This window comes from Oncorhynchus kisutch, linkage group LG11, assembly GCF_002021735.2.
Source record: "Oncorhynchus kisutch isolate 150728-3 linkage group LG11, Okis_V2, whole genome shotgun sequence".
NCBI lineage: Eukaryota > Metazoa > Chordata > Actinopteri > Salmoniformes > Salmonidae > Oncorhynchus > Oncorhynchus kisutch.
This window is the reverse complement of record NC_034184.2, coordinates 13,811,058-13,954,502: the sequence shown is the minus strand read 5'-3', so window position 1 is coordinate 13,954,502 and position 143,445 is coordinate 13,811,058. Positions and strand designations below refer to the sequence as shown.

Genomic DNA, 143,445 nt, shown 5'->3' with positions numbered 1-143,445 from the left:
GCCCTGGAGCAACGAACCGCCCTTGCTGTCTCTGCCTGGCCGGCTCCCCTCTTTCCACTGGGATTCTCTGCTTCTAACCCTATTACAGGGGCTGAGTCACTGGCTTACTAGGGCTCTTTCATACCATCCCTGGGAGGGGTGCATCACTTGAGTGGGTTGAGCCACTGATGTGATCTCCCTGTCTGGGTTGGCGCCCCCCCTTAGGTTGCGCCGTGGCGGAGATTTTTGTGGGCTATACTTGGCCTTGTCTCGGGATGGTAAGTTGGTGGTTGAAGATATCCCTCTAATGGTGTGGGGGCTGTGCTTTGGCAAAGTGGGTGGGGTTATATCCTTCCTGTTTGGCCCTGTCCAGGGGTATCGTCGGACGGAGTCACAGTGTCTCCTGACCCCTCCTGTCTCAGCCTCCAGTATTTATGCTGCAGTAGTTTGTGTCGGGGGGCTAGGGTCAGTTTGTTATATCTGGAGTACCTCTCCTGTCCTATCCGGTGTCCTGTGTGAATTTAAGTATGCTCTCTCTAATTCTCTCTCTCGGAGGACCTGAGCCCTAGGACCATGCCTCAGGACTACCTGACATGATGACTCCTTGCTGTCCCCAGTCCACCTGGCCGTGCTGCTGCTCCAGTTTCAACTGTTTTGCCTGTGATTATTATTATTATTTTACCATGCTGGTCATTTATGAACATTTGAACATCTTGGCCATGTTCTGTTATAATCTCCACCCGGCACAGCCAGAAGAGGACTGGCCACCCCACATAGCCTGGTTCCTCTTTAGGTTTCTTCCTAGGGAGTTTTTCCTAGCCACCGTGCTTCTACACCTGCATTGCTTGCTGTTTGGGGTTTTAGGCTGGGTTTCTGTACAGCACTTTGAGATATCAGCTGATGTACGAAGGGCTATATAAATTTGATTTGATATTATACTGTACAGAGAACTATTGATTGTGTGTCCATGAAACCAGGGTCCAGTCTACTCACTAGAGTCCCTAGAATACAAAACAAATGTGTTTGAACAAAAAGCATAGCAAGTGTTGCTGGACTTTTACTGTGGTCAAACAGCTTAATGTGGGGTGCCTGGACATTATACAGTACAAATGTATCAAAGTGTGGGGAAAACAATCGATTGTGTGTCCATAAAATCAGGGTCCAGACTACCATATTTGGTTAGTAGAGACCCTACTGAGTATTTTCCACCCCTGTTTATTTGAGACCGGTTGTAAAGTGTATTCTCTACAGTCCAATATGTATTCCAAATACATATGACCTAGATTTTTGTTCAAACTCATCTATATTGTATTCTAGGGACTATTGAGTAGACTGGACCCTGGTTTCAACATTTTTTTCCTGTACAGTGCAATATTTGTATGTGCTGTATGCAGAAATTGTATTCTTTATTTGATCTTAGAAAACAATTTAAAATCCACATTTAATGCAGACGTCACTTAAATATGAACAAATATAAATCATTGTTAAAGTTTAGAAAATGTATTTTCATATCCTGAATAAATACAGGTTATTGACACTTTTCCACTATTACGTGTGGTGCTTTTATATTGAAAATGTCAGAAATTCCAACCGCCTGGTGTGATTAACTGTTGCTGACAAGACACTGGTTCTGCATCCTATTGGATGAGAGCCTGGAAAGTCAGGAATGTGGTGTCATTTCTTAAATTGTTCAAAAATGTGATATGTGAGCCTTTGTGGGATATCATTTTACTATCAATATGCAGAAATCACTGTCATTTCCTGGTTGCAAAAACTAGAATATTTCGATTAATTTCAGATTGTGACAAAACAAGCAATGCATAGTGGAAAGAATTATTGTACCATCTAAACCGATGTGAAATATATTTTCAATAACCAAAAATATATTTTCAGCTGATTGACGCTGGTGTATAAAACCGAAAGTAAAAAACTTAAGGACAGAAAGCATAGAAATGGCGGACATAGAACAGATCTACAATTTCTTAGACTTGCTTTCAATGAGAATGACAAATCTATAACTTCGGTTTCTATGTGAATTTGGTTGTGTCGCTCAAGTTACATATTGCTGCTTTAATGGAGGTGCACACAATTTTTTACAATTTTATTTCCATTAATTTTGTTTACAAGACCAGTCATCAATTGTAAATGACAAATAGCCTAAAGACAAGTGTTCAGTCAAAATGTTAAGTTGAATTATTCCTGACTAATTGTGTCCATGGTATACTCAGTGACAATAGAATCTCCAGCATTTGAGCAACCTGAAGTGTTTCTCTCTCTGTGAATTATAAGGTTGTGCTTCGCAGCAAACCTCTCCCCAGACTGTATTCAGATGAAGGGTCTTTCTCCTGTATGAACACTCTTGTGTCTGATGAGATTACTTGCATCTGCAAACTGCTTCCCACACAGTGGGCAAACAAACGGTTTCTCTCCCGTGTGGACGTTCTGATGTTTCTTCAGATAAACAGCTTGGCCGAACCTCTTCCCACACTGAGAGCAGCTGAAGGGTTTTTCTCCCGTGTGAACCCGCTGGTGAGACTGAAGATACTTTGGACAAGTGAAACTTTTTCTGCAGAAGCCACAAACAAACCGTTTTTCTCGCTTGCCAACCCCGTGTTGCATTTTATGTCCTGCCATGTAGCGTTGAACTATGCCCACCTTGGGCCTAGCTGTGTTCCCTCTAATATTTCCTTGACTGTTAGAGAAACAACTCCCAGCAAGATTTCCAAAGTTTTCACTAGTCTCATAAGAGATGCTGTTTTGCGGATGCAAATTATTACTGCTATCATTATTGCTAGATTTATATTTTTCTTCATAGGGTTCAGAATCAAGCATTGCAGACACTGGTTTCACATTGTGAGATTCAACAGCGAACAGCTTGCTTTCCTCAGCTACGGAAGTCTGTTGTTGTTGCTTTGTGTGAGCTTTGACATGAGTGGGGCTAATTTCCTCAGAATAAGAGCAAGCTGGATCCTCAGAATCTGTTTCAATGCTTCTTGGTGTCCACAAGCCTGAGTATTCCTGCCTCCATACGCGGTGTGCAACGTTCGTATGCTGAAACTTCTGGATCGTGCTTTCCCTCTCTTGGTCTGCGTTGATGTGCGGATCATAGTCCTCAAAGAGACTGTCGGTCTGAGTGTGTCCAATCACACCCCTGTTGTCTTCATCAGCACCTGATTCAACACTGCCTATAGAGAGGAAATAATTGATGAAATACACTAAATTGTGGATAATTGCCTTTCCTTGACTTTTGGAGAAATCATTCTAAGATGGGGTGGTATTTTTTAGTATAGATAAATCATCCATTCCATACGACTGGCATTTTACATTTTATTATAGGCCTGCATTGCACTTACTCTCCCTGAGCCGACAAAGTGATAAATCTGTTGATCTGCCCTTGAGCAAGGCACTTAATCCTAATTGCTCCACGGTCGACGTTGAATGGCAGACCATGGCCTTGACCCCACTCGCCGAGGGTGTCTCAGGGAGTGGAATATGCAAAAAAACACATTTTCAATTCACACATGCGTAGTAATACACACTTGTGCATGTGTGAAATAGGACAAATATAAGCACCCACCTTTAATCCTTGAGTCATTCTGTAGGCTTATGGTGTCCTCCTGTCTTTCCTCTTTGAATTCGATGCACTCAGGCTTACTCATCTCCTTCACCATATACTGTAAGGGAACCAGATTCATCCTTCCTTAAAAGCTTTCAATAATATGACGTCTCAGAGATAATTATGTTAGTACTGTCTGTATTGTTATAGAGGACGGCCTGCGGGATACCTGACAAGACTATGTCAGCGAGTGGATGAACCGCCTCTACCCTCCGTTCTATTGTCGAGCGTTCTAGCACTGGAGAATAAACTGGACGAGCTCAGTTCGAGACCATCTTATCAACGTGATCTGAAGAACTGTTTCCCCGAGCCATAGCTGACCAAGGACAAAATATATACAGTGCATTCAGAAAATATTCAGACCCCTTGACTTTTTCCACATTGTTACATTACAGCCTTATTCTAAAACGGATTAATTTGTTTATTTCCCCCCATCAATCTACACACAATACCCAATAATGACAAAGCAAAAATAGTTTTTTAGACATTTTTGCAAATGTATTAAAAATACAAAACTTAAATATCACATTTTCATAAGTATTCAGACCCTTTACTCAGTACTTTGTTGAAGGACCTTTGGCAGTGATTACAGCCTCGAGTCTTCTTGGGTGTGACGCCACAAGCTTGGCACACCTGTATTTGGAGAGTTTCTCCCAATCTTCTCTGCAGATCCTCTCAAGCTCGGTCAGGTTGGATGGGGAGCGTCACTGCACAGCTATTTTCAGGTCTCTCCAGAGATGTTCGATCGTGTTCAAGTCCGGGCTCTGGCTGGGCCACTCAAGGACATTCAGACTTGTCCCAAAGTCACTACTGCGTTGTGTTGGCTTTGTGCTTAGGGTCATTGTCCTGTTGGAATGTGAACCTTCACCCCTGTCTGAGGTCCTGAGCGCTCTGGAGCAGGTTTTCATCAAGGATCTCTCTGTACTTTGCTCCATTCATCTTTCCCTTGATCCTGACTAGTCTCCTAGTCCCTGCCACTGAAAAACACCCCCACAGCATAATGCTGCCACCACCACGATTCACCATAGGGATGGTGCCAGGTTTCCTCCAGATGTGACACTTGACAGTCAGGCCAAAGAGTTCAATCTTGGTTTCATCAGACCAGAGAATCCTGTTTCTCATTGTCTGAGAGTCCTTCAGGTGCCTTTTGGCAAACTCCAAGCGGGCTGTCATGTGCCTTTCACTGAGGAGTGGTTCCGTCTGGCCACTCTACTATAAAGGCCTGGTTGGTGGAGTGCTGCAGAAACGGTTGAACTTCTGGAAGGTTCTCCCATCTCCACAGAGGAACTGTGGAGCTCTGTCAGAGTGACTATCAGGTTCTTGGTCACCTCCCTGACCAAGGTCCTTCTCCGCCGATTGCTCAGTTTGGCCGGTCGGCCAGCTCTAGGAAGAGTCTTGGTGCTTCCAAACTTCGTCCATTTAAGAATGATGGAGGCCACTGCGTTCTTGGGGACCTTCAATGCTTCAGACATTTTTTGGCACCCTTCCCCAAATCTGTGCCTCGACAGAATCCTGTCGTCTCGGAGCTCTATGGACAATTCCTTCGACCCTCATGGCTTGGTTTATGCTCCGACATGCACTGTCAACTGTGGGACCTTATATAGACAGGTGTGTACCTTTCCAAGTAATGTCCAATCAATTGAATTTACCACAGGTGGACTCCAAACAAGACATCAAGGATGATCAATGGAAACAGGATGCACCTGAGCTCAATTTCAAGTCTGATAGCAAAGGGTCTTGGTATTTTTATTTTATTAGGATCCCCATTACCTGTTGCAAAAGCAGCAACTACTCTTCCCGAAGCCCACACAAAACATGACATAATACATCAAATTAATAGACAAGAACTACATCAATTAAAAAAATGTATTAAAAGGCACATGTTGCCTACATATCAATACATACACAAACTATCTAGGTGAAATATGGGAGACTCATATTATACTTATGCAAATAAGATGTTTCTGTTTCTTATTTTGAATAAATTAGCAAAAATGTCTAAAACCTGTTCTTGCTTTGTCATTATGGGGTATTGTGTGTAGGTTGAGAAAAAAAGAAAAAAACTTGAATAAGGCTGTAACGTACTGCATTTTAACTAGGGTGCCTGAAACCGTAGAAAACATTTCCCAGGTAAGAGATATTATACATTTGTCATATTATTAGTCTACCTTCATAACAGCACAATGCAGTTTTACAGAATCTTCATCTTCTATGCTTGAATGCTCCCCATCCCTGCAAAATTGTTCAACTCTTTGCCCACAGGACTTTCATTATATCAGCTACATGTAGCTGCATCTATCCACTGGCGGCAATGGAGGTGGTGGAGTGAAAGCCAGCAACAATCTGTAGACAAAGTCCCCCTCCAAAACTGATTATGTTTGGTTAGTACTACTGAGTATTTTCCACCCGTTTATCTGAGACAGGCAGTAAAATGATTCTCTACAGTAAAATATATATATAGCACAACCCTTATTTTATCGGGTAAGTTGACGGAGAACACATTCTTATTTAAAGCAACGACCTGGGAAATATTTACACGGGAGAGGAGATTGAGGAAAATAGGAAGGAATGCCTCCTACTGGCCCTCCAACACCCCCTCCAGCAGCATCTGGTCACCCATCAGGGACCAACCCTGTTTAGCTTCTGTGGCAAGCCAGCAGTTGGATGCAGGGTGGTATGCTGCTGGCTGGCCATTTACAGTGTGTCGCATTGTGGGCAATGGAAGGGGCAGACTAAAAAGCCAGCAACACTTCCTATGACCTAGCTTTTTGTTCAAATTCATATGTTTTGTATTCTAGGGGCTATAGTAGTTTTATGGACATACAATCAATATTTTTTCCTGAACAGTGCAATATTTGTATGTGCTATATATAGAAATGTGTTATTCTTTATTTGATCCTGGAACATGTTTTAAAAACCCAACTTTAATGCAAATGTCACTTAAATATGATTCATTGTTAATGTTTAGACCATTTTCATATATCATGAATAAATACAGGTTATTGACACTTCTACTATTACGTGGGAGCCTTTTGAAGATTTCAGAAATTACATGACCCAGAAGTGCTTCTTTAGGGTTGCTGACGAGAAGCTGGTTCTGCATCCTACTGGATGAGAGTCAAGAAAATCAGGAATGTGGTGGCCTTTTTCTTAAAATTGTTTATTTCACAAAAACATCAATTTTCAGGGGTAATTCTGAAAAAAATAGTGTGCAACAGAATACTTATTACAAAAATGTCATAAATGAGCCTTTGCGAGATAGCATTTGACTAGAGTGATTGGAGGAGTGTTTTTCCTAAAGAGGTAGCATTTCTTACATTAACAATAGTTGTAACTGTTTGTACTGCACATTTCATATATTGCTTGCAGCACTTGAAATATTAATATTAATGGACGTACACAAATTATTTGTTGATTCCATTGTTTTTGTTTCGTTATAAGACGACTCCTAAACTGTGAATGACAAATAGTCTACAGACAAAAATGTGTTCAGTCAAAAGTAGAATTATTCATGATCGTGTTCCTGGTACACTCAGTGACAATACATCACCAGCACTTGAGCAACCAGAATGGTTTCTCTATAGGTGAAGTGTAAGGTTGTGTTTCGCAGTAAGCTCCTCACCCAGACTGTATGCAGATGGAGGGTCTTTCTCCTGTGTGAACAGTTTTGTCTGATGAGACACCTCGAGTCCGCAAACCGATTTTCACACAGTGGGCTGAGGATGAGTGATAAACAACTTCAATGATAAGAGTTACAAAAACAGTCATTCAAAAGTGTATGGAATACTTTTTGGATGATCAACTCCTTCAGTCGAGCCCCCAATTCATTTTTTTGTTCAAGCTGGGCTGGAGCACGTTTGGGTATGCTTTCACTCACTGAAAAGTGGTTGGTAAAATACTTTCTTCTCCATCGTGGACACTGATGTGTCTCTTGAGGTGATTGGCCGATATGAAAGTCTTTCCACACTGTGGGCATCGGAACTGCTTGCATCCTGTGTGTACGCTAAGGTGCACTTTGAGGTGCCCCGACTGGGCGAAGCGCTTGCCGCAGTGGCTGCAGCCGTAGCGTCTCTCCCCCGTGTGAACGCTCTGGTGTCGCTTGAGGTTGCTGGAGTCGGAGAAGCGCTTCCCGCACTGCATGCAGCTGAACGGCTTCTCCCCGGTGTGAACCCTAAGGTGTGTCTTGAGGTTCTTCAGACACGCCAAAGTCTTACCACAGAAACTACAAATGAACCGGTTACCTGCTGTGCCGTCTTGGTTGTAATTCACAGCGTCGTTATTATGACTGTCATGGGAGACCCAACCATCCGTCATTACCAAGGCATTGGATCCAGTCTCCATGCCTTTTCGCACAGTCATGTGAGGCTCATCTGAGGGCAACGGCACCCTCTGTCTATTGTCTCTGTAAGCTACAGGTTGTTTGTGCTCAGTTATGGAGCGACTCACCTTGTTCATCGAAAAGGGAAAACTATTCTCTGACTCAGAATTAAGAGGTACAACATCCACATGAGAGTAAGAGCACTCAGGAAGATCAGCCCCAGGACCCTGGGTGCTAAGGGTCCCAAGTTGTCTGGGGGGCTCAAACATCATACAATCAAAGCCTGCATGGTCAAGTATTCCATCACCATCTTCCAATGCTGGGGTTTGAGATCTTTTGTTCACACTCAGGTTTTCATTGTTGTCGGTTTCGCCACTCACCCATTTACAAGAGCTGGCATTCTCCTGTTTGCTGATTTGTTGTGTGGCCTCTGTGACGATGTTGGAATGTCTTTCTCCTCCATCAACACTGTGATTTAAAGCTCCTACAAAATCAACAACAGTATGTGAATCACTATGAACTGGATGCTCATGAAGGTTATCAAATATCACAAATCAGTCAAAGGATGAGCCATGTATAGTCAATATGAAAGCCCAAAATATTGGCATGAAATCAGTTGTACTTATAATTAAATCAATTTATGAATGGTATGCAGTCTAACATTATTGCAATCATTTTACGTGACAATATTAATTTATCATGTTTTTTCCCCAATATAACATTTAGATGTATTCATATTTATGGGAAAATGATAAATGGTACAGCGCAGAACCTAAGTGGAGTGAGATGTGTGTAATACAACATTTCCCCCCCCCAAAAGGCATAATGAAAACACTTGATTAAGCCCGTTTCCCATTTAATTACCGGTACTCAATCTCTCTCGTTGGTCATGATTGTCCCAGGCTTCTTCCCGCCTCTCCTCTTTGATGGTAAGTGATTTGGGCTTTATCTCATCCAACGCAGCAGGCTGTTGGACACAAGGTTGGGTAAAATCAATTGGGATGCAAGATATAATTAAGCAATAAGGCACGAGGGGGTGTGGTATATGACCAATATACCACGGCTAAGTGCTGTTCTTAGGCACAACGCAACGTGGAGTGTCTGGACACAACACTTAGCCGTGGTATATTAGCCATATATCACAAACCCCCTAAGTGCCATATTTATATTATGAACTGGTTACCAACGTAAAACAAAAATAAATGTTTTGTCATACCCATGGTATATAGTCTGATATACCATGGCTGTCAGCCAATCAGCTTTCAGGGCTGGAACCACACAGTTTATAACTGGGAATAATCCACTAACTGTGAGAAAATTTACTCTGTACAGTCAGTCATAAAGACAGCTGAAAAAACATGTAACACAAGAACACTAACAGAACAGTAAACAGGTAAAACAAGATCACTTGATTGCAAAATTACCACTAGCATGGGTGGGCTATATGTCATATATACATTCAGACCTAGGGTGTGTTGATAACCACTGAAATATTAGGCTGCCCTTTCTGAAACAAGTGTGGACAAATGCTTACCTTTCTCTGTGTGGTAGTCTGTCCAGTGTCACCTGGGGACTTTCCGTCCCTAAACAGGCTGGTGACCAACTGGGAATCAACTCCTCTCCGACAATGTACCTCGCCTAAAATTAGAAGACAAGGGAAATTGTTTACATTCACACACAACACACTTTATCAATGGTGTCTTGATAAGTTCATTTCTAAAATGATGTAACCAATAAATGTAGCTACTATATGTTCTATAGCACTCACCAGCTTGTAGTCCTAAAAAAACAGAAATTAGTTACCTCTGGTTCTTCAGCCTTTCCCATTGGGGAATGGGATTTGGGATAAACAACTAAAATAAAGGTCTGAGGTTAACACAGGCTTAGGAGATCTTATATGTTTTGTTCTATGGGATAATAGACAGTTAATATGAACTTTAGGAATTGTGAAGCCTTTATATGTTGGTTTTGATTACAAAAGTGAGTTAGCTGATGAAGATTCCCAGAACAAAACGTATCAAATCTCCTAAACCTGTGTTTCCCATATACCTAATTTTCTGTGTTTATCCCCCAAAATATATATACACTAATTGCAACAAAATAAATCAAATTGGTTTCCCCAATGAGCAGGGTTGCCATGTCTGCGGGTGTCTTTCAAAATTGGGCTACTTTGAAAACAATGTTGTGGGTGAAAATGTATTGGTCGCGGGTTGCAGGTTTTTGGGCTACTTCTAAATAGCATCTCTTTAATTATTATTATTTTTTACATTTCACTGTTACCTGCTACTGCTGACAATCAGGTAGTGAGGCAGGCTGTTGTTGAGTGCGTGAGTAGAGTGGTGGGGAGGGAGGGGTGGGCCGGAGTTGAGAGAGAGCTGCAGCAGGTAGTCATGATAAGTGATGTGAGAAAAACATACTTCTCCCTCATAATTCATATTTGCCTCGTTTGTTGTATCCTGACTGCCCCAAGACCTACCAATCATTACTAGAGACAACACAGGAAAGGTGAGAAACTGAGAAAATCATCCAACAGTTTCAGAGAGAGGATCGAACAATGTACTTTCTCTCTGGGTATGTAGCAAAGGCTCGAAATTTAGGTTGTCCCGTCAAAGAATTTTTTATTAAATGTAGTTCTGAGACGATAGATCCAAAACGCATACAACTACTGTACAATTTTAAAAGCAATGAGGCAAATGCGCAACATATCAGAAGGTTTAGCTTCTATTATTTTGTTCACATACGCACAGAAATGCACACGCAGAAGTAGCCTAGGGTACATGTGAATGTTCCAAAATGCAATTAGCAGGAACGCAGTTCTACAAAAATAAAGATATAAAAAAGAAATGCACTGCACATGTGAGCAGGTTTGATGTGACAAAGATGAAAAAAGCAGTTAGAAATTTAGAACGAGGTGAAATCTAAAGATGCTTGGGTTACTAATATGACTAGGATGTTGTCTTCTGGAAAATAGAGAAAGTTGATTTGAAAACCAATAGAACATAGAAATGCTGGTTTCTATGGCATAAGGGCATTTTTATAAACAATTCCCTCAACATTTCTATGATCTGATTTTGGATATAGGGTACTTTGAAACAAGCTAAGATATGCCTAAAAAAGGACAACTTCCAGGTTTCAAACAATTACCTTCATGGTTAAATAGTTTCAAAATGCTGACTGCCTCCATTCAGATTTCAAGGTGTGTGCAGTGCGTAACAGGCACTGTCCTTCACTCTCGTGACCATTTGATCTAAACTAACTGTGCCTCGAGAAAGCTATGTCAACAGAATCAAACCTTTAAACGTTAATGTGTTAAATATCCTACTTGATAAATGTCAAACATGACTGGCATTCAGCCTATATTTAAGTCTCATTAAAGTTTGCCTACATTTTCTAGTGTCCCTCATGTCAGCGTCAGTGTGGACATGAGAGGCTGTAGCCAATATGCATATAACCTAGGCGACATTTTTACGAGGGCTAATTATGCATCTACATTTATGTAAAATAGATGGAAATACTATTCCAATGACATTTTTGTTACGTGAATTTCTGGCTCAGTTGACAGCCCCATTGATCTATTTCGGGAGTAGTCTACTCTTATTAGCCTTTTAAATCACTGTGACCTAGGTGAATGACCTAGGTCCTAGAGTAGGCCCATGTTGGCATATCAATGTTTATTTTTTACAAGTATTTTATTATGAGACGTTCATCTTCAGTTTGGGACAGTTTAAATTGCACTTCCGGATGATTCTGGGACAGTGATGAAAAAAGTTAGTCGAGCCTAGCTGACTCAATTCCACAATTAACGATGGAGTTGAGCAGCAACTAGTGTGGGCGGACTGGAGCTCCGATGTCACATAAAATGAAATTGTATGAAAAAACGACTGATTTCAGCATCCAAAGAATAGCCCACCCGCAATTAACGGAGCTCCAGTCCCCTCACACTAGTCGCCACTCAACTAATATAACGCATGCTCCACTCAAGTTGAACTTGTTGACTGATGCCAAGGCGGAGGCTGCAGTTGCAGACCAGAAGACTGCAGCCAAGGCAGCACTGATCCACACCTGCCCTGTCTGTTGGGTGAGTAGTGTTTGTTGGTACTGTATGTGCTTTTAGGTTCCTCTCCATGTGTAGGCTATTGGACTGGACTGTGTGGCAGTCTATTATATGTGTAGTAGTTTGTTGAATCTTTTGCTTAGTTTATCATTTGTGTAAACTTTCAAGTCTATCGAAGCCACAGATTAACTTCCTCCATGTTGTACTTGACCTTTACAGACACAGACCCGAAGACATTCAAGCAGAACTTTGAGTAAGCATCCCAAGTCTCCAATGGTTCCAGTACTGGTTGATGTACAGGCCTAAGTGACCACACACTCAAATGGACCTACAGCTGGGGTAAGATTCTTCCATTATTCACACAGTAGACCGTGTGAACCACCATGTGGTCAACAAAATTATGTCCTCAATGCTTAAATTGTATTGTGTATGGCTCTTTTTGTGGAAATGCTGTGATCAGTCAACATCTTTAATGTGATTCACAGACACACAATGACCACAATTTGAAGGCTGTAACAGAGACGGAATGATGTCGAGGGACGCGCGCTGAGACCCCGAGTATAACTGGACATGGGCCGGATATGTGACAACGACCTAAAAGGGGTGCAGAAGCAAACCATTTTACATTTATTCCATGGCCAACAATCCCTCTAGCTACCCCTTATTCCACATAGCTTTTTTTGCCCCCTGGTCCCTCAACTTTGGACCTCTGCATCTTCTCTATAAACCCACCCTACCTTCACCCATTTTCCCTATGCTGCTTCTTTCACTTGTTGTTCTCCTGATTTGATAACATCTAGACTCAGTAACACATTTAAAAGTGTTGCTGTGTACTACTGTTTTTGCTACTTTTCACTTGAGTAATGCTGTCCTGCTGCTTATTCTGGGGTTTTGACAATGCAATGTCAAATGTGCCGCTCACAATTGACAGCAGAAAAATGGACCTGTTAAATTGACAAGAAGGGTGTTGATATAGCTGCGTTTAGGCATGGCCACCTTGTTTTGAGTCTTAAGTGCGTTTCTCATTCTACTTGAGTTGACACAGTATTTTATATTTAACCTACCGTAGCCATTTTTTTCACCATTTGTAACTCAGCCACCATAAATCACAATCTGCTGTTTTACATTGTGTTATTTGTGATAGTAATAATCGGATAGTAATAATAGTTCATATGGTGCTCTTCGATGTCCCAGGTTTTTGGCATTGACTAATAAATAATTGTATCTTTACTTCAAGTTAGATGTTTATATGTTATGTATGAAAGATATATGTATGCATTGTTCACTATTTCGATTTCTTTAAAACAGTGTAATTGTTGGAGTTCAGGTGTTTGAGTGACTAGGTGCATTCTTGTCAAATCAATATGCTTATTCATTTATGATTATAGATACATTCAGCAATGAGTTAATCTTGCTTTGAATCTGCAACAGAACATGTCAAGTTAGTTTTGAATTGCTTTATGCAGCAGTGCATTCTGACACTATAAATTGAAACAGATTTCATCTCAATCATACAGTTGGCAGAAATTATAAGGGATTAAATTTAGGCCTCCACCAACTGAAGGATTTGTTAAAATAAGGATATGTTGCTAATATCATCTAGTTGGGTAGGTAGCTTGCTAGCTTCTTTTGAAAGTATTCTGAACAAGACAAGACCAAATGCATAAATAAGCCTTAGTTGAATATTAGTTCAAATCTGTAACAGTAAATTACATTTCTAGATTTATTGTTTTGGATCAAGGTTGCTAGTAGTTACTAGCTGACAGCAAATGTGTCTGCTAAAGATGATGTACCGGAGCTTGCAGAAATTTGTAGTCTTGCATGTCTACTTTGATGCGAATTAACATTTTCGAAACGGAGAGTAAATAGAGCGGAACATATTTATAAAAGTCACCTTGTCCGAGGGATTTACAGTTTTCAAAACGTCACGCTGGGAAAGCCTACATGAAACAAACCTTGTTTGTAGTGGATCTAAAATCCCCTATGATAATTAATCGTGAAAAAACAGACAAACTATTTCCGTGTTGACCGCTATATTGTATGGGTATTCTGACGTGTCCACTGTGGGGCACTATTCCGATGGGGGAAATTATTGGGTTTTGGGATAAACGTTGAGAATAAGGTCTGAGTTTAACACAGGTTTAGGAGATAATATACGTGTTGGTCTATAAGAAAATATCAGAGAATAACATTGCCTTTATGCTTTTTTATATTACATAAATGCTTAAATGTTTTAAAAAGTGACTAGCTGATGAAGATACTCAGAACAAAACGTATAAAATGTACGCCTGTAGACATTTTCGGCGTCAATCCAAAAAAAACTCTACAAAAACGGTATTCATTTTCCATAGGCGGAGTTAGTGCCTACAAAAAGACGCCATTACTATTGCTCTCTATTAGAACGCCAATCTTACTGCTTGATGTCCTTCTCGATTCCATGCCAACGTGAGTTCGAAAGCGACTGTGCGCGAGGATTGAGCTTCCCATTCCCGCTCTCATGGCACTCGCACGAGACACTTTCAGCTCCATCATCCGTAGTTTTCTCCTCAACGCTTCATTCTCCTTCTGCCCTTGAGATATCTCCAAATGCAGGACAGCATAGCCATTGTCAACAAGCTCGCAGATTTCAGCCACGGCCGCGTTAGCTAAAACCTCCATGATGGAGGCTAGCTGAGTGTGAAAGGCAACGGAATTTGCCATTATTGGATCGAAAATGCCCTCAAAATAAGTAATTGTTTTTGGGTGAAGTGTAGAATAAATAGGCTGTTGAAGTATAGATGCCGACGCCTCGAAGTCAAATTTAGTGCAGCAAGACTAAAATGTCAAAAGAGTACCGGCAGTATTTCGTCAGCATCTGTCCGTCACTAATACAGACGGGAAGCGATTCAGCGTCTCGACCACAGATAGAACGAGCCAGATATTTCACCGGATGTATAAATGTGAAGCATCCGGTTCGCGTTTCCACTCACTACCAGAAGAAGCCCAGTGTGAGATAATGGCGCGAGATGGATTTTGGCCAACGTTCTGCAAATGTTCTCATCGATTAAACATTTGATCTCCATACAGTATTCAGTTTCTAAAACTAGAATTTGTAACAGAGTGCTCTGCATAACCCTTTCCGTTGTTTTTGTGTGCAAGGAGAATTGAGATATTCCCTAACGCAAATGTGCAAATAAATGCTAGAACGCGCCAATAGAATCTCACAAGCTCGTGCTTGGCTCTGCCCGCCTCCTTGCTTGTTCTTCTCACGATGATTAATTTTTCCCTATTGGAAACGACAGGCTCTGGTCTATCTTGGGGTAGTTGATCTATCTTGACGGTCTCGTCAGCAACATTATAAATGTAACGTTACTTCCGGAATTTAGGACATTTTCAAAATAATAGTATAAATAGTAATAGTATCAAATTATAATTAACCTGTATTTATTCATGAAATGAAAACGTGTCTATACATTAACAATGATACATATTTGTTCATATTTAAGTGATATTTGCAACACATTTGGGTTTAAAAATATTTTCCAAGGTCAAATAAATTCCCCAAATGCAATACACTGTTCATGAAATACATTGCTTTAAACTAAACCATTTTTCTGAAGTAAACGTGGGTTGGTATTACTCATTATGGTCTGTAAAATCTATATATGGTGTTCTTTCATAGGAGTTGAGGTTTATATGCCCAGCAACACTTTCTACTCCACCCTCTCCATTGGTCCCAATGCAATACACTGTAGACTGATAAATTACAGAGTGGCTTATAGACGGAAAAAAATATTTTATGTGCAGAGGTGAAAGTGTGGTCGGGAGAACTCAGTGCAGTCAGTAGAAATCACCTTCAAATGACCCAGTGCTGTCAATGGCCCTTAAAAATGTATGGTCTGACACAGTCTATGATACATTAAGTCATTACAATCACTCATTGAATAAATCCATTAAAGTAGTGATGGGCACCAGTATGGAAATACTATAACAACATCAGTTGTGATTGTTGGTACATACATTGCAACTGAAGTTTTCTGTGAAGTCCGGACAACTGCTTGCGGATTGCCCATGGGCCAAATGTGTTCTGGTGGCATAAATCTACTTAACCAGTTTTAATACGAAGGGAAGCCCTTCTATAGTTGATGTCCCATCAGCAGAAAATGAAGTATGCTAAGCAGCCCGTTTTTGTTTTAGTGCAAATTTTTTTTGTTAAGCAGCCTATGTCATGTGTGCTTTTTTTAATACAGTTAACAGGAAGAATAAACCAATATCACGATATGCCTTGCTCATATCGATATCAGGTATTGATATATCAAATTATCCATATTGGTGCCCACCACTACATTAAATAAAAAACATATTTATATTTAATTATTAAGGATATAGCTTAATTTCATCAGTGTGCTGTATAAATCAAACTTAAAACCTTAACATCCCACAACTAAGTAATTTCCTCTCTGATAACTCATGTAAAACATAGTCTCGCATGCCATTGTAAAAAAGTGTATCCACATTGCCCTCTTATAAGACTGCTTTAGAGAACAAGCACACAAACATCACAACTGCAATGTTTTCTTAAAAGGCAGAGGCTGCGGATCCGACTTTTCTGGACCCCGCTTCTCGGCGGTGCAAATAGGCCTACCCATGAGACATTTTAAAAATGCCTACCACTTCTTTCTGAAAGGAACCACTCCCATTCGTCAGAAGCAGGTTCTTCATCCTCAAAAGTGTGTAAATTTAGCATATGAAATTGACAGTCTGAGGTTTTTCTCTGAGCAGTTGACATTCCCCATTTAAACTCTCAACAGGCAATAGGTTTTGTACCTGAGCCTTATTTGCATGATCTCTGTACCATTTTTCATTTTTACCTTGTCACAAACAATAGAATGTATAACTGTGTCACAGTCCCCTTTAAACTAAGTCCATTTTGCAATGGCTCTACTTAACTTGTCATGATTCTGAGTTGCATAGAAAAGTAGAAGATTCAACATCCCTTTGACTATCTGGAGAGTCAACACAATCCTTGCTGTTATTTACAGAAACAAAACAGTTTGGGGTTTCTTGTGCTGTGTGACACATTCCTCACCATATTTACATTTCACTGCATTTCTCCCCCTCACTGTGTTTGATTGGTGTATACGTATCAATTATACTGAACAAAATTGTGTATGCAACATTTTCAAATATTTTACTGAGTTACAGTTCATAAGGAAATCTGTCAATTGAAATAAATTCATTAGGCCCCAACCTAAGAATTGCACTGGCAATTGCACGCTCCCTCAAAACTTAAGACATCTGTGGCATTTGTGGTGGTTAATTTCTGCATTACCAAATGAGGAGAGAGACAAACTTCACACACCAGTCAGAGTTATACTTAAACTCCATCTTTAATAATAAGAGTTTTGCAATAGCGCTGACTTTCAATGATGCGCCATTTCTAATGAAACATTGAAAGTGACAGCACAAAAGTACAAAGATCTTTTATAGCCAAGATACACCCCTCTCAACCTACTTGATGAACCACAGATATTAGGAACACTTCACAAAGGGACTTCAAATCAAATGTATTTGTCACATACACATGGTAAGCAGATGTTAATGTGAGTGTAGCGAAATGCTTGTGCTTCTAGTTCCAACAATGCAGTAATAACCAACGAGTAATCTAACCTAACAATTCCAAAACTAATACCTTATACACACAAGTGTAAAGGGATAAAGAATATGTACATAAAGATATGAATGAGTGATGGTACAGAACGGCATAGGCAAGATGCAGTAGATGGTATCGAGTACAGTATATACAGTGCCTTGCGAAAGTATTCGGCCCCCTTGAACTTTGTGACCTTTTGCCACATTTCAGGCTTCAAACATAAAGATATAAAACTGTATTTTTTTGTGAAGAATCAACAACAAGTGGGACACAATCATGAAGTGGAACGACATTTATTGGATATTTCAAACTTTTTTAACAAATCAAAAACGGAAAAATTGGGCGTGCAAAATGATTCAGCCCCTTTACTTTCAGTGCAGCAAACTCTCTCCAGAAATTCAGTGAGGATCTCTGAATGATCCAATGTTGACCTAAATGACTAATGATGATAAATACAATCCACCTGTGTGTAATCAAGTCTCCGTATAAATGCACCTGCCCTTTGATAGTCTCAGAGGTCCGTTAAAAGCGCAGAGAGCATCATGAAGAACAAGGAACACCTCAGGCAGGTCCGAGATACTGTTGTGAAGAAGTTTAAAGCCGGATTTGGATACAAAAAGATTTCCCAAGCTTTAAACATCCCAAGGAGCACTGTGCAAGCGATAATATTGAAATGGAAGGAGTATCAGACCACTGCAAATCTACCAAGACCTGGCCGTCCCTCTAAACTTTCAGCTCATACAAGGAGAAGACTGATCAGAGATGCAGCCAAGAGGCCCATGATCACTCTGGATGAACTGCAGAGATCTACAGCTGAGGTGGGAGACTCTGTCCATAGGACAACATTCAGTCGTATATTGCACAAATCTGGCCTTTATGGAAGAGTGGCAAGAAGAAAGCCATTTCTTAAAGATATCCATAAAAAGTGTCGTTTAAAGTTTGCCACAAGCCACCTGGGAGACACACCAAACATGTGGAAGAAGGTGCTCTGGTCAGATGAAACCAAAATTGAACTTTTTGGCAACAATGCAAAACGTTATGTTTGGCGTAAAAGCAACACAGCTCATCACCCTGAACACACCATCCCCACTGTCAAACATGGTGGTGGCAGCATCATGGTTTGGGCCTGCTTTTCTTCAGCAGGGACAGGGAAGATGGTTAAAATTGATGGGAGGATGGATGGAGCCAAATACAGGACCATTCTGGAAGAAAACCTGATGGAGTCTGCAAAAGACCTGAGACTGGGACGGAGATTTGTCTTCCAACAAGACAATGATCCAAAACATAAAGCAAAATCTACAATGGAATGGTTCAAAAATAAACATATCCAGGTGTTAGAATGGCCAAGTCAAGGTTCAGACCGGAATCCAATCGAGAATCTGTGGAAAGAACTGAAAACTGCTGTTCACAAATGCTCTCCATCCAACCTCACTGAGCTCGAGCTGTTTTGCAAGGAGGAATGGGAAACAAATTCAGTCTCTCGATGTGCAAAACTGATAGAGACATACCCCAAGCGACTTACAGCTGTAATCGCAGCAAAAGGTGGCACTACAAAGTATTAACTTAAGGGGGCTGAATAATTTTGCACGCCCAATTTTTCAGTTTTTGATTTGTTAAAAAAGTTTGAAATATCCAATAAATGTCGTTCCACTTCATGATTGTGTCCCACTTGTTGTTGATTCTTCACCAAAAAATACAGTTTTATATCTTTATGTTTGAAGCCTGAAATGTGGCAAAAGGTCGCAAAGTTCAAGGGGGCCGAATACTTTCGCAAGGCACTGTACAATGGTTCCAGACACTGCCATACACCTCCCCCCAATGCCAAAGGAGGGAGTGACTTGCGCACAGACATTGTGGAGACAAGTAATTGGCTCCCCATTAATCACGTCATCCCTTCACATGGTTTAACAGATACATTCACATATGAAGACAATGTTCCATCCTGTCCTCTTCCCTTTCTGATATTCTGCATAGCACCAGAGACATGTGAAAGACAAGCCTGACCTCTCCCCTCTCTGGGCCCCAAGTGACTGAGCCCCAGTTGAGCGAAGAAGTACAACTCCCAACACCAGAGTCCAAAGGGATACATTCTAATAACAATTATATCACATAAACATATTATGCAGATAAGACATCTTAAATTATCTATGTTACCCAACTAATTATGATTCATCCACCACTGTGTGACAAAACTGCACATTTTAGTGGCCTTTTATTGTCCCCAGAACAAGGTGAACCTGTGTAATGATCATGCTCTTTAATCAGCATCTTGATATGCAACACCTATCAGGTGGGTGGATTATGCTCATGACAGGTTGCCACAACACCTTCTTTCCACCATAAGATTGTCATACTGGAAGCAGAAGAGTTTATCTTCGGCTTTGCTATGAACAAACAGCATGTGCAATCTCAGCTTTGTTTTGTCAGTGGTTTAGTGGTTAGAGCATTGGGCCAGTAACCGAAAGGTTGCTGGATCAAATCCCCAAGCTGACAAGGTAAAAATCTGTTGTTTTGCTCTTGAACAAGGGAGTTAACCTACTGTTACCCGGTTTGCCGTCATTGTAAATAAGACATTGTTCTTAACTGACTTGCCGAGTTAAATTAGAAAATAAAATACCAGCGGATCCATTTCTATTTTTGGGGGGTCTGCGAACATCCTTCTGCACAGAGCACAGAATAATGGGTTGGGGGTGAGTTCTTGTGCACTTAGTGTTATTAGGAACATTCATTTCTTCTCACAATGAAGACGTGTGAGGGTGCAGATCTGAGTGGGATCTCATGCTGCTAGATTTTGGCAAACGTTTTTTGCAAATGCGGCATACTTTTTACTGTTTGTGTGTTTTGGTCTGGCTAGGTTGCTAAATGGGTTGTAAGATGGGTCCTGTGGTGTACTGGTGGCCTCGAGGAGTTCCACTGGACAGCTCGGTGTCCTCTCCTTTAAGTTTCTGGACTGTTTCGCTGGACATCTGAGTCCATGTCATCACAAGCTGGCGATCTGCTATGCAATTGTTTGAAGACACATTTAAGACTGTGTTTCTCCAAGCTTTGTGGGTCCTTGTATCTCTTATCACACATTAGACAATGACTGGGGCGCTCTTCTGAGGTTATGTGGTTTGGGGGAATCTTATTGTGAGTGACAGCTCCTGCTCAACGGGTGTTGATGGAGGACGAACTCTGAGATTTGTGCTTCTCTGGTTTGCCCTGGATGACTTGTCTTTCCCCCTGCATATGGTTGTTGCTGTGTACTACCAGATAGCTCTGGGTCTTTCTGTCCCATAGCTGAAGTACTAATGCTCTCTCCAGAGGGAACCTCCCCTGGTTGCCCTTTCTCAATCAGTCAAGCCTCTTTGTGAACCATTATGGTGTTTAAGTACATTCTGTAAGTTCTTGTACAATTACTAGAATGGTAGAGGTGATCCTGGGAATGGGTCTTCAAGTGCCTTGACATGTCTGAAGCACTTGTTTGAAATTTCAGGTCCTTTGCCTTCAAGCTGCTTGGGTATTTCACCTTTAGGTTTTGACACAACGACTTAACACACATTTTGCTGATGTCTCGTCTGATCAAAATGGCACTGGGAGCGCTTCCAACACCGAAATGGACGCTCCCTTGTGTAGGTTTTCTGGTGCCATCTCATGTCTGCACCTCGACTAAAAGTCTTCCACAGATTGGGAATTTCATGAATGTATAATCTTCAGGAAATTGAGTTTTGGTTTGTTTCTGTTCTTGTGCAAGAAATGTCTCCATCTTCAGCCCTCTGTTTCTTCTTAATGGTCTTAGGCAATAATATCAGGTTAGTAGTGTCAACCATTTGTAGATCCACTGAGGGTTGGTAAAGCACAGAGGATATGATCACATTAGACATGATGTTGAATATGCTAAGAATTTGTTCTCCATGACTTCCACTGGCTTTATGTGCCTGTAATTTAGGCTTTCTGAAATATCTTTTTGACACTTAAATCTTCATAAGTCTGCGCCACCCCATCGGCCCCAATAACCATCACTGTTTCGTACCTGGAGTCCACCTCTTCAACAATATCTTCCGTCTCATCTTTTACTGGTCCAATCCCCACAACCTTCTCTTCTTCATTACCGGCATGAACCTCCATGTCCTCATCGTCCACAGGGTCAGCAAACTCTATAGATAGTTTGTTGTTTCTCTCACATTCCACCCTCTCCTGTCTTTCTAATACATTCATACTTGTCCCCGGTTCCATCTCTGTGTACTCTGTCAGTGTTGCGGTGTCCACATCCAACTCGTTGGTGAATGTATCCATGAAGACATTCAAGGATGATACTGGTGTTTCTGATTCTGTTTGTTCTGTTGCAATCACCCTTTCTACAGGAGGGAGACAGAGAGCTGAGAGAATGCAGTCCCCAACATTGGAAGACAGAGTATGTAGAAAAGGAAGATGATTAATGAAAGACAATGGTTAAATAGAGAATAAATGTCAATGTCCCCTACATCTACCCTGAACAAAAATATAAAGGCAACATGCAACAATTTCAAAGATTTTACTGAGTTACAGTTCATACAAGGAAAATCAGTCAATTGAAATTCGTTAGACCCTAATCTATGTATATCACATGACTGGGAATACAGATATGCATCTGTTGGTCACATATACCTTAAAAAAAGGTAGGTGCGTGGATCAGAAAACCAGTCCACTTCTGGTGTGACCACCATTTGCCTCATGCAGCGTGACACGTCTCCTTCGCATAGAGTTGGTCAGGCTGTTAATTGTGGCCTGTGAAATGTTGTCCCACGCCTCTTTAGTGACTGTGTGCAGTTGGTGGATATTGGCGGGAACTGGAACACACTGTCGTACCCGTCTATCCAAAGAATCCCAAACATGCTTAAATGGGTGACATGTCTGGTGAGTATGTAGGCCATGGAAGAACTGTGACACTTTCAGCTTCCAGGAATGTGTACAGATCCTTGCGACATGAAGCTGTACATTTTCCCACTGCAGTCGGTTACGATGCCAAACTACAGAAAGTGAGACTGTTTCTGACAATTTGTGCAGAAAATCTTCGGTTGTGCAAGCCCACAGTTTCATCAGCTGTTCGGGTGTCTGGTCTCAGACGATCCCACAGGTGAAGTAGCCTGGGCTGGCGTGATTATTCGTGGTCTGCAGTTGTAATGTCGGTTGGATGTACTGCCAAATTCTCTAAAACGACGTTGGAGGTGGCTTATGGTAGAGAAATAAACATTCAATTCTCTGTTAAACGTTCTGGTGGACATTCCATTCCGATTAATAGTACAGTCAACTCCTGCTTTAGCACGAGATCATTAGCTGTTCTCCTAGCAGCAGGATATTATGCTGTCAGCACGAGCCCAGATTTTTTTCTGCAAAATAAGAGTCCTCACATCTGCAGACCATGTGTTTGGCGTCTCGTGGGCGAGCGGTTTGCTGATGTCAACATTGAGTGCCCCGTGGTGGGGTTACGGTATGGGCAGGCATAAACTTCGGATGACGAAACACAATTACATTTTATCGATTGGCAGTTTGAATGCTCAAAAATACAGTGACGAGATTGTTTATTATTTGATCAATTCCCCCATTATATAGGTCACCAGTAGGTCTAGTTAATGTACCGTTAATCCCCAGTCATTTGGTTACATTCATTTATGTTAAATGCATGTATTAAAATTTACTTAGCCCCCTTTTTTTCAAAATTTCGCCTAAAATCACATACCCAAATCTAACTGCTTGTAGCTCTGGCCCTGAAGCAAGGATATGCATATTCTTGGTATTTGAAAGGAAACACTTTGAAGTTTGTTGAAATGTGAATTGAATGAAGAAGAATATAACACAATAGATCTGGTAGAAGAAAATGCAAAGGGAATTTTTTTTTCTTTTTTTCTACCACCATCTTTGAAATTTAACAGAAAGGTCCCAAATCTAGCCATCACTCTGGTTGTTGTTCCGATGGTGTACACCAGAGGGCAGCATTGTATATGCAACGTTTCAGACTGATAACTTGAAGTATGAGCAAGCTACATAACATTTAGTGTGTCACCCAGGTACATTTGGGCAAATCGTGAAGGAGACATTTACATTACATTTTTCTGCAAGAATATCATTAAATCTGTATACTTGGTCTTTGATTGAGCTTTTCCAGTATTAGCAGCCATATTGTAAGTTCAACATTTGCAAAACACCCAGTTTTCATAACTTCATAACTCTCCATATTCTTGTAATTTTTGTCCAAAAGGAAAAGGCTTGCTGTTGCACAAGGTTAGCAGCAACATTTTGTGACAGATACAGGGTTTACTACCTGAAAGCCCAGCACATTGGCTATCTAGCTAGCTTTGTTTGACCCAGATTGGTGCTTATTTGACAAAGTAACAGTCAATCAAGTGAAGACCGCTTGCGTCATGGGCGCGGCATGAAGGCGTTGCTCTTTGACCAAATTTGGTGTCCTATAGGATATACTACACTCCTAATGATATAGTGAAGTCTGGTTACGTTCTAGGATCTCTGAGGAATAAATACAAATGTGATTTGACTGGTTGAAACAACATTTATGGTTAGATTTCCACAGATTCCTTTCTTTGTAAATTGAACGAATGGAAATACAAAATCGATCGTGCATGCTATATGGAACTTTTTAGGATATGAAAAATTAGTTTATCTAACAAAACGACACTTCATGTTATCTCTGGGACCCTTTGGATAATGAGTCAGAGCAAGATTTCAGAATTTAAGTAGACATTTCACCTTCAGAGGTGAAATTAACAAACCTATCGCAGTGGAAAAGTGTTTTGTTGTTAGGAGCTCTCCTCAAACAATAGCATGGCATTTTTTCGCAGTAATAGCTACTGTACATTGGACAGTGCAGTTATATTAACAAGAATTTAAGCTTTTGGCCAATATAAGACACTTATATGTACCGACATTTTTTGTTTCTCTAAAATCTGCTATCGTGACACATGGAGCTGCATAATTTACAAATGTCCCGTTGATGGGACGCCTATCCCTAATTTGTTGATCTCCCACAATGCTTTGGTTCCGACTTTAAGTTGCAGTTGATGGCGGCAACTGCAGAAATTTCCAGTCGACTGCAATTGAAAAGGCATGACCTTTTGATCATGGTTGTTGTAAAGGTCATGCAGTAGATGTAATCGGAAAAAGGTGTATACCCATAATGCAACACACTTCAAAAGGCGGTGACTAACCTTGGTTAACTTGACTAACCTTGGTCAATCTGCTGGAACACGCACAATGTGTTTGTTGTATCTATCCATATTTGGGACGAACTTCTGGTTGTTTTTGCTGACTTTGAACAACTCGACAAACTACCTGACAGTTGTAGAGTAGGCATCGTAACCCTTTTACACAAGTATAATGACAGGACTGACCTGAAATACTGGAGTCCGATTACCCTTTTAAATTTTGACTGTAAACTTATTACTAAGGTTTTAACACTCAGAATGTCTTCTGTTTTAGGGGAGGTGATCCACCCTGACCAAACCTGTGCCATTCCAGGAAGGAAGATCACGGACAGTCTGATACTGATCGGAGATTCCATCTGTTATGCGAGAGACAGAAACATGCGGCTTGTAGTCCTAAATTTAGATTTTGAAAAAGCTTTTGATCGGGTCTCACACCAGTACCTCTTCAAGGTACTGCAGAAAATGGGGTTCCCTGAAAGGTTTCTAGCTTGGGTGGGATTGCTGTATAGTGACATTACCACTAAAATCCTTGTAAATGGGCATTTGTCAAAAGCCGTGGGAGTACACTGTTTGTGGCCTGCATCGAACCACTTGCACAGGTCTTGTGAAAGGACCAACAGATCAGTGGGGTGAGTATCCCGGGGAGTGGGGGGGATGAGCGCCAAGTGCGTATTTTACATGGACGACGACAACATTTTATGCACCAACCTTTTATCTGTCGACAGGACCCTGGACAAGACTGACTGGTACGGACGAGCCTCTGGGGCGAGACTGAACAGAGACAAGACAGAGGCCCAATTTTTCAGACCGTGGGCAGACCCAGACTTGACCAGACTACCACTGACAGTTAAAATGACTGACATAAGCGTACTGGGGGTAAAGTTTGACCGGTAGGGATGAGGAAGCGACAACTGGAGTGGGATCCTGGGGACAGTAAGACAGAGACTGAGTTTTTGGGGACTTCGACAGCTGACTTTTGAGTGCAAGGTTTTAATCATTAAAGCTGTGATTTTACCTGTGCTTTAATGAATCAGTTCTGTTTTTACCCCCCCACGAACAACTCTTTTAGCTCTGGAACGGATGATCTTTCACTTCCTGTGGGGAAAGCAAATGGGAGAGGCTGAAGAGGGAGGTGGTCAAGAGGCCCAGGTCCAAGGGGGGAAAGGCTTGCCTGACCTGTACTTGTTCCTGGGCAGCCGCTATACAGCGCTACACCTCACTCTTGCCACCTTCCCGGTCAACAACAAGACCCAGGCCCTCGCACAGTTCTGGCTGGGATCTTACCTCAGGACCCTGAGGCTGACCCCAGTCGACCTGCGAGCCCCAGTCTCCTTCCTGCTCCCCACACACTACGTCCAGCTCCAAAAGTTAAGACATTTTAAACTGGAAAAAGAGGCAGTCACGGTTTTAACTAAACACCGCACTCTTCTCTCTCTTGTGCAGGAGCGGGAACCAGTGTCCAGTGCGCGGGCTTGCTACAAGCGAGCCCACAATGGTTTGGCGCAACGTGGCCTATCTTGCTCTGTTGAACCGGCACCGGGACCTGTCCTATGTGATCCTCCCGGTCAGGGCCATTATGCACACCCGGGGCATGGTGAGGACACCCGCGTGCCCCCGTCCAGGCTGCGGCCAAGATGAGTCGGTGAGACACTTGCTCTGGGAGTGCAAAGCAGCTAGGGACCTGTGGAAGGAAGCAGGCCCCGTGATTTCCCCGTGTCTGCCAACTTGTGCTGTATGGTGTGGGCCGAAGGCCTATTCCACCGAAGGCCTTCACTAAGCTCTGGCCCACCCTCACGTGTCTGAAGGATGCACTGTGGTCCTCCCGCAACCTGCTGGTAGCGAAACGAGTAGAGACCACACTCCCTGGAAGTGGCCATGGTAGCCGCGTAAGCCCTGGGGTGGTACAGAAGAAAGGGGGCCTCGACTCCAGGCGAAGGGTCCCCCACAACACCCAAGGTCCCGGCGGCCACGGCCTGACAGCGCTGCGGCACCTAAGGCGATGCCCCTAGGGGAGGGATCTCCTCTGGGCCCCGAAGGACAGGACGGTAATTAATTGATTTTTAATTTATTTTACCTTTATTTAACTAGAAAAGTCAGTTAAGAACAAATTCTTATTTTCAATGATGGCCTAGGAACACTGGGTTAACTGCCTTGTTCAGGGGCAGAACGACAGATTTTTACCTTGTCAGCTCAGGGATTTGATCTTGCAACCTTTTGGTTACAAGTCCACTAGGCTACCTGCAACCCCAGAATCCAGAAGAGCAGGAGGAGGTGAGTTTGATAAGGACCCACCCCGTTCCTGTACACAAAGGACGAAGACAGCTTTTTGAACAAAGTGACTTTTTAACATGTTTTCGTGTCTTAAAAATGTTACCTTTGTTAAATAGTTTGTACACATTTTAAATGGCCTTTACAGATTGGATGTTTTACAAGAAAAATTACTTTTATTCATGGTTGCTTCTATTTGTTTTTAACAACATGTAGATAGAGCTATTGCTATTGTTTATACAGATGAACGTGGTACCTTCAGGCGTTTGGAAATTGCTACCAAGGATGAACCAGACTTGTGGAGGTCTACAATTTATTTTCTTAGGTCTTGGCTGATTTCTTTGACTTCCCCATGATGTCAAGCAAAGAGGCACTGAGTTTGAATGTAGGCCTTGAAATACATCCACAAGTACACCTTCAATTGACTAAATTGATGTAAATTAGCCTATCAGAAGCTTATAAAGCCATGACATCATTATCTGAAATTTTCCAAGCTGTTTACAGGCACAGTCAACTTAGTGTATGTAAATTTCTGACCCACTGGAATTGTGATACAGTGAATTACAAGTGAAGTAATCTGTCTGTAAACAATTGTTGGAAAAATTACTTGTGTCATGCAGAGTAGATGTCCTAACCGACTTGCCAAAACTATAGTTTGTTAACAAGAAATGTGTGGAGTCACTTTAATAACTCTACCTACATGTACATATTATCCCGGTACCCCCCTGTATATAGTCTCGCTATTGTTGTTTTACTGCTGCTCTTTAATTATTTGTTACTTTTATTTCTTATTCTTATCCGTATTTTTTTTAACAGCATTGTTGGTTAGGGGCTCTAAAGTAAGCATTTCTCTGTAAGGTCTACCTACACCTGTTGTATTCGGCGCATGCGACGGATATAATTCGATTTGATTTGGCGGTGTTGCAACATTTATTGGATGCCAACCGCCGTGTAAACCTCATCGAAGAAGAAAGGAACTACACATTTATCGGGACCTCATGTGTTACATCTTAATAGGTCCCCCACAGTCTTGTTCGAGAAGGCACGCACAGTGGTACAAGTAGTTGTTATTTTCGATCACCTTATTGCATTTCCAGGTGTCTGGTGTGACTGCAGTGGAGAGATATGCAAAAACAAACGTCTGGGGGGAATGGTAACATGTTTATAATTACGATACTAGAGCTATATCGGACATACTTGCTAACGTTAGATATATGTATGGCTAACTTCTTACTGTTTCGTACGGGAACTGGACTCGTTTCAGAACGTCTAAAATATGTTTTGCGTGTCCGTTGTTTTGTTGTTATTGCAGATGTGCAACATTTCATGCCCTTCTTTTATTAAATACAGTAAGCAGTTTAAAAAATAAACGTCCTTGAAGTGTTGGCTTGCTAGCTAGCAAACATTCCTTTGCTACTTTGCACAGTCGTTTCTCCGCATCTCTAGGCCCGTCCAGAAACAACCCTTACTACCTGTCCTCTTTATTGTAGATCCACGCTTTGATCAAGACTCAATTATTCTAATAAGGGAAACACCTAGGGGTTGTTTCTGGATGAATGATGTTTCTCACACGCACAACATTCTTGACAACGAATCACATAGAATTGGAAAAATAGTTACACAAGCTAGAGTGTTTTGTGATGTGCAATAATAGGTGCATATACATTGATTTGTGAAAAATTAAGTCAACCTCTCTTTTTCAGGTATTCCTCTCCACTCTCTGCGCCTTATGGTCCCACCACTGCGGCTGGTCTCAGCTGCCATCTGGCAGACTGTCCAGCAGAGACACGTGATGGATTATGGGATGCTGGATGAGTTTGTTACCATGGTCACAGAGATGGTTCCAGAGCTTCTGAACCTCAGACAGAGGGCCCAACTTATTCTGGGTCTTCGAGCACGGGTGAGGGATGGAACTAGTGTTCATCATTATGTGGGGAACGATGGCATATGATCATATTTAGTCATGTTTATTGTCCCAAATAAGTATCCTAACTGGTTTGCCCTGGTTTCAGCTGGTCCTAGAGTTGTGTCGCTCCAAGCCGATCACAGACCTCCAGACCATTCAGCCACACCTGGACAGGATACAGACCCTCACACCTCTCTGGGGGACACAGGTGAGCTCCTTAGGGCAGAGACTCTAAATCAGTCAGTAATACACAATATATACAAAGGTATGTGGACATCCCTTCAAATGAGTGGATTCGGCTATTTCAGCCACACCCGTTGCTGACAGTTGTATAAAATTAAGCACACAAGCATGCAATCTCCAAAGACAAACATTGGCAGTAGAATGGCCTTACTGAAGAGCTAAGTGACTTTCAACGTGGCACCGTCATAGGATGCCACCTTTCCAACAAGTCAGTGTATCAAATTTCTGCCCTGCTAGAGCTGCCCCGGTCCACTGTAAGTGCTGTTATTGTGAAGTGGAAACATCTAGGAGCAATAACAGCTCAGCTGTGAAGTGGTAGGCCACACAAGCTCACAGAACGGGACCATCGAGAGCTCAAACTGCCTCTGGAACCAACGTCAGCACAATAATTGTTCGTCGGGAGTAGTGTAAAGCTCGCCGCCATTGGACTCTGGAGCAGTGGAAATGCGTTCTTTGGAGTGATGAATCACACTTCACAATCTGGCAGTCTGACAGACTAATCTGGGTTTGGCGGATACCAGAAGAAAGCTACCTGCCGAATGCATAGTGCCAACTGTAAAGTTGGTGGAGGAGGAATAATGGCCTGGGGCTGTTTTTCATGGTTCAGACCTGGCCCCTTAGTTCCAATGAAGGGAAGTTTTAACGCTACAGCGAACAATGACATTCTAGACAATTCTGTGTTTCCAACTTTGTGGCAACAGTTTTGGGAAGGCCCTTTCCTGTTAAAGCATGACAATGCCCCGTGCACAAAGCAAGGTCCACACAGAAATGGTTTATCGAGATTGGTGTGAAAGAACTTAACTGGCCTGCACAGAGCCCTGACCTCAACTCCATTGAACACCATTGGTATGAAATGAAATGCTGACTGTTAGCCCGACATCACTAATGCTCTTGTGGCTGAATGGAAGCAAGTCCCTGAAGCAATGTTCCAACCTCTAGTGGAAAGCCATCCCAGAAGAGTGGCGGCTGTTATAGCAGCAAAGGGGGGGCCAACTCCATATTAATGCCCAAGATTTTGGAATGAGATGTTCAACAAGCATGACTTTTGGTCATGTAGTGTATTTCCCATAATACATTATGGGGAAAAAATATGCAGCCTAAATGACAAGCTATCATCTAGATGTCCTGATGAAGTCAACATGTTTATATTCTGTGTTTCAGGCGACTGATGCAGAGGTAGGATTATCTGAATCCAACTTCCTGGGGCTGGTTCAAACCCTTCTAAAAGACCCTGATGAGAGAGAACATTTCTTCCAGGTCAGTCAGTATGTGGGTATGGAATAGCCATGGGTCATTTCCACATCACTGCTGTGTATTTCAACAATTTAAATATTAATCTCTTTTGAGAGGTTTTCATAGCTCATATTTCTTTACTCTGTTTTAGGATGTTTTTCCTGTAGAATTTGGTCCCAGTTATGATGCAGCCATTCAGAAACTCATGTGGCAATTTCTTTCGAGACTTGAGAAGCTACTTCCTGTATCAAACTTCCAACAGGTACTAGTAGAAATAAACTAAACTCGTATAGAGGAGGGGTCTTCAACAGGTCGATCCCACCTATGAGTAGCTTGCCTAACAATTCTGAAAGTACATGCATTTTTCACGTGTTCCACGGCAAACTGACAAACAAAACTCACGAGTAACAGACACCACAAGCTCCTAGCAGCTATCTAATCAACGCAACGTTATCCCACCCCTTGTTAGACACTATTGGCTTAAAAAGCCAAACCTAACACAATATCTTAATTTCCAGCAATATTGCTTGTGTGTGGTGCACGCGTTTGTCTATCACTCTGTGTGTAGCCAGTTGACGTGATAACTGTCTTGTGGGTTGATAGAAATACTTTCCCCAAAACCTTCTCAATAAAATGTTAACTGCAATGTAGGCTTACCTGGCAGAATTATATCATTTGTATCTATTATTTGTTATTTGCACACTTTGCCATGAAATGAGCAGCAGCAGTACAGAACCTAAGCACATTCCTCACTTGCCAGATGCGCAATTAAAGGGGAATTACACTTGAAGAACCAAATTTGTTAGTTTTCTTCCAGACCTAAAAATAAATGGTCTTCTGATGTGATTGAGCTATTGATATGGACTCAGAATATCACATTTAGTTGTTTTTCTATGAACAATTGTAATTTTGAATGAAAAACTAGAAAATCTAAAACCAGGTTTTTTATTTGAACTGAAAACATAATTTGGGGATAAAAATTGCAGGTGGACGTTGTCTATGAACCATTATTTTACCAGGTATATTGACAGAAAACATAGTGTACTACTTTCTCTTGTTCACTAAGGACCTGGTGAAGAGTTGCGCGGGAGAAGAGAACAATGTTTCTATTCGAAAGCTAGAACAAAACAAGTAGCTTTCGACATGTTTCATTTTTAAAGGTAGCTCTCGTGCTAGAAAAGGTTAGAGACCACTGATATAGAGGAACCATGGACTGACACTTAGACATTGTGTGAATTATACCTATATTCCTTCTAACTCTGTATTCCTCGTTGTGTCAGGCTGCCTTGTTGCTCAGCGATGTTCCCTCTGTTCTGGAGGAATGTGTTGAGTCTGTGTCTCACCCTCAGCAGATGAATATCCTGCTTCAGTACCACAGAGACCTTGGCCCGCTGGACAACCATGGTAGGCATCTCACAGAACCCATTTTCATGCTTTATATGATGGATTCGTTTTGACACACCCAATGGCAAATTACGTCTATTGAGCATTACTGAGTTGAGTTTTGGTTCCCTTTCCTTCTTTCACAGACCCTCCATCTTCCACCGATGGGGACTGCATTCTCTCAGCTCTCTGTCTTCCTCCCGTGGAACGGGTGGTGATTGCAACAGAGGTGGAGAAAGAAGGAAAAAGTATGGATGTGAAAGAAAGAGAAGAGGGGATGGATAGCAGGTCAGGGGAATGTGAGAAAAACAAAAGATCCTCTGTTAGTGATGAGGATGATGCAGAGTTTGTGGACCCCGAGACAGGCAAGGTGGAACCAAAGTACGAAACGGTGATGGTTATCGGGGAAGATGGGATGGTGCAGCCTTTTGAAGATTTAAGTGTCGGGAAAAAGAGATCTTTCAAAAAGCCTAAAATAAAGACACACAAAGCCAGTGGAAGTCATGGAGAACAAATGCTTAGCATAATCAACAGCAAGTCTAATGTGATCGTATCCTCTGTGCTTTACCAACCCTCAGTGGATCTACAAAGGGTTGACACTACCAACCTGATATTATTACCTTTTATACCAGTAAGAAGAAACAGAGGGCTGAAGATGAAGACATTTCTTACACAAGAACAGAAACAAACTGACACAGAATTTTCTGAAAAATATACATTCAAGCAGTGCCAGATTTGTGAGAAGACTTTCAGTCGAAGTGCAGACATGAAGCGGCACCAGCAAATCCACACAGGGGAGCCTATCCAGAACCCAAAACAGAAAGAGTCAAAAGTGTGCTGCATTTGCGGAAGGATGTTCGCAGACATAGAAAAGCTAGAAAGGCATAAGCTGGTGCACAACCCTTTGAAATGCATCATGTGTGAAAACAGCTTCAATGGTGTCAAGCCACTCAAGAAACACTATCTGGATGTCCATAAATTCAGCGGGCCATTCCTCTGCACCTACTGTGAGAAAAGCTACACTGAGTTATCAGATCTTGTCAGACACGAGAGGACTCACACTCTCCCTTACCAGTGTTCCCACTGTCCAAAGAAATTTAAATCGTCAACGACCCTTGCCGAACATGAAAGAATACACACAGGGGAGAAATGCCTTTGCTGGGAGTGTGGAAAAGGCTTTATCAACATAACAACGCTGAGAAACCACATGCTAAATGTTCACAGCAAACCTGAAGATAAACACTCCTGCTCCCAGTGTGACAAATCTTACGGGGAGAAGAGGGCATTGGTAAGTCATGTGAAAATCTGTCATGCTGGGGTGCGTTATCCATGCACATACTGCGGTAAGCTGTTTCTTAGTATGTCCTCATTGACAAGGCATGACCTGATTCACACTCAGGAGAGGCCTTTTAAATGCACAGAGTCTGAGTGCGGGAAAGGTTTCAGATCTCCAAAGGAACTGAGGGTACACATGAGATATCATACTGGAGAGCGGCCATATAAGTGCAAAATCTGTGGGAAGGGTTTTACGCAAAATTGTTATATCACTCGACACATGCGAACTCATACGGGGGAGAAGCCGTATCCGTGTTCTGTCTGTGGGAGAAACTTTTCTGACTTACGGGTACGGAAAAGACACATGATGACTCACACCGGAGAGAAGCCCTACAAGTGTTTAAAATGTGAGAAAGCTTTCAGTCGGACAGAACTTTTGAAAGCACATGACAAGAAAGAACACTGAGCAAATTCAAATCATGGGATAAATTTTTTTGTGTATAGATGTTCTAGTCTCTGAAGACAGATGGGTTACCTCCCACAATGTTCCATTGTCATGTGCTCCCAAGGTCTCGGATTTTCGAGACTACATAGATGTTAGTAATGAAAAATGTTGTCCCTGTGTTCTGAACTTATAACATAGTGAGGAACACTTATCCCTGCAATGCTTTTAGGGGCGAGAGTTGGAAATAATGCAAGCTATAAACACTGATGTAACACATCGAATGGTAGTTTAGTTATTGTGTTTGTCGAATTAATATATATATATATATATCTTTTAAAATCACACCCAATAATGTTTATTTTGAAGTTGGTCCATACGAGACCCCTGGGCCATGTTCTCATGCATGAGTTTGATGTTTCAAGTGTAAATAAAAAGCCATGCTTATAGTAGCTAGCTCATTTGTATATGTATTGTATGTATAATGTGACTAGTGTCTCTGATAGGCTTATTCAGATGTTGGCTGGAATAGACTCAATAAAATAATTGTGTGCTCTGGTTTCCCTAAAATAAAGTAACACAATGCGCAGCTCCTGACCAAACTTTTCTGTACTGGCTCTTGCTTAGTGGCTACGCTGAGGAACTGGCTACATATGTTATTTTATAGTGCAATGGGATCTTCACTCTTACAGAGGACAGGTACCTTTCGTCACAGACAGAACAATGAGACATATTTCACCAGAAGTATAAATGTGAAGCATCCGGTTGGCTTGTCCACTCACTACCAAATATGAGATACATATTTCCCTCAGATTACACAGACCCACTGAAAACAAATCCAATTTTGATGAACTCCCATATCTATTTGGTGAAATACTACAGTGTGCAATCATAGTGGCTCCAGGCTCCAGGTCATCTACAAGTCCATGCTAGGTAAAGCTCCGCCTTATCTCAGTTCACTGGTCACGATGGCAACACCCATCCGTAGCACACGCTCCAGCAGGTGTATCTCACTGATCATCCCTACAGCCAACACCTCATTTGGCCGTCTTTCGTTTCAGTTCTCTGCTGCCTGTGACTGGAACGAATTGCAAAAATCGCTGAAGTTGGAGACTTTAATCTCCCTCACCAACTTCAAACATCTGCTATCTGAGCAGCTAACCGATCGCTGCAGCTGTACATAGTCTATCGGCAAATAGCCCACCCATTTTTACCTACCTCATCCCCATACTGTTTTTATTTATGTACTTTTCTGCTCTTTTGCACACCAATATCTCTACCTGTACATGACCATCTGATCATTTATCACTCCAGTGTTAATCTGCAAAATTGTAATTATTCACCTACCTCATGCCTTTTGCACACAATGTATATAGACTCCCCTTTTTTTCTTCCTTTTGTGTTATTGACTTGTTAATTGTTTACTACATGTGTAACTCTGTGTTGTCTGCTCACACTGCTATGCTTTATCTTGGCCAGGTCGCAGTTGCAAATGAGAACTTGTTCTCAACTAGCCTACCTGGTTAAATAAAGGTAAAATAAAAAAACAGAAGCAAGATTTGTGACCTGTTGAGAACAAGAAAAGGGACACCAGTGAAGAACAAACACCATTGTAAATACAACCCATATTTATGTTTATTTATTTTCCCTTTTTTAACTTGAACTATAGTTACAATACTGCACATCGTTACGATACTGTACAGTGGCAAGAAAAAGTATGTAAACCGATTGGAATTACCTGGATTTCTGCATAAATTGGCCATATCATTTTATTTGATCTTCATCTAAGTCACAACAATAGACAAACAGTGTGCTTAAACTAATAACACACAAATTATTGTATTTTTCTTGTCTATATTGAATACATAATTTAAACATTCACAGTGTAGGTTGGAAAATGTATGTGAACCCATAGGCTAATGACTTCATCAAACGCTAATAGGAGTCAGGAGTCTGCTAACCTGGAGTCCAATCAATGAGACCAGATTGAATATGTTGGTTAGAGCTGCCCTGTCCTATAAAAACACTCACAAAATTTTAGTTTGCTATTCACATGCCTCAAACAAAAGAGATCTCAGAAGACCTAAGATTAAGGGTTATAAAAGTATCTCTAAAAGCATTGATGTTCATCAGTCCACGGTAAGACAAATTGTCTATACATTACATTTTTATTTCTCAACTAAATGGGGAAAGTTCAACACTGTTGCTACTCTAGGAGTGTTCATGGGAGAACACCACGGAAGAAGCCGCTGCTGTCCAAAAAAAACATTGCTGCACATCTGAAGTTCGCAAAAGAGTACCTGGATGCGCTACTGGCAAAATATTCTGTGGACAGATGAAACTACAGTTGAGTTGTTTGGAAGGAACACACAACACTGGAGAAAAGGCCCAGCACACCAACCTCATCCTGACTGTAAAGTCTGGTGAAGGGAGCATCATGGTTTGAGCTGCTTTGCTGCCTCAGGGCCTGGACAGCTTGCTATCATTGAAGGAGGTCTGATCCGCAACAACAGAAAACGTTTGGTTGAGGTTATTGCTGCTGAAGGAGGGTCAACCAGTTATTAAATCCAAGGGTTCGCATACATGTTCCCACCCTGCACTGTGAATGTTTACACGTTATGTTCAATAAAGACAAACGCATAATTGTTTGTGCGTTATTAGTTTAAACAGACTGTTTGTCAATTGTTGTGACTTAGGTGAAGATCAAATTGTATGACCAATTTATGCATAAATCCAGGTAATTACAAAAGCTTCACATACTTTTTCTTGACACATATTATAGACATAATGACATTTGAAATGTCTTTATTCTTTTGGAACTTTTGTGAGCAATGTTTACAGTAAAAAAAATTGTTTGTCTTTCACTTGCTTAGGCAATGTAAACAAATTGAACTGAAGCCCAGTTTCCAGCAGTGCTAGAAGATGGACGAAATGGATTTTGGCCGAGATTCTGCTAATTTACTAATCGATGAAACATTTGCCCTCCATACAGTTTTCTGTTCCCACAACTATACGTCACAAACAGAGTGGACTACGTTTTGTAGACGTTAAACTTTGTTTAGAAGGAGTGCAAAGGCGAATTGAGTTATTGTACACGCGCTCTTCGCAGTACAGGGGTGCCTCTATGGAAATATGCAAATATATGCTATAAAGCGCCAATAGGATCTCGCTAGCTCGTGCTTGACTCTGCCCACCTCCTTACTTGTTCTGCCCACTATGGTAAATGTGTTCCCATTTGACACGACAGGCTGTGATTTATCTTTAGTTATAAAGTTCGTAGCTCTCGCTCGGATATTAAATGTCTTGTTCCGTATTTTTTTTTGGGGGGGGGGGGGGGGGGGATTGTTTTTGTAATAGTATTGTATACTTACTGCACTGCTGGAGCTAGAAATAAGAATTTCACTTCATCTGCTTTAACATCTGCTCACATGTGTACGAGGCAAACTTCGATTTGTGGTGTTACTTCTAAATGCCTCCCCCCACAGTCATGTTCGACAACGTACACACACAGTGGCACACATCGGCAAAAATAGTTGCCATTTTCGATCACCCGATCAAAGTTCCTGGTGACTGCAGTGGAGAGACATTTAAAAACACATGTCTGGGGGGAAAGGTAACATATTTCTAGCTATGCATACGATACTAGATACTAGATACCTAGCTATGTCCTAACGTATTGTTTTGTGCCGGTCTGTTTTTGTTAGTTATTACAGATGTGCAGCAGCATTTCTGTTCCCCTCTGATTTCATTCCCGCTATTTTATTGAATATGGCAGTTGAATAAACACACTTCCTAGAACTGTTCCGTTGCTATCTAACAAGCGAATTACATTGCCTTTGCAGTCGTTTCACTGCTTCTCTAAACCCGTCCAGAAACAACTCTTCAAATCAAATTTTATTGGTCACATACACGTGATTAGCAGATGTTATTGCGGGTGTAGCGAAATGCTTGTGCTTCTAGCTCCAACAGTGCAGTAATATCTAACAAATTACTCAACATATACACACAAATCTAAGAAGGAATGAATTAAGACGATATACATATGGACGAGTGATGTCAGAGCGGAACAGACTAAGATACAATAGAATACAGTATATACATGCATTACCGGGTCGAAAGTTTTAGAACGCATACTCATTCAAGGGTTTTTCTTTATTTTTACTATTTTCTACATTGTAGAATAATAGTGAAGACAAACTATAAAATAACACATATGGAATCAGTGTAAAAAAATATTTTTTTCAACAAATCAAAATAGATATTTCAAGCGCTATGATGAAACTGGCTCTCATGAGGACCGCCACAGGAATGGAAGACCCAGAGTTACCTCTGCTGCAGAGGACAAGTTCATTAGAGTTACCAGCCTCAGAAATTGCAGCCCAAATAAATGCTTCACAGAGTTCAAGAAACAGACACATCTCAACATCAACTGTTCAGAGGAGACAGTGGGAATCAGGCCTTCATGGTTGAATTGTTGCATTGAAACCACTATTAAATGACACCAATAAGAAGAAGATACTTGCTTGGGCCAAGAAACACGAGCAATGGACATTAGACCGGTGGAAATTTGTCCTTTGGTCTGGAGTCCAAATTGGAGATTTTTTGTTCCAACCGCCTTGGTCTTTGTGAGACGCGGTGTGGGGGAACGGATGATCTTCACATGTGTATTTCCCACCATAAAGCATGGAGGAGGTGTTGTGGTGTGGGGGTGATTTGCTGGTGACACTGATTTATTTAGAATTCAAGGCACACCACAGAATTCTGCAGGGATATGCCATCCCATCTGGTTTGGGCTTAGTCCCACTATCATTTGTTTTTCGACAGGACAATGACCCAACACACCTCCTCACTCTCCAGGCTCAGGAGAGTGAGGGAGTGCTGCATCAGATGACCAGGCCTCCACCATCCCCCGACCTCAACCAAATTGAGATGGTTTGGGATGGTACGACCGCAGAGTGAAGGAAAAGCAGCCAACAAGTGCTCAGCATATGTGGGAACTCCTTCAAGACTGTTGGAATAGCATTCCAGGTGAAGCTGGTTGAGAGAATGCCAAGAGTGTGCAAAACTGTCATCAAGGCAAGGGTGATTTTTGAAGAATCTCAAATACAAAATATATTTAGATTTGTTTAACACTTTTTTGGTTGCTACATGATTCCATATGTGTTATTTCATTGTTTTGATGTCTTCACTATTATTCTACAATGTAGAAAATTGTAAAAAATAAAGGAAAAACGTTGACTGAGGTGTTCTAAAACTTTTGATCGGTAGTGTATGAGATGAGTAATGCAAGTTATGTAAACATTATTATAAAGTGAATGAGATACTGTAGCACAGTATAGAAAACAGTATATACATATGAGATGAGTAATGCCAGATATGTAAACATTAAGTGACTAAGATACCATAGAATAGAATACAGTTGAAGTCGGAAGTTTACATTCACTTAGGTTGGAGTCATTAAAACTTGTTTTTCAACCACTCCACAAATTTCTTGTTAAAAAACTATAGTTTTGACAAGTTGGTTAGGACATCTACTTTGTGCATGACACAAGTAATTCTTCCAACAATTGTTACAGACAGATTATTTAATTTATAATCACAGTATATACATGGGCCAGAAGTTTACATACACTAAGTTGACTGTGCCTTTAAACAGCTTGCAAAATTCCAGAAAATTATGTCATGGCTTTTACAAGCTTCTGTTAGGCTAATTGACACCATTTGAGTCCATTGGAGGTGTACCTGTGGATATATTTCAAAGCCTACCTTCAAACTCAGTGCCTCTTTGCTTGACATCATGGGAAAATCAAAAGAAATCAGCCAAGACCTCAGAAATCAATTGTAGACCTCCACAAGTCTGGTTCATCCTTGGGAGCAATTTCCAAATGCCTGAAGGTACCATGTTCATCTGTACAAACAATAGTTCGCAAGTATAAACACCATGGGACCACACAGCCATCATACCGCTCAGGAAGGAGATGTGTTCTGTCTCCTAGAGATGAACATACTTTAGTGTGAAAAGTACAAATCAATCCCAGAACAACAGCAAAGGACCTTGTGAATATGCTGGAAGAAACAGGTACAAAAGTATCTATATCCACAGTAAAACGAGTTCTGTAACAACATAACCTGAAAGTCCGCTCAGCAAGGAAGAAGCCACTGCTCAAAAACCGCCATAAAAAAAGTTTACAACTGCACATGGGGACAAAGATCGTACCTTTTGGGGAAATGTCCTCTGGTCTGATGAAACAGAAGTAGAACTATTTGGCCAAATTGACCATCGTTATGTTTGGAGGTAAACGGGGGAGGCTTGCAATCCGAAGAACACCATCCCAACCACGGGGGTGGCAGCATCATGTTGTGGGGGTGCTTTGCTGCAGGAGGGACTGGTGCACTTCACAAAATAGATGGCATCATGAGGCAGGAAAAGTATGTGGATATATTGAAGCAACATCTCAAGACATCAATTATGAAGTTAAAGCTTGGGTTTTCACAATGGGTTTTCCAAATGAACAATGACCCCAAGCATACTTCCAAAGTTGTGGAAAAATGGCTTAAGGACAACAACGTCAAGGTATTGGAGTGGCCATCACAAAGCCCTGACCTCAATCCCATAGAAAATTTGTTGGCAGAACTGAAAAAGCGTGAGCGAGCAAGGAGGCCTACATACCTGACTCAGTTACACCAGCTCTGTTAGAGGAATGGGCCAAAATTCACCCAAGTTATTGTGGGAAGCTTGTGGAAGGCTACCCAAAACATTTGACCCAAGTTAAACAATTTGAAGGCAATGCTACCAAATACTAATTGAGTGTATGTAAACTTCTGACCCACTGGGAATGTGATGAAAGAAATACAAGTTGAAATAAATCATTCTCTCTACTATTATTCTGACATTTCACATTCTTAAAGTATTTGGTGATCCTAACTGATCTAAAGGGAATTTTTACTAGGATTAAATGTCACGAATTGTGAAAAACTGAGTTTTAATATTTTTGGCTAAGTTGTATGTAAACTTTTGACTTCAACTGTACATATGAGATGAGTAATGCCAGATATGTAAACATTATTAAAGTGGCTAGTGTTCCATTCTTTAAAGTGGGCAGACTGCACCACCCTTTGTAGAGCCTTGCGGTTGTGGGTGGTGCAGTTGGTGTACCAGGCGGTGATGCAGCCCGACAGGATGCTTTCAATTGTGCATCTGTAAAAGTTTGAGGGTTTTAGGTGACAAGCCAAATTTCTTTAGCCTCCTAAGGTTGAAGAAGCTCTATTGCGCTTTCTTCACCACACTGTCTGTGTGGGTGGTCCATTTCAGTTTGTCAGTGATGTGTACCCCAAGGAACTACCTGTCCTCTTTATTGTAGATCCATGATTTGATCAACTCCTCTAAGTTAATCAAACGGAAGGCTCAATGATTCCAAGCAGGGAAAGGGCTAGGTGTTGTTTCTGGATGGATGAGGCATTTCTCTCTCTCACACTCACACCCCATTCTTGAAAATGAAACAAATAGTAACACAGTATTAATAGTAATCTGGTTTTAAAAAAGTTGTCCAACACGCTAGAGTTTGATGTGCATTAAGAGGTGCTTATAAATTGATTTGTGAACAACTAAGTCAATATCTCTGTTTCAGGTCCCTCTCTTCCTCTCCACTCTCTGCGCCTCATGGTTCCACCATTGCGGCTGGTCTCAGCAGCCAAGCCATTTGGCGAACGGTCCAGCAGAGACATGTGATGGATTATGGGATGCTGGAAGAGTTTGTTACCATGGTCACAGAGATGGTTCCAGAGCTTCTGAACCTCAGACAGAGGGCCCAACTTATTCTGGGTCTTCGAGCACGGGTGAGATGGAGAGACGGAACTAGTGTTCATCATTATGTGGGGAACGATGGCATATGATCATATTTAGTCATGTTTGTCTCAAATAAGTCTCCTGACTGGTTTGCTCTGCTTTCAGCTGGTCCTGGAGTTGTGTTGCTCCAAGCCCATCACAGACCTCCAGACCATTCAGCCACACCTGGACAGGATACAGACCCTCACACCTTTCTGGGGGACACAGGTGAGGGTCAAAGGGCATATAGGCTCAGCTAACGTTTACGTAAGTCAATCAGTCAGTCAGTCCTAGACATAAATCTTTTATGATAATGATCATCATAACAAAAGTGTTTTCTTTCTTGCAGACTGATGATGGAGATTTATCAGACTCCAACTTTCTGGATCTGATTCAAACCCTGCTAAAAGACCCAGATGAGATGGAACACTTCTTTCAGGTCAGTGTGGCTATGTGTGTATACTAGTACAGAAGTGCAGTCTCACAGTCCATCTTATTCAGTGGTCACCAAACTTTCTGCGTTAAGATCACTTTCTGAGTCAAAATGCAAGCTGAGATCTACCGCTCAGATAAAAAAAAAAAAAAACATGACTTAAAAAGCGTAAGCCGATGGCCTCCCTGGTGGCGCAGAGTCTCTGTATAGAGACTCTGGGTTCGAGCCCAGGCTCTGTCGCAACCGGCCGCGACCGGGTGGTCCATGGGGCGACGCACAATTGGCCTAGCTTCGTCCGGGTTAGGGAGGGTTTGGCCGGTAGGGATATCCTTGTCTCATACCGCACTAGCGACTCCTGTGGCGGGCCGGGCGCAGTGCACGCTGACCAGGTCGCTAGGGGCACGGTGTTTCCTCCAACACATTGGTGCGGCTGGCTTCTGGGTTGGATGCGCGCTGTGTTAAGAAGCAGTGCGGCTTGGTTGGGTTGTGTTTCGGAGGATGCATGACTCTCGACCTTCGTCTCTCTGGAGCCCGTACAGGAGTTGTAGAGATGAGACAAGATAGTAACTACTAAAAACAATTGGATACTATGAAATTGGGGCGAAAAAAGGGGGTAAAAAAAAAACGTAAGCCTATGCAACAACCTCTTTGGGCTAGGGTGCAGTATTTTCACGTCCGGAAGAAAAGCGTGCCCAAAGTAAATTGCCTGCTACTCAGGCCCAGAAGCTAGGATATGCATATTATTAGTAGATTTGGATTTAAAACACTCTGAAGTTTCTAAAACTGTTTTAAAGATGTCTGTGAGTATAACAGAACTGATTTGGCAGGCGAAACCCCGAGCACAATCCATCCAGGGAAAACATTTTTTTGAGGTCAATGTGTTTTCCATTAGGTTTCTATGGGAAACCGTTTTTTTAGTTTTTTTGTAATAGTATTTTTATTGAAATTTCACAATTTTCACCCATATTAAGAGATACAACAACAGAGACAAAAAAAAAACAGCACTCACTGTCACGAGTCCGACCGAGGGTGGCTTCCCTTCCCGGTCGGGTGGCGCTTGGCGGTCGTCGTCACCGGCCTATTAGCTGCCACTGATTGTCTTTCCTCCCCCTCCTTGTATGTTTATTGTTAGCACCTGTTCGTGAATGATTAGTTGGGCTTTATTAGACAGCCGGCCCGCCTGTTTGTTGTGCGGGATTAATTATTGTGACCTTCGGTTCTGTAGTAGAGGAACGTGTTTGTTCCTGGTCGTGTATTTCGGTTGTACTATTTTCATCCCCCGTGTTTGGGGCCGTTATTGTTGTGAGCACCCTGTGTTGCGTTTGTGCATTAAAGAGCACAGCATTGCACTCTCTGTTTCCTGCGTCTGACTCCACACCCACGACACCCGGAGCGTTACACATACATACGCATACATATACATACACACACACACAAACATACATACACACGTACACCAATTTCCTCTCCCCGCTCGGCTCTTCTCTTACCCCATCCCCATCATTGCGTCTCTCAATACATACATTTGAAACAAACTTACAAACAGAAATTAAAGAAAAAAGCTCAGTTTAAACCAAGAAGTTAGGTTCCACACATGGAACGTACAGTGTAGTTCTGAAATACATAGATCACCACCATTCTAAGAGAATCCTTGCAGCATAATAGCTGATGATCTAGGTAATTTAGATAAGGTTCCCATACTTTGTAGAACTGATCTGTTTTAGAATGTCAGATATTCCAGATGCACCCATTCAAATAGTATCTTATGCCAATTTTTATAGAAGGAACCTTATCACTAATCCATTGTAAAAGGATGTTTTTCCTCGCTGTGAAGGTAAGGATGTTGTAAAGCCTCCTCTTACCCACACAAGTAACATGCCTACTAGGGAGACCCAACAGTAAAGAAACTGGGTCCAATTCTAGATCAACCCCTAGGATCTTTTCAATTTCTTGCAGAACACCAGACCAGTATCTTTGTATTTTGGTACATAACCATAAACAATGTGTTAGGGTGCCTGTATCAGTTTTGCATTTAAGACACTGAGGAGAAGAGGAAGTGGGGCTAAAAGCATGTCTGTGATTTGGGGATATATGCAATCTGTGTATTATTCTTAATTTGATTGCTCTAGTACGATTACATATAGATATTGTTTTTGCATATCTCCAAATGTCCTCCCACATCTCTTCGTCAATAGTAACAGACAATTATTTCTCCCACACTTGTTTCACCCTCTGTGTGTTGACAGCAGAAAATGACCTTAAAGCATCATAAAACAGACTTACAGACTATTTCCTTTGTGGGAAAAAAAGCATTCTTTCAATGACAGACATATCAGGGTTACCAATTAAGGTGATGCTCTTCAGAATATAATGTCTTACTTGTAGGAAATGGAAAGTCCTGCTTTGGGAGTCGATATTTCTTGACCATCTGTTCAAATTACGATAAAATCTTATCAGCAAATAAGTCATTTAGTCTGTTTATGCCCTTATTAAGCCAAAAGTTAAAGCCAGCATCCAGCAATCCTGGACCAAAATCTGGGTTGTTAAGAATTGGGGTAAGAGCAGAGGTTAGTTTGGACCTTCCCAGGAAGCGTTGAACTGACCTCCATACTTTGTGTGTTAAGTGTAATGGGATTATTGCAGTGATCTTTTACAGACTTGAAACTTCTGAAAAAGAAAATATCCTGTAAGGAGTATTTTGAAAGAAAAGTCTCAATGAGTATTTTGAAAGAAAAGTCTCAATGTCTAACCAAATAGAGGAGTCATTGTTTGTGAGCCAGTCATAAATATAACATAGGTGGGCACACCACTGATAGAACCTGATATTGGGCAGATCCAAGCCGCCCATAGAACTTGGCAGCTGCAATATTGCCATCTTAAGTCTTGGCTTGCGTTTACTCCATATAAAGGAACTTAGCCATCCATTTACATCCTTTATTACCTTAATGGAGAGTAATACTGGGATCATTTGGATTGGGTAAAGTAGTCTAGGTAAAATGTTCATTTTCAAGAGGGATATTCTATTCAACCAAGAAATCGGGAGAGAGCTCCAGCGCTCCAGATCCTGCCTTATTGTAATCAAACAAGGGAACAAAATTGGCTTTGTACATTTGTTGGAATTTAGGAGTTACAAATATACCCAGATACGTCAAACCTGAGGGAGACCATTTAAAAGAGAAGGGGTGAGAAGTATTAGGTACAGAGTGAAGGTTACCAAGTGGCATAGCCTCTGACTTAGTTAAGTTAATCTTATAGCCTGAGAATTCGCTGAATAATTCAATAATATTAATAAGAGATGTAATTGAAGTCTCGTGACTAGAGATGAATATCAGGATATCATCAGCATACAAGCTTATTTTATGGTGAACATCACCAATGAGCAGCCCCTGTATAGCAGGCTTAATAAGGGCATAAACAGACTAAATGACTTATCCACACCCTGATGGCCTCGGCCAGTGGTCCCATAACGAGTGCAAATAGGAGAGGGGACAAAGGACAGCCCTGTCTGGTACCTCTGTATATAGAGAAGCTATTTGACCTTAGCCCATGGGTGTCAAACTCTGGCCCGTGGGCCAAATTTGGCCCGCGAGACAATACCAAATTACTACTAGAGCTGGCCCGCGCATATACAGCGCATATACAGCGCATTCACCACTAATACTACGAATCCCATAATGCGCTGCTGTTTTCGCGCGCCAATCAGGACAGGACCCAGAAACGCTCTCTCCTCTGTGACAGTAGTCATAGCAACATAGACGCTACAACTGTCAGCGAGCTAACCCTTCCCAAAAATGGCGAAAAGAAAGGCAGAAAACAGGAGCTTTCTGGACAAGTGGGAGGCAGAATATCTGTTTACATATGTAAAAGACAAACCTGTTTGTCTTGTTTGTGGAGTCAACGTGGCTGTAAGTAAGGAGTACAACATTAGACGACACTATGAAACGAAACACCATGACAAATACAAGGACCTGGACATGACTCAAAGGAGCCAGAAAGTAGAGGAGATGAAAAGAAGTTTGGTTTCACAACAGAATATGTTTAAAAAAGCCACATCACAAAGCGAGGCTGCTGTAAAGGCTAGTTATATAGTGGCAGCAGAGATCGCAAAATCAGCCCGGCCCTTTAATGAGGGAGAGTTCATGAAAAAGTGCATGATGAAGGTTTGTGACCTCGTATGCCCAGAGAAAAAACAAGCATTTTCAAACGTGAGCCTGAGCAGGAACACAGTAGCTGATCGCACATGTGATCTTGCCACCAATCTGTATGACCAGCTGATGGAAAAGGGAAAAGATTTTGTTGCGTTCTCCCTCGCTGTGGATGAGAGCTGCGACGCATCTGATACTGCTCAGCTGTCAGTCTTCATCCGTGGAGTGGACTCAAATCTGTGTGTTACGGAGGAGCTATTAGGATTCAAATCAATGCATGGCACAACCACAGGAAAATAAATCTTTGAGGAGGTTTCCAAATGTGTAACTGAAATAAAGCTGCCGTGGGATAAACTCGTTGGATTAACGACAGATGGTGCGCCAGCGATGTGCGGTAAAAAGAGTGGACTGGTGGGCATGGTTCGGGAGAAGATGCGGGAAGAGAACTGTGCAGGTGAGCTAACTGTTTACCACTGCATCATACATCAGGAAGCACTGTGTGCCAAAGCCCTAAAGATGGAACATGTTATGACCACAGTAACACAGGTAGTTAACTTTATAAGAGCCAAAGGTCTAAATCACCGCCAGTTTAAATCTTTTCTGGAGGAGTGTGGTTCAGAATACGCAGACGTGCCGTATCACACAGAGGTGAGATGGCTAAGCAGAGGAAAAGTACTGAACAGATGTTTCGAGCTGCGTGAGGAAATATGTCAATTCCTGGAAACCAAAGGGAAGGATACAGCAGAGCTCCGGGAGCAAAAGTTCCTGTGTGAGCTGGCCTTTCTCTGTGACATCTCGAGCCATCTCGATGCGCTGAACCTGCAGCTTCAGGGGCGGGGGCGCATCATCACAGACATGTACGCTGCAGTGAGGGCCTTCAAAACTAAACTGTGCCTGTGGGAGAATCAGATGCTGCAAGGAAACCCTTGCCATTTTCCCTGCTGCCAATCCATAAAAGTGCAGATCTCTACCGCCGTGTTCCCATGCGCACAGTTTGCTGAAAAACTCAGTGTTCTCGCCGCTGAGTTTAGCCGGCGATTTGCCGACTTCGATGCTCAGAAATGCAAGTTTGAACTGCTTAGTAATCCCTTCGCAGTTGATGTGGAAAATGCACCAACCAACATCCAAATGGAGCTGATTGAACTCCAGTGCAACGACACGCTGAAGTCAAAGTATGATGCCCACGGTTCATCCCTGACACAATGCCTCAGCTCCGCACCCAAGCTGCTCAGATGCTCACCATGTTCGGCAGCACTTATCTATGCGAGCAACTTTTCTCCTCGATGAAGATGACCAAAACAACTCACAGGAGACGTCTGACTGATGAACATCTTCGCTCGATACTGAGGATTTCTTCAGCTCAGAGCTTGAGCCCAGACATTGATGAACTAGCATCCAAGAAGAGATGCCAGGTATCTGGCTTGGGCACATCAGATTAGAACAGTGTGCACTTTTTCTTGCTACAAGGCATGGGCTTGAATGTTTGATTGATTTATTATCATTTTATTTGTACAATTATTAGCCAGTGGAAAAAGTTTATTTTGGTATTTAAATCAGAAGGCTGCAAATAGAAAAGAGGCATACAATTTTTATTTAAATTTTATTTAATAAATGAATGCCATTGATGTGTTTTTTCATTTGAAATTCGATTTTGCATGTCTCCACTATTAAATTATATATTGTATGGTAATAAGCGATGCTTGTTCCATATTCAATGTTAAAGCAAAACTTGTTTGGGTCCATATTAAAAGGTTAATTTGTTCAATGTTGGCCCGTGACTTTGTTCAGGTTTTACATTTTTGCCCACTGGGTATTTGAGTTTGACACCCCTGCCTTAGCCCATTAGTAAGGACAGCAGCTTGAGGATCATCATATAAAACTTTCACCCATTTTATAAAGTTGTCCCCTAGACCAAATTTGTTTCGAGCAAAGAATAGGTAAGACCACTCCACACGATCAAATGCTTTCTCAGCATCTAGGGAGAGCACAAGACCATCCATAGCACTTTGTTGGTAGGCTTGAATTGTATTAAGGAGCCGCCTGACATTGTTGCATGACTTATGGCCCTTAATGAAGCCAGTTTGGTCTCCTTTCACAATTAGTGGCAGTGAGTCCTCTAATCTTGTGGCTAGAATTTTAGAAAGCAATTTTCTATCCACATTCAGAAGGGAAATTGGTCTGTACGAGGAACAAGACTCTGGACATTTTCCCTCTTGAGAATAAGTGATATGTTGGCTTCTCTCAGCGTTTGAGTCCAGAGATTTCTGCTGCTGCCCGATACCACGCTGCTTGGTCCTTGGTTGGTGGGTGATTCTGTAATGATCGTTGTCCCCCTTGTCTGAGGAGGAGTAGGAAATATCGGACCAATGAGCAGCGTGGTACGTGTTCATTATGTTTTTTTGCCTGAACACTGAAATGCAAAATAACAATGTGAATAAACGAAACAAATGAAACAGTCCCGTGTGGAACAAACACTGACACGGAAAAATAATCACCTTCAAAGCACAGGTGGGAAAAGGCCACCTAAGTATGATTCTCTTTCAGAGACAACAAACGACACCGGCCTCTGATTGAGAACCATACCAGGCCAAACACATAACCACAACATAGAAAAAGGAACATAGACTACCCACCCCAACTCACGCCCTGACCACACTAAAACAAAGACATAACAAAAGAACTAAGGTCAGAACGTGACAGAGAGAGTCCAACGTTGATCTAAGGACTGATATTTCCTTTAATAGGGCAGGAGTGGGAGTTTTAATGTAGTCCTTCTCTTTAGTTCCTAATTCACCCTCTAACGTTTTTTGCTTTTCCCGCTTGTCCCGCCTCTTATTGGCTGTGTATGACATAATCAGACCCCTGGCGCACGCGTTTACAGGCTTCCCAAAGGAGCAAGGGGTTATCTGTTGATTGAGAGTTGAGAGTTAATAGAGAAAAATAGAGAAAAATGCTTTAAACTCTGTAATAAAATATGATGTGAATGTATGGTCTTTAAGAATGGTTGTATTCAACCTCCAATGTCTTGACTGATTGAATGCCCCTTTGAGTTTTATGTCCAGGATCACCTCAGCATGATCAGATATGACTATGCTTCCTATCCTAGCGGATAAAACAGACTGCAAAGACGTCCTGGGCATAAAAAAGTAATCTATTCTAGTCTGACATCCATGAGGTGCAGAAAAAAAGTGAACTCCCTGTTGGAGGGATGAAAAGTTCTCCAAACATCAGCATACCCCAGATCATCACAGATAGCTTTAAGTGACTTAGCTTGAGGAGAGAGTGAAGCTATACCGCTGGGAAGTTCTTTTTCACAAGAATTGCTACACCTCTACTTCTGGATGTGAATGATGAGAAAAACACTTGACCAAACCCCCCTTGTTGTAATTTCAGATGCTCCTTATCATCCAAATGAGTTTTGCAACAGGGCAATATCAATATGTTATTTTTTCAGAAAATACATTACCTTCTTCCTTTTAATGGGGTTATGGCTCCCTCTAATGTTCCACGCAGTCTGTTACCTGCCATTGCACTTTGACCATTCAATATCCAGACTGAATCCTATTGTAAAAGTGGGGTGGTACCTTTTTCCATGTGTTGAACTCTCTTCTATCTCACCGAGCATAAACAAACGATATGAACCATGAACTCGAACTATACTAAACCCAAAAATTAAACATGTAAAGATCCAAAAGGGGGTTTCCCTACTAGCTAACATGCAGGGGATTTAGCGTCCTCGATTATCCAAGTCGTCAATGTGCTCAGCCACCTGTTTCTCAAGTGCTTTTATCTTAGTGTCCATAGATGTAGTTGAAGTTTCCACTGTGGCAATTCTTCCTTCCGCCTCATCAACACGTTTGACAACCCTCTGTAGTTCAGCTGATTGGCCTGCTATTGCTTCCAAGACTGTTCTTATTTTAACATCGCTCACTTTAGTAATGTTCCGTCATCCGTCATCTTTTGTATCACCAGGTCCATTGTGCCTGGATCCACAACGGTGTTAGCTTCGCTAATGTTAGCTAGCTCCTCCTGCACATCTACAGGGATGGTGGTTTTGGTCGAGTTCTTAGTAGTTCTGTTGGGTATGTTGTCAGAGATTTTTGAGAAATAGCCGTCAAGACTCATTGTAGGAGAACTTATTTAGCCAATTCTACCACTTTTTCAAGCTATGAGATTAATGTAAAAATATAAATTTACAAATATCCACGGGAGCTCGCTGAAACACAGTGTTCTCTCTACGGCGCCATTTTGTCCCCCGGAAACCCTTTTTGATAGGAATCTGGTTGCAGTTCCTATGGCTTCTACTAGATGTCAACAGTCTTTTAGAATTTGGTTGATGTTCTTCTTTTGAGAAATGAAGAAGTAGTCCTGTTCTTTCATGTGTCACTCAGATGGACTCAAGTCTTTTGTTGCGCGTGACCTGGAAAGCGCTTCATGTTGTTTTTATCCAGTATTGAACACAGTATATCCCATCTTAAATTTTTCTGATTATTTACGTTTTAGGATACCTTAGGTTCGATTAGGAACGTTGTTTGAAATGTTTGGACCAAGTTTACATAAAAAAGGACATTATCGAACATAAGGACCATTTGTGATGTTTCTGGGACATTTTGGAGTGCCAACAGAAGATCTTCAAAGGTAAGGCATTAATTATATCGCTATTTCTGACTTTTGTCGCGCACCTGCCTGGTTGAAATCTGATTTTCATGTGTTTGTACGCAGGGTGCTGTTCTCAGATAATCGCATGGTCTGCTTTCGCCGTAAAGCCTATTTGAAATCTGACACAGCGGCTGGATTAACAAGAAGTTAAGCTTTATTTTGATGTGTAACACTTGTATGTTTTATGAATTCTTATTATGAGTATTTCTGTTTTTGAATTTGCGCACTGCAATTTCACTGGATGTTGTCAAATCAATCCCGTTAACGGGATTCGGGCGGGAATGGGATATAAAGGATCCCTAAGAGGTTTTAACCAATTAATGTTGGGGCGTCACTACAGCCTGGGGTTCGATAATGATAATAAATAAAAGTCATGTAGCAATGAGGTTTTTGCAGTAGGCTATAGGCCCAATATATTATTTATGCATATTGGCTATGTTTGAATTGCCCTCCAAATGTTGTTCTTCTCAGACCATTTTGAAATTATATGTAAAGATTGAAGGTATACGATCACAATTGTAATAGATCATTTGTTGTATTACTTGTGAAGCACAGCTCAGTGAGCATAGTCATTATTATATATATATTTTTTACTGGACTGAGGCATCCCTCCGCTCGCCCTCCCTCCACTGAGAATAGGGGACACAGGCGTGCAGCTGATGGAGAAACTAAAGTCACACTGCATTATTTCTGCCTCATGCACCAATTCATGTTGTTACTCCTATGACCAGAGAAAGTGAAATATTCCTTGATATTAAAAAAGACATAAACCGCTAATAATAACAACTCAAGCTTATCGGATAACCTTGCTGTAGTCATTCATTGCAGCTGAAGTGGTGGTTGTAGCGTGAGCGGAAGTAGGGAGAACATGCATTTTCTGTCTTATAAAAGTGTTGAACAAAGTGTTGACACAGTGCTGAATAATAACTGAAACTTGAATTTACTCATAAAAACAGCAGCTCTTTGTTGTATTCGTTGAGTATTTCTCAAGTCATGGTTTTAAACGTTTTTAAATCTCACTGTCACGAATATCACCGAAGGTGGCTCCCCTTCCCATTCGGGTGGCGCTCGGCGGCCGTTGTCGCCGGTCTATTAGCTGCCACCGATCCCTTTTTCCCCTTTTCGTTTGGTTTTGTCTAATTGGTTTCACCTGTTCCTTGTTGGGGTTTTGGGTTAGGGTTATTTAAGCTATATTAGCCCGCCTGTGTTTGTGCGGGCTTGTTTGCTGTTATGTCAAGAGGTGTTCCTGTTTATTGTTGGGATTGTCGCTGTCCAGCGTATGTACCAGTTTGTACTTGGGTAGAGTGTTTTACGCCGATGTTCGGCGTCACCCATTTGTGCGCTATTCCTGTACGTATGTTAAAGCGTTTTCCCGAACCCATCACTCTTCGAGCATTACACTCACAGTATTAACTTGCTGATCCACCTCTACACAGACGACACCATTCTGTATACTTTTGGCCCTTCTTTGGACACTGTGTTAACTAACCTCCAGATTAGAGGTCGACCGATTATGATTTTTCAATGCCGATAGCGATTATTGGAGGACCAAAAAAAGACGATACCGATTAATCGGACGATTTTTTTACATTTATTTGTAATAATGACAATTACAACAATACTGAATGAACACTTATTTTAACTTAATATAATACATTAATAAAAATCTATTTAGCCTCAAATAAATAATGAAACATGTTCAATTTGGTTTAAATAATGCAAAAACAAAGTGTTAGAGAAGAAAGTAAAAGTGCAATATGTGCCATGTAAAAAAGCTAACGTTTAAGTTCCTTGCTCAGAACATTTTAACATGAGACTTCAATGTAAGAGGTTTTTCGTTGTAGTTAATATAGTATTTATATGACTATTTCTCTCTATACCATTTGTATTCCATATACCTTTTACTATCGGATGTTCTTATAGGCACTTTAGTATTGCCAGTGTAACAGTATAGCTTCCGTCCCTCTCCTCGCCGCTACCTGGGCTCGAACCAGGAACACATTGACAACAGCCACCCTCGAAGCAGTGTTACCCATGCAGAGCAAGGGGAACAACCACTCCAAGTCTCAGAGCGAGTGACGTTTGAAACGCTATTAGCGCACACCCCGCTAACTAGCTAGCCATTTCACATCGGTTACACCAGCCAAATCTCGGGAGTTGATAGGCTTGAAGTCATAAACAGCGCAATGCTTGAAGCACAGTGAAGAGCTGCTGGCAAAACGCATGAAACTGCTGTTTGAATGAATGCTTACGAGCCTGCTGCTGCCTACCATCGCTTAAATAGGCCAAATCGGTGTCCAAAAATACCGATTTCCGATTGTTATGAAAACTTGAAATCATTCCGATTAATCGGTCGACCTCTACTCCAGATGAGCTTCAATGCCATACAACTCTCCTTCCGTGGCCTCCAACTGCTCTTAAATGCAAGTAAAACTAAATGCATGCTCTTCAACTGGTCGCTGCCCGCACCTGCCCGCCCGCCCAGCAGTTCTGACTTAGAATATGTGGACAACTACAAATACCTAGGTGTCTGGTTAGACTGTAAACTCTCCTTCCAGACTCACATTAAGCATCTCCAATCCAAAATTAAATCTAGAATCGTCTTCCTATTTCGCAACAAAGCATCCTTCACTCATGCTGCCAAACATACCCTCGTAAAACTGACCACCCTACCGATCCTCAACTTCGGCGATGTCATTTACAAAATAGCCTCCAACACTCTACTCAACAAATTGAATGCAGTCTATCACAGTGCCATCCGTTTTGTCACCAAAGCCCCATATACTACCCACCACTGCGACCTGTATGCTCTCGTTGGCTGGCCCTCGCTTCATACTCGTCGCCAAACCCACTGGCTCCAGGTCATCTACAAGTCTCTGCTAGGTAAAGCCCCACCTTATCTCAGCTCACTAGTCACCATAGCAGCACCCACCCAGAGCACGCACTCCAGCAGGTATATCTCACTGGTCACCCCCAAAGCCAATTCCTCCTCTGGCCACTTTCCTTCCAGCGTCTATGGTGTGAATAACCTGTGGAGACACATTGATCTGAACTATCTGATTGGCCAGCGGTAGGCTTATAGGTGCACCAGATATGCACCTGTAGTTCTACCTTCAGACTAATGAAATGGTTAAAAAAAGGGAACACTTTACCTTCCTGGCGCTAGGGCTGCTGTATAGTTGTTGTTTTTTACAGAAATGTTTGGTGATCGACTAAGAATGCCTTTGAGATTGTCCAGTCGCTATCGACCGGTTGGTGAACATTGATCTTATTTATAAGCAATGCTGACCAATGTTGACCTTTTTCCAAGGTCTCCTTTTATTCTGTTTACGGCTGTATGCTTCCATGTGAGTTGCAGATTACACTTTTTCTTATACCAAATGTGTTTTTATTTTATACTCATTTCTTATTCTCTATTAGGATGTTTTTCCTGTGGAATTTGGTCCCAAGTATGAAGCCGCAATAGAGAAACTAATGTGTCAGTTTCTTTCAAGACTTGAGAAGCTACTTCCAGTATCAAATTTTCAACAGGTACTGAAATTAGAATAATACCTTCATCAATTCAGTGAAAGATCACTATTCATAAAGTTTCGTATAGTATCTTTTGAATCATCCCTAAATCCTATCTATTTTCCTTCTGTGACAGGCTGCATTCTTGCTCAGTGATGTCCCCTCTGTTCTGGAGGAATGTGTTGAGTCCATGTCTCACCCTCAGCAGCTGAAAACCCTACTTCAGTACCACAGAGATCTCGGCCAGCTGGACAACCATGGTAAGCATCTCTCACAGGACCCATGTAGATGCTAGCTTTTCTTCAGTAGAGGACATTAAAATGTATTCTTTATTTAACCATTGTCTTTAATTTATCCTCATCCTTTTCTAGATACTCTGTCTTCCACTGTTGGGGACTGCATTCCCTCTGCTCTCTGTCTCCCTCCTGTAGAAAGGGTGATTGCAACAGAACAAACAGAATCAGAAACACCAGTATCATCCTTGAATGTCTTCATGGATACATAGAGATGGACACAGAGATGGAACCGGGGACAAGTGTGAATGTAGTAGAAAGAGAGGAGAGGGTGGAATGTGAGAGAAACAACAAACTATCTATAGAGTTTGCTGACCCTGTGGACCATGAGGACATGGAGGTTCATGCCGGTAATGAAGAAGAGAAGGTTGTGGGGATTGGACCAGTAAAAGATGAGACGGAAGATATTGTTGAAGAGGTGGACTCCAGGTACGAAACAGTGATGGTTATTGGGGCAGATGGGGTGGAATGAAGATTTAAGTGTCAAAAGGAAGAGATCTTTCAGAAAGCCTCAAATAAAGACACATAAAGCCAGTGTAAGTCATGGAGAACAAATTACAAGCATAGACGTGTCTGATGCGATCATATCCTCCATGCTTCACAAGCCTTTAGTGAAGCTACAAAGGTTTTACACTACTAACCTGATGTTGCCCTGTAGACCAGTTAGACAAAACAGGGGGCGTAAGATGAAAACATTGATAGCACGAGAATGTAAACAAACCGAGACAGAATTGACTAAAGAAAAAACATTAAAGTGCGGTGCAGACATGAAGCGGCACCAGAAAATCCACACAGGGGAGCGCCCATTTCAGTGTCGCCAGTGTAGGAAGCGCTTCCAGTGCCATTTTGATCTGACGAGACATCAGCAAAATATGTGTAAAATAGTTGTGTCAAAACCTAAAGGTAAAAGACCAAAGCAGCTCAATGGAAATGACGAAAGACCTGAAATGTTGAATAAGTGTCATAAGAGTTACAAGGACCTGCAGAGCTTGGAGAAACCGAGACTAAAATGTGAAAAAAACTCTAAGAAAAGGCGTAGCAGATCTCCAGCTAGTAATGAGAAGGACTCTGAGATGTCCAGTGAAGCAGTCCAAAAACCTGAAGGAGGGGACACAGAGCTGGCCAGTGGAACTCCTCTTGAGGCAACACCTGAGGACAGTGACTCGTCCTCCACCAGTACACCTCAAGACCCATCTTACGAATCTAACCAGACTGAAAAACGCAAACAGTCAAAAGTGTGCTGCATTTGTAAAAAACTTTTGCCAAAATCTTACAGCATGCAAGTTCACATGAGATCCCACTCAGATCTGCACCCTCACAAATGTCCTCATTGTGGGCAGATGTTCAAGAACATCAATGATATGAGAAAGCACATTGTAAAGATAGTGTGCAAGGTGCTGCGAGCTGAGTCTGAAGAGGCCCAAGTACATGCACTCACCCACAGCCCTCTGCACTGCACTGAGTGCAGTAGGATGTTTGCAGACCCAGAAAAGCTAGACAGGCATAAATTGGTGCACAAGCCCTTGAAATGCACCATGTGTGAAAACAGCTTCAATGGTGTCAAGCCACTCAAGAAACACTTTCTGGATGTCCATAAATTCAGCGGGCCATTCCTCTGCACCTACTGTGAGAAAAGCTACACTGATTTAGCAGCTCTCCTCAGACACGAGAGGACTCACACCGGAGACCTCCCATACCAGTGCTCCTACTGTCCAAGGAAGTTCAACTTATCAGCGGTTGTTGTCGAACTCGAGAGAATACACACAGGAGAGAAACCATGCCTTTGCTGGGAGTGTGGAAAGGGCTTTATCAACAATGCAAAACTGAAAATGCACATGCTATGTGCTCACAGAAATCCTGAAGATAAACACTTCTCCTGCTCCCAGTGTGACAAATCTTACGCGTTACAAAGGACGTTACAAGGCCATGTGGCGAGACATCATGCTGGGGTGCGTTATCCATGCACATACTGCGGCAAGCTGTTTCTTAACATGTCCTCATTGACAAGGCATGACCTGATTCACACTCAGGAGAGGCTTTTTAAATGCACAGAGTCTGAGTGCGGCAAAAGTTTCCAATCGAAATCTGAAGTGAAGGTACACATGAGATACCATACTGGAGAGCGGCCTTTTCAGTGTAAAGTATGTGGGAAGGGTTTTACTCAAAACTGTTATATCACTCGACACATGCGAACTCATACGGGGGAGAAGCCGTATCCGTGTTCTGTCTGTGGGAGAAACTTTTCTGACTTACGGGTACGGAAAAGGCACATGATGACTCACACCGGAGAGAAGCCCTACAAGTGTTTAAAATGCGAGAAAGCTTTCAGTCGGACAGAACTTTTGAAAGCACATGACAAGAAAGAACACTGAGCAAATTCAAATCAAGATTAATATTTTTGCTATAGATGTTAGTTAAATATTTTGTCCCACACACGTCTCCAACTCAATCATTGAGTTTGCAGACGAGCCCTGGAGATGAGAGCCCTGATGGAGTGGTGCCAGGAAAATAACCTCTCCCTCAACGTGAACAAAACAAAGGAGCTGATCGTGGACTTCAGGAGACAGCAGAGAGACCACGCCCCCATCCACATCGATGGGGCCGCAGTGGAAAGGGTGAAAAGCTTCACGTTCCTCTGTTTGCACATCACTGAAAACCTGAAATGGTCCATCCACACAGACAGTGTAGGGAACAAGGCGCAACAGCGTCTCTTTAACCTCAGGAGGCTGAAGAATTTTGGCCTGGCCCCTTAGATCCTCACAATCTTCTACAGATGCACCATTGAGAGCATCCTGATGGGCTGTAGATAGGCTGACTGAACCACAATCTGGAGAGCCAAACACATCACTGGGGGCACACTGCCTGCTCTCCAGGATATCTACAGCACCCGGTTTCACAGGAAGGTCAAGAAGATCATCAAGGACCTCAGCCACCCGAGCCACGGCCTGTTCACCCCCCTACCATCTACAACAGGATTTCCCAAACTCTGTCCTCGGGACCTCAAGTGGAGCATGTTTTGGTTTTTGCCCTAGCACTACACAACTGATTCAAATAATCAGCTAATCATCAAGCTTTGATCATTTGAATCAGCTGTGTAGTGTTAAGGCAAAAACCAAAACATGCACCCCTTGGGGTCCCGAGGACCGAGTTTGGGAAATGCTGAGACAATACAGGTGCATCAAAGCTGGGACCGAGAGACTGAAAAACACCTTCTATCTTCAGGCCATCAGACTGTTAAACAGTCACCATCAGCCCGCCTCCGCCCAGTACCATGCCCTAAACCTTAGTCACTGTTACTAGCCGGCTACCACCCGATACTCTACCCTGCACCTCAGAGACTGCTGCCCTATGTACAGTTCATGGTAATTGAACACTGGTCACTTTAATGTTTAAGTACTGTTGTACCCACTTCATATATACTGTAGTCTAGTCTTATTTTATTTAGCCTTTATTTAACTAGTCTAGGATCATCCTATATAGCTGCTGCTGTATACACATTTACTATTCATATACTGTCTATACACACCATCATATACATATACACTGAACTAAAATAGAAACACAACATATAAAGTGTTGATCCCATGTTTCATGAGCTGAAATTAAAGATCCCAGAAATGTTCCATGCACACAAAAATTGTATTTCACTCAAATGTTGTGCACAAATTTTTTTACATCCCTGTTAGTGAGCATTTCTCCTTTGCCAATATAATCCATCCACCTGACCGGTGTCGCATATCAAGAATATGATTAAACAGCATGATCGTAATGCAGAAGCACCTTGTGCTGGGGACAGTAAAAGGCCACTCTAAAATGTGCAGTTTTGTCACAACAAATCAAATTAAATGTTATTTGTCACATACACATGGTTAGCAGATGTTAATGCGAGTGTAGCGAAATGCTTGTGCTTCTAGTTCCGACAATGCAGTAATAACCAACAAGTAATCTAGCTAACAATTCCAAAACTACTACCTTATAGACACAAGTGTAAGGGGATAAAGAATATGTACATAAAGATATATGAATGAGTGATGGTACAGAGCGGCATAGGCAAGATACAGTAGATGGTATTGAGTGCAGTATATACATATGAGATGAGTATGTAAACAAAGTGGCATAGTTAAAGTGGCTAGTGATACATGTATTACATAAGGATGCAGTAGATGATATAGAGTACAGTATATACATATACATATGAGATGAATAATGTAGGGAACATTATATTAGGTAGCATTGTTTAAAGTGGCTAGTGATATATTTTACATCATTTCCCATCAATTCCCATTATTAAAGTGGCTGGAGTTGAGTCAGTGTGTTGGCAGCAGCCACTCAATGTTAGTGGTGGCTGTTTAACAGTCTGATGGCCTTGAGATAGAAGCTGTTTTTCAGTCTCTCGGTCCCAGCTTTGATGCACCTGTACTGACCTCGCCTTCTGGATGATAGCGGGGTGAACAGGCAGTGGCTCGGGTGGTTGCTGTCCTTGATGATCTTTATGGCCTTCCTGTGACATCGGGTGGTGTAGGTGTCCTGGAGGGCAGGTAGTTTGCCCCCGGTGATGCGTTGTGCAGACCTCACTACCCTCTGGAGAGCCTTACGGTTGTGGGCGGAGCAGTTGCCGTACCAGGCGGTGATACAGCCCGACAGGATGCTCTCGATTGTGCATCTGTAGAAGTTTGTGAGTGCTTTTGGTGATAACCCGAATTTCTTCAGCCTCCTGAGGTTGAAGAGGCGCTGCTGCGCCTTCTTCACGATGCTGTCTGTGTGGGTGGACCAATTCAGTTTGTCTGTGATGTGTACGCCGAGGAACTTAAAACTTACTACCCTCTCCACTACTGTTCCATCGATGTGGATAGGGGGGTGTTCCCTCTGCTGTTTCCTGAAGTCCACAATCATCTCCTTAGTTTTGTTGACGTTGAGTGTGAGGTTATTTTCCTGACACCACACTCCGAGGGCCCTCACCTCCTCCCTGTAGGCCGTCTCGTCGTTGTTGGTAATCAAGCCTACCACTCTTGTGTCGTCCGCAAACTTGATGATTGAGTTGGAGGCGTGCGTGGCCACGCAGTCGTGGGTGAACAGGGAGTACAGGAGAGGGCTCAGAACGCACCCTTGTGGGGCCCCAGTGTTGAGGATCAGCGGGGTGGAGATGTTGTTGCCTACCCTCACCACCTGGGGGCGGCCCGTCAGGAAGTCCAGTACCCAGTTGCACAGGGCGGGGTCGACACCCAGGGTCTCGAGCTTGATGACGAGCTTGGAGGGCACTATGGTGTTAAATGCCGAGCTGTAGTCGATGAACAGCATTCTCACATAGGTATTCCTCTTGTCCAGATGGGTTAGGGCAGTGTGCAGTGTGGTTGAGATTGCATCGTCTGTGGACCTATTTGGGCGGTAAGCAAATTGGAGTGGGTCTAGGGTGTCAGGTAGGGTGGAGGTGATATGGTCCTTGACTAGTCTCTCAAAGCACTTCATGATGACGGAAGTGAGTGCTACGGGGCGGTAGTCGTTTAGCTCAGTTACCTTAGCTTTCTTGGGAACAGGAACAATGGTGGCCCTCTTGAAGCATGTGGGAACAACAGACTGGGATAGGGATTGATTGAATATGTCCGTAAACACACCAGCCAGCTGGTCTGCGCATGCTCTGAGGGCGCGGCTGGGGATGCCGTCTGGGCCTGCAGCCTTGCTAGGGTTGACACGTTTAAATGTTTTCCTCACGTCGGCTGCAGTGAAGGAGAGTCCACATGTTAAAGTTGCGGGCAGTGGCACTGTATTGTCCTCAAAGCGGGCAAAAAAATTATTTAGTCTGCCTGGGAGCAAGACATCCTGGTCCGTGACGGTGCTGGTTCTCTTTTTGTAATCCGTGATTGATTGTAGACCCTGCCACATACCTCTTGTGTCTGAGCCGTTGAATTGAGATTCTACTTTGTCTCTATACTGATGCTTAGCTTGTTTGATTGCCTTGCGGAGGGAATAGTTACACTGTTTGTATTCGGTCATGTTTCCAGTCACCTTGCCCTGATTAAAAGCAGTGGTTCGCGCTTTCAGTTTCACGTGAATGCTGCCATCAATCCACGGTTTCTGGTTTGGGAATGTTTTAATCGTTGCTATGGGAACGACATATTCAACGCACGTTCTAATGAACTCGCACACCGAATCAGCGTATTCGTCAATGTTGTCGTCTGACGCAATACGGAACATATCCCAGTCCACGTGATGGAAGCAGTCTTGGAGTGTGGAATCAGATTGGTCGGACCAGCGTTGAACAGACCTCAGCGCGGGAGCTTCTTGTTTTAGTTTCTGTCTGTAGGCAGGGATCAACAAAATGGAGTCGTGGTCAGATTTTCCGAAAGGAGGGCGGGGCAGGGCCTTATATGCGTCGCAGAAGTTGGAATAGCAATGATCCAAGGTTTTTCCAGCCCTGGTTGCGCAATCGATATGCTGATAAAATTTAGGGAGTCTTGTTTTCAGATTAGCCTTGTTAAAATCCCCTGCTACAATGAATGCAGCTTCCGGATATATGGATTCCAGTTTGCAAAGAGTCGAATAAAGTTTGTTCAGAGCCATCGATGTGTCTGCTTGGGGGGGAATATACACGGCTGTGATTATAATCGAAGAGAATTCCCTTGGTAGATAATGCGGTCTACATTTGATTGTGAGGAATTCTAAATCAGGTGAACAGAAGGACTTGAGTTCCTGTATGTTGTTTTGGCCACACCACGTCACGTTAACCATAAAGCATACGCCCCCGCCCCTCTTCTTACCAGAAAGATGTTTGTTTCTGTCGGCGCGATGCGTGGAGAAACCCGCTGGCTGCACCGACTCCGATAGCGTCTCTCCAGTGAGCCATGTTTCCGTGAAGCAAAGAACGTTACAGTCTCTGATGTCCCTCTGGAATGCTACCCTTGCTCTGGATTTCATCAACCTTGTTGTCAAGAGACTGGACATTGGCGAGGAGAATGCTAGGGAGTGGTGCACGATGTGCCCGTCTCCGGAGTCTGACCAGAAGACCGCTTCCCCTTTTTCGAAGTCGTTTTTTGGGGTCGCCGGCTGGGATCCATTCCGTTGTCCTGGGTGAAAGGCAGAACACAGGGTCCGCTTCGCGAAAGTCATATTCTTGGTCGTACTGATGGTGAGTTGACGCTGCTCTTATGTTCAGTAGTTCTTCTCGACTGTATGTAATGAAACCTAAGATGACCTGGGGTACCAATGTAAGAAATAACACGTAAAAAAACAAAAAACTGCATAGTTTCCTAGGAATGCGAAGCGAGGCGGCCATCTCTGTCGGCACAGATGTCTCAAGTTTTGAGGGAGTGTGTAATTGACATGCTGATTGCAGGAATGTCCACCAGAGCTGTGTCCACCAAACCATCTCCAACATCATTTGAGGGAATTTGGCGGTACGTCCAATCGGCCTCACAACCACAGACCACATGTATGTGGGCGAGCGGTTTGCTGATGTCACGTTTTGAGCAGAGTGCCCCATGGTGGCGGTTGGGTTATGGTATGGGAAGGCATAAGCTACGGGCAATGAACACAATTGCATTTTATTGATAGAATCTCTGTGCATTCAAATTGCTGTGACGAGATCCTGAGGCCCATTGTCGTGCCATTCATCTGCCGCCATCACCTCGTTTCAGCAAGATAATGCACTGCGCAATGTCGCCAGAATTTGTACACAATTTCTGGAAGCTGAAAATGTCCCAGTTCTTCCATGGCTTGCATACTCACCAGACATGTCACCCATTGAGCATGTTTGGGATCCCTGTTCACCGCTGGGGGGAGTCGGTAATATTTCTCAATCATCTATTCACCCACACTTCACTGAATGTAAGTGGATGGGAACATGATTTTGGAACATACTGTAGCTTGTTTTTGTCAGTCAGAATAAATTGTGCATTCTGAAACGTATGGTGAAAACGATATTTTCATGTCATTATTTTGGGGGGTTTGTATGTTAGATAATTGGAGAGAAAATGAGGGCAGTGTCTGTTATTGAACAGTGGTTGTCAGCATCACATCACAAATGTGGCGTTCAAAGTTCAATATGTTCAGGGGTTTCTAAGATAAGGCTCTAGCACTGTATTATAATATAGGCTAATGTTAGATAGATACTAGAATAGGTATGCTGTAGTGTAGTATATTCTACAATGGAATGGGTTTTTCCGCCAGTCACACCCAAGACATTTTGTGCTTTAATTGGTCCCTATGAGAGCCTGTTCTCATGCATATGGCCCACTTGTTTCAAATGTAAATAAAAACGATTGAATGAGAGTGAATTAAACATCTTTAACAATAATAATGCTTACAGTAGTTCATTTGTCTATTTAGTTTATGTGTAAGGTCTGCGATAACTGTCTTTAATAGGTAGGCTATATTCAGAGGATAGGCCATAAAGGTTGGCTGGAGTAGACATCAATAATCATGTGCACTTGTTTTCACAGACCCTACAAAATGTGCATAGTCCAGTAGTCTGCAAGGATGACACAACTATTCATACTCGATAGTCGTCTTATAAATCATCCAATAGCGAAAAGGTATTTATATTGGCTACCTATGCCACATCAATTTATTAGCAAGTGTAAAAGGGAGTGTGCAGTGTGAGTACACTGACGGTACAGGTGTGGTAAAACAGTGCCACCGACGCGGCCAGCTACCAAGGACTGTTGGATCTCCTCCGTGGCCGACGTGAGTAAGACATGTTAACCCTCGCAAGGCTGCCAGCCCAGACAGCATCCATAGCCGCATCCTTAGAGCATGCGCAGACCAGACCAGTGTTTACGGACATATTCAATCTCTTCCTATCCAGTCTGCTGACCCCAACGTGCTTCAAGATATCCACCGTTGTTCCTGTAACCAAGAAAGGAATGGTAACTTAACTAAATGACTATCGCCCCGTAGCACTCACTTCTGTCATCAAGTGCTTTGAGTGATTCGTCATGGATCATATCACCTCTACCTTACCTGACACCTTAGACCCACTTCTATTTGCTTACCGCCCCAATAGATCCACAGATGATGCAATCGCCATCGCACTGCACATTGCCCTATCCCATCTGGGCAAGAGGAATATGTATGTAAGAATGCTGTTCATTGACTATAGCTCAGCATTCAACAACATAGTACCCTCCAAACTCATCATTAAGCTCGGGGGCCCTGGGTCTGAACTCCGCCCTGTGCAACTGAGTCCTGGACTTCCTGACGGGCCGCCTCCAGGTGGAGAATGTAGGAAACGACACCTCCACTTCGCTGACCCTCCAACTCAATCATCAAGTTTGCAGATGACACAGCAGTAGTAGGCCTGATTACCAACAATGATGAGACAGCCTATAGTAAGGAGGTGAGGGCCCTGGGAGTGTGGTCCCAAGAAAATAACCTCTCACTCAACATCAACAAAACAAAGGAGCTGATCGTGGACTTCAGGAAACAGCAGAGGGACAACCCCCCTATCCACATCGAAGGGACCGCAGTGGAGAATATGGAAAGCTTCAAGTTCCTTGGCGTACACATCACTGACAAACTGAAATGGTCCACCCACACAGATAGTGTGGTGAAGAAGAAGCAACCCCAGGAGGCTGAAGAAATGTGGCTTGACATCTAAAAACCCAAACTTTTACAGCTGCACAATTGAGAGCATCCTGTTGGGCTGTATCACCGCCTGGTACAGCAACTGCACTGCCTGCAACCTCAGGGCTCTCCAGAGGGTGGTGCAGTCTGCCCAACGCATCACCGGGAGAAAACTACCACCCCTCCAGGACACCTGCAGCACCCGATGCACAGGAAGGCCAAAAAGATCATCAAGGACAACAATCCCGAGAGCCACTGCCTTTTCACCCACATTATCATCCAGAAGGCGAGGTCAGTACAGGTGCATCAAAGCTAGGACCGAGAGACTGAAAAACAGCTTCTATCTTTTTATTTTTTTTATTTTATTTCAACTTTATTTAACCAGGTAGGCTAGTTGAGAACAAGTTCTCATTTACAACTGCGACCTGGCCAAGATAAAGCACAGCAGGTCTACACATACAACAACACAGAGTAACACATGGAATAAACAAACATACAGTCAATAATACAGTAGAAAAAAAGAAAAGTCTATATACAGTGAGTGCAAATTAGGTAAGATAAGGGAGGTAAGGCAATAAATAGGCTATGGTGGTGAAGTAATTACAATATAGCAATTAAACACTGGAATGGTAGATGTGCAGAATATTAATGTGCAAGTAGAGATACTGGGGTGCAAAGGAGCAAGATAAATAAATACAGTATGGGGATGAGGTAGTTGGATGGGCTGTTTACAGATGGGCTATGTACAGGTGCAGTGATCTGTGAGCTGCTCTGACAGCTGGTGCTTAATGCTAGTAAGGGAGATATGAGTTGCCAGCTTAAGTGATTTTTGCAGTTCGTTCCAGTCATTGGCAGCAGAGAACTGGAAGGAAAGGCAGCCAAAGGAGGAATTGGCTTTGGGGGTGGCAGTGAGATATACCTGCTGGAGCGTGTGCTACGGGTGGGTGCTGCTATGGTGACCAGTGAGCTGAGATAAGGCGGGGCTTTACCTAGCAGAGACTTGTAGATGATCTGGAGCCAGTGGGTTTGGCGAAGAGTATGAAGCGAGGGCCAACCAACGAGAGCATACAGGTCGCAGTGGTGGGTAGTATATGGGGCTTTGGTGACAAAACGGATGGCACTGTGATAGACTGCATCCAATTGGTTGAGTAGAGTGTTGGAGGCTATTTTGTAAATGACATCGCCGAATCTGAGGATCGGTAGGATGGTCAGTTTTACGATGGTATGTTTGGCAGCATGAGTGAAGGATGCTTTGTTGCGGAATAGGAAGTCGATTCTAGATTCAAATTTGAATTGGAGATGCTTAATGTGAGTCTGGAAGGAGAGTTTACAGTCTAGCCAGACACGTAGGTATTTGTAGTTGTCCACATATTCTAAGTCAGAACCGTCCAGAGTAGTGATGCTGGACGGGCGGGCAAGTGCGGGCAATGATCAGTTGAAGAGCATGCATTTAGTTTTACTTGCATTTAAGAGCAGTTGGAGGCCACGGAAGGAGAGTTGTAATGTAATGGAATCTCAAGGCCATCAGACTGTTAAATAGCTATCACTAGGACGTAAGAGGCTGCTGCCCTATATACATAGACTTGAAATCACTGGCCACTTTAATAATTGGAACACTTATCACTTTAATAATGTTTACATTATTCCTTAATAATGTTTACAACATTCCTCATCTCATATATGTATATATATATACATATGTACTGTATTCTATTCAACTGTATTTTAGTCTATGCCGCTCCAAAATGGCTTGTCCAAGTATTTATATATTCTTAATTCCATGTCATTACTTAAAATGTGTGTGCATTGTTGTGAAATTGTTAGATATTACTTGTTAGATTATTACTGCACTGTTGGAGCTAGAAACACAAGCATTTCGCTACACCCGCAATAACATCTGCTAAACGTGTGTATGTGACCAATCAAATTAGATTTGATTTGGTGAGATAATGCTGCGTTCAAGTGCTAGTCGGAACTTGGAAATTTGATAGTTGCTAACTGGTTGTAGTTACACACGTGCCACGTTCAACCAGTTAGCAAGTCGGACATTTCTAAGTTATCTAGTTCCGACTAGCATGTGAATGTGGCATAACTCGATCCGATGGAATATGACGATACGAATGCTTATTTCAAAGAGCGCTCAGTAAGCCACGCCCCTGTGGGCAGAGCTAGGCATGTTGCACTGGAACACGTTTTAATACAAATAAAGCCGGAGGAAGCAAGGCTCTCGACCTTCGCCTTTACCGAGTCCGTTCGTGAGTTGCAGCGATGGGACAACACTATAACTACCTCTTTGTTTCCCTGTTTACTAATCAAATATATTTTACTTATTGAGTCAAAGACGAAAATTAGCTGTAATACACTGGTCTCAAATATATTCTCATAACTAGGCAAAACAGAATCACCGTGGACACATTTTAAAATGAGAGTCTTTTCTCCCTATTTAAACGTGTCCCAGTTTAACATGCCTAGCTCTGCCCACTAAGGCGTGGCTTTGAAACAAACGCTCGTATGGTCATGTTCCAAAAGATAGAGGTGTTTCACCACACCGGGTGGTAAAATGTGTTGTGGGATGGTTAGGCAGTGTCATAATACTGTAGTTGTAGCCGGTGAGTAGACGGCTTTGGACAGCTGATGAGGGGAAACGCACTTGGTGTATTCTTTGTTGCAAATTGAACACCTCAAAGGCAGATTAATGAATTTTCCACGAAAATAGCCTCCTATTCCAGTGAAAGCTATTGATGTCGGTGAGTCATTGTGACCGAATATGCTTACAGATATGATTGAGGTTGAAGAATTCGAAATCAAGGAGGAAGAACCTTGGTATGACAACCAGGACCTTGAGCATGGTAAATATTTTTCTTCTATCCATGATGACCGAGACTGTGAAAGCGCGGGCTCACATGTGCTGTGCGTATCAAATGACAGCAACAACCTGGCAGTGACCACAATTTGACACTCCGGCAGCGTTAGGCTAATGAATTATTTTCTAGCATGTGTGGAATCAATGAGCGCCTGGTGCACCCCTTTTTTTTCATAGGGCAGGTGCAGGTGTCACTAACGAATGTATTTTAAAGGACACATTGGTAGGTTTAACTCTAGCCTACTGTACTGCGACAGAAAACATTGTGGGACTTCAGCCAAATATTTCAAGGCTATCTCAAGCAGAATTGGAACACCCGAGGCTACCATTCCACTGCCACGGATGAAACCAACCATTTTAAACAATGCATCCATTGTCTTAAATTTTCTGCAGATTTTTCAATGTTCTTCTCTGCATGTAATCTCCCGTGGGCAGATTCTGCATGTAGACCAAGGGTACGTGCTATCCCAAACCCTTGGGACGCCCCTACCCTATTGCAGTTGAAATGTTACATGGTTTATGGTAGGGACATCCCAATGATTCCGTATAGCACTGACCGTATACCAAGGGAGTTAATTATGCAGTTGACCAAATTATGCGATATTTTACTTCTAGGTTACCGCCATAGAGAACGATAAAGGCATTTAGTGGCCAAAATGCCATATTTGCATGGGCAGCACCATTGAGGGCTTCCACCATTTTAACGTAGTCAACTGGTTGGGACTTCTAACTTCATTGACTGATCCCTCCTGGTGACCCTGTTGGAGATGGACCACTGGGTCATCAGGAGGGATCAGCCAATTGTGAAGAAAAATGGACTACTTCAAAATGAAGATTGCCTCAATGGCGCTGTCACAGGCAGTATAATGGAATAGATCCAAAGATGAGTCCTCTATCGTCTAGGGTTAACACACCCTTAGTGGAGTTGCCAGCAATCTGATGCATCCGGTTTTCATGGCAGCTAGATTCAACCTACTGTAGCTTTCTTTTCCTGCTGAAAACCAGATATGGGCAGACTCTTTTACCCATGCTGCAGAGGTTACTCTGCATATAATAAGGTTTTGTTCCACTAATTTGTGTAGTTAAAGATATTTTATTGACCATTTATTAATGAATTCTGGAATAGAAATCGAAGGAAAGGAAATCGGAAAATATATAGTGGTGCTCTCTATAGAAGATATTCAGTTTATATTTCATGCTTAGAGAGAACTCCCCGGCACACATCCTGTAAATGAGAGACTATTTCACAACACATTAATTAGGCCACAGTGATTAAGGTAGATTTAATTTTTACCTTTCTGATTGTAAATGTCCTGACTTGTGTCAAATAGCTTACATATCTCAAATATATTTGAGGTGTGCTTGATATATCCCTTTTGGGATCATGTTCCATTGTAAGCAAACTACTGTAAATCAAGGGCAGCACAAGTAACATGTATTTGACCCACAAATACAGGTAGGATGTCTGCCAGATCGATTTACCCACCTGACATTGAGAATTGAGACACAGCCATAGATGCACTAGATGTCTCTGCCAGGTCTTGTCACACTAATGGCTTCATCTTTGCCCAACCTTTCATTTGATAAGTTATTTATAGAGCCTCTTCTGTGATCTCTCTTTCCTCCCATGCAGACCTCCACCTGGCTGCTGAGCTGGGGAAGACCCTGCTGGACAGGAACAGAGAGCTGGAGCAGGGTCATCAGCAGATGTACTCCACCAATCAGGAACAGCTACAGGAGATAGAGGTAAGGGTTTTAACCAATCAAGCTGTAACTACCAGGGTAGCGATTACTCTGTTTGATCAATCAGAAGTATGTGGACACACAGTCCCTAACTGCAGCTAAAGGCACTTTCGGAGAGCTTTGTAGTGTTTGCAGGCTTTTGTTCCAGCCCAGCAGTAGCACACAGTATCCAGGTAATCGAGCACTCGTTGGCAAACCTGAGGCCTTTCCGTTAGGCATTGGTGTGTTCCTTGCGTGTTGAAAACAAGAGAAACTCACCTCAGATTTGTGCTCCTTTAATTCCTAAATAAAATCAAGTGTTCCAGATTTACAAAAGGCAGGCTTCCATTTTTTTGTTTTATTTTACCTTAATTTTACCTATTTAACCAGGCAAGTCAGTTAAGAACAAATTCTTATTTCAATGACGGAACAGTGGGTTAACTGCCTTGTTTAGGGGTAGAACGACAGATTTTTACCTTGTCAGCTCAGGGATTCAATCTTGCAACCTTTCGGTTACTAGTCCAACGCTCTAACCACTAGGCTACCTGACACCCCATTAACTTGCTTTGAAGAAGAGATTAGTGGGTCGGATCCTGATTAATTACTTAATCTCTCTGCTGGATCTGTTCATGTAGGGTATGACCCTAGAAGCACAAAGGTAATGGAATAGAATGTGAAATGTATAATGCAGACGTTTTGACTGAAATGGTTTTGTCAAGACTGCAAAATCTATATTAAAGGTCCTTGTCTTTCGATACTGTAAAGCTCCAGGGAATAAGTATTTTGTTTTTCCATGTTCAAGATTACAACGCCACCATTGTCAAACAGTGGGGCTCTCACTCCTTTGAAAACGACAATGCTTTTCACCTTGTCCAGTGAACTTTCAGAGGGCCAGGAAAGATAAAGTTGGCCCATATCAGTTGTCCTCTTTTTTTTGGGGGGGGGGGGGGTATATACCTTTGAACCTTTGACACACTCACATAGCCACTATTGAATTGTTGTGATTTATAGTAACTAGAAATTAAATAGCCTCTCAATGCTAGGAAATCGAAATATTTAACCAGTTAAGTTGTATTTAAATATCACATTCACCGTATTTGTGGTTTCTCTCTTATATCACCAGTGAAAACATCTTGTATGCTCAGCAACAGCCATTCACTTCCATATGAGCTCTGGATTTAATTTCCTTGAGTAGGGTCAACTCCTAAATCCTTCCCCTCATCTTTGAAACTGCTGACTGACAGAATTAATTTCTCTAACGTCTCCATCCATTTCATGACCTGACTGCATGTAGAAACAGCACAGGAGGAAGCTGATGCTGCAAATTGTAATGTTATCTTGCCTTTATGAGAACATTGACCTCTCTCACTCTAGGAAAAACACTAGATAATTGCCACTTTTTTTATAATAGTATGATTGATTAACATGCAGAATTCCAAAGAATACGTTCTGTAACTGAATACCATTGCAAGATAATGTACAGCTCCCATTTAGTGTAGTAGTATTGGTGTTTTTAGTTTAGCTTTCTGTGACTGATCATGATCTTAATGAGCTTAAGGTTCACAGCGTTCTCCATAGATAGAGCTGTTATATTGTCTATGGCATTCTCCCTGTTTTACCCTGATAAGATTGCCCTTTTCTATAGAGAACAGGTTGAGCGAGAGAAGAGCGGGCTAGATGGAAAGAAGAGTATAGGGAGAATGATAGTTATGTTATCCCAGCACCACTGTGCTCGTGTCTTTAGCACCTCAGTCAATCAACTTGTCTTAATAAGAAGAGCCTGACCTTTACTATGTGTTGGTGCCGTTCTATATTCCTCACCAGAGGTGTTGCGCTCTTACTAATACTCATTTGGCCCAGCAGAGACTAGTACAGACATGTTGCTATCAAAGCAATAATAGTCGCCCAGACAGGAGGTAGTTGTCATTGATTCTTGCAAGTTTGATCTCGTTCATGGTTTGATAAGCAACCAAAATAAATCATGTGTATGCCTTGGCTTAAAACCAATCGTATTGACTTGAACAAGTACAATGGTGTAATCTTGATTAAATGTAAAATTGTGAAGTTGAAGGTGGGTTATGTGATGATATTGAGTCCTGGTTTTCTACTCCATCTTCCTTCTCCAGTACCTGACTAAGCAGATGGACCTCCTGAGACATGTGAATGACCAGCATGCTAAGGTCTACGAGCAGCTTGACCAGTCTTCCAGAGAGCTGGAGCAGAGCAACACCCGCCTGGTACAGGACAACAGGGCCGCCCAGCACAAGATCCAGGGGTAAGCCTGTTGGGTTTAAAGCCTGAGGCTGTGTCCCAGTTCTTCACCCTTCTCGCACACTTTTCTCACATGGATCTAACAATGGTGGAAACTCCCTCCAGCCAATGCTTATGCTAATCCTATTCATCTAAATCCATGGCGGTTTGGAGAATCGGGACGCAGTCTTTCTCCAGATAATTAGAGATGGAATAGAAGACAACGTGTTGGTGAGAGGGGAGCTAAATGTGTGAGGATTATTTTCTCTCTCTTCAGGCTGACCGAGATGATTGAAGCTCTACAGACTCAGATGGAGGATCTTCAATGTCAGGAAGAGGATCTGAAGACCACCCCTGCCAATCCCAATAGGAAAACCCTTACAGAGGCATGTCGGCCCTACGGGGCGCAGAGTGTGTACTACCTGAATGACCTGCAACACACACAGAGGTGAAATCACTGCACTCATGAAATACAAACATAAACTACTCAACACACTGATTTTTAGATCTGGACAATCTGTACTGTTCCTTGAGCTGGAATAGACCCATACTTTAACAAGTGGGCCAGCACTGGTCTGTCGACAATAGAATCTGTGCTATCCTCTTACTGGAGCTGGTGTCTGGCTACTCTCTGTTACTTCCTGACTTCCTTCCTGAACTCTCCTCTACACCCTCTCCTTCACCTAATCTTCTGACGTAATATAAAGCTATATAGATCAGTCAGGTCTGCATGGGGTTAAATAGACATGGCACAATAAGGTCAGATTCATCAAATGGAAAATTACGCTAAATTGATTAACATTTTATGCATTTAGAACTCAATAGCTTGTGCATTATTCATTGTTTTTAAGCTGTAGGTAACACTTTTTTTTGTTGAAGATACGTAGAGAAGACTAACCCACCCGAAGGCCATCTAGAACAGAACTAATGGCAACTAAGGTCCTAAAACCTACACTAGATGGCATTCATTCAATTCCACTTTGACTTCCAAAAGTCCCTCTTGGCCCTGCTCTAGTGGTGTGATTTGGATCTGTCTCTGTGTTACCTCTTGTCGTTCACACTGGTTAAGTAGACTAGTACTACTGCTAGTACTCTAGCCCTCTTCCAGCCCTCTGAGGCCGTAGCAATTCAGACTGTGTAATCCAGTTAGGGTTTGGCCCCTCCTTTAATCCAGGCCGAAGCTCGTAGGTCACTGATCAAAACACATGCCAAGCAGACTATAGTACTCTCTCCCTACTGACTTAACTGAAACGTGGTCACAGTTGTCACCCAAAGGTCATAGTCCACTTGTAAGGACACTAATCTCTGCCCTGTACGAAAGATCACTTCTGATTAGTCTGATACAGGATATCTTGCTACCAATTCATCAAACGGATGCTTGAATAACTTGTTATCAGTAACTTAGTAAGACTAATTAGGTGTGTAACTGCTGGTCTGGACTGAAACAAAAGTTGTTTCCCAATACTTCAAAAAAAGAAAGTTAGATCTTCCTCTGACCCCTCTCAGATACTCAAGTTATAACTCTGGTGACCAATCTGATGACCGCTGGTCTCCCTCTGACCTCTCGTGGCTAGAGGAGGAGCAGGAGTCGCTACGGCAATCGCTCCGCTCTCTACAGACCCAGCTGGCCAATGAACGTGCTCGGAGGGAGGGGGCAGAGCGAGATGCAGACCTGCTAGCCAATGAGAATGTGGTGCTGGAGCAGCGCTTGGGAATGATGGTGGGGTGCCAGGTAAGGAAGAGAAGCAACTCACACAGAGCATAATTTTAAGCCAATGCAATCTGTTTGCTCCTACTGTATGTAGTGAAATGGTAGTTAAGAGTTACATTACTGAATCCTCTGTCTCTCTCTCTCTCTCTCTCTCTCTAGGCCAGACTAGCGGAGCTAGAGTGTGAGGCTGAGGAGCTTCGTCAGCTGTGGAGAGCCAACCATGCCACCAAAGCTTGGAGGTCAAGGGTCAGCCTGACAATGCTGCCCAATACCCTATTCTTCCCCCTGAACCAGGAGAGGGGGATGGGGGAGGATGGAGAGTGCGAGGAAGACGTGATGGACGTCAGCTACCTTTCCAACCCGAAAGGTTGTGACATCTTGAAGAGATGCAACAGCGAGAAGCAGCTGAGGTCACCACGGGGTGACTGGTCAGAGGTAGACGAGAGCCATGAGCGTTCGTGTGTCCGCCATTCAGAGGTGGTGAAGCAGCGTGGGATCTCCCTCCTCAACGAGGTTGACGCTCAGTACAGCGCCCTGCAGGTAAAATATGATGCGCTGCTGCGGCTCTGCCACCAGGGGGAGCCGTACCCAAACCAGCAGCACAACCACAAAGAGCTCCAGACACTCAGCGTAGCCCCCTCGGACTGCCCACAAAGCCCAGCCCCAGCCTCCCTTCGAAAGGCTGCAGGCATAGACACAAAGGGCCAGGAGGATGAACTTCACCAGCCTGAGTACAAGGCTCTGTTCAAGGAGATATTTAACTGCATCCAGAAAACAAAAGAGGACCTGAGTGAGAACAGAGGAAAGCCCTGGCAGTTGGCGTAGTATGGCTTTCGTAGTAAACACGCAAAAATGGCTCTGCTTTTGCGCTGCACATGCAGTTGTTTCTTGTTGGAGGTGAGCTATTAAGCAAGCACCTTACAGATTGTAAGGCCTGGTAACTGATGTACTGTGTCTGTATTTGGTGGAACTGCAGCTGAATCGATTACCAACTCTAAGGTCTCATCTCTATCTATGGATGCTGGAGCAGCCAGAGAAAGGCAACAAACATCAGCTGATATACCAGCTCTTTTGCATGGAACAAACCGTGCCTAACATTCAGTCTACATCATTCTGCCTCAATCAACCTGCCCTACCTGAGCCATGTTGCCCTTAGATTAGCGTCTAGGGGCAATGTTCTTCTACTCTCAGGAACCTCTGGAAACTTTCTGTGGACTAGTGCTTTTCCATGGTACCTCTATGCACTGTTCAATCAAAAGCTACATATCCTTTTAAAGTGACAATGTCTGAGCCTGATGGTCAAAAAGGTAACTTTGTATCATCTTTGTGCCTCAAACGCCACTGTTTCTTACTCTTGGTGATGAGTAAAGACATTGTGAATTTACATCTCAGATTTGTACTGTATGTCTTCAAAAAAGTTAGCATGATCCTAAAATGTAAAAACTCAAGTATTTGGGTATGAAGACTGAGTTGTATGTACATGATTAATGTAGTAGTTAGCAATATAATCTAATGAGGCTATACCAGAACTCAGATATGTGCTATGATATTACTGTGCTTTCCAAATACAATGTTGACATTTCATGAACCAAGTATTTTTCCGACGGTGTGTCAGACGGTCCGGTTAATTGTTTTTGCTGCCTAACTCATGCTATCCTAATGTATCATGATAAACACCCCCTTTGTTGACATCACTGTAAAATCACATTGTAATGAGATGCACTTTAGACTAGCACAGGGATGTTATTTTCTGACACTTTATGTAGTTAGCCACTGTATAAGAAGTGCTGTTAGTAATTCATGTTCAATGTATTAGATACAGTACCACTTAAAAGTTTGGACACCTACTCATTCAAGGGTTTTTCTTTATTTGCATTTTTTTTTTTTTTTTTACAGTATAGCATAATAGTGAAGACATTAATTAAGAAATAACACAGAATAATGTAGTAACCAAAAAAGTGTTAAACAAATCAACTTATATTTGAGATTCTTCAAAGTAGCCACCCTTTGCCTTGATGACGGCTTTGCACTCTCTTGGTATTCTCTCAACCAGCTTCATGAGGCAGTCACCTGGAATGCGTTTCAATTAACAGGTATGCCTTGTTCATTTGTGGAATTTCTTTCCTTCTTAATGCGTTTGAGCCAATCAGTTGTCTTGTGATAAGGTAGGGGTGGTATACAGAAGATAGCCCTATTTGGTAATAGCATGATCCTAAGTGGTGGCTATTTGGTAAAAGATCAAGTCCATATTATGACAAGAACAACTCAAATAAGCAAAGAGAAATGACAGTCCATCATTAAGTCAGTCAATGCGTACAACATCAAGAACTCAAGTTCAAGTGCAGTCGCAAAAACCATCGAGCGCTATGATGAAACTGGCTCTCATGAGGACCGCCACAGGAAAGGAAGACCCAGGGGATAAATTCATAAGAGTTAACTGCACCTCTGATTGCAGCCCAAATATATGCTTTACCGAATTCAAGTAACAGACACATCTCAACATGAACTGTTCAGAGGAGACTGTGTGAATCAGGCCATGGTCAAATTGCTGCAAAGAAACAACGAAAGGACACCAATAAGAAGAAGATACTTGCTTGGGCTAAGAAACATGGGCAATGGACAATAAACCAGTGTAAATCTGTCCTTTGGTCTGATGAGGCCAAATTTGAGATTTTTGGTTCCAACCTACATGTCTTTGTGAGACGCAGACTACAGAAAGTGAAAGGATGATCTCTGCATGTGTGGTTCGCACCATGAAGCATGGAGGAGGAGGAGGAGGTGTGATGTTGTGGGGGTGCTTTGCTGGTGACACTGTCAGTGATTTATTTAGAATTCAAGGCACACTTAACCAGTATGGCCAACACAGATTCTGCAGCGATTCACCATCCCATCTGGTTTGTGCTTTGTGGGATGATCATTTGTTTTTCAACTGGACAATGACCCAACACACATCCAGGCTGTGTAAGGGCAATTTGACCAAGGAGAGTGATGGAGTGCTGCATCAGATGACCTGGCCTCCACAATCACCCAACCTCAACCCAATTGAGATGGTTTGGGATGAGTTGGACCGCAGAGTGAAGGAAAAACAGCCAGCAAGTGCTCAGCATGTGGGAACACCCTGTTGGAAAAGCATACCTCATGAAGCTGGTTGAGAGAATGCCAAGAGTGTGTGAAGCTGTCATCAAGGCAAAGGATGGCTACTTTGAAGAATCCAAAATATATTTAGATTTATTGAACACTTTTGGGTTACCACATGATTCCATATGTGTTATTTCATAGTTTTGATGTCTTCACTATTATTCTACAATGTAGAAAATAGTACAAATAAAGAAAAACACTTGAATGAGTAGGTGTGTCCAAACTTTTGAGTGGTACTGTAAATACATACAGTACATGTGTAATCTTTGTGATAAATGCAAACTCAGAGGATTCCGTGTCTCTATTGGTCCATTATTATAACTGCAATGTCATGTGGTGTGTCAAGGTGGTAGCTATTATTATCTATGTAATCTGAACAAAGCGGTTCATACAGGATGGAGCATCATCATCACAAGACCGGGACATAATTCTCACTTTGTGACAGGGACATAATGGAGAGCACAGCAGGGTGGGAGACAGTACATTTTTGTTTGTATGTGTGTTTTTGTCTACATATTAGTGACTGATTCACAGGATAGGCACCTTATACAAGGGTTAAGGGTCAGGCTAGTCTTAGTGTAAATGCCAAGTAAGACAAGAATCTGGAGATTTAGTACTTATCATTGTTTGATGGCATAGGCCTACAAACAACCACACAAAGCAATCATCCTCTGTCTAAAAATGCTATTATGAATTTGCACTTAGATTTCTACCAGTACATAAATATGCTAATATGTCTTCTTGAGAGTGGGGGATGGGGTTTGAGGTAAATTCAAGGAAACTAGACTTGCATTTCCTCATGGTGTCCTCTTGTTTTTTTTTAATGCTTACTAATGATGGCACTGAATGGAATGTTGACAAACTTGTTGGTGAACAAGATACGGTCTCACTGAGAAATCAACTGCTTGAATTATTATTTTTTCCTTTATTTAACTAGGCAAGTCTGTTAAGAACAAATCCTTATTTACAATGACAGCCTAGGAACAGTGGGTTAACTGCCTTGTTCAGGTGCAGAACGACAGATTTTTACATTGTCAGCTCAGGGATTTTTCTAGCAACCTTTCGGTTACTGGCCCAACGCTCTAACCAATAGGCTACCTGCCACCCCATTTGCACCATATTTGATAAGCAAATATGGTGCAAATAAACAAATGGCGAACTTCAGTGTCACTTTTTGCTGAAGGAGTGAAATATGTCTGCAGGTTAACTTTCTGGTAAACTATTCATTCACTTTTAAGTCTTCATGTTTGTACTCATGTGCTTACTGTAGGCTGGTAATAGCAGGAGTCTCTCTGGGGGAGGAGAAGAGAGAAACCCTGCCTCCAAAGTATTTCTGGGGAGAACAACTCTGATGAACACATGGGGTGAGAGGAGTGTTTTTGATTGTGCTGGATTCAATTGAGTTTATAGCATGTTTTCTATGTATTGATAACATCCCCAAGTACCATATCCTTCACTATTTATCATCATGGGAAATACATTTGTGATCAATAGTGTTTCTATATTGTATCAAAACAAAATCCAACCAGAGAGACCAGACTCACCTGTACCCAGCTGTGTGTCCATGAAGAGGGAACCTATAGAGAGAACCTATAGAGATTAGACAGGGACCATTCACTCCTAAAAATAGGTAACTAGTTTTGTTTGGAAACATTTGAATAGCCTGTATTTTCTCGTTTTTATTTGATTGATATTTTGTAGCTTGATTGCTGAACAGATGTCGATATTATGCTTTTGACAGGGATCAATCCAACTCCCCTGTACCTAGCTGTGTGTCCATGAAGAGTAACCAGTCCATTAGAGAACCTATAGAATTCAGAGAAGGACCTTTTCAAACTAACCAAAGGTAAGTGCTTCAGGACCAGGTTGTCTCTCAAAATGTTGACATACTAACACAGACCCATTTAAAAAGTAAGTCTACTGTCTCCTGATTGAAGATGTCTTTTCTGGTGGTTAACAGGGTCCAGCAGGAGAGACCAGACTCCCCTGTACCCAGTGGTATATCCATGAAGAGTGACCAGTCAAAGAGAGCCTGTAGAATACCGGACTGGAGACTTTCCTCCAAAACAAGAGTAAAAAGTCTTGAGAGTGCGATGTGAGTGCGATTTCCAGAGATAACAAAGCTTAGCAATGGTACTTGCCTTGTTCCTACACAGAGTACCCAGAGACCAATATGAGAAGTCAGAGTCATAAATTCCAAATGGTCAGTCTGCCCCAAGTCATGAAATGGACCTGTTCTCCATATTTAAGGTGGGTTGTCTTAATTTGCTCGTGCTGGAAAATGGCTTCGAAACCTCGATTCTTACCTCCAAGACTGTTTTGACTTAATACTCTATGTCATTTTGAATTGTTTGTTGCAATTGCTTGAATGCAATGTCATCTCTTTTGTGACGAATGAATTGAAGAGGTTCCAGAGGATTCTTTGTAAATATTACACAGATAAACATACTGAGAATGAGAAGCAGGAGAGCAGTGCCAGAGAAGGGGCTCTGAAGACCACACTGCACGTTCTGAGGAACATGAACCAGAAGGAGCTGGCTGACTCGCTGGAGAAACATAAGAATTCAAGTCTTTGTTGGTCTGAGGCTAGATCCTCTTTACCTACAGCAAAAAATCTGATGCATTGAGTAGGGCAGTTAACCCCCAACAACAACTGCTCCTCTGGCGCCAATGACGTGAACGTAGATTAAGGCAGCACCCGCACCTCTGATTCAGAGGGGTTGTATTTATTATGGATTCCCAACTACTCTTCCTGGGGTCCAACAAAACTAAGGCAGTTACACAATTTAAAAACATTACAATACATTCACAACCGATTTCACAACACATTAAGTGTGTTCCCTCAGGCCACTAATGTTACTCTACCACCACATATTTACAACACAAAATCCATGTGTACATGTGTGTATAGTGCATATGTTTTCATGTGTTTATATGCATGTGTCTGTGCCTATGTTTGTGTTGTTTCAGTCCCGCTCTTCCATAATTTTTAAAATATATATTTTTAATGATTTTACTGCTTGCATTAGTTACTTAATGTGGTATAGAGTTCTGTGTAGTTATGGCTCTATGTAGCACTGTGCGCCTCCCATAGTCTGTTCTGGACTTGGACAGTGAAGAGACCTCTGCTGGCATGTCTTGTGGGGTATGGCTGGGTGTCTGAGCTGTGATTTAGCAGTTTAAACAGACAGCTCGGTGCATTCAACATGTCAAAACATCTCACAAATACAAGTAGTGATGAAGTCAATCTCTCCTCTACATTGAGCCAGGAGAGATTGATAATTTTAGCTCTCCCTGTACATTTTAGGGCCAGCCGTGCTGCCCTGTTCTGGGCCAATTGGAATTTTCCTAAATCCCTCTTTGTGGCACCTGACCCCACGATTGGACAGTAGTCCGGGTGCGACAAAACTAAGGGCTTTATGACCTGCCTTGTTGATAGCGTTATTAAGAAGGCAGAGTAGCGCTATATTATGGACAAACCTTTCCCCATCTTCGCTACTGTTGCATCTGACCATGACCGTTTACAATCCATGGTTATGCCAAGAAGTTCAGTTTCCTCAATTTGCTCAATTTCCACATTATTAATTACTAGATTTATTTGAGGTTAAATGTTTTAGTGAATGATTTGTCCCAAATACAATGCTTTTAGTTTTTGAAACAATTAGGACCAACTATACTGAAAAAATACTGACTGCAGCTCTTTGTTAGGTGTTGCAGTGATTTCACTTGCTGTGGTAGCTGACATGTATAGTGTTGAGTCATCAGCATACATAGACACACAGGCTTTTCTCAGAGCCAGTGGCAGGTCATTAGTAAAAATTGAAAAAACTAAGGAGCTTAGACATCTGCCCTGGGGAATGCCTGACTCTACCTGGATTATGTTGGAGAGTCTTCCATTAAAGAATACCCTCTGTAACTCTCAATCCACAATATAGCAGGGGATGTAAAGCCATAACACATACATTTTTCCAGCAGCAGATTAGGATCGATAATGCCAAAATCTATACTGAAGTCAAACACAATAGCTTCCACAATCTTTTTATTATACATTTTTCTCAGGCAATCAGTCATTTGTGTAAGTACTGTACATGTTGATGTGCATGTTGAATGCCCTTCCCTATAAGCATGCTGAAAATCTGTTAATTTGTTTACTGTGAAAAAACATTGCATTTGGTCAAACACATTTTTTTCCACAGTTTACTAAGGGTTGGTAACAGGCTGATTGGTCAGCTGTTCAAGACAGTAAAGGGTCCTTTGCTATTCTTGGGTAGAAGAATGACTTTTGCTTCCCTTCAGGCCTGAGGGCACAAACTTTCCTGTAGGCTTAGATTAAAGAGATGGCAAATAGGAGTGACAATATCATCTGCTATCATCCTCAGTCATTTTCCATCCAAGTTGTCAAACCTAGGTGGCTTGTTATTGTTGATAGACAACAATAAATGTTACACCTCTTCCACACTCGCTTTCCTGAATTCTAAATGACAATACTTGTCTTTCATAATGTGGTCAGTTTTGCATGGTTGTGTGGGTTCAGAATGTGTTGTTGGCATGTTATGCCTAAGTGAGTGAACTAACCTTGCCAATCATTAAAGTAGTTGGCATCAGTGGATTTAGTGATGAATGAGCCACCCCCAATTATAATTGTATTTTTATTTTTGGGGGGACATTGTTCTGCCGGCCAACAAAAGGGCTTAGAGTGCATTCGGAAAGTATTCAGACCCCCTGACATTTTCCACATTTTGTTACGGTACAGCGTTATTCTAAAATTAATTTTAATCCCCCCCCCCCCTCATCAATCTATACACAATACCTCATAATGACAAAGCAAAAGCAGGTTTTTAGAAATGTTTGCAAATGTATTACACATAAAAAAAACTGAAATATCACATTTCCATAGTTATTCAGACCTTTACTCAGTACTTTGCTGAAGCACCTTTGGCAGCGATTACAGTCGTGAGTCTTATTGGGTATGCCGTTACAAGCTTGACACACCTGTATTTGGTGAGATTCTCCCATTCTTCTCTGCAGATCCTCTAAAGCTCTGTCAGGTCTGATGACAAGCATCGCTGCTCAGCTATTTTCAGGTCTTTCCAGATATGTTCGATCGAGTTCAAGCTCTGGCTGGGCCACTCAAGGACATGCAGAGACTTGTCCCGAAGCCACTCCTGCGTTGTCTTGGCTGTGTGCTTAGGGTTGTTGTCTTGTTGGAAGGTGAACGTTCTTCCCAGTCTGAGGTCCTGAGCACTCTGGAGCAGGTTTTCATAAAGGATCTCTCTGCACTTTGCTCCGTTCATCTTTCCCTCGATCCTGACTAGTCTCCCAGTCCCTGCCGCTGAAAAACATCCCCACAGCATGATGCTGCCACCACCATGCTTCACTGTAGGGATGGTGCCAGGTTTCTTCCAGAAGTGACACTTAGCATTCAGGCCAAAGAGTTCAATCTTGGTTTCATCAGACCAGAGAATCTGTTTCTCATGGTCTGAGAGTACTTTAGGTGCCTTTTGGGAAACTCCAAGCTGCTGTCATGTGTCTTTTACTGAGGAGTGGCTTCCGTCTGGCCACTCTACCATAAATGCCTGATTGGTGGAGTGCTGCAGAGATGGTTGTCCTTCTGGAAGGTTCTACCATCTCAACAGAGGAACTCTGGAGCTCTGTCAGAGTGACCATCAGGTTCTTGGCTACCTCCCTGACCAAGGCCCTTCTCCCCCGATTGCTCAGTTTTGCCGGGCCGCGAGGTCTAGGAAGAGTCTTGGGGGTTCTAAACTTCTTCCATTTAACACTGATGGAGGCCACTGTGTTCTTGGGGACCTTCAATGCTGCAGACATGTTTGCCTCAACACAATCCTGTCCCGGAGCTCTCTTCCTTCGACCTCATGGCTTGGTTTTTGGCCTGACATGCACTGTCAACTGTGGGACCTTATATAGACAGGTGTGTGCTTTTCCAAATCATATCCAATCAATTGAATTTACCACACCAATCAAGTTGTAGAAACATCTCAAGGATGATCAATGGAAACAGGATGCACCTGAGGTCAATTTCGATTCTAATAGCAAAGGGTCTGAGTATTTATATAATTGAAATATTAGTGTTTTTCATTTTTAATAAATTAGCAAACATTTCTAAAAAAAACACAAAAAAAATTTGCTTTTTCATAATGGTGTAATATGTGTATTTAATCCATTTTAGAATAAGGCTGTAACATAACAAAATGTTTAAAAAGTAAAGGGGTCTGAATACATTCCAAAGCACTGTACATGCACAACATAAGCCTGGCTCATGGGATATTGACATCCACAGTACTCCATACACAACATTTTTCTTGTAATCACACAAAAGGTTATTTTGAACAATAATTTTTTTCTGCCCCATGGCAAAATGTTTAGAATTACAAGAAATTAGGTTTAAAACTGCAAAATGTTATCTTCCCCAAGGCAAATGAATACAATTTCAGGAAATTGGCTTTAAAACTGCAACATTTGACAACACTTGATATGTCCGGACGTGCACCGCAGAAGTCACAGTAAAACTGCTTTTTATCTCACGCTAAAGTAGGAGTTGTGTTCTGATATTATGAGGGTGTCCCTGATGAATTTGCTATCACAAAAGGGGTCCCTGGTGCAAACCAGTTTGGGAACACCTGACCTTGTCCATGTGGTTCCACAGATGAGAAGAGTTCCTAACAGTCGCTATACATCTGTGATTGGGGCAGCCTTAACCACCATATAAAATATCTTTTGACATGTAGCCTAAATGTTTTATGACTTGTTTGGTTATTCAGATGAGCTTGCTATGGTCTGGCGAGAAACTCAAATCTACCTCGAAGAAGAAGTTTCAACATGTATTTGAGCGAATTGGGGACCAAGGAAATCCAACAAGACGTCTCAACCAGATCTACACAGACCTCTACATCACAGAGGGTGAAAGTGGAGAGGTCAACAGTGAACATGAAGTGAGACAGATCGAGACAACATCCAGCAACACAAGAGTCACCAATCAAATACAACAACATCTTTAAATCGTTACCCGGACAAGACACACCAATCATAAGTGTGATGACCAAGGGAGTAGCTGGCATTGGAAAAACATTCTCTGTGCAGAAGTTCATTCTGGACTGGGCTGAAGGAAAAGCAAATAAAGACATCCAGTTAGTATTCCCGTTCCCTTTTCGGGAGATGAATTTGATGAAAGGAAACAAGCACAGTTTGAATGAGCTTCTTGGTCATTTTATCATGGGGATGAAAAACGTTGATTCCTTTGACTATGACAAGTGCAACGTTTTGTTTGTCTTTGATGGTCTGAATGAGTGCAGACTTCTTCTAGACTTCCAGAACAATAAGAGCTGTTGTGACGTCACAGAGTCCACTTCGGTAGATGTGCTGCTTACAAACCTCATCAAGGGGAATCTGCTTCCTTTTGCTCTTATCTGGATAACCTCCTGACCTGTAGCAGCCAATCAGATCCATTCTCAGTATATTGACCTGCTGACAGAGGTATGAGGATTCAACAACCCTCAGAAGGAGGAGTACTTCCGGAAGAGAATCAATGATGAGAACCTGGCCAATAGAGTCATCACACACATGAAGTCATCAAGGAGCCTTTTTATCATGTGCCACATACCAGTGTTATGTTGGATCTCTGCCACAGTTCTAGAGAGAATTTTGGATGAAGCAGTGAGTGCGGACATCCCCAAAACTCTGACTCAAATGTGCACGCACTTCCTGATTTTTCAGACCAAACAGTGGAATCAGAAGTACGTTGGAGAGCGAAGTGGAGATCCTCTGTGGATGAGGGAGAGCATCCTGTCGCTGGGAAAACTGGCATTCCAGCAACTAGAGAAAGGCAATCTAATATTCTACGAGGAAGATCTAAATGAGTGTGGAATTGATATCAGAGAAGCATCAATCTACTCAGGATTGTGCACACAGATCTTCAGAGAGGAGTTTGGACTGTACCAGGGGAAGGTGTACTGCTTTCTGCATTTGAGCATCCAGGAGTTGCTTGCTGCTTTGTATGTGTTTCTCACTTTCAAGAATGGCGACAAAAGTCCACTGGTCCAACAGAGATCCTAATCCAGTAAACTCAGAAAATCATCATTTGGACACAAAACTTTGACTGACTTACACCGGAGTGCAGTTGATCAGGCCTTACAGAGTGAGAATGGAGATATGGACCTGTTCCTCCGCTTCCTTCTTGGCCTCTCGCTGGAGTCTAATCAGACTATCCTACACAGTCTACTGACAGAATCAGGAAGCAGCTCAACCAGCATGGAGGGAACAGTCAAGTACATCAAAAAGAAGATCAGAAAGAATCTCTCTCCAGATAGGTGCATCAATCTGTTCCACTGTCTAAATGAGCTGAATGACTATTCTCTAGGGGAAGAGATCCAATGCTACCTGAGATCAGGAAGTCTCTCAGAAGGCAAACTCTCACCTGCACAGTGGTCAGCTCTGTTGTTTGTGTTGCTTTCTTCAGAAGGGGAGCTAGATGTGTTTGACCTGAGGAAATACTCCACATCAGAGGAGGGTCTTCTAAGGCTGCTGCCAGTAGTCAAAGCATCCAGAAAAAGCTCTGTAATACCAGATCAAAATCACAGAATATGAAATGATACTTGCTCAGATTGAGTAACCCAATGTGTTTGTTCTTCAACACTATTTTGTATTTTAGGCTGAATCAGTGTAAGAGATGCTGTGAAGAGTTGACCTCAACTCAAACTCCTCACCTGAGAGAGCTGGACCTGAGTCACAATAACCTGCTGGATTCAGGAGTGAAGCTGCTTTGTGTCGGACTTGGGAATCCACACTGTAAACTACAGATACTACAGTCAATATTCATTCAGTTCTGGGATAGATCATTATTTTTACAATATCATGGTCATTTTAACAGTGAAAAACATTCCATCAACTATTTTGTATTTTAGGCTGAATCAATGCTACATCACAGAGAGATGCTGTGAAGCGTTGGCCTCAGCTCTCAGCTCAAACTCCTCACACCTGAGAGAGCTGGACCTGAGTCACAATGACCTGCAGGACTCAGGAGTTAAGCTGCTCTCTGCTGGACTGGAAAATCTACACTGTCAACTGAAGACTCTGAGGTCAGTACACATGGGATGTAAGATACACTCTAACTGAGGTCTTGCAACTAAGAGAGCTGGACCTGAGCTTCAATTACCCAGGTGACTCAGGAGTGAATCTGTTCTCAGCTTTACTGGATGATCCATGCTGTAAACTGGAAAAACTAAAGTAAAAATTAATGTGGTTGGGTGAATGAATTCAATTTTTGTAACATATATTTCCCCTACCGGTTGCATGTGTCAATAAATCATTGTCTATTTTTTGAACAGAATGGACATTGCTGAAGAGAGCAGGCTCAACTTCGATGTGGACAATATGGCTGTGAAGTCAGCAAAACAATAGTACAAACTGAGAACCAATTTGGTTGAATATCAGAAAACTAACATATTTTACAATATTTTTTTTTTCTTGTGGAAACGATACATATTAGAGTTAACATTCAGTGCAGGGTTGAGTGGAAAAACTGATAGACGTTCTCTGAATGGTGGTTTTTTTTCTAAACCAATTTCATGTTTTCAATCAGATCACTGTGAGCTCACACTGGAGCCGAACACAGCACACAGACTGCTCTTGCTGTCTGAAGGGAACAGAAAGTTGACACGGGTGAGGGAGGAGAAGCCATATCCTAACCATCCTGTAAGATTTGACCACTCAAAACAAGTGCTGTGTAGAGAGGGTTTGTTTGGGAGATGCTACTGGGAGGCAGACTGGAGTGGGGAATGGGTCAGTATAGGAGTGGCATACAAAGGAATCAATAGAAAAGACAAGTTTGATGACAACTGGCATGGATGCAATGCCAAGTCCTGGAGACAAAACTGCTCTCATTACAACTACATTGACTGCCATGGAGATGAGAGCACTGGCATACATGTCCCCTCCTCTCTCTAAAAGAGTAGGGGTGTATGTTGACTGGCTGGCACTCTGTCCTTCTACAGAGTTGTCTCTGCTGGATTGACCCACCTGTACACCTTCCGTACCACATTCGCTGAGCCTCTCTACCCAGTATTTACTCTTTGGGATGGCTCCTCTGTGTCCCTGTGCTCCAGGCGAAACAACCTTTAGTGTCTTGGAACACCCTTAAGTCTTCACAGGTTTCACATGCTTTACTGTTGTTAATACGTCCTTGTGTGGAACATGGCTTCTCACATAGCTAGACACTTTTGTGTATATGAAGTGCTATTGAAGCAGTTATTATTCCCTGTAATTTAAATCTAAATCATGTGCAATGTTTATGATTAATGCTATTCTGTAGATGATTAACTTCTGTTTTATATTGCCTTTGCTGTAGTTTTCCATATCTTGAATTAATATTAATACTGGGTTTGTCAGAACAACAACCATCATTGAGTTGGACTCTCAATCCTTATGGTGTAAAACTCCATCACACATTTGATCTTTGAGTGAAGATTAGAAACTGTTAGCTGTTGTATTTAAAAATACTTTGGCTGGCACAGGTTGTTGATAAGGCTTGTACATGTTGGTTTACATTACATAATGCTTTTTATCCATCAGAGTATAAACTGGGGGCTGCCACGGCACCTCTCCTGTCCCGCTGACTCACCTCTGAACCCTACAAAAACTGACCTTAGACCAGTGTCAACTTTATTCAGGTCAAAGGTCTTTAATCGTGTAGGTCTAAAAATGGAACTGACCACAGAAAGACAGAATGGTAGATGAGAGGTGCTGTGGTTCTCTCCATTTGTAACACGGGTGGTTCAGTGAATAATTGATCACCCGTGTAAGATCCTGTTTCCCTCTGATGTCCTGTTTGTCTATGCCGTTTCTCATTAAAACACGTGTCTCAGGTCACATCAATATCTGTACATCAACGGGCATGTAATCCTGACATAAGTTCACCCACTTGTGTGTTTGTGACAAATCAGCCAGAACAGGTTTTCCATTATTGTAATCTTCATTGAGCAATACAACATAGCCACAAAAAATAACTGATGTCCAAATTAAGTCCACTTGAGATCATCGGTAAAATATATTCACCTGAAAATCCTGGACATTGTATGGCCAGAAAGTTGTGGAATGCTTCAGAGATGGTTGCACTGATTGTCTTCATGAAATACCAAATGGCTCTTTTCAACAAAAGCATGTCAGAAAAAAGTTTTTGGGTCTAATTCAGCCTCTGTTATACTACACAGAACAGTAAGCTATAAAAACAGAGTAGCACACTCCATATATATAACCTCAACAGTAATTTATTGGGTAAAAAAAAAACCAACGTCACTGACGTTTCGGTGAACCTGAAGGCACAGTGATGCCGAAACATTGCTTTTATTTTACCCAATAAATTACTGGGAGGTTATATATGGAGTGTGCAACTTTTTGTAGCTTACAGTTTATTCAAAGTTAAGAAATTATTTTCTGTAGAGGTGCTGACTATGTATGCTCATACTTTTTATTATACTACACTGAACAAAAAAAACAGAACATGTAAATTGTTGGTCCCATGATTCATGAGCTGAAATAAAAGATTCCATAAGCACAAAAAGTTTCTCTCATTTTGTGCACACATTTTTTTACATTCCTGTTAGTGAGCATTTCTCCTTTGCCAAGATAATCTATTCCCCAGACAGGTGTGTGATGTCAAGAAGCGGATTAAACAGCATGATAATTACACAGGTGCACCTTGCGCTGGGGACAATGAAAGGTCACACTAAAATGTGCAGTTGTCACAACACCACAGATGTAAAGTGTGCAATTGGCACGCTGACTGTAGGAATGTCTGCCAGAGCTGTTGCCATAGAATTTAATGTTAATTTTGTACCATAAGCCGCTTCCAATTTCGTTGTAGAGAATTTGGCAGTACGTACAACTGGCCTCACAACAGCACACTACGTGTAACCACGCCAGCCCAGGACCTCCACATCCGGATTCTTCACCTGCGAGATCGTCTGAGACCAGCCACCTGGACAAATGATGAAACTGTGGGTTTGCACAACCAAAACATTTCTGCAGAAACTGTCAAAAAACATCAGGGAAGCTCATCTGCGTGCTTGTCATCCTCACCAGGGGCGTGACCTGACTGCAGTTCGGCGTCGTAACCTACTTCAGTGGGCATATACTCACCTTCGATGGCACGCTGGAGAAATGTGCTCTTCACGGATGAATCCCGGTTTTAACTGTACTGGGCAAATGGCTTCATGTGGGCGAACAGTTTGTTGTGAACAGAGTGCCTCATGGTGGCGGTGGGGTTATGGTATGGGCAGGCATTAGCTATGGGCAATGAACACAATTTTAATTCAGAGATACCGTCACGAGATCCTGAGGACCATTGTCGTGCCATTCAACCGCCACCATCACCTCATGTTTCAGCATGATAATGCACGCTGAAACTGGCCCCATGTCGCAAGGATCTGTTCACAATTCCTGGAATATCCAGCAACTTCACTCCATTGAAGAGGAGTGGGACAACATTCCACAGCCTGAAACTATGTCCAACAATATTTTAACTTTTATTGTATTAGCATCCTTTGAATTCAACAAAACTTTAAATTAATTCATCTCCCAGACATTCAATAACCGCAAACCAATCATTCAATACTTTTTATTCACATTTTCCATGAGGTTCCACTTCCAAGTGCTTCTCTGCAACTCGAAACAGGCCTTACTCGCGCTGACTGTCTAGTTTAACTGTATCAAATATAAAATGAACAAGTAAAATTCACCTCCACCTTGTGGTAAAACTTTGGGTTAACAGTTAAGGATTTGCACAAAAAACCTCAGGTCAAAACAGTTTTGTTTTAAATGATTGTGATAACTTCAACATCAATTCACTCCTGTATTGTGATTCACCTCAGCAAACCCCTGCTTTTAGTTCACTCACAACAGTAGTTTAAAGTGCCTGTAGCTATATAGGTTGATCCAGCTATTGATTGATAGCTGTGTAACACAAGCTGTTAAATAACCTTCAATACCATGCGGTGTTGTCCTGCTCTGTATGGCCTTTATCAGTGACAGAGGGTGGAGTGAATATCAAACCAAAGTTATTAATCCTCCCTTCCTTCTCCCTGAATGAAAAGAGGAACAAAAGTAGAAAAAACTCAACTCAAACTTGCCATGTGCTACCCTAGTTAAGGCCTTAAACTGAATGGTAAAAGGACTCAAATGTGTTTCTTTTCCCCCCCAAAGGCCACCGTCAGGATAAAACTGAACTCCTTAGACGAACACCACCCTCAGTCTGGTAAAATAAATTAAATTCAAAAACAAAATAAAGCGTCACTTTATGAATTCAAAATATAGTCTAGTTCTCAATGGCATAGTACAGTGTTCCCTAATCCATTCTTCGAGTACCTCCAGGACTGCACATTTGTGCTCAGCCCTTAACCAGCCCACCCACATTAGTTGAATCAAGTTTACCTGTTCTGGACTAGAGCACAATGAGCTGTTCTTATGGTACTAAAGTACAGATTGGGAAATAATAGCATAGTAAATCTAGTTTTTCAATATTGTCTCACTCGAATACACACATCTGTGCTCCTGCTCCAGCCCTTGTGAATATGGAAGGTCTTCTGTCCACCAGGCCGCCTCCATTTGGACCATGCTCAAGTGACTTATTCAGCTGCAATAACAACAAGCATTATGTTCTGACAGGAGCAGATGATGGACGTCTCAGTCCTCCAATCCAGGTCCTGAGAGCTGGGGGCAGGAGGGCTGCGATCGGTTCGTGTGTCTGCCTGCCCTGCCTCCCCGTACAGAGCCCTCCCACTAGGCTCTGGGGGAGTGGGTTTGGTTGGGTGATGGTGGCCACAGGGGCGTGTCCTCAATGTTGTCAGGACTGCAGGGTACCCTTGAGGTACCACATCCCTCCTAAGCTCACACAGCACTCCTAACAAGCCAGGACCAAACAGACAGGTTAACATTACCACACCTGATTCTTCAGACAGTTTTAAATGGTGTTTCTACAGCCCACTCAGCTACTCAATGCCAGCTCTAGAGCAGATTCCAGAACCCGTTCTGAAGATGGTTCCAGAACCTATTCTAAAGCCAGTTCTAGATACTGTTCAGCAGTCTGTTCTACACTTTGTTCTGAGGCCAGTCGTACCTTGAGCAGGCGGTCCATGTCGGCCTTGGTAGTCTGGTCTCCCAGCTCCTGCGTCAGCCTGGTCTGGATCACGTTCCTCCTTACCCGGTAGTTTTTCATGAAGATCTCATACAGGACCTGACGGTGCTGGGGGGGGGATTTAAAATGTAGAGGCAGAAAAATGAATATTATTTTTAATTTCTAGAACACACTCAAGAACCTCCAGAAGCTAACCAGCTAACTAGCTACAAGCTATTTAGTCATTGTTAGTTTTAAAAAAACCTGGATAACACTCGCCAGTCCAGCTTCCCTGCCCCATCCACCGCTGCCCCCTGGACACTGATCTCTTGGCTACATAGCTGATGCACGCTGGACTGTCCATTAATCACAGTACTCCATTCTGCTTGTTTGTTTCATCTGTTGGCCCCGTTGCCTAGTCAACGCCATTTTACCTGCTGTTGTTGTGCTAGCTGATTAGCTGTTGTTGTCTCACCTACTGTTTTAGCTAGCTTTCCCAATTCAACACCTGTGATTACTGTATGCCTCGCTGTATGTCTCTCTCAAATGTCAATATGCCTTGTATACTGTTGTTCAGGTTAGTTATCATTGTTTTAGTTCACAATGGAGCCCCTAGTTCCACTCTTCATACCCCTGGTAACTCCTTTGTCCCACCTCCCACACATGCGGTGACCTCACCCATTACAACCAGCATGTCCAGAGATACAACCTCTCTCATCATCACCCAGTGCCTGGGCTTACCTCCGCTGTACCCGCACCCCACCATACCCCTGTCTGCGCATTATGCCCTGAATATATTCTACCATGCCCAGAAACCTGCTCCTCTTATTCTCTGTCCCCAACGCTCTAGGCGACCAGTTTTGATAGCCTTTAGCCGCACCCTCATACTGCTCCTTCTCTGTTCCGCGGGTGATGTGGAGGTAAACCCAGGCCCTGCATGTCCCCAGGCACCCTCATTTGTTGACTTCTGTGATTGAAAAAGCCTTGGTTTCATGCATGTCAACATCAGAAGCCTCCTCCCTAAGTTTGTTTTACTCACTGCTTTAGCACACTCTGCTAACCCTGATGTCCTTGCTGTGTCTGAATCCTGGCTCAGGAAGGAGATTTCCATACCCAACTATAACATCTTCCGTCAAGATAGAACTGCCAAAGGGGGAGGAGTTGCAGTCTACTGCAGAGATAGCCTGCAAAGTAATGTCATACTTTCCAGGTCCATACCCAAACAGTTCGAACTACTAATTTAGAAAATTACTCTCTCCAGAAATAAGTCTCTCACTGTTGCCACCTGCTACAGACCCCCCTCAGCTCCCAGCTGTGCCCTGGACACCATTTGTGAATTGATCGCCCCCCATCTAGCTTCAGAGTTTGTTCTGTTAGGTGACCTAAACTGGGATATGCTTAACACCCCGGCAGTCCTACAATCTAAGCTAGATGCCCTCAATCTCACACAAATCATCAAGGAACCCACCAGGTACAACCCTAACTCTGTAAACAAGGGCACCCTCATAGACGTCATCCTGACCAACTGGCCCTCCAAATACACCTCCGCTGTCTTCAACCAGGATCTCAGCGATCACTGCCTCATTGCCTGTATCCGCTACGGAGCCGCAGTCAAACGACCACCCCTCATCACTGTCAAACGCTCCCTAAAACACTTCTGTGAGCAGGCCTTTCTAATCGACCTGGTCCGGGTATCCTGGAAGGACGTTGACCTCATCCCGTCAGTTGAGGATGCCTGGTCATTCTTTAAAAGTAACTTCCTCACCATTTTAGATAAGCATGCTCCGTTCAAAAAATGCAGAACTAAGAACAGATACAGCCCTTGGTTCACTCCAGACCTGACTGCCCTCGACCAGCACAAAAACATCCTGTGGCGGACTGCAATAGCATCGAATAGTCCCCGTGATATGCAACTGTTCAGGGAAGTCAGGAACCAATACACGCAGTCAGTCAGGAAAGCTAAGGCCAGCTTCTTCAGGCAGAAGTTTGCATCCTGTAGCTCCAACTCCAAAAGGTTCTGGGACACTGAAGTCCATGGAGAACAAGAGCACCTCCTCCCAGCTGCCCACTGCACTGAGGCTAGGTAACACGGTCACCACCGATAAATCCATGATTATCGAAAACTTCAATAAGCATTTCTCAACGGCTGGCCATGCCTTCCGCCTGGCTACTCCAACCTCGGCCAACAGCACCGCCCCCCCCCGCAGCTCCTCGCCCAAGCCTCTCCAGGTTATCCTTTACCCAAATCCAGATAGCAGATGTTCTGAAAGAGCTGCAAAACCTGGACCCGTACAAATCAGCTGGGCTTGACAATCTGGACCCTCTATTTCTGAAACTATCCGCCGCCATTGTCGCAACCCCTATTACCAGCCTGTTCAACCTCTCTTTCATATCGTCTGAGATCCCCAAGGATTGGAAAGCTGCCGCAGTCATCCCCCTCTTCAAAGGGGGAGACACCCTGGACCCAAACTGTTACAGACCTATATCCATCCTGCCCTGCCTATCTAAGGTCTTCGAAAGCCAAGTCAACAAACAGGTCACTGACCATCTCGAATCCCACCGTACCTTCTCCGCTGTGCAATCTGGTTTCCGAGCCGGTCACGGGTGCACCTTAGCCACACTCAAGGTACTAAACGATATCATAACCGCCATCGATAAAAGACAGTACTGTGCAGCCGTCTTCATCGACCTTGCCAAGGCTTTCGACTCTGTCAATCACCATATTCTTATCGGCAGACTCAGTAGCCTCGGTTTTTCGGATGACTGCCTTGCCTGGTTCACCAATTACTTTGCAGACAGAGTTCAGTGTGTCAAATCGGAGGGCATGCTGTCCGGTCCTCTGGCAGTCTCTATGGGGGTGCCACAGGGTTCAATTCTCGGGCTGACTCTTTTCTCTGTATATATCAATGATGTTGCTCTTGCTGCGGGCGATTCCCTGATCCACCTCTACGCAGACGACACCATTCTATATACTTTCGGCCCGTCATTGGACACTGTGCTATCTAACCTCCAAACAAGCTTCAATGCCATACAACACTCCTTCCGTGGCCTCCAACTGCTCTTAAACGCTAGTAAAACCAAATGCATGCTTTTCAACCGATCGCTGCCTGCACCCGCATGCCCGACTAGCATCACCACCCTGGATGGTTCGAACCTTGAATATGTGGACATCTATAAGTACCTAGGTGTCTGGCTAGACTGCAAACTCTCCTTCCAGACTCATATCAAACATCTCCAATCGAAAATCAAATCAAGAGTCGGCTTTCTATTCCGCAACAAAGCCTCCTTCACTCACGCCGCCAAGCTTACCCTAGTAAAACTGACTATCCTACCGATCCTCGACTTCGGCGATGTCATCTACAAAATGGCTTCCAACACTCTACTCAGCAAACTGGATGCAGTCTATCACAGTGCCATCCGTTTTGTCACTAAAGCACCTTATACCACCCACCACTGCGACTTGTATGCTCTAGTCGGCTGGCCCTCGCTACATATTCGTCGCCAGACCCACTGGCTCCAGGTCATCTACAAGTCCATGCTAGGTAAAGCTCCGCCTTATCTCAGTTCACTGGTCACGATAGCAACACCCATCCGTAGCACGCGCTCCAGCAGGTGTATCTCACTGATCATCCCTAAAGCCAACACCTCATTTGGCCGCCTTTCGTTCCAGTACTCTGCTGCCTGTGACTGGAACGAATTGCAAAAATCGCTGACTTTTATCTCCCTCACCAACTTCAAACATCAGCTATCTGAGCAGCTAACCGATCGCTGCAGCTGTACATAGTCTATTGGTAAATAGCCCACCCATTTTCACCTACCTCATCCCCATACTGTTTTTATTTATTTACTTTTCTGCTCTTTTGCACACCAATATCTCTACCTGTACATGACCATCTGATCATTTATCACTCCAGTGTTAATCTGCAAAATTGTAATTATTCGCCTACCTCCTCATGCCTTTTGCACACATTGTATATAGACTCCCCCTTTTTTTCCTACTGTGTTATTGACTTGTTAATTGTTTAATCCATGTGTCACTCTGTTGTCTGTTCACACTGCTATGCTTTGTCTTGGCCAGGTCGCAGTTGCAAATGAGAACTTGTTCTCAACTAGCCTACCTGGTTAAATAAAGGTGAAATAAAATAAAAATAAAATAAAAAAAGGGAGCTCAAACACACCCACATTTCTGAAACTAAGTAAGGTATAAAGTATTCATCCCCTTGGCGTTTTTCCTATTTTTTTTTTTTTTTTTTAAGTAAAAAAATAAAAATATGAACCTTTAACTAGGTAAGAACAAATTCTTATTTACAATGACCGCGTACCCCGGCCAAACCCTAACGATGCTGGGCCAATTGTGCACCACCCTATGGGACTCCCAATCACGGCCGGATGTGATACAGCCTGGATTCGAACCAGGTACTGCAGTGATGCCTCTTGCACTGGGATGCGGTGTCTTAGACCACTGCGCCACGCGGGTGCCCATTCTGTTGCATTACAACCTGCAATTTAAATTGTTTTTTTTATTTGGACTTCATGTAACAGACATACACAAAATAGTCCCATTTAGTGTAGTGAAAAGGGTTAATGGTAAAAATAAAAAAAAATGTCATAATTAAAAACAAAAGTGGTGTGGGCACATGTATTCACCCCCTTTGCTATGAAGTCCATAATAAGATCTGGTGCAAACAATTAACTTCAAAAGTCACATTATTAGTTAAATAAAGTCCACCGGTGTGCAATCTAAGTGTCACATGATCTCTAAATATACACACGTGTTCTGACAGGGCCCCAGAGTCTGCAACACAACTAAGCAAGCGACACCATGAAGACCAAGGAGCTCTCCAAACAGGTCAGGGACAAAGTTGTAGAGAGTACAGATCAGGGTTGGGTTATAAAAAAAAATATCAGAAACTTTTAAACATCCCACGGAGCACCATTAAATCCATTATTAAAACATGGAAAGAATATGGCACCACAACAAACCTGCCAAGAGAGGGCCGCCCACCAAAACTCAAGGACCAGACAAGGAAGGCATTAATCAGAGACACCAAAGAGACCAAAGATATTATGATGCAATGTCTCATTATTTGTTTAATAAAAAAATGACTTAGTTTTTTGTATATTTAATTTAAAAAAAAATACAAATATGCTCATCTGTTACTGTCACTATCTTTTCATTTTTGTTTTGAATGTTCTTAATTAGAAAATGATAAATAAAATATAAAAAATAAGAGACCAAAGACAACCCTGAAGGAGCTGCAAAGCTCCAAAGCGGAGATTGGAGTATCTGTCCATAGAACCACTAAGCCGTACACTCCACAGAGCTGGGCTTTACGGAAGAGAGAGTGGCCAGAAAAAAGCCATTGCACAAAGAAAGAAATAAGCAAACACGTTTGGTGCTCGACAAAAGGCACGTGGGAGACTCCCCAAACATATGGAAGAAGGTACTCTAGTCAGACTACAGTGTGACTACAATTGAGCTTTTTGGACATCGAGGAAAATGCTGTCTGTCGCAAACCCAACACCTCTCGTCACCCAGAGAACACCATCCCCACAATGAAGCATGGTGGTGGCAGCATCATGCTGTGGGGCTGTTTTTCCATCGGCAAGGACTGGGAAACTGGTCAGAATTGAAGGAATGATGGATGGTGCTAAATACAGGGACATTCTTGAGGGAAACCTGTTTTAGTCTTCCAGAGATTTGAGACTAGGACGGAGGTTCACCTTCCAGCAGGACAATGACCCTAAGCTTACTGCTAAGGCAACACTCGAGTGGTTTAAGGGGAAATATTTGAATGTCTTGGAATGGCCTAGACAAAGCCCATACCTCAATCCAGTTGAGAATCTGTGGTATGATTTAAAGATGGATGGATTCCGCTGGTATACAGCAAACTTGAAGGAGTTGGAGCAGTTTTGCCTTGAAGAATGGGCAAAAATCCCAGTGGCTAGATGTGCCAAGCTTAGAGACATACCCCAAGAGACTTACAGCTGTTACTGCTGCAAAAGGTGGCTCTACAAAGTATTGATTTTGGGGGGGTAAATAGTTATGCGAACAAGTTCAGTTGGTCTTATTTCTTGTTTGTTTCACAATAAAAAAATATTTTCCATCTTCAAAGTGGTAGGCATGTTGTGTAAATCAAATGATACAAACACCCCAAAAAATACATTTTAATTCCAGGTTGTAAGGCAACAAAATAGGAAAAATGCCAAGGGGTTGAATACTTTCGCAAGCCACTGTAAAGGCAGACTTGTGATCAGAGTATTTCTGCATGATTTCAGAACACAGGTTGCATACAAGTGATCCAGTGGGTGCAGTGGGCATGTGGAATGATGAGTGAAAAGGAAAACAAAATTATTACACACTTGACTATAAGAAGAACCCTGACCCCAGGTGTTGTTACCTTGTCGAAGGTCTCTCCTGTCTCCCACACAACAAACACCTTCTGCTCATCCGCAGCTGCCGTGCTCTGGGCTGGAAACTACAGGGAAAAAGAGAGACCAAACCAATGAAAATACATGAAGAGAAAGACAACTGCAGTGACCCCGAGTCTTATAGCACTGGGCTCTACAGACATGGGATACCTTATATTACAAGAAGCTACACTTTGGATTAAGTTATTCCCAATCTCAACAAAACAAAACAGGCGTGCTGTGTTAAGAAGATGACTAAGTCACTCTTGATAAGAGCATCTGCTAAATGACCAACATGTAAATGTAACGGGATCTCTAATCCATCCCAAGACCATTAAGCAAATCCCTGATTCAACCCTCTCCACTCCCAGAAAGCATGAATCTCTGCTGGGATAGGATAAAGTTGCCCCTCGAAGCTGATCCAAAGTCAGTTTTGCATTCATCTGACGGACTATTGTTTAGTCCGTATTTGGGGAGTGGGATCTGATCCTAGATGTGTGTGTACAGGCAAATTCTACACAGGGCTTAATGGTTAACTCCTCCTGGAACGGTAATAGACTTTGTGCTCTCAGCCAATAATAGAAGCTATTTAACAGTGGACAGTTTCCTCCGTCCAACCCCTCCTCATACCTCCCTACCTCATTCCAGGATCTAAATCCTACAACATCCCGAGGAGCGCAAGGGGGATAAGAACCTAAGCCAGGTTGAAAAAGGGGATTTGATACTCAGAGGGAGACTTGCTCCTTATCCATACAATAGGTAGCAGTGTCTCAGGCCTGAATACAATAGGTAGCAGTGTCTCAGACCTGTATACAATAGGTAGCAGTGTCTCAGGCCTGAATACAAGAGGTAACAGTGTCTCAGGCCTGAATACAAGAGGTAGCAGTGTCTCAGGCCTGAATACAAGAGGTAGCAGTGTCTCAGGCCTGAATACAAGAGGTAGCAGTGTCTCAGGCCTGAATACAAGAGGTAGCAGTGTCTCAGGCCTGAATACAAGAGGTAGCAGTGTCTCAGGCCTGAATACAATAGGTAGCAGTGTCTCAGGCCTGAATACAATAGGTAGCAGTGTCTCAGGCCTGAATACAATAGGTAGCAGTGTCTCAGGCCTGAATACAATAGGTAGCAGTGTCTCAGGCCTGAATACAATAGGTAGCAGTGTCTCAGGCCTGAATACAATAGGTAGCAGTGTCTCAGGCCTGAATACAATAGGTAGCAGTGTCTCAGGCCTGAATACAATAGGTAGCAGTGTCTCAGGCCTGAATACAATAGGTAGCAGTGTCTCAGGCCTGAATACAATAGGTAGCAGTGTCTCAGGCCTGAATACAATAGGTAGCAGTGTCTCAGGCCTGAATACAATAGGTAGCAGTGTCTCAGGCCTGTATACAATAGGTAGCAGTGTCTCAGGCCTGTATACAATAGGTAGCAGTGTCTCAGGCCTGTATACAATAGGTAGCAGTGTCTCAGACCTGAATACAATAGGTAGCAGTGTCTCAGACCTGAATACAAGAGGTAACAGTGTCTCAGGCCTGTATACAATAGGTAGCAGTGTCTCAGACCTGAATACAATAGGTAGCAGTGTCTCAGACCTGAATACAATAGGTAGCAGTGTCATGGTATTAATGCTAACATTGTTCATTCAACTACTTCTCTGATGAGTACTATGGCATAAGACAACCATGAGAGCAAAGTTTAAAGAACCACACCTCATTAGGAAAATGTAGGCTTCACCTAAGGTACAGTGCAGTCTGGTGGGGTGTAATATAATTGAACAGTTAGATTCTACAATCACACAGCCATCAGGCTCTAATCAGAGAGAAGGCCAACCCTCCATCGCCTCACTGCTCTCTCTACTTCCTACCTACTACCTACCTACTACCCTCAGGAGTAAAGCCGGTGTGCTGCTACAGGGATAGATCACACACCAAAACCACAGTTTGTTGTTCTGTTTAGGAAAGGTGATGGCTGTACTCCTGAGGCAAGCAAGAGACCATCATTGCAGCAGAGAAGAGAACCCGGGCAGGCTGATCTGGCCGGGAGCCAAAAGCTGATCTCTTTAGTCCAAGGAGAGGCTCTTTATCTGTGGATATCTAGACTTACTCACCGGGTGGAAGAATGGGCAGATCTTTAACTGAAATTCTCCGGTACCACAGGGGGTTGTCTGTTTTCCAGAGGAACTGACCCCAAACCCCCTATCATGCCAGTTTCAAAACCCAAAACCCAAGGGAGCCCTGGTGGGATGGTAGTCATGCAGCAGGGACAGGGTCTAATACTCACAGGCACCAGTATCTGTTTGCATTGGCTCATCAGTATAGTATCCTGTAGCAGGCGGTCTGAGATGGAGTGGAACAGGCTGTGTCCAGGAGGCAGGGAGGCCAGGTGGAGGTTGAACAGCCTCTTGACTTCGCTCAGCGTCAGCACGTGCTGCTTCCTGAACGTGTTCCACACAAAGTCCCTCAGCTCAGGGGACGGTGAGGGAGTGGGGGTCCCGCCGTGCCCGTTATGAGGGTTTGAGGCGGGGCAGGTAGCGGAGGATGAGGGGTAACCGTTAACCAAACCATTAGGGTGCACGGATGAGCACGAGTCCATGGGTTCGTCTTCACTGACAGGTTCTTCTTTGACCCGAACCCCAGTTCCGCCACTCGCCCCGGCTCCACCCTGTCGACGAGCGCTCAGGTCCTTCTCTAGAGAGGGCTGGTTATGCCGTGCACGTTCATGGGCAGCCTTCAGCCGCTGCTCGCCACTCACGTGCACAGTTTCTATAAAGGACAGAGAAACAGTTTTCAGCTAGAGACAATTATAAAACACATTATGCCAGAAAGACGCTGCTATAAGCACACACACCTGTTTCTAGGTCCTTTTTGGATACCAGGTCATCCTTAGAGAAGGTGAAGACCTTCTCCAATCTGCAAACAAAACATGAAACATAAAATCAACCGTCTCTGTCCATGTTACCTTACCAAGGCAAACAGTGAGTGATAATGTGTGTGTGTGTTTGCGTATGTCATGTCTTACTTGCTCTGTATCCCCATCCACAGCATGTGCTGCCGCTGGGCCACATCAGGGTGCTTCTTGATGAAGGAACCGTCGCTTGGCAACAGGAACTCCCAGCCACGGTTGATACGAGGCACGGCCATATGTTCCAGGAAGTCCTTCACGTCCTCCGGGGGGAGCTGGAAATAACAGGGAGGACAAATAGTTAGCAACAACCTCTGGAGCAGAGGAGGCTGGTGGGAGGAGCTATAGGAGGACAGTCTCATTGTAATGGTGGAGTGGAATAAATTGAACAAAGTCAAACATGTGGTTTCCATTTGTTTGATACCGTTCCATATTTCCATTCCAGCCATTACAATGAGCCCATCCCCCTATAGCTCCTCCCACCAGCTTCAACTGCTCTGGAGGTAACTTTGGGGGGGGGGGGGGGGGCATTTAGTAACACCCTCTGGGGGTAACTGTTAGTGAGGGGAGGAACAAATTTAAACTTGTGGGTTGAGTCACTGACGGGATCTTCCTGTCTGGGTTGGCGACCCCCCTTGGGTTGTGCCGTGGCGGAGATCTTTGTGGGCTATACTCGGCCTTGTCTCAGTTGGTGGTTGAAAATACCCCTCTAGTGGTGTGGGGGTTGTGCTTTGGCAAAGCGGGTGGGGTTATATCCTGCCTGTTTGGCCCTGTCCGGGGGTTTCGTCGGAAGGGACCACAGTGTCTCCCAACCCCTACTGTCTCACCCTCCAGTATTTATGCTGCAGTAGTTTATGTCTTGGGGGGCTAGGGTCAGTCTGTTATATCTAGAGTATTTCTCCTGTCTTATCCGGTGTCCTGTGTGAATTTAAGTATGCTCTCCAATTCTTTCTTTCTCTCTCTCTCTCTCTCTCGCTCTCGGAGGACCTGAGCCCTAGGACCATGCCTCAGGACTACCTGGCCTGACGACTCCTTGCTGTCCCCAATCCACCTGGCCGTGCTGCTGCTCCAGTTTCAACTGTTCTGCCTGCGGCTGTGGAACTCTGACCTGTTCACCGGACGTGCTACCTGTCCCAGACCTGCTGTTTTCAACTCTCTAGAAACAGCAGGAGCGGTAGAGATACTCTCAATGATCGGCTATGAAAAGCCAACTGATATTTACTCCTGAGGTTCTGACTTGCTGCACCCTCGACAACTACTGTGATTATTATTATTTGACCATGCTGGTCATTTATGAACATTTGAACATCTTGGCCATGTTCTGTTATAATCTCCACCCGGCACAGCCAGAAGAGGACTGGCCACCCCTCATAGCCTGGTTCCTCTCTATGTTTCTTCCTAGGTTCTGGCCTTTCTAGGGAGTTATTCCTAGCCACTGTGCTTCTACACATGCATTGCTTGTGGTTTGGGGTTTTAGGCTGGGATTCTGTACAGCACTTTGAAATATCAGCTGATGTACGAAGGGCTTTATAAATACATTTGATTGATTGACTTATAGGAACACTTGTGAAGTGTGTTACACCATATACTTTAAATAGAGTGGTATTTGAATTGGGTATCTTTGGCCAGGTGTGAGACACATCAGGTGGCTTTAGTAGCACCCCCTGGTGCAGTGAACTGTTTAAAACAGTTGATGATTACCTTGATGATGGCTGCAATCTCCTTCCTCATCACCGAGCGATCCTGAGTGAATCTCCACATCTAAGAGAAACAAGAACATAAAACACACACACACACACACACAAACATATATATATATATACATACAAAACATATCTTTATTCCTGTTTAAATTTCACCATGAAGTCTTGAAATTTGAACCTCTTGTCAATGAACATGCACAATTGTACTGTGGACCTGTGCAGGAAGATCTGCTCTGAGATATGGTAAGGGTATAAACAGTGTGACTCACCACAAAGTCTCTTCCTCGACACAGCACCTCAGCAGGCACACCACTGTGGGGACTACAGCTGTTCTTAGGATACAGCACGTCACTGAAGGAACAAAAGAGTGTTCAACTGCTGTCAGGGACATGACCTGAAATATTTCTGGGACAATAGTTCATATTTTTCGTTCTTTTTTTAAGTATCAAAGCATAATCTTTGTTAATGAAATCACACATTTAGATCTTGAATAATTAATCCAGAAGGAAGACTTTTTTGGATCTATTTAATCTGGATCTGTGAACCTGGTCCGCCACAATCCTGCTCTGCTCGTCTCACCTTTTGACCACCCAGTTGCCCTGCACCAGTAGCGCCACCTGCTGGATGCAGCGCAGCACTGCAGTGGAGTCTGTCCCAGGGGTCAGCAAACCCATCAGGTTGGCAAACGGCATCACCTTAACTAGAGGGGAAGAAAGAAATTATGGAAAGAATAAGATGGAGGACATGGGCTCGTAAGCAACAAATTCACAGTTAAGTCTACACCAGTTGCATTCGGCACATGTGACAAATACATTTGATTTGAAAACATTTCCCTTGGGGAAAATAAAGATTTATTGGAGCAAAAGTAACAAGGTTAGTGTACCGTTCTTCATCAGGGTCTTGATCTGGTCACCGAGCGGCAGCGTCCGGAGCTGGGCCATGGACAGCATGTTACTGGGACCTACGGGCCTCACACTGACACACACACACCAAGGACTCATCAGTTTCATACCTGAAATGTTACAACATGGCTTAATACATTACACACCATGCAAGTTTGACTTACATCTTCTCCTCTGCGACAGGAGGCATGAGCATTGCCAGGTACTCCCTGAGGGAGAAAAGAGGGAGAGGGATGAATAAAGGGAGCGGGAGAAAAGAGGGATGAATAAAGGGAGCGGGAGAAAAGAGGGATGAATAAAGGGAGCGAGATGAATAAAGGGAGCAGGAGGGAAGAATAAAGGGAGCAGGAGAAAAGAGGGAGAGAGATGAATAAAGGGAGCAGGAGGGAAGAATAAAGGGAGCAGGAGGGAAGAGAGGGATGAATAAAGGGATCAGGAGAAGAGAGAAGGAATGACACACAAAAGCAACTTTCAAATAGGGACACTACGTGTTAGTACTCACTTTGGAGTTTTCACCAGTTCTGTGTTATCGGAACCTCCCATAGTCTGGCAGTACAGGTATAGCCTCTCGTGGTCCGAACGCCCGTCCTAAACACACACACAAAGTAGGTGATAAATTGAGATTGGCTGTGACTTGGATGAACTGAGGTCACATAAAACAGTGTGTGAGAGCACCCCCTTACATTGAGGCCGTGGTAGTGCAGGTGGACCCAGGATTCCTCTGCCTGTTTCTTCTGAAGGAAGTCATACGACTGGATACGCCTCTGACGAGCCTGCTCCGACTCAGGACGGGAAAACCTCACCTAGAGGAAAGAGACAGGTTTAATTTGACCATCCCAATACTGACAAAGAAAACAGAGCTCAACAATTGATTTAAGAGGGCCATTGTGTGTGAATTGTGATTGTTATTGTGTGTGTTTCCTTACAGTGACGGCCTTGACATCTTCATCTGCCTCGTCCTGAGAGGAGTCTCCCCCCTCGTTAGCGGCCTCCCGCTCTCTGTGTTTGCAGTCAGCCTTGTCCAGATAGGAGAAGCTGGGTCGCATCTGGAGGATGCCCTGCAGCGGCGTGATGTGGAGCTCACCTGATGACATCATCAACACCCATCAGTGACATCACACCGAGTCAGAGACAAACATTTAGATATCAAGACTAACATGAACACACGCAGGAGAGCAATGTCAGTGCTGATGGATATGAATGTACAGAAACACAGCTACCTTTCCTGAAGATGGCAGCAGCGTATCTGGAGGTGTTGGTCGTGGACTGGATGGATGTGAACGTCTGCTTGTCCATCATCTTCCTGCAAGGAGATTGTTGAATGACCAGCATGTCACAGACACAGCATATGACAGATGACATACACAAATGAAACTAACACAGAGTACTAAGAAATGAACCAACACAAAGTGTACAAAGTCATGGGTGGGCAGCATATGAGCCAATTCAATCTGGCCTGCGGGAGATTTACATTTATATACATAGTATATGGGACTGATTTTAAGAAATTTTGCTTAATTCATTTGATTAATATTATGGTGTTTCTACTCCAAGAAAAATGAAAAACCCTCTGGGTTTCTGTTAGGATGGAACGTAAAATATGGTGCTGTACATCGTGACGGTCGGGAGTAGGCTTCAGTGCTGGACTATTGAGCTAAATGATCCCTGTGTCATGCGGGCACGCGGGAGATCGTGGTTCAATTCCCTGGCGTTGAGGAGGGAGTAGGCTGTCCTTGTAAATAAGAATTTGTTCTTAAACGACTTGCCTAGTTAAATAAAGGTTACACTAACATTTATACACCATCATTTTAGTCTAACCAACACCCAACTACTACTACTACTACTACTACTACTACGAACCTAACTTAGAAAAACATTTAGGCCAGTCTATTGTCCAGCTACCTGCTAGAACAGCAGGAATGTTTCTTTAGTCAGCACCATTATTAGTGCAACACCCCTTATAGTGTTGCTCTGTGCTACCCAGTGTGGCAGGGTGGGGGTCCACCTCTCCTCCTCCGTTCCCCATGGGCTAAGTCTGTCTTCTGTGCCTGGCTCTGCGGCTCATCATGTGCCCCCTGCCCTCATGCCTTGAACCTCGCGCACTTTCCATGGATACAGCTGGAGAACTGCAGGGCAATCCCATTGTGCGCCACTCAGGAGCCATGACCAATATATATTGTCCTGCTAATAACAGGGTCAATAATATATCTGTGAGAATATCCAAGGGGCTTTTATATAATTATAAATTAATAATAATGAATCGCTTTGTTTAAAAAATAAATAAATCTGGAGATGATTTTGTTTTCAAATAATGTAAAATGAGGGAGAAAAAGGCCAATCTTGAACATGGGGTGAGACATTGTTACTAATTTGTAAATAAAGCCCGTTTGTTATTTAGAATGATTCATTTCTGTTTTTAAAGGGAGAGAAACCAAAAACCTACAGTCATCCCAATCGAGGCCGGAACGGGTATTTAACCAGCATCTGTAGCAACACAGCTTCCACTGCTATGCAGTGTCTTAGACCGTTGCACCACTCAGGTGCTGTATAACATGACCGGTCTACAGTACCACAGTAAGAGCAAAATAATCCTAACAAAATAAAGTAAAAACCTTAGTGTAACAACAGTTTTAGTAAGTAATACTGAAGTTGTGCACAATTATCAGTTACTATTTAGGTTTATGTCGCCCATTCATTGTTAGTTAGAGACACAGTCGGACCCAAAAGCATATACAGTGCTCTAACTCCCCTTGTGCTGGTCTGGAGCAATGAAGTGGTGACGCAGGGTACCGTACTAAACCAAAAAATGACCCCTAAGTACCACAGCATAATCGCAAAACTTCCAGTGGAGCAACCACTGCATGTAGTGCACTCACACAGAGTAGGTGTTGGAGTCCTCTGAGGTGGTTCCGTCCACATTGAGGGCAATCTGCTCGCCTTTACTTCGACAGTAGTTAGGACTCAGAGTGTTGATGGCTATCTCCAGCTCCACCTACACAAAGACACAAATGATAAACTGAGGATATTGTTTAATAATAGGACAGGCTAGGGAAGATGGATAATATGGTTTGTCCTTCATACAGTACCAGTCAAAAGTTTGGACACACCTACTAAATCAAGGGTTTTTCCTTTATTTTTTAAAACTATTTTCTACATTGTACAATAATAGTGAAGACATCAAAAACTATGAAACACATGGAATCATATAGTAACCAAAAAAAGTGTTAATCAAATCAAAATACATGTTTGATTTTAGATTCTTCAAAGTAGCCACCCTTTGCCTTGATGACAGCTTTGCACACTCTTGGCATTCTCTCAACCAGCTTAACCTGGAATGCTTTTCCAACAGCCTTGAAGGAGTTCCCACATATGCTGAGCAATTGTTGGCTGCTTTTCCTTCACTCTGCGGTCGAACACATCCCAAACCATTTCAATTGGGTTGAGGTCAAGTGATTGTGGAGGCCATGTCATCTGATGTAGCACTCCATCACTCTCATTCTTGGTCAAATAGCCTTACACAGCCTGGAGGTGTGTTGGGTCATTGTCCTGTTGAAAAACATATTATAGTTCCACTAAGCGGAAACCAGATGGGATGGCATATCGCTGAAGAATGCTGTGGTAGCCATGCTGGTTAAGTGTGCATTGAATACTAAATAAATCACTGACAGTGTCACCAGCAAAGCACCATCACACCACCTCCACCATGCTTCCTGGTGGGAACCACACATGCGGAAATCATCCGTTCACCTACTCTGCTTCTCACAAAGACACGGTGGTTGGAACCAAAAATCTCACATTTGGACTCATCCGACCAAAGGACAGATTTCCACCAGTCGAATGTCCATTGCTCATGTTTCTTGACCCAAGAAAGTCTTCTTATTGGTGTCCTTTAGTTGTTTCTTTGCAGCAATTCAACCATGAAGGCTTGGTTCCCGCAGTCTCTGAACAGTTCATGTTGAGATGTGTCTGTTACTTGACCTCTGAAGAATTTATTTGGGCTGCAATTTCTGAGGCTGGTAACTAATGAACATATCCTTTGCAGCAGAGGTCTTCCTTTCCTGTGGCTGTCCACAAGAGAGCCAGTTTCATCATAGCGCTTGGATGGTTTTTGAGATTGAACTTCAAGGAACTTTCAAAGTTCTTAAATTTTCCTCATTGACTGACCTTCATGTCTTAAAGTAATGATGAACTGTCGTTTCTCTTTGCTTATTTGGGGCGGCAGTTAGTCTAGTGGTTAGAGTGTTGGGAGTAACCGAAAGGTTGCTGGATCGAATCCCCGAGCTGACAAGGAAAAATTCTGTCGTTCTGGCCCTGAACAAGGCCCACTGTTCCCCGGTAGGCTGTCATTGTAAATAAGAATTTGTTCTTAACTGACTTGCCTAGTTAAATAAAAAGGATAAAAAATTATAATAATTTGAGCTGTTCTTGCCATAATATGGACTTGGGTCTTTTACCAACAACTGATTGGCTCAAACGCATTGGAAATTAACTTTTAACAAGGCACACCTGCTAATTGAAATGACTACCTCATGAAGAAGAGTGGCTACTTTGAAGAATCTCATATAGAAAATACAATTAGATTTGTTTAACACTTTTTTGGTAACTACATGACTCCATGTGTTATTTCATAATGTTGATGTCTTCACTATTATTCTACAATGTAGAAAATAGTAAAATTAAGAAAAACAACTGGAATGAGTAGGTGTGTCCAAATGAGATGGATATCCATATGAGATGAAAATCTCTTAAACAAGGGAGCCCAGTCACACCTTCTGCTGCTTGGGCTTGATCTTGGCAGACAGATGAGTGATATCATCATAGGTCATAGAGGAAGGGCGAACTGGATACTATGAAGGAGAAGAAAAAAAACAAGAGAAATTAAGATAAGATAGTTGTACAAGATCTTAACCAGGAACATATCAAATCCATACAGCTTGTTGCAGAGTAGATGCAGAACCTACCTGGAACAGATAGAGCTTGTCCGCAAGGCTTTTGGCCAGGTATACATCAATCTAAAAGAAACAGAAAGAGAGGAATCTTGGGTTCAAATTCTTTCCATCACTCATTATTCTCGCCAAGATGATAAAACCTAGGGTTGGGAAGAAATAGACTGGTAAACAGGAGTGCTGGGGAAACTGGTCACTCACCTCTTGTATGACGGGGTCATCGTCCTCCCCGCTGGCCATGGTGAGGGGAGGGGGAGATGTCATAGAAGAGCAGCAGGAGACCTCCGGAGAGCCAACCTAGAATAACAGTGATACTGAGTGACCGGCAAACTAACAGAACTCTGACATTCCAGTACCATTGAGCTCGTTAGACAGACACATCACATCAGCAACATGGCTATTTTAGCCATTTAGCTTGCTAGCTAACACTTGTGCAATGATGTAACGTGTATAAGTTGTGGGCCGAAGCTGAAAAACTTGGAAGTTGATCAAACCCCGTCAAGGGAGGAGCACATTTTTTGGCATATGACAGTAAAACATTCTTATGATGACTACACAATTTGTTTGCACCTTAAATTCTTGCACATTAAGTATATTCAACACTGCCGGCAAATTTGCTAGAGCTGAACAGCTAAACTTGGAACCAATCAGAAATCCTGAACATACACCCCGGGATGAAGGCAGCCAATGTCCTGCTTCAATCTAAAATGTAAACAGTTTCTTTCTTTCTGAAAACACAAGCTGCTGTCTGATGAAGAGGAACAGATATAGCTAGCTCCCAGACTGAAATAAGATAAATATCTGTTTGAGTGCACTTGAAATACGCAGCATGCAATACGAATTGTCTTGACCACTTAGCCAATTTATTGAAAGCTAGCAAAAAGTCAGTTTGACATTTACAGTAGCCAGCTAGGCTAGTCAATGTGTTTCATTAGCCATCTCTGTCAGTAAATTACATTTTTGAATCATGGTTGTGTTGAGGCAAAGATCTGGGGAAGGGTACCAAAACAATGTCTGCAGCATTGAAGGCCCAGAAGAACACAGTGGCCTCCATTATTCTTATATGGAAGAAGTCTGGAACCACCAAGACTCCTAAAGCAATCGGGGGATAAGGGTCTTGGTCAGGCTGGTGACCAAGAACCCGAAGGTCACTGACAGAGCTCCTGAGTTCCTCTGTCGACATTGGAGAACCTTCTAGAAAACACCGCAGCACTCAACCAAATCAGGCTTTTGAATACCTTTGTAAAAAAAAAATTGCTGTCATTATAGGGTATTGTGTGTAGATTGGCGAAGAAAAAAACTAAATTTAATCAATTTAGAACAGAATTTGGAAAAAGGGGTCTGAATACTTTCCGAATGCACTGTACCGGCAGGCTTGAAGAAACATTCAATCATATACAGTGCCTTCAGAAAGTATTCAGACCCCTTGACATTTCCACATTTTGTTACGTTACAGCCTCAATCTAAAATGTATTCAATTGTTTTTCGGCCCCCTCATCAATCCATACACACACACTACCCCATAATGACAAAGCAAAAACAGGTTTTTAGAAATTCTCCCAAATTTATTTAAAATAAAAAAACTGAAATATCACATTTACATAAGTATTCAGAGCCTTTACTGAGTACTTTGTTGAAGCACCTTTGGCAGCGATTACAGCATCAGAGTCCTCTTGGGTATTGCAGATCCTCTCAAGCACTGTCAGGTTGAATGGGGAGCATTACTGCACAGCTATTTTCAGGTCTCTGCAGAGATGTTTGATCAGGTTTAAGTCCAGGCTCTGGCTGGCCCACTCAAGGACATGCATGGACTGGTCCTGAAGCCACTCCTGCATTGTCTTGGCTGTATGCTTAGGGTCATTGTCCTGTTGAAAGGTGAACCTTCACCCCAGTCTGCGGTCCTGAGCGCTCTGGGGCATGTTTTCATCAAGGATCTCTCTGTACTTTGCTCGGTTCTTCTTTGTCTCAATCCTGACTTGTCTCCCAGTCCCTGCCCCTGAAAAACATCTCCACAGATGATGCTGCCACCAACAACATGCTTCACCGTAGGGATGGTGCCAGGTTTCCTCCAGACATGACGCTTGGCATTCAGGCCAAAGAGTTCAATCTTGGTTTCATCAGGCCAGAGAATCTTGTTTCTCATGGTCAGAGTCTTGAGGTGACTTTTGGCAAACTCCATGCTGGCTGTCATGTGCCTTTTACTGAGGAGTGGCATCAGTCTGGCCACTCTACCATAAAGGCCTGATAGGTAGAGTGCTGCAGAGATGGTTGTCCTCCTAGAGGGTTCTCCTATCTCCAGAGGAACTCTGGAGCTCTGTCAGAGTGACCATCAGGTTCTTGGTCACCTCCCTGACCAAGGCCCATCTCCCCTGATTGCTCAGTTTGGCCTAACAGCCAGCTCTAGGAAGAGTCTTGGGGGTTCTAAACTTCTTCCATTTAAGAATGATGGAGGCTACTGCGTTCTTGGGGACCTTCAATGCTTCAGACATTTTTTGGCACCCTTCCCCAAATCTGTGCCTCGACAGAATCCTGTCTCGGAGCTCTATGGACAATTCCTTCGACCCTCATGGCTTGTTTTTACTCTGAACCTGTACTGTCAAGTGTGGGACCTTATATAGACAGGTGTATTCCTTTCCAAATCATGTCCAATCAATTTAATTTATCACACATGGACTCCAATCAAGTTATGGAAACATCAATGATGATCAATGGAAACAGGATCCACCTGAGCTCAATTTTCATAGCAAAGGATCTGAATACTTATGTAAATAAGGTATGTTAATTTTTAATACATTTGCGAAAAATAAATTAAAAACTTTTGCCTTTGTGATTATGGGGTATTGTGTGTAGATTGCTGAGGATTTGTATTTATTTAATCAATTTTAGAATAAGGCTGTAAACGTAACAAAATGTGGAAAAAGGTCAAGGGGCCTGATTACTTTCTGAAGACACTGTACTTTGCATAGAAACCCAAATAAATGCATGTAGATGGAAAGGGGTGTGTGTCATGTGCATATTAGCCAATACAGATGGCATAGCCTACACACATAGCATACTTTGCAATATAATCTTCTCTAAAAACAGTTGTACAAAGTGCTCTGTAATAAGATGAGTGTTCTCCAATACCATGGTGGACATGCATAATGTTGGATGCATTAGAATATAAGATACGGAGAATAATATAGAGCCTGTAGGATTATAGAAAAAAACTGTTGGGAAATGAACGTGAAATACTAAATGTGAGTATATTTAAGTGTTTAAATGATTAACTTCCCTACTAACCTAAATGTCGTCAGTGCCAAAGTCTTGCCAATACATTCACTATTCTACTAATCATGACAGGTTTTCCATAATGTACGTTTCATATGAATTCAAACAAATAACACCATCAGAAAGTGTGTCACCATTTATTGAGTACGGAGACAAATAGCAAAGGTGTCTCAGGCAGTATTTGAAATATCTAAATATAGTGAACCTAATATTGAGTTGTACCCCTTTTGCCCTCAGAACAGCCTCAATTTGTCGGGGCATGGACTCTACAAGGTGACGAAAGCTGGCCCATGTTGACACCAATGCTTCCCACAGTTTTGTCAAGTTGGCTGGATGTCCTTTAGGTGGTGGAATATTCTTGATATACACAGGAAACTGTTGAGCATGATAACCCAGCAGTGTTGCTTGTCACCTAGTACAATATCCCATTCAAAGGCACTTACATCTGTTGTTTTGCCCATTCACCTTCTGAATAGCACACATACACAATCCATGTCTCAATTGTCTCAAGGCTTTAAATTCCTTCTTTAAACGTTCCCCTCCCCTTCATCTACACTGATTGAAGTGGATTTAACAAGTGACATCAATAAGCTTTCAACTGGATTCACCTGGTCAGTCTATGTCATGGAGAGAGCAGGTGTTCATGTTTGTACACTCAGTGTATATCAAGTGCCGTGGGGGGCACAATCTTAAAATACTGCACTTTACAACCTACGCCAAAAGCCTGGACTTCTGATGGAGACCATCAAACTGTCATCAACTCATGCAGTATTACCCTTTCTCCCCAGGAGCATGCATGTGCCCAGGCCCCATAGGCGTATCGAAAGGACCTCCCATGGTCACGAATGTAACTGACCAATGTAGAGAGCGACAAGTGCCTTAGCAGAATGCAATCTAAGCCGCGTGTGGTCCAGAGACGAGAACCTTCGTAAAACTGACCATCCTACCGATCCTTGACTTCGGCGATGTCATTTACAAAATAGCCTCCAACACTCTACTCAACAAATTGGATGCCGTCTATCACAGTGCCACCCGTTTTGTCAAAACGCTCCTTGCCCCAGAATGACATTAGCTAGTGATACAGCCATCTGCTCCTGCTTGCAAGCAACAGATATACTTGTTGGAACTAGCTAGTTAAGTAGCAAGCTAGCTAAATTACTGAGTTCTAAATTGGGAGTAATTTTACAGCTTACATTGACAGTATCAATATCATAACCGCCATCGACAAGAGACAATACTGTGAAGCCGTCTTCATCGACAACTACAAATACCTACGTGTCTGGCTAGACTGTAAACTCTCCTTGCAGACTCACATTAAGCATCTCCAATCCAAAATTAAATCTAGAATCAGCTTCCTATTTCGCAACAAAGCCTCCTTCACTCATGCCTGCAAACATACCTTCGTAAAACTGACCATTTTACCGATCCTTGACTTCGTAATTTACAAAATAGCCTCTAACACTCTACTCAACAAATTGGATGCTGTCTATCTTTGTATACAGATTTTTCAATTGTTATTGGCTATACGTTTGTTTATCCCATGTTATCTGTTGTTTCTGACGCAGTGCTTTGCTTTATCTTGGCCAGGTCACAGTTGTAAATGTGAACTGGAAAGAATTACAAAAATCGCTTAAGTTGGAGACATTTATCTCCCTCACCAACTTCAAACATCTGCTATCTGAGCAGCTAAATGATCGCTGCAGCTGTACATAGTCTATCGGTAAATAGCCCACCCAATTTTACCTACCTCATCCTGTTTATATTTATTTACTTTTCTGCTCTTTTGCACACCAATATCTCTACCTGTACATGACCATCTGATCATTTATCACTCCAGTGTTAATCTGCAAAATTGTAATTATTCGCCTACCTCCTCATGCCTTTTGCACACAATGTATATAGACTCCCCTTTTTTTCTACTGTGTTATTGACTTGTTAATTGTTTACTCCATGTGTAACTCTGTGTTGTCTGTTCAAACTGCTATGCTTTATCTTGGCCAGGTCGCAGTTGCAAATGTGAACTTGTTCTCAACTAGCCTACCTTGTTAAATAAAGGTGAAATAAAATTTTAAAAAATTGCTCTCAACTGGCTTACCTGGTGAAAATGATATATATATATCACGTTTCTATAACTAAATAGTTTGATTACAACAAGAAAAAGACACACTGATAACAGTTCATCTGACGTAGATCTCTGTCTACTATCTTAAATACGGATAACGTGATTGGCAAACGTGATTGGCAGATGTGATCAGCAGAGCTACTACCAAAGATTTGTTATACCGAAGCCAAGAGACCCCATCCTGTTGTTTCAAATGGGTCATTTGAGTCATAGTTGGCAGACCAAGCAAGGTGGGCAGAGCCAAGCACGAGCTAGCAAGATCCTATTTGCTCGCTCTACCACTATTTGCATATTTATGTTAAGGAACGCCTACTCTGAAGTGAGCGTGTGCAACAACTCAATTCGCCTTGGTACTCCTAAAAAAATTGTTAAAACTTTGGCAAAGGGTAAAGTCCACTCTGTTCGTAACATATTATAGTTTTGGGAACAGAAAACTGTATAGATCAAATGTTTCATCGGTGAGAAAATTATCAGAGTGTTAACCAAAATCAATTTTGTTCCATCTTCTCCCATATTTGGTAGCGAATGGAAACGCCAAGCGGATGCTTCACAATTATACATCCGGTGAAATCTGTCTCTTTGTTCTATCTGTAATAGTAACGTACATGATATTACGAGTTGCTCGGTAGTACTCTGCGGCGTTTGCCTATCCTGCTAGCGAACATAAAAGTAAGTATTTTTTTTAAATGTGTAAGAATTGACATTGCCAACAAACGGATGTTTATAAGAAATACATATGCACAAAATGTTAAACAAAAAAACAGCACCTCCCTCAGATCGATCGTCTTGAAGAAATCTAACCATTCATCTAACAGCCCACCACCAAGTAATACATTTTATTGTGAGTAGTCCTCGCAGTTCATTATACGTTTAAGATCGCTAAATTAACTAGCTACCGTACATTAGTTAGCTAATTTACATTTGACAACGTGACAAGTAGCATAGCGGCTGTGTTGGTGAGCTACTTATTCAATCAAACCGTTTGAGCCAAACCAACGCTAAAAACAAAACTAATCCGTAAAATAACGAGTAACACGTAAAAAAAATCTATAACGTTAATTATGGCTAACTAGCTATATCTCATGATATGGTTAACCAGCTAAATCTTTAGATATGGCTGTTTACTTGAGTACTGGCTAGCAATTTACCCGGTTGTGTTGGCTAACGTTTGCTCGAAACTCTAGCTTGCAAGCTATCAAATATAATTGGAAGTCATTTGCCAGGCCTGGATTTTGTGAGTTTTCCCTGTATTTCAATAAAAGTTAAGGGCTAGATCTCACCTGCACACTTCACCGTTCCCCTCAGTTTATTTCATTGACGTATGTTAATGGCTTTGCTATGTTGAAATACTTCAGGTGATCGAGCTTTAAAGAAGTGAGTAACGGTGGCTATCTGAGCGCTGCCATGTCGTTGCTTGGCTCCACAGAGACACGTGGGGAGGAGCTGCTATTTGGATTCCCACAATGCAAAGCGATAAAAGGTTTACGTTTTAGCCTACAGATGTCGCAAAGGCGTTTAACATGAGATTGTGTTCAAATGTTTAATATAATCCATAAGGATTATTTGTAGCGATTTTCAACTCACTGGACTGCGGAAAGTAGAGCCAGCGATCCGAAAAATATTCCTGACAGCGGTGGGATTCGAACCCACGCCCCCGAAGAGACTGGAGCCTTAATCCAGCGCCTTAGACCGCTCGGCCACGCTATCGTGTACCATTGCTTCTGTATATAACAAAATTAATAGATTCATAAATGTTGTAAAATTACTTCCAGACAGCAGTGACATGACATCGCATCAGTCCGCTAAGTATGGTCATGTATTTATGAAGTGATAATGCCGGAAAAGCAGGTGTTTGGAGGGTATATTGGCACTTGTCGATGGCCGGGTTGTGCTGATAAACTCCCTCTACCAGACACTCCTCTTTCGCGTGAACGCGCACGCACTCAATTCTCCATTGCTGCGACTTGTTGCTCTTCGGCTTGATCGCGGGCGAGGCGGTAATGTCTGCAGCTTTCGTTTTGGCTATTTGTTTCAAGTGTATTAGTCTAAATAAATCTATTTGCTAAAATTCATTATCTCTCACATGTCTTATTCGACTAGTAGTTGTTCTGAAATGTTTATTGCTTGCCTACATTTTACTACTTCCTCTATGTTTAATATAACACACATACATCAACTATTAATTTCAGTTGCCAAATAACGTTTTTCTATAGAAAGTATTTTACTTTGATGTGTGCCGTGCCACAGAAGGCATTTGACTCTAGCCACAAAATTATGGAAATTAGAAGGGAGGATTTTGGCAAGGCCATTTTCTTGTCTGCCGAAATCACCCCTCCCTCCTTCTTGGGACTGCAAGGCCTGGCACACTTCAGAATCCTTTTGGTAGCTCATGTTGACCAGTAGTGTGTGCCACAGGAAGTATTAGACTCTAGTCACAAAAGGAAGTGGTTATTTCAGCAATAATAGTTTTCAGAGCCCTCTACTGTTCTCTCTACCCATTCCTCAATCCCCCATCCCATAGTGCTTTTCCCTCTAAAGGCTTTTCCTACATTTTTTTACACTTTTTCTGTTTTTGTTTTTAAGAATGTAGGTACAGTAGTAATAATAATAAATCTAATAATAATAATGAATCAAACATTTGTACTCTGAGCAAAAAAATTAAGTTCAAATATATAAGTCAACATGAGTGTATATCCATAATCACAGTAAACTGTTATAATAACAGAAAAAAAGAAGGGGGAAAAAGTATAATAACAATATAATAAACAAAACTATGACTGAATGTGCCTCCAAGAAGAATCCCCTCCCCAATAGGTCCCTTTGCCCTCAATAGGACACCCCTAGCACTTCCACCATCCCCATCAACCTCCCTCAACCACAAAACACAATAATGATAATAATAATAATAAAAATATATACCAAGATATATATATATATATACACAGATGTACAGTACATATACATATCCACAGGACACTCAATTTATCTTTTATCTCTTTTCCTACATCAGATATTCAGGTGACATTTCCACCTGGATGACAGTACATAATCAGCCAGATGTAGATGCTCTTCATACGAGGGAATGCCTGCCCATTCTCAGATGTTAGATAATCCGAGATGATCACGTCATTTACATTTTAGCCCTAACATGAACATTCTGCTTCTTCTTCCACACCATCTAGCGATTTCCCCAAGATGCTCAGTCAGAGCCTTGTCAGCTCCAGATTTGGCTACTTCAACTCACACCCTGCTGGAATCCCTGCATTCTCAGATTCCCCTCCACTGATTTGCACCCTGGATGGCCTCCCTATTGCAGCTCACATTATGTTCAGGATTCTAATTCTAGCCTACAGGCCCAGAAAATGACCAGCTCCTTAATACCTCTTGGTCTGGATAAAGTGATGTACTGTTTTTCTTTTTCTGTGATCTACAATTGTGTCAATCTTGAAGTTGTCTTCTCCTTAATAATTCAGTGGACAATCACCAAGTCTTTGCTGTGTACGGTTGCCTAATTGGTTGAATGAGTTGAGCTGCAGGCATCATAACTGCAAAGTCCCTTGCTGTTTGTAAATGCTGATTCAATAACCACCTAACCACTTTGATTCTGATTTACTTTTGGTCTTGGAATACACTTCTACATGTTGCTCTATGTTTATAATAAAAACATATGTTTGTTGTGCTTTTACTCTAGCAGTGAACAGGTTAGGTAGCAGTTTTCTACATATTGCATATAATTGACTGTATATGTTACATAGAACATGGTAGATTATCATGTAATACGACATCTACCATAACATGTATTTATGGTTTCAGCAAATACTGTACAAATTGATAACTTCAGAAATATTTGATGTGCTAAAGGTACATTGATTCTCCCCTGATCCTTTTCAAATACGGTCAAAGATGTTATCATGAGAGAAGAAATAGCAGTCACTCTCCTCCAACACTGGTATGTTCAATTTATAATTCAATATAATTGTAGATAAAATAAAAATTTATAAGGATCTTTCAAGGTTATCATTGATCCAACTTCTGACTAGATGGCCACTAAAACACATGCATTTAAATAATTATGTTACAAGAAACCTATACTATTCCCCTGTTCCCTGTTTGCTCTGAAAAATACATGTAGAGATGTATAGACTACTTGACATGTTTTGCTACATGACCTGAGCCAACTGTGCCGCTTCTGTGGGGAGGTGGACAATAATGAGGAAGACACTAACTGGGTAATTGCTTGTTCACTTCTAAAGGCACATTTTAGGAGTACGAATTTGTATAAGCAGTAATATTTACAGGAGGTAGTATCATCCACTTTGTCTGAAAATGAAATCATTGTAATTCAAGAAAATATATTTAATGTTTTAAATATATTAACATTTTTCATCATAAATTACCGATTGTTATGAAAACTTGAAATCAGCCCTAATTAATTGGCCATTCTGATTAATCGGTCGACCTCTAGCACGAACCCACCGTCGGTGGACCAGACAGGAATGGCAAAAAGGGCTCTTCACTGACGAGTCGCGGTTTTGTCTCACCAGGGGTGATGGTCGGATTCATGTTTATCGTCGAAGGAATGAGCATGGCAATGAGGCCTGTACTCTGGAGCGGGATCGATTTGTAGGCTGGCAGGTGTGTTTAGGGACATATTCAACCAATCCCTATCCAGTGTGTTGTCCCCACATGCTTCAAGGTGGCCACCATTGATCCTGTTCCCAAGAAAGCAAAGGTAATTTAACTAAATTACTATCGCCCCATTGCACTCACTTCTGTCATCATGAAGTGCTTTGAGAAACTAGTCAAGGATCATATCACCTCCACCCTACCTGATACCCTAGACCCACTCCAATTTGCTTACCGCCCCAATAGGTCCACTGACGATGCAATCGCCATTACACTGCACACTGCCCTATTCCACCTGGAGAAGAGGAATACCTATGTAAGAATTCTGTTCATTGACTTCCGCTCAGCATTTTATTTTTTTATTTTTTTATTAACAACAAATCAATACATAAAGCACATGAGGGAACACAAGCATACATAGATTACAAACAATGGACAATCGAGCTAGGGGGTACAATATCACATTACAATTACACAAGGACCTTAAGGGACATGCATATACTTACAATTCTAACAGCTTTTTTGTTAGTAGAGCATTTAACCGTCTTAAAATACAGTTCAATTTCTTTTTGTAGGGTACGAAAATGTGGTTTTCTGTTTGTAAATTTACATTTGTGTATATGAAATTTGGCCAAAAGAATAATGAAATTAATTACATAAAAATGATACCGCTTATTTCTATTGTATGTAAAGAATCCAAACAGTACATCTCTCCACAATAGTGTAAAATCTTCATAAATGTGTTCAATTATAAACCTACTGATGTCTTGCCACAGTTTTCTTACATGCATACAATGCCAAAAAAGATGCACAACTGTTTCTGGGTGGTCATTACAAAAGGAGCAATTTGAGTTGATGTTTTCCTTAAACTTCTTCATATAGTGGTTGGCAGGATAATATTTATGAATAATTTTAAAGGAAATTTCCTTAATTTTGTTAACAAGTAGGTATGTTTGTGGCAACATCCAAACTTTTTTCCAACAGATATTATCAATAAATCCATTCCAATAAGGCATGACATAAGGTATAGATACAACATCCTGCTGAAACAAGGATCGTATCGCTCTGTTGTTGAATGGACCAAAAGAGAAACAAATCTTTCCTACTGATGAGTCAACAGGGTCAACAGAAGGTAGGCTCTGAGGGTCAGGTCTTGAAATGTTCCTGAATAACATAGCAACACCTGAGGGAATGGCATCTAAAACAATTGCAAAATCTTTAGGTGTTACAGGGACCTTGTAAAGTGATAAGAATTCTTTATAACTGAGTAAAAAACCCTCTGCATTTACCAGTTGGCTCACCAATAGGATATTATTTCTGAACCAATATTCTAAAAACAGAGAGGTATTTTTATACAATATATCCCGATTATTCCATATATAATATCTGTGTGGAGAAAAATTGTGTTTATAAATTAAGGACCATGACAAGAAAACCTGCCGATGAAAAGCAGAAAGTTTCACTGGAACTTTGTCAATATTATAATTGCAAAACAACATGAAGTTAAGGCCACCAAAAGTAGAGAAGACATGATGAGGAATAAAATTCCAGATAGAAGTGGGTCTTCTTAGGAATTGTTTTATCCAAATGATCTTGAAAGTATTATTTAAAGTAGTAAAATCCAGAAAATTCAGTCCACCATTCTCATAAGTGTTCATTACAACAGTTTTCCTAATGTAATGGGTACGGTTTCTCCAAAGAAAGTTGAAAAGCATCTGGTCTATCTCCTTGCTTATTTTACGGTCAAGATATAAAGATAGAGCACCATATGTTAGTCTAGAGATACCTTCAGCCTTGGTTATCAGGACTCTACCTTTTAAAGATAAGTCCCTCTGTAGCCATTGATTTAGTTTCTTCTGGGTTTTTTTAATAAGAGGGTTAAAATTTAGTAAGCCTCTAGACTTCTGATCCTTTGTAATGGTTATGCCTAAATATGTAAGTTCTTCTTTTACTGGAATACCATAATATGAAGGTGTCAAACAATCTTTGACAGCCATGAGTTCACATTTATTAATGTTAAGATATAGACCAGACGCTTTGGAAAAGGATTGTATCACATTGATCGATATGGGAATTTGGTTAGCGTCTTTCAGAAAAAGTGTAGTATCGTCAGCCAGCTGGCTTATAATAATTTCTTTACCAGCTATGGAAATACCTTGTACAGGACTATTATTTAAAGAATTTGCAAGAAGTTGGGTGATTAATAAAAACAGGTACGGAGAGATAGGACAACCTTGCCTAATTCCTCTCTTTAACTCAAATCTAGGTGAGGTGCCATATTTCAATTTGATAGAGCTGTTACCATTTGCATAAAGAGTCTTAATAGCCTTACAGAAAAAATCCCCAAAGCCAAGTCTCTCAAGGGAGTGGAAGAGAAACTGATGCTCTACTGTGTCAAATGCTTTATAAAAATCTAAAAATAATATGAAGCTATCCTCAGTTAATAGGTCTGAGTAGTCAAGTACGTCTAATACTAGTCTGACATTGTTAGAAATATGTCTGTTCCTCATGAAGCCAGACTGTGTTTCATCAATGATTGCATCCAGAACTTCTTTAATTCTTTTTGAAAGTAGTGAGGCTAATATCTTATAGTCAATATTAAGAGGACAAATTGGACGCCAGTTATCAATGAGCAGCACTTATTTTTTAGGCTTAGGTATCAGTGTTATTAACCCCTGACTCATTGTAGGGGGGAGAACATTGTTTTTAATACTCTCTAAAAAGACTTCAAATAGGAAGGGAGCTACTTGTTCAGAAAATAATTTGTAAAATTCTGATGTAATTCCATCAACACCTGGTGATTTATTGTTCTTTAGATGTTTGATAGACTCTATAATCTCTTCAACTTTGATGGGTTCATCACACTGTTTAGATTCTATATCACTGATAGAGTGAACATTATTCAGTGAGTTAAAAAACATATCAGTGGATTCCTGACAGTACGTAGAGCTATACAATTTTCTGTAAAAATTGCTGCAGTATTTAGCAATACATTTTTGGTCATCTGTAATAACACCATCAATGTTTAACTTATGGATAGTGTTATTTTTAGAGTGAAATTTCTCAAGTCTAAAGAAATGGGATGAATTCTGTTCTCCCTCCTCAATCCATTTTTTCCTAGATCTAATAAAGGCTCCTTCTGCTTTTAATGTATATATATTATCCAGTTTATTTTGTAACTCAATTAGTTCCATCTTCTCCTCCCCCAAGAGGTCAGCTGGGGACCTCTGAGAAAGGGAAGTTATCTTAATGATCACCTTTTCCTCCTCAGCTCTTCTGGTCTTAGCAAGATTACTACCATATTTTCTAAGATATTTGGACACCTCAAATTTAAAGAGCTCCCAGTTCTTGCAATAAGATTTTTCTTCACAAGCCCTTTCCCAAAAGTGTGAGAGCAGATCTTTAACCTCAAATGTAACTATATCATTATTTAATAATGAGCCATTTAGCTTCCAGTAGGATGTTCTACCAAGGTTCGTATCAGGGGTAAATATTTTGATATCAATGTAAATAGCCTTATGGTCTGTGAGGGGAGTAGTACAAATATTTGTAGTAACACTCACTTCCGCTCAGCATTTAACACCATAGTACCCTCCAATCTCGTCATTAAGCTCGAGACTCTGGGTCTCGACCCCGCCCTGTGCAACTGGGTCCTGGACCTTCTGACGGGCAGCCCCCAGGTGGTGAAGGTGAGGTAAACCAGGTGAGGTCACCGCATGTGTGGGAGGTGGAACTAAAGGGTTAGCTAAGGCATATTGAGCAGGGCTAGAGGCTCTACAGTGAAATAAGACAATAATCACTAACCAAAACAGCAATGGACAAGGCATATTGACATTAGGGAGAGGCATGCGTAGCTGAGTGATCATAGGGGTTCAGTGAGTAACTAGGCGGGCTGGAGACACGGCGATTCAGACAGCTAGCGGGCTGGGGATAGCAAGCTAGCAGAGGGGCCTTAGAGGGACATCGCAACTGAAAAAATCTGTTGCAGCCCTCTCGTGCAGTTACGTTGGCAGACCAGTCGTGATGGATCAGCAGGGCTCCGTGTAGTAAAAGGGGTCCAGGCCAATTGGCAAAATAGGTATAGTGACCAAAGAAATTGGCTGATGGCATCTTAAACTAACAGTCCGATATGCTCTAGACGGCTAGTAGGCGGGCATTCAGGGGACGTCGTGACGGAGGAGCCTGTTGAAAAAAAAACTCGGGCAGATTACGTCGGTAGTCCGGTCGTGATGTATCGGCGGGGCTCCGTATCGGCAGTAAAAGGGGTTCAGGTCAACTGGCAATTTGGCTTGATGACAGCTTTACACACTCTTGGCATTCTCTCAACCAGCTTCATGAGGTAGTCACCTGGAATGCATTTCAATTAACAGGTGTGCCTTATTAAAAGTTAATTTGTGGAATTTCTTTCCTTCTTTATGCGTTTGAGACAATCAGTTGTGTTGTGATAAGGTAGGGGTGGTATACAGAAGATAGCCCTATTTGGTAGAAGACTATGTCCATATTCTTGCAAGAACAACTCAAATAAGCTATGAGAAATGACAGTCCCCCATTACTTTAAAGACATGAAGGTCAGTCAATCCAGAAAATGTCAAGAACTTTGAAAGTTTCTTCAAGTGCAGTTGCAAAAACCATCAAGCGCTATGAGGAAACTGGCTCTCATGAAGACCGCCACATGAAAGGAAGACCCAGTTACCTCTCCTGCAGAGGATAAGTTCATTGGAGTTAACTGCCCCTCAGATTGCAGCCCAAATAAATGCTTCAGAGTTCAAGAAACAGACATCAACAAACGTAAGCATTTCGCTACACTCGCAATAACATCTGCTAACCATGTGTGTGACAAATAAAATGTGATTTGATCAACTGTTCAGAGGAGACTGCGTGAATCAGGCCGTCATGGTCGAATTGCTGCAAAGAAACCACTACTAAAGGACTACTACTAAAGGACACCAATAAGAAGAGTCCTGCTTGGGCCAAGAAACAAGCAATGGACAATTGACCAGTGGAAATCTGTCCTTTGGTCTGATGAGTCCAAATTAGATTTTTTTGGTTCCAACGCCGTGTCTTTGTGAGACGCAGAGTAGGTGAACGGATGATATCTGCATGTGTGATTCCCACCGTGAAGTGTGGGGGTGCTTTGCTGATGACACCGTCAGTGATTTATTTAGAATACAAGACACACTTAACCAGCATGGCTACCACAGTGATACGCCATCCCATCTGGTTTGCGCTTAGTGGGACTATCATTTGTTTTTCAACAGGACAATGACCCAAAACACACCTCCAGGCTGTGTAAGGGCTATTTGACCAAGGAGAGTGATGGAGTGCTGCATCAGATGACCTGGCCTCCACAATCCCCCGACTGCAACCCAATTGAGATGGTTTGGGATGAGTTGGACTGCAGAGTGAAGGAAAAGCAACCAACAAGTGCTCAACATATGTGGGAACTCCTTCAAGACTGTTGAAGGATCATTCCTCATGAAGCTGGTTGAGAGAATCCTAAGAGTGTGCAAAGCTGTCATCAAGGCAAAGGGTGGCTACTTTGAAGAATCAAAAATATATTTGCACTTTTTTTGGTTACTACATGATTCCATATGTGTTATTTCATAGTTTTGATGTCTTCACTATTATTCTACAATGCAGAAAATAGTAAAAAATAAAGAAAAACCCTTGAATGGGGAGGTGTGTCTAAACCTTTGACTGGTACTGTATACTCAAATTTACAATGCAATAGACATTTATTTATTCCAAAGAGACATTTACATATAGCTACTTCCATGCATTAATTTATACACAGGCATGCAAACAATGCAACAAGTGCACTCGATAAGTCTATTACTAACATACAGAAGTGATAGGCAAAACCAACAAAGTCAACAAAAGCTATTTGTTCATGAAATGTTCATTTTACAAAATCAAACTTCTTTTCAGTTTAGTAATTTGCTTCTAAATTGCAACCACATTCATACAGTGCATTCAGAAAGAACTCAGACCCCTTGACTTAACACATTTGTTACAACCTTATTCTAAAATGGATTGTTTTTTCTCATCCATCTCCACACAATACCCCATAATGACAAAGTGAAAAAAGGTTTTCAGAATTGTTAGTAAATATATATAAACTTTATATATATATATATAAAAATAAAGGCACATATATATCTACATAAGGTCCCACAGTTGACAGTACATGTCAGAGCAAGCCATGAGGTCGAAGGAATTGTCCTTAGAGCTCCGGGACAGGATTGTGTCGAGGCACAGATCTGGGGAAGAGTACCTTGGTCAGGTAGGTGACCAAGAACCTGATGGTCACTCTGACAGAGCTCTAGCGTTCCTCTGTGGAGACCATCTCTACAGCAATCCACCAATCAGGCCTTTATGGTAGAGTGGGCAGACGGAAGCCACTCATCAGTAAAAGGCACATGACAGCCAGCATGGAGTTTGCCAAAAGTCACCAAGACTCTGACCATGAGAAACAAGATTCTCTGGTCTGATGAAACCAAGATTGAACTCTTTGGCCTGAATGCCAAACATCACGTCTGGAGGAAACCTGGCACCATCCCTACGGTGAAGCATGGTGGTGGCAGCATCATGCTGTGGGGATGTTTTTCAGAGGAAGGGACTGGGAGATCAGTCAGCAGAGGGAAAGATGAACAGAGCAAAGTACAGAGTGATCCTTGATGAAAACCTGCTCTAGAGCGCTCAGGATCTCAGACAGGAGCCAAGGTTCACCTTCCACCAGGACAACGACCCTAAGCACACAGCCAAGACAACACAGGAGTGGCTTCAGGGTAAGTCTCTGAATGTCCTTGAGTGGCCAAGCCAGAGCCCGGACTTGAACTCGACCAAACATCTCTGGAGACCTGAAAATAGCTGTGCAGTGATGCTCTCCATCCAACCTGACAGAGCTTGAGGATCTGCAGAGAAGAATGGGAGAAACTCCCCAAATACAGGTGTGCCAAGCTTGTAGCGTCATACCCAAGAAGACTCAAGGCTGTAATCACTGCCAAAGGTGCTTCAACAAAGTCCTTACTACTTATGTTAATGTGATAATTCCATTTTTTTTATATATAAATTTGCAAAAAAATTCGAAAAACCTGTTTATGCTTTGTTATTATGGGGTTGTGTGTGTAGATTGATGAGAAGAAACAAATAAAATACATTTTAGAATAAGGCTGTAACGTAACAAAATGTGGAAAAAGTCAAGAGGTCTGAATACACTGTATATCCAAAAGGGCAATGGGGACAGGAATAGAAAAGGGGAAAATAATTGAAAAGACAAAGACCAGTTCCAAACAGAAAGTGTAAAATAAAGACAATTCCTTCGGTTATCACCAAGAAACACAGTTAGGCTAGAGGACAGCTGCATAAATGGTCACACACAGATCATACACTCACACTGCATTTAGGAAATCACAGTAAAAGTGTCTGTAAACTTTAAAACATTAGTGAGAAGTATCCATCACTACATTAGCCGATTCCTTTGGCCTTGCAGAGTGACGTCCCCTCTGTCTCCTACTCCTCTTCCTCCATCATGCCCCAGGCCTCCTCTGCTTTCATATAGTACTGGTTGGCCAGTCGGCCTTTCATTGCTTCCATGGCTGCGTCTGCTGCCTGTGTGAACAGATCACCTGGGCCAGAGAAAGAGAGTCTGTGGTTAGTCACTAAGTACAACGGAGGTTATCACACCGAGGGCTCAAGTTAGGGTTTAGTTCTAGTTTAAGTTCAGCTGTGTTTCTCTCTGCTTACTTACCTGCTCTCTGTGGGTCTCGGTCCAGGCCATGGCCCCCCTTCTGGTACATCTCAGCCTCTCTGGCCAGCAGCAGGTAGAGAGGCTCGTCCTGCATGCTGTCAAACTCGCCCCCCTCGTCGTAGTCCGTCATGTTCAGGGCACAGTTGTACCAGCTCACCGCCTCCTTCCAGTCCTGGGACCTGAGAACCACAGAGGTTTTTATAGGTTTGTTATAAAGAAGTGCTTTTCATTTAACATCCATTTCACAGTCCTGATATAGTCTGTGTCTTGGGGACTGCTCTCTATTAGTTGTATTTGTGTAATCTGTATTGTTCTGGGTTGATAGCTTCTCATCATAGATGGTCCCATCATTAGTTGATCTGATATGTCCTCCCAGTCTCTGACCTGTCTGGTGAGAGGATGATGCCGGTGTCGAAGGCCCTGGCCACCAGGATCATACAGGGTCTGTCTCCTGCCTCAGCAGCCTGTAGCAGGAATTTGAAACCCTTCATACGGCTCCCTGAGTTGTCCTGATCACAAGAAAACAACATACAGCATGGAATTACAACATAGAGAAGGAGTCAAAAGACACATTGTGAATTAGAGAGAAAGGTAGAGAGATGTAGAGAAAGAGATACCTCTAGCTCAATCTCTGACAGTATATGGTGTGGCAGCTGTAGGTAACACTGTCCCAGGGCAATGATAGCCTCTAGTTCCCCACACATGGCTGCCGTCTCCAGGTGGTACATGGCTGAGTCCTGGTCCCACTGTTCCTCCTTTTCACAGAACCGACCACCCTCGTGGTAATTCACCATCGCCAGGTGGACCTGGGGAAGAGGCAAAAGGAGATTTATTGTGTGTTTTTAGTGTGTGTACGTGCATGTGTGTGTGTGTTCCAGCCACTCACTTTCCCCAGGATGGACTTCCCGGTCTTCCTCTCCAGGATCATGGAGTCGAGTCTCTCCACCTCCACAGCAACACAGGATGGCCGGTGAACGTGAGAACGAGAAGTGTGGTAGACACTCCATTTCTCATCTGTCAGCTAGACAGAGAGCATAGAAAAGGTCAATGAAGCACTGTATATGTATGCATGTTCATAGTACTCAAGCCTCAACTTGTACATATCTGATTTAACACTAATGCTAATCATACCACAGGTATGCAGTGAGAGATGGAACAAGCAGTTACAGACCTATTGCTTGGTTAGGTGATTTGATCAGGGAGGGGGCAGGTGAACATGTTGACATGGAGAGGCCAAACAAGGACACACATAGAATAAGACCAAAACACAGGGCGGCTGCTGAGTTTGAATTCCTTTTCTTGGGTGCAATAAAATCTTTGCCCCTACTAAGCATACATCCTTAGAAAACAAGCATGTGTCAAATCATCAACTGACACAGTGCAACGTCAGTGCTCCACCCTGCAAAGGCCTGGGTTAGTCCCCTTCATGCAGAGGACAGGGCTGTTGGAGACGTTTACAGCAAGATAATTTAGGTTTGGGTTAAGCGAGGATCTGTTAGGAACCTTTCTCTAGCAAGGAGACAGACACAGCAGCAAAAACCCAGTTACCTCTCAGTTATCCCATGGAATGGAGCCATAGATTAGCAGGAACACTACACTAGTGAGCAAAGGATAGGGGGCGACAAAGATGAGCAAGGGGTTATTTGATTATAGCGAAGGTGGCTTTGATAATGGTCATTAATTTTGTTTACCCATCCGACTCAGACTGCTGTAGAGGTGGGGCGGGCCTACATGGTGACATAAACGGAGCTAAAGAGAAGGTCAGATTCACACTCACATGGCTATACAGAGAGTAATAGGTTAACAGCTTTTGATGTTGGGGTATCAGAGAATCCATGTCATGGTGGTCCCGTGTGGCTCAGTTGGTAGAGCATGGCACTTCCAATGCCAGGGTTATGGGTTCGATTCCCACGGGGGCCCAGTATGAAAATGTATGCACTCACTACGGTAAGTCGCTCTGGATAAGAGCGTCTGCTCAATTACTCAAATGTAAATGGTGAGCAAACATGAACAATAACTTGTGTCAGCTGGAAACAATACAAGAGGAATACAATAGAATACAATACTAAAGAGGAAGTAGTTGACTGTTTCCATAAAGTATTTATGACTGACAAGCTCACCAAGACTGAGTGTTGGTGTAGAGAAGAGTAATGTCCCCTGTCGTTGGGGTCCCCTTCACTCCTCCTGTCACTTGGACACCCACTATCTCCTCCATTCTCTGAGTCCTACAGAAAACAAGCACAGGCCTCAGTTTATGTCAACCACAACTAATGTCATTCTTGTGATCAGGATCGTAAGAGCCATTTCCTCAAAGCCTTCACTGACCTTGTGTTCTGGGCTGTGGCTGCGGTTGTTGTGTTTCTCCCGTTCATCCATCTCATTTACAAAAGGCCAATCTGAGGGTGGGAAACCAGATGTTAGATTAGAAGAATGGCAGATTTCTTTTTTTAAAGAGTTGAAGTAGTTCAACTATATCTCAAACTGAGCCCATGTTCATTCAACCTCTAGTCTAGGGTATCAAATAACAACACTGGTTAGTTCGTTTTTATGGGGCTTTATGCATGCTATTTGGAACGTCATGCTAATGCTGGGCTGCAGCTAATAAAACAAACTCAGATGTTGGGTCACTGACATCACAGGCCCACAGATAACCTTCTAAGTGTTATTTGGGTGTACTATAACCTCTAAGCCCTGTTCCTACCCAGAGGAGACTTTCCCATGGAGCCCATAGAGAAGTGCTGTCCTAGGGGGGAGCCAGGGAAGGCGAGGGGCGAGCAGGGGATGGAGTCACTTATAGTGTTGTCCCCAGTCTCTGACAGACGGGAGAGAAGTGGGGGCGCACGGCCCACTGAGATGGTACGAACACGAGCTGAACCACACTGTTCCTCACTACCCCTCAGTACCGTCTGGGCCGACCTCTGATTGGAGGGGAGGGTTGAAAATATTGTTAAATATGAGGACTAAAAGACAATTCTAAATAGTTGCATAAAAGTTGCATGACGTCTCGGGCCTGTGTTCAAATAATTTCCGAGGTTGTATCCTGTCTGTGATGTGCTAATAATTTCTGTGGTAATACGATGCCTGTGGCTACAACTAGGATGATATGTGATGCTATGTGTCATCGGTCTCACACACTTTGATTCTACTTCAATATATTTCTATGGTCTCACCAGCAGTCTGTTGGTGCAGTCCAGCTGGCTTTTCTCTGCAGTGGAGAGGTCAAAGGGTGTGAGGCCCATACTCTTACAGATCTTATTACACAGGTGGGAGTGGAAGAACAGCGCCATGCCCCGAACACCTGTAATACACATACAAGTATGTTTCAATCTAATTGAAAGTCTTTCGCTAGGTGGGTCACAACTGAAAATGTCAGTCTACCTTTGTGTTGCTAACAGTGTGACTGTGTGAGAGAAAGCCGTACCCAGGTTTCCATTTCCAAAGCCTTTGCCCTTCTCTGTGTGGATCTGGGGGTCCGTGTAGAGGTCCCCCACCCCCTGAATGTCCACCACGATCAGCTGGTGGGCCGAACGCTCAAATGAGAAGTGACTAAATGCCTGCAGGCAGACAGAAAATCACTAGTTACCAGCAAACAACGAAAATATTGTGGTTTACAGGCATTTTGATAGGTTGGAAGTTCACACACAGAACAAAGAAAAATGATAACATTTCAAATCTAGCATTTTCAATTGATAACAAAGATGAAGATGCATTGTTGGGTTCTGCAGCTCAGGAGTAATCCATGAAGTTGGCCAACACATTTACAACCTGATGTTGTCGTCCTTGACGAAGAAGTACCTGTGGAGTGAGCCTGATGTTGTCATCCTTGACGAAGCCGGAGTTGGAGTTGTATTTTGTGTACTTCCCCTCAATGTAGTGTTCCAGGTGGTACAGAGGTTTACCTGGATGCTGCATCATCTCAATCACACACATCTGCATGATGTCCACCTGGGAGGGGGAGAGAGTGAGAATGGTTAGTTTCATTGTTAGAATATCGTGGAAAATCTACAATCACTCATCTAATCCAGTGGTTCTTAAACTTTTTCAGCCTGGGACCCAAATGAGAAATTCTGTGTTTTCCTGGGACCCCCTCTTTTGACACCTTCAACTATACATAAATATCAGTACTTTTCATTGCCCTTATGCCTCAAACAAATGCAATATAGACAAATAACAATGAAATATAATAATATAAATAGCTATTCATGTTTATTTTACCTCATTAAAAACACTCTTATAGTGCATTTGTAAAGTATTCAGACACCTTGACTTTTTCCACATTGTTACGTTACAGCCTTATTCTAAAATGGATTCAATTGTTTTTCCCCCCTCATCAATCTACACACAATACCCCATAATGACAAAACACTAATAGGTTTTTAGAAATGTCAAAAATTAACAAACATTCAGACCCTTTATGCAGTACTTTGTTGGAGCACCTTTGGCAGTGATTACAGCCTTGAGTCTTCTTGGGTATGACGCTACAAGCTTGGCACACCTGTATTTGGGGAGTTTCTCTAGATTGATGAGGATTTTTTAAAATCCAGGTTCCCAAGTGGCGCAGCTGTCTAAGGCACTGCATCTCACTGTAGAAACTATTGTTGGAAAAAAAAATCTAGGTTGGAACGGTTGTTAAAATACAATAAATAATTTGCATTCTGAATTGGAATACACTGATTGAGCACATCACACAGATGTAGACCAGAAAAAACACACAGTGCTAATGAGGTGTGTGGCTGGTTGAAGCTTTCAACAAGCATTTATATTCTGGGCTCAGTTTTTAAACCTGGGCTCAGTTTTTAAACCTGAGCCCAGAATATAAATGCTTGAGAATGTAAACCTGAGGTCATGCTTCCTGCTGAAGATGAACAACCCAGAACTATGTGTGGGTTTGCCTCAAAAAGCATCTTGCTTCAATCAGTTTATTCCAGTTCAGAATAAAAATTATTACTTGTATTTTAACAGCAACAGTTCCAACCTAGACTTGTTTTCAACAATCCTTTCTACAGTAAGATGTACAGCCTGATCATGTTATCTTCATATGTACTGTAACTTAGTGTTGCACTATCAGTAGCTAGCTAGCTAGCTTGCTTTGGCTAATATTAGCAATCTAACTAACGTTAATAGCTGTGTACAAGGGAATTGTTTGAAAGAGAAACTCACCCATACTTTAATTAAGAAAGGCTGATCTAATCAATCAATCAATCATTTGACCAATCAACTGGATGACTCATTGGTTAATTAAATGTTCCATCCATACCTGTTTGGGTGGCCTGTGGCGGTTGTACTCTTCTCCCCAGAGTTTGGCCTCCATCTGCAGCTTGACATCCTCAAAGTACACATCCCTGTCCACAGGCTCCATGTAGCGCTTCGTCACATAGTTACACGCACTCTTCCAGTTACTACTGTGGGAGAAGTTAGACAGCTTCTTCCTGCAGAAAGATGGAAAGGAAATATGGAAAAATGACAAAGATTAGAAGAATGGCACTGTATTAAAAGATAAGTGGAAACACTTATCTCCCTCACTAGCTTTAAGCACCAACTGTCAGAGCAGCTCACAGATTACTGCACCTGTACATAGCCCACCTATAATTTAGCCCAAACAACTACCTCTTTCCCAACTGTATTTAATTTATTTATTTAGCTCCTTTGCACCCCATTATTTTTATTTCTACTTTGCACATTCTTCCATTGCAAAACTACCATTCCAGTGTTTTACTTTCTATATTGTATTTACTTTGCCACCATGGCCTTTTTTTCCTTTTCCTCCCTTCTCACCTCATTTGCTCACATTGTATATAGACTTGTTTATACTGTATTATTGACTGTATGTTTGTTTTACTCCATGTGTAACTCTGTGTCGTTGTACCTGTCGAACTGCTTTGCTTTATCTTGGCCAGGTCGCAATTGTAAATGAGAACTTGTTCTCAACTTGCCTACCTGGTTAAATAAAGATAAAATAAAATTAATTAATTAAAAATTAAAATGACAGGAAAATTTTAATGAGTAAATCCAACTACGGTGAAATACTCCTAAGGGTTTGAGTGGCATATCTCTTGGGAATTGTGTATTTTTGCAGATAAACCAAGATGTTTTCTATGGTGAGAACATGTGTGTGAGCTTGTTAGTGGGTGAGGGTTTATTTGTTGGACTGCCAGTGGTCTGATATAGACAGGATGGATGCCTCATCGCCTCCGCTACACTGTTCCCACAGAAAGAGATCGTATCATAATAAGGTCACAAACTTTGAGATAGAGAACTCCACTGGGTGCCATGTTGTCATGAAAAGTTTGAGAATTGAGAATGTGAATTAGAATGTTGTAGTCATGGAATGTTTGTTTCTGTCTAGGGATCTATCTAGGGCTCTAAACTGGACTAAATGGGTCAGAGAGATATTTGTGGAATGTGGATTGGGGACCTGAGCAGCTCGTGCCGTCTTGTCATTTTGTTTACACTGCATGAAGAGGAAAGATCACATGGCTCTGAAACTAGCAGGAACAAAAGGCCAATAAGAGACCAGGCCGTATGGAGAACATTATTAACGATAAAGTGTGTGACACTTACGTTCTGAAGCATTCCCTCATGGCACCGCGTCCAAAGGGCTGTGAGAAACCAAAAAGACAAATCAATAATTGCTGAGAAACTCAACTCACCAAGCTTCGGAAGACTTTCACATTCATGTAAACAATGTTACTACATTCCACATACATATCCACAAGTCAAACAATGTTCTGATGAATAATAACATAGATTACTGCTGATTTAGGAGTGGAGGCATACCTGGCCAGACATCTTGATGTGCACTGTGTCTTGAGACCACTCCGCTGTGATAGCCTTGTACCTGTGGAGAGATCAAGCAAATAAACATCCATTGATCAAACATTATTATTCCGTTCTATATGGGCCAGAATTCTGGACTTGTTTTAGCAATACGGTGATGACTAGAAAGTAGAAAATGTAACTTTGGCCACAATGCTCCATATACTGAAGGGGTCAGGGTTAGAACAAGGGGACTGAAAACAGAAACTGACAAACATTAGAGTACTTGGATTTGTTCTAACCAGGACCTGCTCTGCTTATTCTCAAATAGTCCAAATATAGTCATCCATAACCTGAAAATAGTCTAATCTATGATGTCACGTCCCCCAGGATTAAAAGGGGTTGTGAGATATTCCCTTGGTTTGGTGATGTTCAATGTCAGAGCCCAGACCCAAAGACCATGTGGGAATGCATTTATCACCCATGTGAACTTGACGTTACATGTCACAATCAATTCTCACCATTAGACTGGATCTGATCCTAGGGGGAGAATTTCAAACACACTGTATGTACAGATTATGAATGCTTGGCTTGTCTGAGACTGGGTCAGCCATACACACCGATAAGACACATAGCAGACCCAGAGGCAAAATATTTACACAGTCTGTCCTGCCAAGCATATGTCTCTGCCTAGAACTCTGTGTACCAGGGTTTTTATTCCAGTCAGGAGTCAGCCACTGCTACTGGGGGCATGGGACAAGAAGATGGCACCATTGCCATTGGCTAAGAGACCAGAGAGGCTTAGGTAGAGTGACCGTTGAGTCACGGTAACTAGGCTTCTCCAAAACTGTGCTCTGATGGTCATTAGTAGCATACCAAACATTCTAATGGCCTGGTACTCAGTGTCCTACTGTCCCTCTAATCCCTCTACCAAATCAGGCACCCCAGTATCACTATTTGCACATTCATCTTCTGCACATCTATCACTCCAGTGTTTAATTGCTAAATTGTAATTCTCTCCACTGGGATTCTCTGCCTGTAACCCTATTACATGGGCTGAGTCACTGGCTTACTGGTGTTCTTCCATGCTGTCTCTAGGAGGGGTGCGTCACTTGAGTGGGTTGAGTCACTGACGCAATCTTCCTGTCTGGGTTGGCGCACCCCCCTGGGTTATGCCGTGGAGGAGATCTTTGTGGGCTATACTCGGCCTTGTCTTAGGATGATAAGTTGGTGGTTGAAGATATCCCTCTAGTGGTGTGGGGGCTGTGCTTTGGCAAAGTGGGTGGGGTTATATCCTGCCCTTTTGACCCTATCCGGGGGTATCGTCGGACGGAGTCACTGTTTCCCAACCCCTACTGTCTCAGCCTCCAGTATTTATGCTGCAGTCGTTTATGTTCGGGGGGCTAGGGTCAGTCTGTTATATCTGGAGTATTTCTCCTGTCTTATCCGGTGTCCTGTGTGAATTTAAGTATGCTCTCTCTAATTCTTTCTTTCTTTCTCTCGGAGGACCTGAGCCCTAGGACCATGCCTCAGGACTACCTGGCCTGATGACTCCTTGCTGTCCCCAGTCCACCTGGCCGTGCTGCTGCTCCAGTTTCAACTGTTCTGCCTGTGGCTATGGAACCCTGACCTGTTCACCATACATGCTACCTGTCCCAGACCTGCTGTTTTCAACTCTCTAGAAACAGCAGGAGCGGTAGAGATACTCTCAATGATCGGCTATGAAAAGCCAACTGACATTTAGTCCTGAGGTGCTGACCTGTTGCACCCTCGACAACTACTGTGATTATTATTATTTGATCCTGCTGGTCATCTATGAACATTTGAACATCTTGGCCATGTTCTGTTATAATCTCCACCCAGCACAGACAGAATAGGACTGGCCACCCCTCATAGCCTGGTTCCTCTCTAGGTTTCTTCCTAGGTTCTGGCCTTTCTAGGGAGTTTTTCCTAGCCACCGTGCTTCTACATCTGCATTGCTTGCTGTTTGGGGTTTTAGGCTGGGTTTCTGTACAGCACTTTGAGATATCAGCTGATGTAAGAAGGGCTTTATAAATACATTTGATTTAATTACTTTGCCACTACGGCCTATTTATTGCCTTACCTCATTTGCACACACGGTATATAGATTTTTCCCCTATTGTGTTATTGATTGTACGTTTGTTTATTCCATGTGTAACTCTGTGTTGTTGTTTTTGTCGCACTGCTTTGCTTTATCTTGGCCAGGCTGCAGTTGTAAATGAGAACTTGTTCTCAACTGGCCTACCTGGTTAAATAAAGGTGAAATAAATTAAATATTAATTGAAATAAGTGTTTTGATAGCCTCTAAAAATGAGGAGGATCCCATCAGCTTTCTATAGGCTAGGCCTACTATATTTATTTCTCAACTTCCCTAATATTAAGGACATTTACAACAGGAGTTGCCTACCTGCTTGGCATGAAAATTAACCACGGGAAAATAGTCCCTTCATTCACTATTCAAGTGCATACGGATGACATATCTTTTCCCCCCTGACCCTGGTCCATTCTAAATCAAAACTATTTTCACACATACAGTGGGGCAAAAAGGTATTTAGTCAGCCACAATTGTGCAAGTTCTCCCACTTAAAAAGATGAGAGAGGCCTGTAATTTTCATCATAGGTACACTTCAACTATCACAGATAAAATGAGAATAAAAATCCAGAAAATCACATTGTAGGATTTTTTAAGAATTTATTTGCAAATTATGGTGGAAAATATGTACAAAAAAGCTTATTTCTCTCAAATTCTGTGCAAAATGTGGTTACATCCCTTGTCGTTGAAGATTCAGAATTTGTTGGTAACATTTGTAAGATGTTTTATATTCATCTAATGTGTGTAAGTTAAATTCTGATCAGAATGGTATTTTTGTATAATACTGTGGCGAGGTTGCAGTTATCTGTTCTATGTCAAGACTAAGTTGCATGGGCCGCTGAGAGGGGAGAGGTCAAAGTGTCATCATGTGTAAACATATATCTTTCACTCCCTACCTTTTTCTAGTGGAGAAAGGAGGGTGGCAGTGTCTGGAATCATTCTATGCTCCCTCTAATGTTGTTTCTATCTTAACCTATAGCCTCATTCTCCTCTCCGTGAGTTTGTATTTAGAGTTGGTTGTATCTAAATGACAATTTGATATATGCCTGTTGATATGGAGGATTGGTTTATGGTTCTGGGGTTTGAGAAAGGAGACAAAGCTGAACGATGAATTATGCCGATGCCGTCTTATCCTGTGTGTGTGTCTTTGCTATAAAGGACCTCATTTGAAATGTGGAAGGGGCTCTCAAAGAATTCATTGAGAGACACTGAATTACCTGAGAGTCACAGGAAAATGCTATAGAGCTTATATAATTAAAGATGGACTTTTATAACTAACTCTGACTTGTGTGTGTGGTTTTCTCCCATGATTTGGTAAATAGAGGCAGGCAGACAGCCCAGATATCTGCCACAAGGGAAATTTGTGCACAGGCCAAGAAAAACTTGTAAGGGTCATAGGAAATGCAGTGATGTTTATATAATGTACTGTACCTACAGAAAGGGCAGGGGTGTGGGGATGATGTGTATTTGTCAACTACTGACACACACACACACAAATCTGTACCTGTATCGTATGCATGGCTCTGTCTTGACTTCCTCCAGGTGAAACTCAGCCCAGAGATCAGGCATGGCCTTGGCCTTCTCTAAGGCTCTATTCCACGCTGCCTGGAACAATGGGAAACAAGACTCATCTTTTAGATAACTATCACATTGTATCAAAGCTTATGCTAAGGGAAGCTACAGACACTGGGGAAACATAAATGAAACACACTGATTAGGGATGTGACAGTCATGGAATTCTGGTAGATTTTTTTGTCAGCCCAAAAAATACTTAGGTCTGAATACTTATGTAAATGTTATATTTCATTTTTAAAAAATGTATTATTATACATTTGCAAAAATTTATAAAACCTGTTTTTGCCTTGTCATTATGGGGTATTGTGTGTAGATTGATGAGGGAAAAAAACAATTGAAATTATTTTACAAGGCTGTAATGTAAGCTAAATGTAGAAAAAGTGAAGGAGTCTGATTACGTTCCGAATGTACTGTACATGCTAGAACGCGCCAATAAGATCTCGCTAGCTCATGCTTGGCTCTGCCCCTTCCTTGCTTTTTCTGCCCCTTCCTTGCTTGTTCTGCCCACAACGACTCATTTGTTCCCATTGGAAATGACAGGCTGTGGTCTTCTGTCACCCACGTGGGTATAACCAATGAGGAGATGGCACGTGGGTACCTGCTTCTATAAACCAATGAGGAGATGGGAGAGGCAGGACTTGCAGAGCGATCTGCATCTCAAATAGAACTGACTTCTAATTTAGCCCTTGGAAACGCAGACGCTCATTGGCGCGGAGCAGTGTGGGTGCAATAATTGAATAATATAGATTTCTAAATTAATTTTGCAACACTCGCACACGTGTCGTGAGCGGTGTAGTCAGCCTGTCATGTCCACCAGTTCCCTCGGAACGCAAAGAGTTTGACGCAAGTCATTCATTGTCAATGGAGCTGTCCGCACCGCTGCGTTGAGGATGTCGCACTAGGCTGCAGTCCGTTCTGTGTATAACGTGTTTTCAACTCGTGTGTTGCTTTACGGTGTGGTGGTAAGTTATAAAGATAAGTTCATTAACATTCCGGCTATTTAGCTAGCTATCAAACTACAAAGCAATCACTTTGCTAGATAGCTTAGCTAAGAAATTGCCAGCACCTAGCTTCCACTTTCCAGCGAATAATTTCACCTTCAACTGACCAGGTAATCCAATCGTATTGGCAATGTGTCTACATGCAGATTTTTTGCATGGAGGTCCCGGTAACAATCGGCGCTTTGGTCGAACACAGCAGGGAACCAAGAGACAACAAAAATTACCTCCATGCTGACACCTTTCTGCAGCCTTGCAAAGCACATGTGCGTCAAGTACAGCAAATCCGAACTAAACATCTGCTAAAACAACATATGGAAAAACGAAAGAGCATTTAGTGGGCGGCGTGACCTACTCACTATGCCACACACACTCGGCAATTTAGATAAGATATAACGTTACTCTAAGAGATGGAAATGTGTCTTCTGCTTTTAATCCAACCCCCCACCCGAGATATACACACACATTAGGTTGTAGAAGCTGGAGCTGAGGGCAACCACAGTGCAGCACCTAATAAGCAGTAGGTGGCAACTGACATCCATCTAGCCTAGTGTATATTTAGCCTGAACTATTTACATTGATAGACGAAGGTCATGTTTTTAACAGGCAGAAAGCCACGTCTGGTTGGTGAGAAACACAACCTGGCATTGCACGTCAGTCCCTGGTCACCTGCAGTTTGAGTGTCCCTTCACACATCCCCAATGATACTATATACAGCATAGCTGTGGTTGTACCCTCAATGATATCATATACAGTACATCTGTGGTTGTAGCCTTGTGCTCAGACACTACCTCCTCACAAAACTGCATCACCAGATATAAGACACAGTAGTGGTAAGCTATGGTACAGTATAAACAGCCTGTCTGCCTGTTGCTTTTCTGATACAGTTTGCACCGCAGTAGAGCTGAAAATTACATTTAGAATAAGAAACAATACCCTGTTTCACCCATTATCGTCATGGGCTTATTAGATTTGCATTAGCCTAACTGTTGATATATTCCTGAGGACTCCTGCACGGGTTAGGGAAGATAAAATTACAACTAAGGAACTAATGGTTAGATAAAACAGGTCATGCAAATACAATGGAAGGAAGGAAGAAATTATTTAAAGACTGAATTAATGACGGAAAGGTGAGGAAAAAGGAGGCAGTCACTGATGCAAAAGGAGGGGGGAATGAAACAACGTGGTGAGTAACGTACCCGTCCATTGTCAGATAACGCCCCAAACTCGACTGACCGTTGTTGTGGAGTTTCCTTCTCTGTTTCTGTTTCATTCTATGTGGAGAGGCAGAGAAATTAACTGCTTAATATTAGCGACTTAACCATATGTGAGGAGCAGAGCAAAAGATATGCGATTGGTTGACTATGTTGGTGTTGAACTTTCCATGAAAAGGGAAATAATCATGCTATTGCCAGTAGAATGTGTTTTTGAACTTGCTTCCAACATGGCAACCCATAAATTCTACATCTCAAACAGTCTGCCGAACTCTGAGGGAGGGCTATTTATTATTCCCCACTCTACAGGCTGGCCTACTGGATCAAAAGGCCAAGGGTTGCGACCCGTGTTGTGAAAGGGTTGTTTACATATGACATCATCATGTGAGGTGAGAACTGCTCTCTGGGTACTTCCTGTTCTGAGAGTAGAGACGAGAGGGAGCTGACCTGCTGTCAGCCACAGCAATGCAATCACACAAATGCACACACACACAGATGGCATTCTCCTTCTCTCTAGCAGTGTGAGCAAGAGCTCAGCATTTTGCATACTGACATTAGAGCAATACAGTACATGGCAACATGTTACCAGTCAGCTGGTACTTAAAGAATCTTCTGGACCCTGGTAATATTGCACCTACACTACTGCTGCTCACCTTGTACATGAAGGAGTTTTGGGGAGAGTTGGACAGCTGATTGCTGTGGACCAGGTTCTTCAGATAGCCACAGATGTCTTTGGCCTGGCTGACAGGGTCGTCTGTGATGGGACAGATGTTGTAGTCGTCCTCACCGCTATCATTAGCTTCGCTAAGGGATGGAACATGTTGACCTGGGGTTCTCTGTTTCCTTGGATTATGCTGAGCACTGCCCACCTCCTCCATACTAAACATCAGGTCATCCTCCATGGTGGCTTGTAGGGGTGTGTGTGATGAGTACTGGGCTGGGGAAATTGCAACAGAAACACAAAGATGTGAATATGCATGTACACACAGAGATGGCTGTATTGCCTAGTTAAATAAAGGTTCAATAAAACACAAAAAATACAAATATTGACGCAATGACAATCTAACTAACTGTGTTTAATTGTGGCCTATTCAATCATCACAAATGCAACAAACTGTCACATGTGGATGGCAGTATTTGGTTTAGTCTTACATTGCATACAGGAACACTTGTTTAGACATCCAACTAGTACAACTATTTTATAAAGTAATAACTATTACTACACGTATTACCATTGAACAAAAACTGCAGCTGAACAGTAGTGAGAAAGGCTCAGGGCTCACCCATCAATCACACCTTTTCAATGTTTCGTAAAGAGTTGAGGGCTTATAAAAAAACATTTGCTGCAGTGCATTTACAGTACATGAGTGTGGACAAAGACAGTCCTGCGGCGATTTACCTAATCTGATCAAGGGTGTACAGAGACTACTCGATGAAAATATGCGTGCCTTGATAATCCTCCAACAACTTCCTCTGTCTGGCGGTATTTGCAACGTTTTCAATTAGTTGGGTTGCCTTGCTAGCTAGCTGTTATTCCAAGTCAGAGGGCCGCTGCTGAACTGTGGTGGATTCTGACTCTCCGAGGTGGCCAGAGGGTCCAGGGCGAGTCCCTCTTCTCTGTAGTTTTGTATGTTCCCTGGTTCACCCGTCCAGGTTGGCGGCGTACACGTATTGTTTACAGTCTCGGACAGCCGCACCCCTTTAGGCAGCGAGCCAAAAAAAGAATGTACATAAGTATATGTATGGCCACTGCGAGTGGTCACAAACACTAAAATGAAATTAGTAGAGTTTGTTACATTTGCATGAAAAATACAGACGATGCCACGTGGTGAAAGTTCATGTCCAACATCTAGCAAACGGTTGAAAGTCACTTTCAAGCAGCTAACGTTAGCAGTGCGACAGATGAAATGGTTAGTGCTACTCGGGCTCATTGGGACGTCCCTAACCTAACCAACAACCCAATATAGACTGGGTTGCAACCACAGATGCTTCAGCGTCCGCATGCTTCCCATCCAGTTCGGAAGACTTCTTGCAAATATCATGACGACATTTTGTTCGTTTTTGTTCGTTTTGAAAATCTGTGAGGTGTTTTTCGTCAGTTCGGGCACACGGGATTTTTTCCGAGAGGCAAGGCGAAATTCGGAGCCGAAGTCTATGCCCCTTTCGTCGCTGATTGGTCAAGAGTAGGGATTCTTCTGTAAAGTATTTGTTGTCGTTCAACGAGAGAAGTTCAACGATCTTAGTTAGATGTAAAATTGCGGGACTAAGATATCCTAGGCAAAAACGTCAAAATGAATGACAGATTTATTGAGTTATGTTTAGATTAATTCTGACTGGAGGAAGTTTATACTAACTATTGCGTATCGAAATGGACAAAGAGTACTATTAACGCTTTTTTCTCCTTTTTCTTTTTCTTCTTCTATGATATAATAGCTGTCCGCAAACCAACTTTAAAGGTGCATGCCGCCACCTACTGTGCTGGAGTGTATAGTCAATCACAGTTTACAACATTTTTAAATCCTCAGATTTAACTCAGTACTTCTGAGAATATGAAAGAGCCCTACTAACTTCTAATAGACCCCCCCCATCCCCCAAATTCCTTCCAAACCCCCCCCCCCCCCCCAACCCGTCCAACCTCAATGACCCTACTCTTCAATCTTTCCCTCTCTTCAACATACTTACAACAATATAACAACGTATACTCCACCGTTTCATCGACCACACACTCCAGACACAAACCATTCACATGCTTGCCAACCAGATGTAATGACATGTTGAGGATCAGCATGGCAGATGTGTTGTTACCTACACTTACCACCTGGGGGCGGCCCATCAGGAGGTCTAGGATCCAGTTGCAGAGGGAGGTGTTTAGTCCCAGGGTCCTTAGCTTAGTGAGGAGCTTTGAGGGCACTGTGGTGTTGAACGCTGATCTGTAGTCAATGAACAACATTCTCACATAGGTGTTCCTTTTGTCCTGGTGGGAAAGGGTAGTGTTGAGTGCAATAGAGATTGCATCATCTGTGGATCTGTTGGGGCGGTATGCAAATTAGGTGGGTCTAAGGTTTCTGGGATAATGGTGTTGATGTGAGCCATGACCAGCCTTTCAAAGCACTTCATGGCTACAGATGTGAGTGATACAGGTCTGTAGTAATTTAGGCAGGTTACCTTAGTGTTCTTGGGCACAGGGACTTTGGTGGTCTGCTTGACACATGTTGTTATTACAGACAGTCAGGGAGAGGTTGAAAATGTCAGTGAAGACACTTGCCAGTTGGTCAGCGCATGCTCGGAATACATGTCCTGGTAATCCATCTGGCCCTGCTGCCTTGTGAATGTTGACCTGTAAAAAAATACAGTAGCCATTACTTATTTTATGACCAAAGTTTTTCAACTTCAATGCTCATCTTTACTAATGCATCTAAAGTAGATCTACATTTACGGAATCCACTTTGACATTGACTTAATAAACCTGTTCCAGGAAATACAACAATCTATTTACTGTCATCTTTTCCATCAGTTTACAAAAGTTAGAGGTCAGTGCTATTGGTCTATAACTCTCAGCACATGAAGAGTCCTTACCAGGCTTTATAAAAGATAATATTACTGCACGTTTACCATCAGAAGGTATAACCCCCTCACTCCAAATCTTTAAAAATAATCCCAGGAGAACATGTATGACCTCATCAGGTAGATGCTTAAACATTACATAGCACAAACTGATCATGACCTGGGACTGTATATCCACAGCCTATTAAGACTGAACACATCTCATGTATGGTAAAATCAGCATCCAATGAAGAGTCAACACTATCCATTTTCTTATACACATTAACATGAGCATTTAAAATCTCACATATATGTCGCTTATATACTTCATCCAAGGTAACCCCACTATGTACCCTAGCAAATGTCTTGCCCAACAAGCTTTTTCTTTATCAGTTACGGCCATTTCTTGACCCACAACCAAAACTGGAATTCGAGTGGACTTTGTGATGTATTGAGAAATGTATTGTGTTAATGAGTTTAAAGTGGTTGCAAATAGCCAATGGGATTTGTATGCAGGGGTTGAGTTATTTGAATTATCAAATGACAATGGGGTTTCCATTCTTGCATTGAAGTGATTGGATTATGAGATGCAAGGGCCGTAAAAGTTCAATGATGTATGGGAGAGTTGGGCTGAAGATACTGTAGAGAGTAGTCGACTATGTGTTAAGGAGAACATTAAATATTTCTGTTCCGTTTGTTATAAGTATGCTTCAGAGTCTTCAGTAAAAGAACCCACCATCTACCGAGGTAAAGATAGATTCAGGTTGGATATTCGACGGCTATTAACCTGTAGTTTTCCTTATGTCCACCAACAGCAGTTAGGGACCGTCAACATAGTGACAAATAAAAAAAATCTAATTTCAATAGCACTTTAACCATTACTCCTAAAATGGACTAAAATGGACTAACAAAAGGGTGTGCAATATATAAGGCTAGTCAGCAGATTTTCTGAAAGTAGTTTGAGGGTTATAGGTCACATGACCCGGGAACTATTGAAACTAAAAATGTTTTAAAATGCATGTAAACCGCATGAGATGAAAAATTTACAAACTAAAGGGTGTGCAATATAGAAGGGTAGTCAGTGGACATTCTGAACCTCCAGTAGGTCACATGACCAAGGAGCTATTGAAATTAGAATGTTCTAAAAATGTATGTAAAAACATGTGAAATGAAAATGGACAAACTAAAGGGTGTGCAATGTGTAGGCCCACTAAGTGTACATTTGGAACCTTGTTTGAGTCCAGTCGGTCATATGACCAAGGAGCTATTGAAATTAGAAAGTTTGACAAATTCATGTAAAAACGTGTGGGATGAAAATGGAGAAACTAAAGAGTGTGCAATATAGAAGGGTAGTCAGTGGACATCTGAACTTTGTTTGAGTCAAGTAGGTCACATGATCAAGGAGCTATTGAAATTTCAATGTAAAAAAAGTTTGTACGTTGTTTACACTCCCTAACTAATTAAACTAGGAATACACAATGCTGCTCACATTTCTACATGTTTATTAGCTTTGGAAAGCAAATTAATGTCCAAATTGTGAAAATAAGACCTGTGTAAAGTTGTGCGCAATTTTTCAAACATCATGACACTTATTTGGAGTCTCAAGTGGTTTGAAAGCGTGAATATCCGTTGAATATCCAACCTGAAACTGTTTTTACCACGGTCCAGCACCTTAGATGCAACAACTGGCAACGAGGATAACGGAATTCTGAGGCAAAATCCTCAGACTACTGATGACCAACCGAGTGAATGAGCTAGAAAGTTAGCTAGTACTAACTGTAGCTCCCTTCAGTAACCACGAGCACAATCGTTCCTTGATTTTAACTGGCGGCTTTATTCTGTAGTTTTAGTCAGAATTATCACCTTCAGTGAGAACTCAATGCTCTTCACGAGCAAGAGAGAAAGAAGAATCTCATCCAGCTGTAAAACGTCTACAAGATTCCAAATTTTAAGTTCCTCGGCATACACATCACAGACAAACTGAATTGGTCCACTCACACAGACAGCATCGTGAAGAAGGCGCAGCAGCGCCTCTTCAACCTCAGGAGGCTGAAGAAATTCGGCTTGTCACCAAAAGCACTCACAAACTTCTACAGATGCACAATCGAGAGCATCCTGGCGGGCTGTATCACCGCCTGGTATGGCAACTGCACCGCCCTCAACCGTAAGGCTCTCCAGAGGGTAGTGAGGTCTGCACAACGCATCACCGGGGGCAAACTACCTGCCCTCCAGGACACCTACACCACCCGATGCTACAGGAAGGCCATAAAGATCATCAAGGACATCAACCACCCGAGCCACTGCCTGTTCACCCCGCTGTCATCCAGAAGGCGAGGTCAGTACAGGTGCATCAAAGCTGGGACCGAGAGACTGAAAAACAGCTTCTATCTCAAGGCCATCAGACTGTTAAACAGCCACCACTAACATTGAGTGGCTGCTGCCAACACACTGTCAATGACACCGACTCAACTCCAGCCACTTTAATAATGGGAATTGATGGGAAATGATGTAAATATATCACTAGCCACTTTAAACAATGCTACCTTATATAATGTTACTTACCCTACATTATTCATCTCATATGCATACGTATATACTGTACTCTATATCATCGACTGCATCCTTATGTAATACATGTATCACTAGCCACTTTAACTATGCCACTTTGTTTACATACTCATCTCATATGTTATACTGTACTCGATATCATCTACTGTATCTTGCCTATGCTGCTCTGTACCATCACTCATTCATATATCCTTATGTACATATTCTTTATCCCCTTACACTGTGTATAAGACAGTAGTTTTTTGGAATTGTTAGTTAGATTACTTGTTGGTTATTACTGCATTGTCGGAACTAGAA

General features: G+C 42.4%; 6 protein-coding genes, 3 long non-coding RNA genes, 2 other non-coding genes and 1 pseudogene across 22 annotated transcripts; 8 read left to right on the top strand and 4 right to left on the bottom strand.

Moving 5' to 3' along the window:
• Positions 1-1,688: 1,688 nt before the first annotated feature.
• LOC109899970 (zinc finger protein 160-like) lies at positions 1,689-15,253 on the bottom strand. Of its 5 annotated transcripts, XM_020495649.2 has the most exons (7): positions 14,382-15,253; positions 9,448-9,551; positions 8,778-8,880; positions 8,294-8,397; positions 3,557-3,653; positions 3,333-3,456; positions 2,054-3,164 (listed from the first exon to the last, which is right to left on the bottom strand). In XM_020495649.2, exons 1-7 carry the CDS (start codon positions 14,665-14,667, stop codon positions 3,155-3,157), a joined length of 828 nt encoding a protein of 275 aa, XP_020351238.1. In that variant the 5' UTR covers positions 14,668-15,253; the 3' UTR covers positions 2,054-3,154. The 5 variants fall into 5 exon arrangements, 3 of the variants coding, with proteins under 3 accessions (XP_020351235.1, XP_020351238.1, XP_020351237.2); XR_002256533.2 differs by lacking the exon at positions 3,333-3,456 and having other exon boundaries at positions 1,689-3,164; positions 7,218-8,397; positions 14,382-15,058; XR_004211574.1 differs by lacking the exon at positions 14,382-15,253 and adding an exon at positions 10,194-11,053 and having other exon boundaries at positions 1,689-3,164; positions 3,333-3,653.
• On the top strand, positions 11,867-13,260 carry LOC116376181 (uncharacterized). The gene is made up of 3 exons (XR_004211575.1): positions 11,867-11,991; positions 12,187-12,306; positions 12,453-13,260. It is a non-coding gene; the product is annotated as an uncharacterized LOC116376181 (long non-coding RNA).
• A 12,723-nt stretch (positions 15,254-27,976) lies between the features above and the next one.
• LOC109899972 (zinc finger protein 431-like) lies at positions 27,977-34,129 on the top strand. 3 transcript variants are annotated; one of them, XM_020495652.2, is made up of 7 exons: positions 27,977-28,198; positions 28,749-28,945; positions 29,058-29,159; positions 30,356-30,451; positions 30,579-30,689; positions 31,708-31,831; positions 31,957-34,129. In XM_020495652.2, the coding sequence occupies exons 1-7, from the start codon at positions 28,171-28,173 to the stop codon at positions 33,549-33,551; spliced, it is 2,253 nt and encodes a 750-aa protein (XP_020351241.1). In that variant the 5' UTR covers positions 27,977-28,170; the 3' UTR covers positions 33,552-34,129. The 3 variants fall into 3 exon arrangements, with proteins under 3 accessions (XP_020351241.1, XP_031691199.1, XP_020351242.1); XM_031835339.1 differs by having other exon boundaries at positions 27,992-28,099; XM_020495653.2 differs by having other exon boundaries at positions 28,004-28,198; positions 31,777-31,831.
• A 2,806-nt stretch (positions 34,130-36,935) lies between these two features.
• Positions 36,936-54,626, top strand: LOC109899975 (TERF1-interacting nuclear factor 2-like). Its single transcript, XM_020495658.2, has 7 exons — positions 36,936-37,140; positions 41,156-41,363; positions 41,479-41,580; positions 41,702-41,791; positions 54,010-54,120; positions 54,236-54,359; positions 54,471-54,626. Exons 2-7 carry the CDS (start codon positions 41,256-41,258, stop codon positions 54,602-54,604), a joined length of 669 nt encoding a protein of 222 aa, XP_020351247.1. The 5' UTR covers positions 36,936-37,140; positions 41,156-41,255; the 3' UTR covers positions 54,605-54,626.
• An 11,609-nt stretch (positions 54,627-66,235) lies between these two features.
• On the top strand, positions 66,236-75,925 carry LOC109899974 (cerebellar degeneration-related protein 2). Of its 2 annotated transcripts, XM_020495656.2 has the most exons (7): positions 66,237-66,559; positions 66,728-66,799; positions 68,447-68,559; positions 70,662-70,810; positions 71,063-71,233; positions 72,292-72,517; positions 72,656-75,925. In XM_020495656.2, exons 1-7 carry the CDS (start codon positions 66,511-66,513, stop codon positions 73,319-73,321), a joined length of 1,446 nt encoding a protein of 481 aa, XP_020351245.1. In that variant the 5' UTR covers positions 66,237-66,510; the 3' UTR covers positions 73,322-75,925. The 2 variants fall into 2 exon arrangements, with proteins under 2 accessions (XP_020351246.1, XP_020351245.1); XM_020495657.2 differs by having other exon boundaries at positions 66,236-66,799.
• Positions 75,926-76,721: 796 nt separating this feature from the next.
• LOC116376179 (uncharacterized) lies at positions 76,722-80,393 on the top strand. Its single transcript, XR_004211573.1, has 4 exons — positions 76,722-76,998; positions 77,164-77,264; positions 77,376-77,480; positions 77,595-80,393. It is a non-coding gene; the product is annotated as an uncharacterized LOC116376179 (long non-coding RNA).
• A 1,524-nt stretch (positions 80,394-81,917) lies between these two features.
• LOC109898927 (protein NLRC3-like) lies at positions 81,918-87,193 on the top strand (annotated as a pseudogene).
• A 1,053-nt stretch (positions 87,194-88,246) lies between these two features.
• LOC109899976 (DNA-directed RNA polymerase III subunit RPC5) lies at positions 88,247-113,472 on the bottom strand. Its single transcript, XM_020495659.2, has 20 exons — positions 113,286-113,472; positions 106,815-106,910; positions 106,629-106,679; positions 106,437-106,514; positions 104,544-104,659; positions 102,888-102,970; positions 102,594-102,751; positions 102,351-102,470; positions 102,170-102,255; positions 101,832-101,876; positions 101,649-101,740; positions 101,345-101,465; positions 101,035-101,116; positions 100,764-100,823; positions 99,180-99,337; positions 99,009-99,070; positions 98,442-98,923; positions 96,158-96,235; positions 89,760-89,885; positions 88,247-89,543 (listed from the first exon to the last, which is right to left on the bottom strand). The coding sequence occupies exons 2-20, from the start codon at positions 106,875-106,877 to the stop codon at positions 89,487-89,489; spliced, it is 2,118 nt and encodes a 705-aa protein (XP_020351248.1). The 5' UTR covers positions 106,878-106,910; positions 113,286-113,472; the 3' UTR covers positions 88,247-89,486.
• LOC109899977 (uncharacterized) lies at positions 112,550-116,378 on the top strand. The gene is made up of 2 exons (XR_002256535.2): positions 112,550-112,674; positions 115,188-116,378. It is a non-coding gene; the product is annotated as an uncharacterized LOC109899977 (long non-coding RNA).
• Positions 113,631-113,712, bottom strand: trnal-aag (transfer RNA leucine (anticodon AAG)). Its single transcript has one exon. It is a non-coding gene; the product is annotated as a tRNA-Leu (tRNA).
• A 5,969-nt stretch (positions 116,379-122,347) lies between the features above and the next one.
• On the bottom strand, positions 122,348-139,460 carry LOC109899978 (eukaryotic elongation factor 2 kinase). Of its 5 annotated transcripts, XM_020495661.2 has the most exons (19): positions 138,834-139,441; positions 138,437-138,736; positions 137,691-137,974; positions 137,023-137,097; positions 134,755-134,855; positions 131,159-131,219; positions 130,943-130,980; positions 129,639-129,810; positions 128,177-128,326; positions 127,803-127,935; positions 127,552-127,679; positions 127,083-127,299; positions 126,707-126,777; positions 126,502-126,606; positions 125,268-125,402; positions 124,999-125,187; positions 124,766-124,890; positions 124,382-124,560; positions 122,348-124,259 (listed from the first exon to the last, which is right to left on the bottom strand). In XM_020495661.2, the coding sequence occupies exons 3-19, from the start codon at positions 137,937-137,939 to the stop codon at positions 124,144-124,146; spliced, it is 2,244 nt and encodes a 747-aa protein (XP_020351250.1). In that variant the 5' UTR covers positions 137,940-137,974; positions 138,437-138,736; positions 138,834-139,441; the 3' UTR covers positions 122,348-124,143. The 5 variants fall into 5 exon arrangements, with proteins under 5 accessions (XP_020351250.1, XP_020351249.1, XP_031691196.1 ...); XM_020495660.2 differs by having other exon boundaries at positions 138,437-139,460; XM_031835336.1 differs by lacking the exons at positions 138,437-138,736; positions 138,834-139,441 and adding an exon at positions 138,321-138,432.
• Positions 126,227-126,301, top strand: trnag-ucc (transfer RNA glycine (anticodon UCC)). Its single transcript has one exon. It is a non-coding gene; the product is annotated as a tRNA-Gly (tRNA).
• Positions 139,461-143,445: the final 3,985 nt, after the last annotated feature.

Coding starts and splice junctions, on each gene's coding strand:
- LOC109899970 (XM_020495646.2), bottom strand. CDS start 14,667: ATGGCAAATTCCGTTGCCTTTCACACTCAGCTAGCCTCCATCATGGAG. Junction 8,398..8,777: donor ACGAGAGAGATTGAGTACCG/GTAATTAAATGG, acceptor TTGATTTTGTAG/GAGCTTTAAATCACAGTGTT. Junction 3,654..8,293: donor ATGCCAGCTCTTGTAAATGG/GTGAGTGGCGAA, acceptor GTTCCCTTACAG/TATATGGTGAAGGAGATGAG.
- LOC109899972 (XM_020495652.2), top strand. CDS start 28,171: ATGCAAAAACAAACGTCTGGGGGGAATG. Junction 29,160..30,355: donor CACCTCTCTGGGGGACACAG/GTGAGCTCCTTA, acceptor TCTGTGTTTCAG/GCGACTGATGCAGAGGTAGG. Junction 30,690..31,707: donor CTGTATCAAACTTCCAACAG/GTACTAGTAGAA, acceptor TCGTTGTGTCAG/GCTGCCTTGTTGCTCAGCGA.
- LOC109899975 (XM_020495658.2), top strand. CDS start 41,256: ATGGATTATGGGATGCTGGAAGAGTTTGTTACCATGGTCACAGAGATG. Junction 41,364..41,478: donor TTCTGGGTCTTCGAGCACGG/GTGAGATGGAGA, acceptor CTCTGCTTTCAG/CTGGTCCTGGAGTTGTGTTG. Junction 54,121..54,235: donor CAGTATCAAATTTTCAACAG/GTACTGAAATTA, acceptor CTTCTGTGACAG/GCTGCATTCTTGCTCAGTGA.
- LOC109899974 (XM_020495656.2), top strand. CDS start 66,511: ATGTGTTGTGGGATGGTTAGGCAGTGTCATAATACTGTAGTTGTAGCC. Junction 68,560..70,661: donor AACAGCTACAGGAGATAGAG/GTAAGGGTTTTA, acceptor TTCCTTCTCCAG/TACCTGACTAAGCAGATGGA. Junction 70,811..71,062: donor GCCCAGCACAAGATCCAGGG/GTAAGCCTGTTG, acceptor CTCTCTCTTCAG/GCTGACCGAGATGATTGAAG.
- LOC109899976 (XM_020495659.2), bottom strand. CDS start 106,877: ATGACATCTCCCCCTCCCCTCACCATGGCCAGCGGGGAGGACGATGAC. Junction 101,466..101,648: donor CAAGACCCTGATGAAGAACG/GTACACTAACCT, acceptor CTTCCCCTCTAG/TTAAGGTGATGCCGTTTGCC. Junction 101,117..101,344: donor GGCAACTGGGTGGTCAAAAG/GTGAGACGAGCA, acceptor TTGTTCCTTCAG/TGACGTGCTGTATCCTAAGA.
- LOC109899978 (XM_031835336.1), bottom strand. Junction 130,981..131,158: donor ACATCAAGATGTCTGGCCAG/GTATGCCTCCAC, acceptor GGTTTCTCACAG/CCCTTTGGACGCGGTGCCAT. Junction 125,403..126,501: donor TACACCAACACTCAGTCTTG/GTGAGCTTGTCA, acceptor CTCTCTGTCTAG/CTGACAGATGAGAAATGGAG.